Source organism: Gracilinanus agilis, chromosome 2 (genome assembly GCF_016433145.1).
Source record: "Gracilinanus agilis isolate LMUSP501 chromosome 2, AgileGrace, whole genome shotgun sequence".
In the NCBI taxonomy this organism is placed as follows: Eukaryota; Metazoa; Chordata; class Mammalia; order Didelphimorphia; family Didelphidae; genus Gracilinanus; species Gracilinanus agilis.
Window position 1 is genome coordinate 523,303,868 of NC_058131.1, and position 116,588 is coordinate 523,420,455.

General features: G+C 39.2%; 2 protein-coding genes across 2 annotated transcripts; one reads left to right on the plus strand and one right to left on the minus strand.

The window, feature by feature from the left end:
• Nucleotides 1-850: 850 nt before the first annotated feature.
• Nucleotides 851-113,383, minus strand: LOC123237877 (sodium/nucleoside cotransporter 1-like). The gene is made up of 19 exons (XM_044665072.1): nucleotides 113,295-113,383; nucleotides 107,607-107,703; nucleotides 107,163-107,251; nucleotides 105,756-105,847; nucleotides 103,540-103,726; nucleotides 90,953-91,094; nucleotides 89,244-89,357; nucleotides 88,171-88,248; nucleotides 79,110-79,190; nucleotides 77,448-77,528; nucleotides 77,055-77,180; nucleotides 74,770-74,900; nucleotides 73,507-73,675; nucleotides 72,764-72,961; nucleotides 71,250-71,331; nucleotides 66,277-66,375; nucleotides 65,812-65,926; nucleotides 65,030-65,307; nucleotides 851-1,381 (listed from the first exon to the last, which is right to left on the minus strand). Exons 2-18 carry the CDS (start codon nucleotides 107,688-107,690, stop codon nucleotides 65,172-65,174), a joined length of 2,004 nt encoding a protein of 667 aa, XP_044521007.1. The 5' UTR covers nucleotides 107,691-107,703; nucleotides 113,295-113,383; the 3' UTR covers nucleotides 851-1,381; nucleotides 65,030-65,171.
• On the plus strand, nucleotides 40,135-63,813 carry GATM (glycine amidinotransferase). The gene is made up of 9 exons (XM_044665073.1): nucleotides 40,135-40,273; nucleotides 41,530-41,745; nucleotides 50,882-51,077; nucleotides 55,397-55,587; nucleotides 57,600-57,737; nucleotides 57,858-58,022; nucleotides 59,167-59,230; nucleotides 59,646-59,762; nucleotides 62,725-63,813. Exons 1-9 carry the CDS (start codon nucleotides 40,205-40,207, stop codon nucleotides 62,835-62,837), a joined length of 1,269 nt encoding a protein of 422 aa, XP_044521008.1. The 5' UTR covers nucleotides 40,135-40,204; the 3' UTR covers nucleotides 62,838-63,813.
• Nucleotides 113,384-116,588: the final 3,205 nt, after the last annotated feature.

A 116,588-nucleotide genomic window follows, 5' to 3' on the forward strand; every position in this document is an offset into this window, starting at 1 on the left:
ATTTTTATTGCAGTATGGTATGAAATGAGACCATTTAATATTTCTCCTTTTTTGTATTTGTTTGTAAGGCTTTCAATGTTCTAATACCTGATCTATTTTTATGACTGTGTCATGAACAGTGAGCAAAAGCAAAGCTCCTTTCTCTTCACATTTAATTTTCTCCAGAGGTCTATTATATATAGCTTTTCTAAAATTATATTCATTTCCTTAATTTCTTTCTGATTTACTTTATGGTTAGTTTTATCTGGCTCTAAGAAAAGAAAGATGAGGTCCCCACTAATATAATTTTACTCTGTTTCCTCTTATAATTCACTAAACTTTTCTTTTAAGAATTTGGATGCTATGCCTTTGGTACACATATGTTTATTATTAATATTACTTCATTGTGTTTGGTGCCTTTTAGCAAAATGTAGTTTCCTTGCTTATCTCTTTTAATTATGTGTACTTTTTAAACTTTTGCTTTATCTGAATTCATAATCACTACCTCTGCCTTTTTCTCTTCAACTGAAGCATAATAAATTTTACTCCAGCTTCTTATCTTAACTCTGTGTATATCTTTCTATTTCAGATGTGTTTCTTACAAACTACATATTGTTGGATTCTGGTTTCTAATTTATTTGTTTATACTATTACTAATCACCAGTGATTAGTACCTTAGTTTCATTTAACCAATTAACATCAAAGAATTTTCATAAGAGATTACAAAAATATAACAAGTAACAATCATTTCCCTCCAATACCTAGGAAACATTCTTTCCCATAATTAATTAATTGTGGAATTAATTAATTAATTCCAGGAAAGAGTAGGTCAAACTTAAAGAAAATTTTATATAACATTCATCCCATCAGGTTTATTTCCAAATGTGGTCAAACTAAGTGGATGAGTTGTCATCTCAGTGACTCTCTGAGCAGAGTCCTTCAAGTGTTCCTCAGGACCTTATTTAGGGCTCTAACTTTCCACAAAACCCATCATGGACTCCCATTCTTGTATCTTTGGTGGTTTTCTATTCTGATCTTTTAAGGCTCCCAAAGTCATAACTATCTCCTGTATTCCTTCACCTGAAACAAAAACAAACAAAGAGGCCAAGAATGGAGGCTTGTATTCACAGGCTTCTCCATGGCCTCTCCTCCTAATCTAGATACTTTCAGCATGTGTCTCTCTTCAAATGCTTCCACGGGGAAGAAGACCAAGAACAAACTTTCCCTCTGGCTGGCTAATGCTTTTCAGTGCATCTCTGTTCCATCTTCAAAAGCCAATGAAGAAGGCTTCTCTTCCCGCCATGGTTAGAGGACCAGAACCAGTTCTAGATTGTCCGCAATGCCCAGAGTCCACATGGAGGTTGTACCAGCTCAACATACCAGGCCTCCTTACCAGCCAGCCCTGTTACGGAGAGAAGATGGAAGTCGTCAGCTTCTGTCTTGCCTCTCTCCCTCCTTTGTCAAAGTCTCAGTGTTCTAGGCAACTCTCTTAAGGCTATAAAATGGTAGAGTTTCACCAAGGCATTTTGCAGTGTTTTCTCATAAACTCCTTGAATGGGCAGCACATTCTCTGGCCTGGGCCTTCCAAGCCCCACTCTCCTAGGTGGTCAGGTCTCCACAACAAGGTGGCTACATCTCTTTCCGTATGTTCTAGGAGTCACCCAGAGGCGATAAGCGTGCTTGTCTCATGCTATAACTCATAAGCTCCCATCAGTGTGCTCCTCTCCTCATGATTATCAGCTGATGTCAGTCAGACAGATTTAATTACCTTCTAGTTAAGAGGATTTACTAAGGTGATATGATAAGAAGAATTGATGTAAAATATTCCCCCCAAAAGTCTGTAACACACTATTGTGATGATCAAAAAATCTGAGAGACTAGATTTTGAGTAAGAAAATCATTTTATTGATTAGGCTAGCAATAATCAATAAATTAGTCAGTGATCAAAGACCAAGAAATTCGGCCTTAAGGATCATTAAGTACAATTTTGGAAGTTTGTTATTCAGCCCTCTACTATACATCCCCAGACATCTCTAATTGGTGAATAGCCAAGGAGGAGGTAGTCCACCATTCTCTCAGTCTCTCCCTGATTTCTTAATCTTTGATGGAAAATCCCATGCCCTGGTCCTGTGATCAGGTCCCGTCTGGTTAAGAGTGATATTGTCCATTCGCTCCAATGAAGACTCAAAGATTCTGTCCTGATGCTCCCAGACACATCCGGCCTAAGCTGTTTTTTATTTACCAGGCAAGATAGAACCCATTCTCCAATTTCAATTGCCCTCCAGTGGGAGATACTCTAGAGTAGGAGATGTAAGAATAATTCCGTGATTTTACTAAAATCAAAAGAATGAGCAAAGAGGTTTCAAGGATAACCTTCAGCCTCAAAACCCAGAAATAGAAATAATTCACTATATTAGAAATAAATCTTCTCATTGTCTCACAAGTACATACAAAGTCCAGAGGAAAGTGGGTTTAGCCTTAGAAAATATATGTAGCAAAAAAGGAGTAACTCAGAAGTCCTGTGCAGTTGTATAATGTCACTCAATTCATCCATTAGTTTTTAAGGACATCTAAGCTGATCAAAGACTTTTTCACACTTAGTCTACAGCCTATGATTAATTGATTCAATAAAGAAATGTTTTTATCTGGTTAAAATAATTACGCCTAAGTTGGGCAGAATGATTGATTCAATTCCTAACCCCCCTTTTACAAATGAATGAATGAGAAGGTATTTATTAAGTACCAAATATTGCCAAGTACTAATGCAGAGGATACATATAAAAAAATGAGATAGTCTCTGTCTTTAAAGAGCTTATCTTCTAAGGGATATGATGAGAGAATATACATAGGAAAATGGTGGCAGGCAGGAAGAGTTTGTCTAGGTGGTCACAGGGATTGTGAATGGGGCTATACGAGTAGTCAGTTATCTCCTTTCCAGAAGCAATGTAATATTGATCTAATTACTGTGTCCAGAGCAGGAGATGGAAAGCAGAGTAGGGGAAGAGTCAGCAGCAGGGCAGATGACAAGATGTCCTTGGGCACAGGATGCAGAAATATAAGAAGGAGGATTATATAGCTGGATAAATTCAGTGTTGGTTGGATGTAAAGATATTGATTGTTGAGCTAATGTTAATTTAAGGAAAGATTTCAAATGGCAGTCTCCTAGATTCATTCCTAGTCAACATTTTTGCCCACAACTTAAATAAAGACAACAGAATTCCAGCCAGAAGAGCTGGCTAATACATTGGATAACAAACTTGAGATTCAAAAAGGATCTTAACAGGCAAAAACAATGGGACATGTCTGCCAACATGGCCTTTAATAAAGCTTGCACTGATTTTCAGAAAAGTTTCCTCTCTTAGGGCAGAGAATGGTTTGTCACAGCTTAATCAAATGAGAGAGTGATAGAACATCAGCTAGACTGAAGAAGCTGGTAGTCAGCAGCTTAGAGGGAGAACGGGAACAGATTACAGAGGTAAAGACGCAGGCATCCAAAAACAAAACGCATGAGTCCACAGACACCAACAGAGGGGCACAATGAAGGAAAACTGGCTTAACATCAAGCCATATGGAAAATCTGTAAGGTTTGATTTGACCACTCAATATGAGTCAAAAGAAGGCATGGAGTGGTAGGAAGTATAAGAGGCTACAATCCAGATCTGGGGTTTAGTTCAAGTTCAGATATTAACTTACACAAAATACCTGAGTTTGATGCTTAAATAAAATAACTCTAATACTTGTTGACCTATTTCGAAGACTGTTGTCCCCTAAATACACGAAAAGCTGTCCTCCAGATACCTCTGATTAATCTTTTGTTTTAGAAATGGCTCATGGTGGGACAGATCCAAGAACCTGCATGAACACAGTGTACAGGATGTAACAATGAAAAAGGAAGTGAGTTCTAGTCCTGTATCTGCTATTAGTTAAATACATATTATTGCACAAGTCCATTAAAGAAACAGACTGGGTAATCATATGAAATGGAGATAGCTGATTTCATAGAAGAAATAGGTTCTTCCCACCTCATAGAGCCTGAAGGATCAGAGGAAATGATGGATGCAAAGTGCTTTGAAAAATCATAAACCAATCAATCCACAAGCATCGAAAGCACTAAATTAAACATGAACCATTCTGGTATGTGACTATAAAGCACAACTCTGCCATTACTATGTCCACATAGTCATTGCCATGGAAATTTAACAACCAGGGTTTTTGTCTGCAAGCATAACAGACTACTTTGAGGTTCTAGTCTTCTTGTTCTTGACCTTAAACAGACTTTTGGAGAGAAGAAGCCACGCAAACATAGAGCATGTGAGTTAGGAGCAGGCCAATGGCAATGAACAGCCAGGAGAGACACAGTGAGTCTAGAGGTACTAGTGAAATGGATGCACCTCATCATTAACATCTTTGTTTTTCTTCTCTCTGGCATTGGCCAGGCGAACTGCCCTCCATTTCCCATTTCCACTTGGCACCACAATTAAAAGGTAGAGGCCCATTGAAAACTTTTGACCTGGTAAATGATGTGATTAGACCTACATATTGTGCTCCAATGGATCTGTAATCTTGACCTTGTGAGTACCCCCTCCCATAATGCAGATTGCAATCCAGGCTTGCTTGCCCATACTTTATTACCTATGTCCACATCCCCCCATAATTTTTACAAAAGGGGCCCATCAAGACTTAGGTGAACTGATGCAAAGTGAAGTAAGCAGAACCAGAAGAACATTGTACATAGTAACAACAATATTTTTGATGAACAGCTATGAATGACCTAGTTTTTCTCAGCAAGACAGTGATCAAAGACCATCCCAGAAACTCATGATGAAAAATGCCATCTGCCTTCAGAGAAAGAACTGATGGAATCTGAATGCAGACCAAAACATACTATATTCCACTTTCTTCTTTTTTTGTTTGATATCTTTCACAAAATTACTAATAAGGAAAACTGTTTTACATATAAATATAATTATAAAATCTTTTGTAAATTTTATATCATATAAAATCTATATCAGATTGTTTACTGTTTCAGGGAGAGGGTAAGAGTAAGAGGGAGAGAATTTGGAACTCAATTTTTAAAAAATTTAAAAATTTAAAATTAAAATTTAATTTTTAATTAAATTTAATTAAAATTAAAATTTTAAATTTTAAAAATTAAGTTTAATTAAATTTAAAATTTCTTTAAATTTTAAAATTTTAAAAATGAATGCTAAAAATTATTTTTATGGGAAAAATAAAATATCATTTAAAAACCAAAGGAATCCACCCAATGTGCAACAGGTCTTTTGTGCTTTGTGCCAAAATTTCATAGATACTGATGGTGTAGACGGTTCATCTGTCATCACTCCCTCTCACTATGTGACTTTCATCTGTTTCCCATATCAAATGCTTCTCTAATGACATATCTACATCACTTTTCCTTTGTAATTCCTTGAATATAATGTGTTGCAACCTGTTTATGCCCACAATGACCTATATATTAGAAAGATAATTTTTTGCAGTGATGTAAAGGATGAGCTAGAGCTGAAAGAGCAGATTGTATCTTATGTTGTTCATAAATAGGACGCAGGTTGGAAATAAGAAGGCTGCTAAGCCTCGCTTGGGCCGGACAGGCTCTGATGGCTGAGTGTGCCAAGCAGGCTCTGAAATCACAGACACTGGATGAATCTGGGCTAGTGAGTGAAGTGTTTGCCAGGTGGTTACCCGATGTGTCAGTAACCCCAGGACCTATGAAGATCAGCTTAGCCAAGCCTCTGCCTCTACCACAGCCCAAATCAGGAACCTAATGGGAGTTGTATAAGTGTTTGACAACTCCTCTAGCCCTGGCTCGGGGTTGGATTTGATGGTAAAGGGTTGGTTCCAGCTGGTATAGATGTGCTCACTGGATAAAGGCTATTCTGACTGCAGTTTATAAATGTCTTCCCTAATCAACTATAGATGATTCACCAATTAGGAAAGGAATGCCAATCTTCTTTGATTGAATTGTGACCGGATTTATTTGCTTATCTATAAGGGTTAGGAATGAGGTAGTAAGGATAAAGGGGTTTGGGAATGCTAAGGTAAACCTAAATGAATAAAGGTCATCTAAATCAAATGGATGATGGATTTGATAATAGGCTGGAGCTTTCTTCTCCCTCTCTCAATCCCTGGGTTGGCTCCTGCGTGGCACAAAGGATAAGGACAGTTAGTGATGTTCTTCTTGTTGGTTGTGGTGTTGTCTCTCTCAGCTCTATTAATAGTAGGTCATTGATTTCTTATGGCACTCAGATATGGATGCTGGATTGCAGATCTAGGGCGTACCCTCCCTCCAATCCACCCCCCTCCCAAGAATTCTCAAAAATGAGACCAAGTATCCTGTTGTCCCAGGGCATTTATAGGGGTGGTTTCAATTGCCTTCTGGCCCTGGCTCACGCCCCCTGGGCACATTCCAAAGTTTTTAACCAACTTTCCTGTCACTCAAGATGTCCTCCATCTTATCCCAGAAGTTCCTTATTACACTTATTATAGTAGTCCAAATGAGAAATAATATGGACCCACATTAGGATGTTGGCAGCAGGTGTGAAAGTAAGGAGGGGGAAAAAGTGATATTAAGAGGAAGAAGTGATAGGACTTGGGGCTTGATTGAATTTAAGGGGTGAGGGAAAAGGAAGAGTCAAAGATGACTGAGCCCAGGAGACAGAGATTGATAGTGTGATCAACAAAATTATGGAGATAAGAGGAAGAGAACATTCTAGAAGAAAAAAAGATCAATTCAATCAATTAAATCATTATTGCTTTCTGATATAATTTAAAAATCAGGCTGAAAGAATAGAAGGATACTTTATACTATATCCATGATAACTGAATCCTACTGGAATGTGAGCAACAATGAGTCTAGTGTGCTTAATGTATGAGCCAGTACCAGGGACACAGGTAGTTCATCTTAGCTTACATAGATATAAGAGATAAGAGTATAATAAGGGTTCTTAGGGGAACCTCCTGATCTGTTAGACTGGAGTAATTACTGGGAAGTATACAATTTACCTCCTTGAGAAGGAATGAATGCATGTCCTGTCCCCCAGCTAAAATGAAATGCACAACCATCAGAACAAGGGCTCACCCTTGTTTCTAGGAGAAATTGTCATCTATAATCATGGCATATACAACATGCATAGGTCAGGGAAAACAATGAGTCAAAAATCAGGCATATATCTGAAGAGTACCAGGATGCCACACAGAGAGGGCATCACAAAGGAGAAGGTCTAAAGTTCAGATAAAGAGGCAGGAACACACGAGTTTTGGAGGGAAGCAGAGTACCCACAAATGGTTAGGCACCAAAGAAATAGGGCATAGAGATTAGAAAGGGGATTTATGACACACATAAAGAGGAAGGACTTTGAGAACGGAACACGATTCCAATGATGGCAGAGAGGTCCCCTAGCATGGATACTTTCAAGCTTGCAGATGGACATCAATGAGAACAAATAGCTAGAAAGGGAAGTGGGAGGGTAAGTCACTTCTTTTTGCAGTTAGGAGAAGGTTTTAGTCACAGGATGCTAGAATTAGCTGGAAGGGACCCCATAGACCATTTAAGTCTAACTCTTATTTCATAGAGGAGAAAACTGAGATCTGAGATGTTAAGTGATTCCAACATGACACAGACAGGAATTGAACTCACATTCTCTGACTTCATAGGCAGTGTACTGCTTCTGTGTTAATGGGTTTTAATTTACATAAACAAGGTGGAGAGAAATACCATTTGAATCATATTTATGCTTTAAATGGACAGGTCAAAATGGGCTGAAGTAAAATTCATTTAATCTTGAACCTCGTATAGGACTCCCTTGTACAACTGCCTCTCTTGTAGCTGCCCTCATTATTTCTCAGGTTCTACCTTCTTCCTTCTGTGCTCCAGGGCAACAGGAAGAGTAGCCAGAGAATACAAGAGTGCCCTCTCCACATAAAAGACCCGTGTCTTGTGTGGCTGGGCCAGTCCTCATCTTTTCAGTTATACTCTTTGTATGGCAAAAAAGACAAGTCAAAGAATTGATCTGATGTCATTAAAATAATTCCAGCTATGTCCTACCCAGCTAAAATTGCCCAGCTTCTTCTGATCCTGTCCAGCAGCACTACAGACCCAGCCGGTGACATATAAACAGCTGATATTTCATTTATCTATAAGCTATTAGCACAGTCAATAGGGGGCTAACTTTGGAGTCAAGAAGACCATTTCTGACACATACTAACTGTGTGACCCTGGGCAGATGAGTTAACCTCAAAGTGTCCTAGGCACCATTCTATCAGTGTAACTTCTGGTTCACTGGTCTTCTACATCAGTGGGAGGGTGTTTCCATACCAGGAGTTTCCTTCATTGTTTTTTGTTTGTTTGTTTGAAGAACCCTTAACCTTCTCTCTTAGCATCAATTCTAAGGCAGAAGAGTGGTAAAGGCTGTGCAATTGGAGTTAAGTGACTTGCCAAGGGTCATACAGCTAGGAAGTATCTGAGGTCAGATTTGAACCCAGGTCCTCCCAACTTCATGCCTGATGCTCTATTCACTATCTAGATGCTTCCCTTCATTGTTGATGTAAGGATTTGGCTGGTTTCTGCACATAGGATTTTGTGTCCTTTGTTAAAGCCATACGTGTCCTATGTGTATTGTGATCATTCTGAGAATAGTGGGCTGGTTTAATGTAGGCTTAGTTTTCTTCTGTCTAAAGGGCTTATCTTTGTACTAGGTACAAAGAAATCTCACAGGTCTGGACCAATAAAATTATGCAGTTTCCTCTTCCCTTCTGTGCCTCACCAAGATCTTTGCCAAGAGAGACATAGAGAGACAGAGAGAGAGAGAGAGAAAGAGACACAGAAAGACAGAGACAGAGACAGCGAGACAGAGAGAAGTATTGATTTGAGATTCTTTGAAACCTAGCCCTATTTAAGCCCTGATGATAAATAGTTGAATTAGAGTGGGATGCTGAACTTGAGCCAAGGCGGCAGAGGTTATAAAGGGGATTAAATATAATATTAAATCACTTTTCCTGGAATAGTGTCATTCAGTCACTTGCTGTGTTCCACTTAAAACGTTGACATGATAGTACCCTTAAGTAATATGATAAATCTGCTTTACAATTCTATATCCTTACTCAGTAAGTCTGATTTATGATCTGGTTCTTTTATTACATTAAAGTAAGAAAAAAATAAAGTAGGCAATTGTGACAGACACTAAATACAGGTGCTCTTTTAGAAAAAGAAGATACAATATGCTATATCATTGTGAAGATTGTTTTATTCAGGATTTACCTTCATTTGAAATTGAAATATGTTGGGTGAGAGTTAGGTTTTAGCTTAAATGCCAGTTTGTTTTAATGATCAAGTGTGTGCCCTAATACCAAGTTAGTGGAGTGATTCACTGATATCCCATCAGTTAGACATAGCACTTACTGTTCTCATTTAACATGTGAGCTGGGAATGTGTTCTAACACCATGGTGTCAAATCCAAACAGAGAAGGGGCTGCTAAAACATGTATGAGGATCTCTGTGGGCTGCATGTTGCCTTAGAAAACCACATACAAACATTATCTGTGTTTTATTGTATTATTTATTTTGTTAGATATTTCCCAGTTGCATTTTAATCTGGTTCTTGCTGCTCTTGGGAGTGTTGTGGGCCACACAGGGCCCATAGGTCACATGTTTGACATCTCTGGTCTTACAGAGCACTTTTAAGTTTAGGAGCTTGAGTTCCTAGAATCACAAATCTAGAGCGATAGGGGACTTCATATACCCACCTTTTATAGGAAACTGAGGCACAGGGAAGTTAAGTGACTTTACCCAAGGCCAAATAGAAATTGTTAGAGTGGGATTTAAACCCAGCTCTTCTGACTCCTGACTCCGGTACTGCTCTTTCCGTTGTATCACAGTTCTCAACCTAATATTCACACTATATGTTGCAGAGGAAAGTGGATTGAATTTGGACTCATGAGAACTGGGGTTCAAATCTTGCTTTTGTCTGACTCTGCACAAATGGGCCACAGTTTCCTCACTTGTGAAATGAAAAGATTGAGCTCAATGGCCTCTAAGATCCTTTCCAGCTCAGAATGTATAGTTGTACTGATTCCTCTAATTTCCAAAGGAGAATCACTTTCCCTAATCCAGTGGTTCATATGGCCCCGGGATTTAGCTCTACTTTCTGCATATTCCCTAGATATGTACAGAGAAACAATGATGAGGTTCTTAGGGATCATTTTCCTGTAACTCAAAGAATTTCCAGACATTTGTATTGTCCCTTCTGTGATGTGTAGATAAAAGGAAAATAGAAATTCTTTTAATCCTTCAGAGGAATGAATATTCTGCATGCATCTCTTTTACACTTCTTTTTTGTCCTTCCTTATGACAGGACCAATTCCATGGAACATGTGCTTTGACTCCATGAAAATGGATATGGCCATTGACCACTTGCTGGAGGATATAGACTCTATTGAAATGCCAGCAGTTCTTGATTGGTTTTTCTGTATCCAAGTAGATTGGCCACAGGGCATCATGGTAGATGGACACACACTTGTGGAGGAAACTTCTTTCATGGTTCTAGGAAGGCTCTGTCCCTTTCTCTCTCTGGAACTCCATTGTGGGATAGATTCAGTCTCTGCTCTTTCTCGAACTTCTAGAAAGCAGTCAGAAAAACTAAACTGAAATTTGGTTAAAAATTCAGAAACATCAAGGAAGAGGACATTTCCCAGAGTAAGTGTACCCAGTGTGATTCCAGTATCCTTGAGGCACACCTGCTCAAAAAGAAATATGAATAATAAATAAAAAGGAGGTGGAGGGAGGAAAAATCCTAAAAGCAGGAAGAAGAAAAAAGTTTTAAAACTCAGACATAAGATCTCACAGGTAACCAATTCAGGGAGGGACCTGACCCACGACAGTAATCTTCTATCACCAGTCAAGGAGTTGGCTAGCCACAATCAGGCTGAAGGGAAAACGTGCACTCCCCAACTCCTCCATATTCACTTCTAGGATTGTTTTCTTGCAAAGTTCAAAAAAGAGAAGTCCAGAGTATAGTATATGAACATTACCAAAATTTAGCTTCTCCCCCAACTTGTGCCATTCTTTATCCCTCAACCTAAGCTAAGGGAAGTCCCTTTCCTTTCTTTTTCTAGTTTAACTTGTCAAAATTAGCACAAGTGGCGATCTAATTTAATAGTAGCTTTCAGTAAATCATAATGCAGATGAATAATGGAAAGGCTAAAGGTTACAAATGCTGAGGATATAATTACAGAGGAGGAGAAAGAATGTCCTTCTTCCCCTCACACTGGGCAGAAGGGAAATGAGAAGTGAGGAGATCAGAGATACTGAATAATCAGATGCATGGGATTAGCCTCCCTAGGCAAAGCTCCAGGGAAAAGGAGGAAGAAAGCAAAGCATCTCATTGGCCACACACATCTGGTTAACAACTATGCTTTCCAGTCATTTGGCCAAAATATTTTCCCAGAGCAGCACTGCATCCTATTCCTCTGCCTATCCCACACGGTTGCCTTGACTTCTAAGGAAAAGTCTTTTAAAGTCTCCAGACTTCAGAAGGATCCATAGCTTCCAGCCCAACTCATCTTTTCCTGTCCTTTTTGGTCCTCCTTTGGTATCTTAGTGCCTGTGCTCCTCTCTCATGCCTAGGTGGGATACATTTAATTTATGATACTCCCCTCTACAGCCTACAGAGAGAAGAATTGTACAGACTGTGGAATGATTCTATGATTCCATGAATCAGTCTTCTTTAGCACAATAGGAGCATTACTCTGGGAACAAGTAGCACAAATGAGGCTAATAAATCCCAGAGTGGCAAAGAGTAGATAGCAGTATCTCTGCCACTCATTAACTGTGCGACCATGGACATGCTCTCTGAGCCCCCATTTCCTCTTCTGCAAAACTTGGTGGCTGGACAAGATGCTTTCGGATGTTCCTTCTCACTCTAAATTTTGATCCTATTCTTTTTTTATGTCTCACTTCTAGCAGAAGACCCTTTGCCTTTTAGAAAGCGTTTGCTTAGGAGTACTATAGTTAACAGCATTGCTGCTAGCAACATTAGCAGCTGTTATAAACAGCATAATGTGGCTGAAACGATCAGTGGCTTTGCATCTGGGTGGGCACCAACAATTTTTCTGTCATACCATCCGATCAGTTTATAGCACCTTCTGGTAAACAGATGGTCCACAGGCACCCACGTGAGAAGAGCTTCCCTTTGCCCTAGAGAAGCAGCCAGTAGCTGCTGCCAAGTCAGATTCCTTGAGGCAGAGCAGTAGAATGGCCAACCATTCTGTTCATTTCATGCCAACGCCACAGAGACATTTTCAGCTCTCTCTCCTCTCTGGTTTTTGAGGTACCGATCCACCAGGACAACCTTGATGGCTTGGCATGCAAACCCGTTGTTCTCTTATGGCTTCATTGAAGAAATGTACTTAAGAGTTTTGATTGAGATGAGTTGAACTGGGAGAAATGATGGACCAATGGGGATAGAGAACAAGAAACTAAACTAAACCCATGGTTAAAAAACACGTATACACTTTTATTTTTTCAATTCTCCCATTGGAAAAAAACAACAAGAAAAAGAAAACCTTTGTAACAAATATGTAGGGTCAAGCAAAACAAATCCCATGTTGGTTAAGTCCAAAAATATGTCTTAATTTGCAACCTGTGTCCATCATTTCCCTATTAAGAAGTAGTTAATATGTTTCATTGTACATCCTCTGGAATCACGGTTGTTATCAAACTGATCAGAGCTCTGAAGTCTTCCAAAGTTGTTTGCTTTCTATGTTATCATATAAATTGTTCTGATTTTGCTCTCTTCTTTATGCCTTCATATTGATATTCTTAGGTTTCTCTGAAACTCTCTGTTTCATTTTCTCTAGTGTAATGGCAATTCATTGTATATTATTACATTCATATGCCATAGTTTGATTAGCCATTTCCCAATTGATGGCATTCCTTGATTTCCATTTCTTTGCCACAAAACAAAGAGCTGGTATAATTATTTATATATATGTGGATCCTTTCCCCCTTCTGTAAAAATCTTTTTTGGGGTATAGTGTTAATAAGGGTATTGCTGGGTCAAAAGTATGTACATTATAACTTTGGGGGCATAATTCTAAATTGCTTTCCAGAACAGTTAGACCAATTAAAATTCATAGACCTACCCAAAGTATATAAATGTATGCAGTTTTTCATAGCCCCTCCAACATTTGTCATTTTCTTTTTTTTTTTTTTGTTAACTTTTCCAGTCTGAGGGGTGTGACGTGCAACTTCAGTTGTTTTAATTTGACTTTTTCTAACTATTAGTTAGAGTATTTTTTATATAGCTTAGGTTTTTTCCTCTAAAAATTACATTCTTTGCAATTTACATTCTGATTACATTCTTTGACCATTTATCAATTGGGGCATAGAGCTAGCTCATATAAATCTATATACATTTGAAAATGAGACCTACATAAAGAAACTTGCTAAAAAGTGTTTTTTCCCAGTTACCTACTTCCTTTTTAATTTTGTTGTTCAAAACTTTAACATTTTATATCTAATACACTTAATTTTTTAAAAAAACAATTAAAGGACAAATTTAATGGCTTTTTTACAAATCAATCTCAGGTAAAGAAAGATAAAATAATTTGGAGACTGCTTGGCTATAAAGGGGGCTCAGAAAAACATTTCTAGTGATATTGAAATGATTGGAAGGAAAAGTTGGCTTATGTTTTACATGGCAAAAGACCCTGCAAAGTTGCAAAGGTACAGGAGTGAAGTGAAGCCAACTAGCCCAACCTAAAGCATCAAGATGGTGAAGTACCATTAATTCCGCCTTGGTTCCATCTTGTTTCAGATGGTACTTGGCCCTCCCCAGCCAGTTCTTTTCCTAAGAGTAGTAGGATCATAGATTTAGAACTGAAAGGGACCTTAAAGGTCATCTCATACAATCCCTTTATTTTATAGAGGAGGAAAGGCCCAGGGAGGCAAGACTTTCCCAAGATCACAGAGGTAGTGTGGCAAAAGTGGGCTATGAACCCAGGTCTTTCTGTTGCCTGAATCCAGAGCTAGCCAGCACTCTTTCCACTAGGCCCAAGTGCCTTAAATTCCTGCAGCTCCATCAGAATGTCAATAGTAAAAGCTTACATTTCCACAACTCTTTCAGACCCTTCTCTCACAACGGCAAGGTTGGGAATGCAAATGTTGCAAGCATTTGCTAGCCCTATTTTATTTTTTATTTTTTTTTAAACCCTTAACTTCTGTGTTCTTCTGCCTGGCTCCTAGGCAGAAGAGTGGTAAGGGTAGGCAATGGGGGTCAAGTGACTTGCCCAGGGTCACCCAGCTGGGAAGTCTCTGAGGCTGGATTTGAACCTAGGACCTCCCGTCTCTCGGCCTGACTCTCAATCCACTGAGCTACCCAGCTGCCCCCTGTTAGCCCTATTTTAAAAACAAGGTCTAATGACCTGTGCATAGTCATAGAGCTAATAAAAGGAGGATCAAGGACTCCAACCAAGGTCTTCTGAACCAGAATATGGACCCAGAGCTACTGAAGTGAGCTCTTGTTACTTATAGTCTGAGGGGCAAGGGTGACAGCCAAAGTGTAGATGGCCCCACCTTCCACCATTTTATGCTAGCAGCATCATAAAAAAAATCCACTTAATAAACACTTGAAGTATGAGTGATAATTGTACTAATTAGGCTCATTTAATAAATTCTGAGGCAAGGTCAACAACTATCTCAACACTGGTGAGAAATTATTTTTATAAATGATATTTATTTCTATTTCGGGATCATGGATTAAAAAAAATTCCTGTGTATTCCTGTGTCTGGGTTGTGGATCAGAGGAAGTATCTAGACTGCTGCTTTATGCATTTTCTTTGTCCTTGGGAATCCCAAAGAATATTTTTCTTTTTAAACAGAACGTTGTTAATAAAGGAAGGAGATGAGGGTTCTTTTCTGGCCTGCTGTGACTGGTCCGCTTGTGGAGATGGAGAGGGGTAGATAGGTTGATGGACCACCTCTTAATTAGCTATCACCAATTAAAGATGTCTTGGGATGGTCAAGGGACGACTGAAGAATGGGCTCCTAAAAACCTATTTATTAGACCGCCTGATCCTGTTCAGGTTGTACCCCAGTCCCCAAAAGAGCCACAAAGACTTATATCATTTTATTGGTTATGAGGCTGGCCTAACTAATAAATCTGGTATAATCAATAAACTTAGATTCTTACCCCAAAATCAGCCTCTCTAGATAATTTTAATTGTAACAAATTATGATGCTAACCTAATCAATAAGTTGATTTTTTTTACCCCAAAACAGTCTCTTGGATAATTTTAGCATACCTTAGTACAAATGTCCAATAAGTCATGGTATGTATGTCTAGTATATATGTCCAGACATATACCCATGGTATGGATGTTTATATGGCCAGTAAGTCATTGTTATGGAGATAGGTTAAGAAATGGTTCAAGCCGGGGCAGCTGGGTAGCTCAGTAGATTGAGAGCCAGGCCTAGAGACAGGAGGTCCTAGGTTCAAATCTGGCCTCAGACACTTCCTAGCTGTGTGACCCTGGGCAAGTCACTTATCCCCCAATTGCTTATCCCTTACTACTCTTCTGCCTTGGAGCCAATACATATTATTGACTCCAAGACGGAAGGTAAGGGTTTAAAAAAAGAAATAAAAGAAATGGTTCAAGCAAGAAGTATTTGTGGAGTATTTCCTATGGGTCCAAGCTATAAACTTAACTGGATTTCAGAGGGCTCATACAGGACATTTATGGGATAGGGAAATGCCTACAGAGCCCGGAACATCTAGCTTCAAAGATATAGAAAAATATGTAAGCCAGGATACTTGAACTCAAAGAACTGATAGTCTAGTAGGGCTAATAAGTTATTCATGAATTCCAGGGGAATCATAGGATTTTGAAGTGGAGTGGGCCTTTGAAGATCATCTATTCCAAGTCCTCTCACCCCCCCTTTTTTTTTTTTTTACAAATGAGGAAACTGAGACTCAAAGAGGTCAAGCAGCTCTGTTGGGGGAAAGGAATAATAATTTATATAATACCTACTATGTGCCAGGTACTGTGTTAAGTGTTTTACAAATATTATCTTATTTTATCCTCACAACAGGGTAGATGCTATTATTATCTCCATTTTGCAGTTGAAGAAACTGAGACAAATAGATTAAATGACTTGCCAAAGGTCACACTGCTAGTCGGTGTCTGAGACTAGATTTGAAATGAATTCCTCCTGACTCGAGGCTCAGGGTTCCATCCACTGAGCCACCTGGGTAGCCTCTATTACTTTCTGCTTGTATGATCTTGAGAGCATTTCATTGATCAGCTCTCAACCTGGATCAGTTTCTTCACATCGAAGAAATGGGGAATTGGAATATGACTTCTAGGATGCCCTCTAGGTCTAAATCTTTGATCCTAAGAGATACTATTGCTGCCTGAGAGATTAAGGAAGACTTCATGGAGGAGCTGACACTTGATTCAGGTCTTTGAAAGACATGTAGGCTATCAATTAATCAATCAATCAATAAGCATTTGCTAGGTGTTTTTTTAAACCCTTATTTTATGTCTTAGAATGGATACTATCAGTTCCAGAGTGTGGTAAGGGCTAGGCAATGGGGGTTAAGTGACTTGCCCAGGGTCACACTGCTAAGAAGTATCTGAAGTCAAATTTGAACCCAGGACCTTCCTTCTCCAGGCCTGGCTCTCTCTCCACTTATTCCCTTAGCAAGTGTTTCTTATGTGCTGTTACTAATAGCTGGACATACAGAAAAAAGACAAAAAGAGTTGGCCAGTATAGATGGGAAAGAAGGCACTCTAACCTTAGAGGATAGAACAACAACAACAACAATAGCCATTTATATGGCACTTTAAAATTTGCAAAGTGTTCTGCAAATTATTTCATGAGCAAAGTCATGGAAAAATCCAGAAAGTATTTGGGAAACAGCAAGTAACCCAATTTGGCCTGAGCATAGAGTACACGAGGGGGAGAAGCGTGAGAAGTGAGACCAACTTTAAACATGCTTTTGTTATCTAGTGATGGGAAAGGCAGGAGCTTACCAACTGGTGATAAGCCATGCTACAAACTACTTAATTTATAGTAGCAAACTGAAAAAAAAAACCAAGAAATTATCAGTGACCCTGCATCACTGAACCCTTTGCCAGTTTGCAACCCCAGAAAATTTGTTCTCAAGAAAGGAGGTAATTGTCCCAGTAGTTTTCCACTGACCTGACACCATCTTTCGTAGTTATTTGTTACAGAGTTGGGCACAAAGTTAACAAAACCAGCTTTTAAAATGATATTTCAAAAGTATCACGGGAAAAAAGCATGGGTAAAACTGATTCCATGCCATACAGCCCCCAAAAGACCTGAACTTACTTCCAAACAACTTTTCACATATAATTCACATCAGCAGGCATAAAAAAAATTTCCTTATGGCCAAGAAACGTTTAATTATGTGATCAGAGGTACAATCAATCCTAACTTCCAGCACGCATTTGCTCTATTATCTTAGGCAAGTCTGAGATCTCTCTGAGCCTCAGTTTCTTCACCTGTGAAATGGGGATTATTTTATCTAACTTCAGAGTTATGTTGAAGAAAGTGCTTTCATTGGAAGAACTTATCGTTCAATTTGTTTTGTTTTGTTTTGTAATTTGTGTCTTCCTCTGTGACCCCATTTGGGGTTTTCTTTTCTTTTCATTTTGTAAAGCATTTTACATACATAATCTCATTTGAGCCTCACAACAACCCTATGAGGTAGGTAAGGTATTTCTTGCATGGATCTGGACTTGGGACCTCAAAGACCATTCCCATTGTGGAAATTCCATCCACCCTTGCATCTCCAACAACTTGTCTCCAATATAATCTTTTTAAAAAAATGTAATAACAAATTTGCACATGGGTTTTCTGAAGTTATATAATCCAAATTGTCTCCCTCCCTTCTTCTGTCCTCCTTCCCAGAGCTGGCAAGCAATTCAACCTGGGTTTTACATGTATTATCACACAAAACATGTTTCCATATTATTCATTTTCATAAGTAAATAATCTTATGAACATTTGAGTTTTTTTTAAACTCTTACTTTCTGTTTTAGAATCAATACCATGTATTGGTCCAAGGCAGAGGAGAGGTAAGGGCTAGGCAATGGGGGTTAAGTGGCTTGCCCAGGGTCACACAATTAAGAAGTATCTGAGGTCACATTTGAACCCAGGACCTCCGTGTCTCTAAGACTGGCTCTCAATCCACTGAGCCACCCAGCTGTCTCCCATTTGAGGTTTTCTTGACAAAGACCCTGAGTGATTTGCCATTTCCTTTTCCAGCTCATTTTCCAGATGAGGAAACTGAGGCAAGTAGCATTAAGTGACTTGCCCAGAGCCACACAGCTAGTAAGTATCTGAGGCTGGATCTGAACTTCTGAAGATGAGTCTTCCTGACTCTGGGTCTGGAGCTTTATCCACTGTACCAAGTAGTTGAGCTACTATTGTTAAAAAACTGCTCCTCACTCACAATATGAGCTGTAGCAGGGATGTGGAAGGCTGGGGTGATTTGGGTTTTTTTTTGTTTTTTTTTATCCACCCATTACTTTCAAGGTGCCTCCTAAATGGTAGCCACTTAATGAATGTTTATTGAATTGAACTGAGAGTTCTGGCCCAAGACTCAGGAGGCCCAGCTTCTAACCCTGCATTTGCCCCTGACTAGCTTTGTGACCTTGCTCAAGACATTCTACTCCCCCCCATCCATGCCTCAGTTTCTTCATCTGTAAAATAAGAGCAAGGGGAGGATTAGAAAATTGTGAAGGTCCCTTCCAGCTCAAATGAACTTCTGCCTTATTACATATCATGCTTTCTATTAAAAGCTGGGGCTTTAAACTTTACTCAAAACAGCTCCGGCTTGACCACCAGCTTCCTATTGCTGACCCAAGTGGGTTGGATTGGCAAATTCCTGGGCACGAATACTTTGGATTCGAGGAGAGGGAAGCACCCAGGAGCCCGAGCCCTACAACTTCTGCAGTTACCAGGTAGCCATTAATGCTAAAAGAGCCACGTCTCAGGGCCGGGGTTCAGGCATCTGTGCTTAGGGAGAAAAAGCTAAAGCAGAGGAGGCAGCCGGCCTTTGCCATCCAGGTCTAGCCTCCCCTTGTCCTGAGCACGGAGCCGCAGCGACTGCCCGGAGGAGGCCACGGAGAGGTGGGAGAGAGGAACCTCGTCCATCTGCCACAGTGGACTTTAGCTACAGAATATCTTCTGGCCACCTTGTTCCCAGAGCCAAGCATTGCCTCCCCCTCCTCTGAGCAGCCCTTCCCAGGCCACAGACTTTGGGCTGTTCTGTAAACAATTTAGTAACCCCTTCTCAAGGCTGTGCCTTCCAGATGTATTGAAAGCTTGTTGCCCACATCCCCTGTGGCTGCCCCAGTGCTCCGGCAGACCCTAATCTTCTCGCCTTTGGTTTGACTACTGTGATCGTTTTGTGTGTGTGGCTTCCTTTGCTTCTTATAGCCCTTACTTTCTGTCTTAGAGTTGACACTGGAGACAGAAGAGATAGACGCTTTGGGATCAAGGCATTTGCCCAGGTTCTTTCAGCTAGGAAGTGTCTAAAGTCACATTTGAACCAGGACCTCCAGACTCCAGGCCCAGTAGTCCCTCCCCTTGTGCTGCTTAGCCACCCCAAGGGGTTGTGCTTTATGCAGGCTGGCAGCCCCCCTGGGAAAGTCCAAGGGAGAGCCAGTGTTGGCTGTGCCCCCAACAAAGAGGCAGGCTGGAAGGAGACTGCAGGCCTTTTCTCTTGGAGGCTCACAGAGGGGGTGGCTCTACTTGGCTCAGCTGCCGATGGTCTTTGGCTCATCAGCACCCACCTCCTCTCCCCATCACGGGGCTGATGGGACCAGGCAGGAGCATCCAATTTCACATTCCCTTGGACAAGGGGCTGGAGCAGCCAGTCCTACAGAGTCAAAGGATGCCCATCCATCTGCATGGGAAATGTTGAGACCCAACCTCTTCCCTAAGCTAGGGCTAACCTCTGAGGCTCAGAGGAAACTACTTTCCAAATGAGAGGGAGAATGGGTGAGGGAATTGTTATCCAGTGCCTTCCTGCACCCCCATAACAGCCTCCAGTTTTCATGCTAGACCATGCAACCTCAGACACTTTGCAGACCTTTTCTGCATGACTCCAGGAGTAGAACGAGCTACTCGTCTTTCTCATGGAAGCCAGACACCACCTTTCCTGAGCCAGGGTTCAAGAACTTGGAGGGTAATAGAATAATGGACTTCCTTTTTACATTGCCTGAGGAATGTTTCTGACAGGGCTTGAATCAGTGTATACATAGAGATTCTCTTCTTGGTCCCAATCTTGAGGGACTGGATTTTTACTGTCCTATTGAGAGAATGCTTTCCCAGTCCTGGCAGAAGTCTCAGAGTATCCTTAGTCAATAGTACAGGCATTAAGGGCCTTACTCTACCCTCTGAGGACCTTAAAATGCAGAGGCTGCCTGGTTTCTCTGATTTGGGTAACCCCCTGCTTTCCTGTGGCTTGGGGGCCCAGAGGCAAAGCTTCTTTGACTCTTCCCTTTCCTTCTTCCCCTTTAATGTCATTACAAGGTTGCCACCAGGGGCCATTTGGACGTTGATTTGTTAACTGTGTCCTTTAGTTATTTACTCAAAAGTTAAGGTGCCAAACTCCTAGTAGTCAAATTAGGGCTTAAAGGAGAGACAGTGTGGTACTGTGGAACAGATGCTCAATTTGGAGTCAGAGGACCTGGTCCAGTCAACAAGCACTGATTAAAGGGTAGCTAGGTAGCACAGTAGATAGATCACCAGGCTTGCAGTTGGGAGGACCTGGGTTCAAAGGTGATCTCAGACACTTCCTAGCTGTGTGACCCTGGGCAAGTCACTTAACCCCAGTTGCCTAGCCCTTACCACTCTTCTGTCTCAGAGTTGATACTAAGACAAAGGGTAAGGGTTATTACCAAAAAATAACAAGCATTGATTAAGCCAGGCCTTGGGGCATGCAAAGAAAGGCACAACAAAACAAGCCAGATTGGGTTCTCAAGGAGCTCAGTCTAAAGTAGGAGATGAAATTGCAAACAATTATGTACAAATAAAATATGTCGTGTGATTTGTGTGACCTAAGATGATCTCAGCTTCCTTATCTGTAAAATGAGGGGATTGGACCTGATACCACTAAAGTATCTTCTAGCTCTAAAACTATGATCTAATTTCCACAAAGGCAGGGATGGTCCATCTTTGGCATTTATTAAATACTCGTTGAAATGAATAATGAATAAATGAAGTCTGCTCTGCTCTCTATAAATCTTGAGCTTAGAGGTTTGCCCCGTCTTAAGTCCCCAAAATGTCTTTTCCCTCTTTTTTTCAGGCCCAGAGGGCAGTTTTGTAATGGTCACTTAAATCTACAATAACTAAGCCATGATCACATGGAAAAAGCACTAAAAGGAGAGTTGGGAAGTTGGGGTTTTAGTCTCTTGCTTTGCCACTAAAAGCTGTGTGACTTAGACAAATCATTTCAGTTCTCTGTACTTCACATCCTTTACTAGGAATGAGGAGGCCCAGACCAGATGATCCATAAAGGCCTTTCCAATTCTGTGATTTATGGTTGTCTCTGAAAAAATGATTTCTTTTTTTTTTTTAATGGCTCCAAAATGTTTTAAGTGTCAACACTAAAGAAAAAAGAGTGTTAAAGACAGATGTGGACAAGAAAAGATTAAGAATGACAATAGGAGTAGTATGACTCCATCTGCCCAGGGGTTTGGAAGAGTCAGCTCTGTAAACAGAATCCATATTTTTATTGGCCATGTGTGAGACTGTGGAGAGAGGGGATAATTATCAGATGCTCCCAGAGCCCAGAAAAAGCTTGGCATCTGGGATAGAAAATCTGGTGGTTACAGTACTGACCCGGGAATGCACAGGGTTCTCATGTTTCAGGTACAGCCTCTCTTGGGAAGGGGAATGTGAATGACATGCATCTTGTAGGGGGGCTTAATTGATGTCACATGCCCGCCACAGCTTTCTAGAAAAGGCAATGGATTGAATGTCTTGGTCTATAATTACTAAATCTGTCCTTCGTGGTGAGTTCACTTCCTAATTGTGTTTCATCCTCTGGCTTAGCATGTCTGACTTGTTGAGCCTCGCTAATTTTTATTTAGTAAAGGAATATGTTTGTGTATAAGGAACACAAAATGAAGTGGTATATCTAGAACATTTGGACTCTTTAAGGAGAGAGAGAGAGAGAGAAAGAGAGAGAGAGAGAAAGAGAGAGAGAGAGAAAGAGAGAGAGAGAGACAGAGAGAGACAGAGAAAGAGACAGAGAGAGAGAGAGAGAAAGAGAGAGAAAAAGAGAGAGAGAGAGAAAGAGAGAGAGAGACAGAGAGAGAGACAGAGAGAGAGAGAAAGAGAGAGAAAGAGAGAGAAAGAGAGAGAGAGAATGAGAGAACAAGAGAGAGAAAGAGAGAGAGAAAGAGGACCCCCCTCTTATAACCCCAAGCTTGTTGAGGATGCCAAATAAATGATTTTCTCAGTCCCTGGCAGAAATTTTTGAGTGTATTTAACACGAGTGTGTGATTAAGGTCCTTAATCGATCCTTTGGGGATTCTGATAATTCAGGCATGGAATCATAATTTAATTTAGAGAGACTCTTTTCGAGAATCGTGCCACACTATAGTATGGAGCCATAGTAGATAGTACCAAACTTGGAGACAGAAAGACCTGGGTTTGAATGCCATTTCTAACGCTTAACTAGCTGAATGACCATGAACAAGCCATGTAGTCTCTGAGCTTTCATTTTTCCCTCTGTAAAATGGAGATAATAATAGCAGCCACCAAGGCAGACAGGTACCAAGTGGATAGAGTACCAGGCCTGGAGTCAGGAGGTCCTGGGTTCAAATATGACCTCAGACACTTTCCAGCTGCATGACCCTGGACAACTCACTTAACCCTGATTGCCTAGTCCTTGCTCTCCTTCTGTTTTGGAATGAATACTAAGACAGAAGGGAAGAGTTTAAAAAATAATAATAATGGCAGCCACCTCACAGGGTTGTTTTAGGGATCAAATAAGATAGTTTAGGTAAAGCAAGTTAAAGTGCTACACGTATGTGAACCACCGTTATTAACTTTGCTGCTAAAAAAAAAGGTTGTATGAGTCAGGCCATGTGTATACCTTCTCCTAGAATTTCAAAGATTGAGGGGCAAGGCTGTGTTCAGGGAAGAGGAAACACTGGTGGGATATGGGAAAGAACTACTCCTCCAGGCTCCACCACCCAGGAGAAAAATACTTCTTCCTGGAGTCAAGAGCCTCTTGGATAATTCCCAGGAGACCACTAGCAAAGCCTGCCAAATCAGATATCGTGTGGGTGTTGCAAGTCCAGACAGAGTGGTGTGGGAAGGGTAGAAGAAGAAGCAGCAACAAACCCAGGGCTGAGAAAAGAAAAAGAGACCCACAGAATTAGCTAGCCAGTGTGACAGAGACACCAGTAGTCAGGGAAGAGAGACAATGACAAGCACAGACAGAGAGATGAAAACAGAGAGATAGAAACAGACACAGGTAGGGAGAAAGGGAGATAAAAACAGAGAGATAGAAAGAGAGACACAGAAAGAAACAGACACTGGGAGAGAAAGAAAGAAAGAAAAACAGAGACAGAGAAGCAGGAAGATAAACTGAGAAATAAAACAGAGGCAGAGAAAGACAGAAAAAGACACAAATAGGGAGAAAGAGATAAAAATAAAGACAGAAAAAGAGAAACAGACCAGAGAAAGAAAGATAAAAACAGGACAGAAAAAGACATAGATAGGGGAAAAGAGAGATAAAAACAGAGACAGAAAGAGAGAAACAGATGCAGGAAAGAAAGATAAAAACAAACTGAGAAAGACAGGAAAAGACACAGATAGGGAGAAAGAGAGATAAAAACAGAGACAGAGAATGAAACAGACACAGAGAGAAAGAAAGAGATTGAAAACAGAGAAAGAGAAAGAGAAGCAGGAAGACAAACTGAGAAATAAAACAGAAAGATAAAGACAGAAAAAGACAGAGGGAGAAAGAGATAAAAAGAGAGAGACAGAAAGAGAATGAAATAGACACAGAGAAAAAAAGAGATTAAAAACAGAGACAAGCAGAAAGAAAAACTGAGAAAGACAGATGAAGAGAGAAAAAGTAGTGAGAGGAGGAGGAAGGTAAATAGAGGGGAAGAGAGAAATCCAACTCATGCCTTAGATAGACAGCCAATGAGCATCAAACAGACAGCCTGGAGTGATTTTCTCCACTAATCTCCTGCCATTCTTGTCAGAATCCTGGATGTGGGGATTGGAGATGGTTCCTGGAAGGGTGCTGGAGACTTCTCTTCCAGAACCTGGCTTTCTTGCCTTTGGCACAGAGTAGGATGGGGAAATAGCAACAGCTATGAAAGATGCCTCCAAAACTCCCTTTGCTTTCTTCAGGGTTTACACTTACGCTTTCATTCATTCAACCAAAGAGTGAAGGTGGCCCAGTGGATGGAGGGCCAGGCCTATAGTTAGGGAGATCTGAGTTCAAATTTAGCCTCAGACACTAACTTTCTGACTCTGGGCAAGTCATTTAACTTCTGTTTGCCTCAATGTCCTCATCCATAAAATGGGGATAATAAAAGCACTCACTTCCCAGGGTTGTAGCAAGGATTAAATAGGACAATTGTAAAGCTCTTAGCACATTGCCTGGTACATAGTAAGCACTATATAGAAAACCCCAAATGATTATTTGTTCAGTGCCTATGAACTGTGTGTCAGAGACTATGTTAGGTGTGAGGGATACAAAGACAAAAAGTCCCTGCCTTCAAGGAGTTTGCATCCTAATGCTCATGAATAACCTGAACCCAGAAAAGTAAATATGACATGTGGGCAAAGTCATTATTAGGTGGGAAGGATACTAACAAAGGGGGTAGAAGGAAGGACGGAAATCAAGATAACCTTCCTGTGGGAGGAAGTTACTAAACTGGCATTTGAACTGAGCTTCAAAGAAAATTAGGGCTTGATTTTGGAAGCAGTGGTGAGGAGGGAGTGTTTTCTATACGTGAGGAGACATCTGTAAAATGGGAAGTTTGGACTCCTGGACTCCCAAGGCTGTTTCTGGCATTTAGTAAGTGAGAACAGAGTTTATGCGTGGAGGATTGTCACCCTCTCCCTCCACACGTGCCTAAGTAACTCTCCCTTAGAGCTCTAGGAAGAGTCCACAGAGGATAGTTAACACAAGGACTCTGATATTATGTAGAAGGGTGGGTCCTCTTTAAAAAACAAAACACCCTATTTTCTGTCTTAGTATTGATTCCAAGGCAGAAGAGCAGTGAGGGCTAGGAAATTGGGGTCAAGTGACTTGTTCAGGGTCACACATCTAGGAAGTATCTGAGGTCAGATTTAAACCTAGGACTTCTGAACCCAGGCCTGGCGCTCTATCCACCATGCCACCTAGCTGCCCCTTACAGGCTGGATCTTCTACAAAAAAATCTATAGAAAAACACAGACAGGAATCACACAGAATGAGAAGCTTCTGAGAGGCTGCGATCTACATCAGCAGAGGAAGGGCCTGAGCCGATGAAATTGCAAGGAACTATGGTTCCATAGGAGCTCTGGCCCTAATCTCACTGAATCCAGAAAATGAGGGGATACATTGGCTGATGAGTCAGGACTGTCTGCCCTCCCCACTCCCAGCATGGCGCTTCTGGGTGTTTTTGTGTTTAGCCCTCTCTGAGAGTCCCAGAGGTATTGGTTGGGTCAGGGCAGGGGATCACTCATCTTTGTCTTGGTAGCCCTAAGACCTAGCACAGTGCTTGGTGCCTGGGGAAAGGAAATGAGCCTGTACATTGAGTGGCACTGGAAGCTCCAGGTGAGGAAAGGCCTCCACAAAGGCAGGCTTTGCCCTTGCAAGGTTAACTTTGGGGGTGGGGGGGGTCACACAGCCTTCTTCCTTTAAGGTCCACTGCCTAGCAACTCTGCTATGCTGCTTCCCTGCTTTCTGGATATCAGGGGCACTTAAATGCTTGTTGAATTAAATGAATGGTCCTTCTATATCTGTGTGCATGGGTGTGTGTGTGTGTGTGTGTGTGTGTGTGTGTGTGTATATGTTTATATAAATATATCCATATATATATATATCCATATATANGTAATGCATACATTATAATGCCTAATGAGCTATGGCCTTAAATTTGGCCCTGCCTTATGAAAGAGGGAAAGTTATGTGTAGTAATAGAACTTAGAAATAAAGGAAAGTTGTTTTTTTTTGGTGGTGGTGTTTTGTTGTGGTTTTTTGACTATTGATTTCCTGGCTTTGCTTTCAAATTCCATTGATTTTTTAGGCCACACATTAAATTTAGATATAAATTATTTTTAATGGCTTAATCAGTATTTTGTTTCAATTAGAGTCACAGCTCCCTTACTTGGCAATCTCAAATTATTTAAAAAATAGTAAGAATGGAATTGCATGCTGAGTACTAAGATGGCACAATAAGGATGTTCCATGCCCTCATTCAGAGGGAGAGAGAGAGAGAGAGAGAGAGAGAGAGAGAGAGAGAGAGAGAGAGAGAGAGAGAGAGAGAGACAAAGACAGAGAGAGAGGCAGAGAGACAGAGGGAGGGAGAGACAGAGAGAGAGACAGAGATAGAGAGAGGTTTTCTTATGTGAATTCTAGATTCGTTTGTACCAAATTATAGTATTAACCAAAAAGATCTGAAACTGTTACATTGTCCATAGAGCTCTGAATGGTAACTCCTAAAAAACAGAGCAAGGTTAATGATAAAGTTCCTGAAAAGCCTATTGTTTCCTAAGTATGAATAGCCTTTGCCGCCTGCTTATCTAGGCTAAAAGAACATTTTTATTCTTGATTATTTATTCCTTAGGTCACTTTCCAGTGTGGTAGTGTTTTTTTTTTTTTTGTTTTGTTTTGTTTTATTTTCTGGTTGGGAAGGTTAAAAAAAAACCCAACAACTTTTAATTTCAATATTCTATGAACTGCACATGGTGATTTCTTTTATCTCTTTGAGTTTTAAAATAACATTATTTTTCTTTATTTGAGATAATTTTTACAATTTTTCAACGAAAAGAGTGGAGCTGGGTATCTGGGGGTAAGCCTGAGCTTTTTTTTTTTTTTTAATCTTTACCTTCTATCTTAGAATCTATTCTAAGTATCAGTTCCAAGGCAGAATAGTAGTAAGGGCTAGGCAACTGGGGTTAAATGACTTGCCCAGAGTCACACAGCTAGGAAGTATCTGCGGTCAAATTTGAACCCAGGTCCTTGAGATTCCAGGCATAGCACTATATTCATTGAGCTACTTAGCTGCCCTAGCATCTACTGCTTTTAAACAAACCCCTAAATTGAGCTAGATTTGTCTTTAAAAAAACATAAGAAATAAGAAAATAACATAAATTCTTTGTATTTTCTCAGTTTCATAGTATCTCATTCCACTGAGCATTCTTGTCCATCGCATGAATATTTTCTCTAATTTCCCCGACATATAAGCATCTAGACACCACTTGGGTATTTTCAGTGAGAAGGGTTAGCCTGTTGCATTTTAGGGCATCATCAATCATTAGGCAGTTCTTCCATAGTACAGGAGAAGGAGCCCCTCGTCTGGAGGTATGGGGGATCCACCTGGTGTACTAAAGGCTTTTCTCGCTTTCTGATAGTGCAGTAATTAGGGGTTCTCTCCTCATCAGCCCTCCCCCTAGCCAGAGTCCAAGATTCCAGTACCACTTTTTTTTTTTTTAACCCTTAACTTCTGTGTATTGGCTCCTAGGTAGAAGAGTGGTAAGGGTAGGCGATGGGGGTCAAGTGACTTGCCCAGGGTCACACAGCTGGGTAGCGTCTGAGGTCGGATTTGAGCCTAGGACCTCCTGTCTCTAGACCTGGCTCTCAATCCACTAAGCTACCCAGCTGCCCCTCCAGTACCACTTCTTATACTTATCAATTGAGTGACCTCTTATAAGCCACTTAACAACCCTGGCCCTTGATTTCCTCATTTGTAAAAAGAGTGGTTTGGACCAGATGGCCCCTGAGGTCTCTTCTGGTTCTGGATATCGTCCTATGGGATCCTTATGTTGAAAAGAAATCACTCTACGTCTAGCATCCATCTGCCCCTTGGACCTAGTTCCTTTCTGGAGTTACACAGCCTAAATGGAATCCTTCTTCCAGTTCTTTCTTCTGGATGACAACAATTCAGAATATTTGAAGGGAGTGATTATATTTCCCTTGTGTCTTCTCCAGCCTGAACTTATTGCATCAGGACTTTAAAGTCCTCTAACTAGCCTGGCTACAGTTCTCTGGACACATTCCAGGTTGTCAGTCTCCTTCCTTAAGTATGGCGCCCAGAACGGACTGGTTCTGTAGCCCTGTCTGGCGAAGGAAGAAAGCAAGAAGAAAGCAACTCCATTCTTCTAGACCTTCTGCCTCTATTTTATAATTATGATAATGCCCTTAACACAGTGGCCGTAACACACCACTGAATCATTGAGCTTGAGAAAGCAGTCATTCCCAGGACGTTTTCATGAGAACTGCTGCCAATTCAGGTCTTATACTTTACGTGTTTTCTTTTGGTTCTGAACATGAGTTGGGGACTTTACATTGAATCCTGTTTTGTTTCTTCTGCTCAGAGCAGTGGTTAGATTGCTCTATTTGGACTCCCAGGACCTGAGCCGGGATCTTGACTCTCCCATGTACTCCCTGGGTCACCTTGGACCCCACTTTTCTGGATGTTAAGATGAGAGAGTTGGACTAAATACTCTCTTCAGGCTTTTGTCTTCCAGTTCTAATAAATATGATCTTCTCAGATTTAGCCCACAGTTCCAGTACTGCCCTTTGTATCCCCTGATGGGTCCACTGTGCAAAGATCCAAAGGCTAGGGTCAGCTCTGTGACTCAGTGGATAGAGAGTTAGACCTGGAGTTGGGAGGTCCTGGGTTCAAATCTGGCCTCAGACATTTCCTGCCCCCAAACCCTGGGCAAGTCACTTAACCCCAATTTCCTAGCCCTTACTGGAACTGATATTTAGTGTTGATTCTAAAACAAAAGGTTAAGGTTAGGGGAAAAAAAAAGATCTAAAGGTTTTAAACAATGTGATTTATAGTCTTGGGTTTTCATTGACATAAGGAACTTCTAAATGAGGGGATTCCTTCTACCAATGAAGGTAAGCCTCTTCTCTGTAACTTAAAGTCTTAGAGAATTCTCTAGGACTTTGAGAGGTTAAATGATTTGTCCAGGGTCACACAGTTAGTGTATGTGTCGCAGGTGAGATGAATTCAGGTTGTCCAGGTTCCAATAGTAAAAGAAATATTAATGACCAATAATAATATAGCTATTAGTAATAGAAATATTAATAATCAATGCCAATAAATGATACTGTAATGTATCTGGAAAGATTGTTTGGATCCAGGATGTGAAGGGCTTTAAAAGCTAAACAGATAAGATTACATTTTATTCTAGAGGCATAGGGAGCCAATGAAGCTGATTGAGTGAGTAGTTGGGCTTAACAAAAACTACTTTAGCAGCGATATGAAGGATAGACTAGGCAGGGAGGGATAAGGGGCCAGGGGCCCTAGAGGGGTCCATTGCAATAAATTGCCTTAAACTACCTAAATAGAAATGTCGTGTTGGAAATACAACAGGTAATAATAGTCCTCTTGTATGTTGCTCTGGTCACACTACTTAAAGCATCATATTTAATACAAAGTGCCCCATTAAAAATAAACAAAAGGAAACGAGCAAGCAAGAACAATTTTTAAAAATGAGATTAGTGGGGGCAGTTGGGTAGGTCAGTGGTCTGAGAACCAGGCCTGGAGATAGGAGGTCCTGGGTTCAAATTTGACCTCAGATATTTTCTAGCTGTTCGACCCTGGACAATTCACTCAGTCCCCATTGCCTAGCCCTTACTGCTCTTCTGCCTTAGAACCAAAGCATAGTATATATGTGGTGGAAAGAATACTAAATTTGAATTATGATTCTGTATTAGAATCCTGGTTCTGCCACTTAATTTTTTTAAAAAGTCTGGAATTATATAAATAATCTAGTCAGTCAGATTGTTTTGTTTATTTATGTGTGTCCTACTATTTATAACTCCATTTGGGGTTTTCTTGGCAAAGATACCAGAAATGGTCTGCCATTTCCTTCTCCAGCTCATTTTACAAGGAAGACAAGGAAATTGAGGCAATCAGAGTTGACACTTGCCTAGTGTCAGACAGCTAATAAATGTCTGAATTCAGATTTGAACTCAGTTCTTCCTAACCAAGGTCAGCATTTTATCCACTATACCACCTAGCTGCCCTTCTGCTACTTATTCTTTTACCTTGGCTAGTCACCTACACACTCTGGACCTTAGTTTCTTCATTTGTAATATGAGGGGATTGTACTAGATGACCTCCAAGGTCTTTTCCAACTTCAAAACAATGATCTCACAAAAATTACTGTTTTAAATTTCCTTTCACGAGTCTGAGGTCTGCCTTCTTTTTGTCATCAATCAACATTGCATTTTTGGCCCCATCCTTGTTTTTCTGAACAGAAAACAAATGAACAAAAAGCTATTTCATTGTTTTTATCATTTTTGCAAATAGCTGATGTTGACTTTGATCCTTCTTGGCACTATTTTCATATGGCTGCCCCTTAAAAACTCTGCCCAAAGAGCTGGAACTTTGCCCAAAGAGCTATAAAATTGTGTATATCCTTTGATCTTGTAATACCGGTACTAGGTCTGTATACCAAAGAGATCATAAAAAAGAGGAAAGAACTGACTTGTACAAAAATATTTATAGCTGCTCTTTTTGTGGTGGCAAAGAATTGGAAGTTGAGGGGATGTCCATCAACTGGGGAATGGCTGACTAAATCATGGTAGATGATGGTGATGAAATACTATTGTGCTCTAAGAAAGCATGAACAGGATGATTTTGGAAAAAGCTAGAAAGGTCTACATGAACAGATGCAGAGCAAAATAAACAGAACCAAGAGAACACTGTACATAGTATACGATATTGTGAAATGATTAACTGCAAAAGACTTAGCTATTCTCAGCAAAACAAGGATCTGGACAGTTCTGAAGGACTTATGACAAAGAAAGCTCTCCACCTCCAGAGAAAAAACTGTTGGAGTCAAATACAGATCAAAGCATACTATCTTACACATTCATTTATTTATGCTTTTATTTGGGGGTTTGGGTTTTATATGAGTATTCTCTTACCACAATGACTAATATGGAAGTATGTTTTGCATGATAATACATATATAATCCAGATCAAATTGCTTACCATCTCTGAGAGGGGGGAGGAAAGGGAGGGAAGGAGATAACTTGGATCTTATAATTTTGGAAAACCTATGTTGAAAATTGTTATTATGATAATTGGAAAAATAAAATATCTTCGAATTTAAAAATACTCTAAATTATAGAAGGAGAAAAAAAACTTTGCCCATGGTTATTTGCCCCTCATTCCTTCTTTTGTATGTGGCATTTTAAAATATATTCTCATCAGAAAGCAGGACCATAACCACACGAAAACATCTGAGATCAGTTTCCTTTTTCCTCCTTCATTGACAACCCCATTCCTTAAGCAGAAGATGGAAACCAAGTAGCAATCTAAGGATTCAGTCACATCAAGAAGTATTTTTTAAGTACTTACCATACGCTAGGCACTGTGCTAAATCCTGGAGATATAAGAAAAGTAAAATTAATTCCTGCCCTCAAAGAGCTCACAATCTAATGAGGAAGGCCACATGCAAAAAACTACGTACAAATGCCATATACAAAGGAGAACTTAGGGGAAGTCTCAGAAAGAAGGCACTAGCCTAGCCAGAAAAGGGGACTGAGAAAGACTTCTTGCAAAAGGAAGAATTTATTTGAAGACAGCCAAGAGGTAGAAATAAGGAGGGTAGGGCTAGAGATGAAGAGAATCCAATAGCACCTGCTGTTGCTACATGAATGTATGGAAAATTAATGATAGCAATAGACATTCCATATCTGGCCAGGACCTATTTCCTTCTTTACCACTTTCCCTCTCCATGTAGTTGCTAATATTCTCTCCCTCCTCAAATTACCTTATGATATACTTCTCTGCCTCCATATTCTATCTCCCCCGTAGAATGGAATTTCCCTGAAGACAGGGATCCTTTCACTTTTTTTTGTCTCATCTGTGCCTTACACATAACCTATGCTTCATATTTACTAAATTGAATTGAATTCCTGTTCCTTGTACTCAAGGTTTAGCATATTTCAGGGTTCCACCTTATCCTATTACTGGTCCCTGAATACCAAGTTACTGGCTGAGTTATAAAATTGGAATGTGGCCCATCAATGAGAGCTGGACAACTAGTTATAATTATAAGATCCTTAAGGGAAGGGACTGTTTAATTCTTGTTTCTGGATTCCCATTTCCTAGTGCCTGGCACATAGAAGGAACTTACTAAATAAATGCTTGTTGATTGATTGATAGTTTGGCCAGCTGATGAAGATGATGGAAAAGAGGGAAGATTTCCTTAGGCATTTTTATCTGCCAGTAACTATTTCTGGAGCTCTCTGCATTCAATATTTTAAGAAAAACTCTCCCAGTAAGAGCCACATCAGTCTCTTTAAATGCCCATTGCTCCCTCACCCCAGTATTTCCTTCCTCATTGAGATCATTTTCACTTTTACTGTCAAAATTTTATTTTGATATCCATCAATTCCCTTTGAGCCACCTTTCCTTTTCCAATCTCTGCTCATGAGTTAATTTCTACCATTTCTCTAAATTTTTTTGAGATGTGATTTTTCTAAGGTTTAAGATTCATTAATTGGTCATATTTGATTATGCCCACATTTCTTTACTTAGTTATTAGGAACTCTAAAACTGCCAACAGCTTTCATTTTAGCCTAACCAGTTCTTCCCTGTTGATTAGAATTAAATCACACCAGTTTACCAAACCACTTTTTCTGCCTTCTCTGAGAGATAAAAACTGTCATTGAGTTATTAAGAGAAAAAAGTATACAATTTTCTCAGAGTCAGATTAATTTTGAAGCAAACCTGATCATAATACCAATCATAATACCTTTGTCTTTTTCAGTTCTTGGAGACAAAGCCAAAACTAGGGCAGGGTGACTAGGGCTTTGCCTGAGGGCACTGAAATTTGGAAGGTGTGGATGATACTTATCTTTCGTTGGTATAACAGGAACCTACTAACCCGGGGTGAGTTTCTTTTCTGCATAGGCTGTATTCTACCTGAGATGCTTTCCTAGCCCAAAGCTGGCCTGACCTGGTTTACTTCTTAGTGACAGCCTCAAAGCTTCTTTGAACCTCTGTTACCCTCCAACCCCAACTGAATTTTCTTTATTTAAAAAAAAAAACCCAACTTTTTTTTCTTCTGAATTTCCTTTAAATGTTGGTTTGAGGACACATTTCATATTGCATGTCCTCAGTATGCTTTGTAAAGTTTGCTCCAGCACACTAATTGCTAGTTATGCCTCTGCTTGGAAAGATCAGAAATCTGAGGCTTGTAAGAATTCCTTTCACTGAGCAGCAATTCGGCCTCAAAGGAAGATCCTAAGGATCAAAGATACACTCGTTCTAGACTTATTTAAAATCTCACAAAGAGGAGTATTTGTAATTTTTGTTAATGTACATTAGACTCTTTTAAGCAAAAGGTTCTATGTGAATGTGACTTGCTGATAATCATTTTTAACCCAAGAGATTTTAAGCATTTTAGGAAAGCCTACATTGCTGATTCCATTAAATTAAACAATCATTTATTCATGGGCTATTATTTTAACACTAGTATTTGACTATGAATCATGGAAAATGGAGGTCTCCAAAAAAATAAAAATTTCAGGAAAGTAGGTATAAGTAGGTTGCAGGGTTCATCCTTTTTTGTTTTTTGTTTTTTTATTAATTGCAATGAAATGAGCTTCCTTCATTCATTCGTTTTAAATCATCACTTTTTGTCTTAGTATCAGTTCTAAGACAGAAGAGAAGACAGGGTTAGGCAATCAGAATTAAGTGACTTGCCCAGGGTCACATAGCTAGGATTGCAATGAACTTATTATTACTGTTAAATTTAAGTACAGGTATCCCTTCCATATCATGGTACCTCCACGATCCGGAAAACCCAAGTACATTTTTTGGCTTTTAAATTTTTTTTTTTGCAAACTTTAAGTTTTTACTTATTTAATTTTTAAAAAGAAATTGTATATATTTATTCTATTAAAAGGTAAAATATGTTGCTACAATACAATACTATACCTATATTTTAATGCATTTCTGAGTGTCTACACTTTTCTGGTACCGTCTATAGCTTCTGCAAAACTCCCCCAAATTCCCATCTAATTTCTTATGCTGACCCATGATGTATTGAAACCTTGATGGAGAAAGTTGAGATGTGGAAGGGACACCTATACTTTATTTTGGGCAGATTGTAATGTCTTCATGTCTTCTCATCCTGTGTGGCACTTGTTCATATTTTATTATGAACTATCCATCGAAGAGCAAGAGGGCCTCCCTCTCATTCTTTTTGTATTTTGAGAATCCCAGTGAACCATTTGAGTTTGTTTTTTTTCCTATTGTCTCTCATTTTCACTGTGACCTGCCTCCTTCTTTCTCATTATAAATATTCTCTCTGATGTTCACTGCTGTGCATCTCATCTTTGGTAAATAGTGGCATCAATGGAAACTGGTGAAGGGAATAAAATACAGAGTCAAGGTCAGGCATGACCAGAAAAGGGGGTGGGTCCATTATTTACTGAAATTGAAGGGATAATAAATCAGAAAGCCTTTTATGGGCCAGGCACTGACTTAGTTACAGGGCATACAAATACAAAAGTGAGATGTTCCCTGCCTTTAATGAGTTTATATTCCACTCAGAGCGGATACACCATGTTCACAAATATATAAGTATGGAATACACTGGAAATAAATACAAAGTGATTTTGGTAGAGTAAGGGGGCTGAGGGTGGGGGGGGGGTTGGGCAGGACAGCTCTTGAACTGAGTCTTGAAGGAAGCTAGGGATTCCAAGACACTGAGGAAGAACATTCTAGCTGTGGGAGAGAAAGGACTGTTATATATGGGAGAACAGACAAGACTGCCCAAATATACGTAGATATCCAGGCACACAGAAGGAAAGCCTTCTAGTATTGGGTTATTGGGTTGATCATTATATTATATTTTAATAATTAGTATTATTCATGTCTTTTATTTTTTTCATCACCAACTTTCCCTCCAGTATTTCTCCTTTTCCTCTCCCTCCCAGAAAGCCTGCCCATATAATAAATCCTATTCTTAAAAGGAAAAGAAAAAGAAGAAAAAAGATAAGCAAAACTGACTGATAAATTGAAGAAGTCTGAAGATATATGCAATGTGCCACATTTGTGGATCTCTCACCTCTGCAAAGGACCAGTTTCTCATATTTCTTCTTTGGAGCCCATTTTAGTCTTTCTTGTTTTGCAACATTCACTTCTGATATTTGTGTGGGACATGCGTTTGTTTACATTGTTGGGTAGTCCTTTCTTGGCCCTGCTTACTTTACCCTGCATTAGTTCATGTAGCTATTCCCATTCTTCTCTGTGTTCATCATATTCATCATTTTTTAGAGCACAGTAATATTCCATTATCTTCATGTACAATTTGTTTCACTATTCCCCAATTGATGGATATCCACTTTGTTTCCAGTTCTTGCTATCACAAAAAGTGCTGCTATAAATATTTTGGTGTGTGTTGGCACTTCTTCTTGTTAATGGCTTCCTTGGGGTAGAAACCTAGTTGGTTAGGAAATCTTTGGGTCAAGGAGTATGGACTAAATTAAGTTTTTACTAAATACTTTCTGTTTGGTATGATGGAATGAACACTGGCTCTAGAATCAGAAGCTGAGTTTGAGTCCTATATCTCACACTTACTTAGGGACCTTGGGCAAATCATTTACTCTAGAAGGTCTTGGTTTCCTCTTCTATGAAATGAGGTAGCTAGACCGAAGTCCTCTCCAGGTCCATCCTCCATCCAGAACAAGATCCTCTGTGACACCTTTAGGGAGCTGAATGCTTTTCACAGCTTTCTCCTCTCAAGTTCCCCCTAATAGAATAAAAACAGTTGGAATTTTTTTCTCAGTCCCTCTTTATGGATATAGTTGTTTGCATGTTGTCTCCCTCTTTAGAATGTGAAGCTGGGTAGTCCAGTAGATAGAGAGCCAGGCCTGGAGTTGTGAGGACATGGGTTCAAAAGTGGCCTCAAATATTTCCTGGCTATGTGACCCCAGGCAAGTCACTTAACCCCAAATGCCTAGCCTGTGATGCATTTCTATCTTAGAAATGACCTTAAGACAGAAGGTAAAGGTTTAAAAAAAAGTGTGAAGCTGGGACTGGTTTTTTGGTTTTGTTTTTTGCCTTTCTTTGCATCTCCAGTATTTAGCACAGAGCTTGGCACATGATAAGCACTTCTATGCTTGCTGATTGACTGGACTTGACAATCTCTGAGGTCCCTTCCCTTTCGAACACTCAGATTCTGTTTCCTCATTTAGTACCTAGAGGGCCCAGTGATAGCAGGAAAGTTATCATCAGCTCCAATTAACCTAGGAGGAAACTGAGTCTCAGAGAAATGAAGTGACTCCATTAATACCATGCAGCTTGTTACTTTCAGAGCTAGAATGGTTCTCTCTTCCTCTCACTCCTCCTTCATTAATCTTAAGCTTATGTTCATCTTTCTGGAAGTCTACACATTTCAGGGGACATGATGTGCCCTGGGGTATACCCAAATGTGTAAAGGAGTAAATAGTGTTATAATAAGGTTCCATTGTTTGTTCATTTTTGTGGAGGCAGGGCACAAACCCAGTCCTCTTTCTAGCCACCCACCAGAGGCTGAGGACAAAACCATCAGGCCAGCCCTACTTCTTTGGGAACAAATTTCACAGAGGCACAAACTGTTAAATGAACATTCCATCTGCAACCTTGGAGCTAGCTAGGTCTATACACTCCTATATCAGAATTGTCCTTACTTCGCCCTCCCTCTTCCCTCTTGCCAACATGTGTCTCCAGCCTACCTCCCTGCCTCCCACTTTCCCCATTACAAGGGATCCACTGTTATCCCTCTTTGCTGCTATCTTTTCCCAGAGTGCCATCCCCAACCATTCTAACACTCCCCCAACCCTCAACCAGTTCCTCTAGATCACTTTTTACGATGACCTTGGGAACCCTGCTTTATTGTGAGCAAATTCCTCCACTGCTCCTTTAACCATTTCACCTAAAATGACCCTGTCTTTTTGCTAACCACACGGTTTTCTGGGGGAGAAGGAAGATGGTGGGTTTGCTCCCCACTGCTGTGTCCTAACCATTGTTCTGTCACTTTCTTTCTAAAACGTCTTCTCTGTTGGAAGTCTGCACCATCAACTTAGACTATTGTCTCCAATCTTTGTCAGCAATGGGTATCTGGGTTTCAGCACCTTCTTCTTCTCAGTACCCATTTTTCTCTTCCATCTGTGAACCACCATCCTGCTTAGCTAATGCATGGTCAACATTGATGAACCTCTTAACACTTTGAATAGATAGTCTATTCTTTTTTTTTTTTTTTAAGCCCTTACCTTATGTCTTAGAATCAATCCTCGGTATCATTCTAAGGCAGAAGGGGAGTAAGGGCTAGGCAATTGGGGTTAAGTGACTTGCCGGACTAGTCACATATCTAGCAAGTGGTTGAGGACTAATTTGAACCCAGGATTTCCGGTCTCCAGACCTGACTCTTTCCACTGAGTCACCTAGCTGCCCCAATACACAATTTCTTGAACTCTACTGATCTTTATCTCTGCTTCTTCTCTGCTACCCCTTCAGAACGGTCCAACCATAAAGCTCCTAATTATTTGGAATTGCTCCATCTCCATTTGACACCTAAAAGCTTAAATTTTCTTTTCTTATAGTGGCCTAGTAGCTATCCACCTCTCCCCTAGACTCATATTGAATTAGCTCCTGTTCAGCATTATGATGTCCCATTTCTCGTTAGCTCTGTGTTATCCAGTCTATTCATTTTCACTTGGTTTCTCCATTGAGGCTTGACTCCATGGAAAACCTATCAGAGATCTACTTGCCACCATTGTAGAATCCCTTAGCCCTTTGATCCCTTTTGGCCATTTAGTAGTTCTGGAATAAAGAGAAGGAAAGAGAATTTATTAAGTGCTTTCCATGTACCAAGCACTGTGCTAGGTACTGAGGGATGAAAAGAGGAAATTAAGAGAGACCTTCACTCCAAGGAGCTCACATTCTAATTAGGGGTTGACAAATATGAAGGAGGATTCATGTCTATGTTCAGGCCATAGAAGATGGGAAGGGCAGATAGCTCATTTTAGGTTTGCCAAGGAAAGTAAGAGAAGCTTACCATCTAATAATGTAGGTAAGACAAATGACTGCAAAGTACTATGGGGAAAATCAGAGAAAGGAAATTCAGCAAACATGTATTTAACACCTGTTCTGTGAAAGTACTAGGCTAGACACCATACAAAATTGAAAAACAAAACAGGCTCTGCCCTTCAGGAGTTTACAATTGAAAAATAAGAAAAACACATAAATAACCTTGAGGCAAAGTTGAAAGAGATAAAGACTGAGGGAAAATACTCTTAAACAAATTTGAGTTCTGCCTAATGATTTCTCCAACTCCCATGCTAGAAAAAAAAATAGGGGGCAGCTGGGTAGCTCAGTGGATGGAAAGCCAGGTCTAGAGATGGGAGGTCCTGGGTTCAGATGTGACCTCAGACACTTCCTAGCTGTGTGACCCTGGGCAAGTCACTTAACCCCCATTGCTGAGCCCTTACTGCACTTCTGCCTTAGAACTAATACTGGTTCTAAGATAGAAGGTAAGGGTTTTAAAATAATAATAATAATAATAATAATAATAATAACAACAACAACAACAACAATAATATCGCTAGCACAACAACAACAACAATAATATCGCTAGCAGGACAACTCAGTTTGAATTATTTTTCATGTAATAGTTACAAACAGCACTGTTCATTTTTTCTTACCTAAGTTAGCTACCTTTGTATTACTGGGGCTACAGTTTGTGATAGAAAAGATATTGGACTTAGATATAGAAGTCCTGTATCCTGGCTCAGGCACTTGACCTTGGGTAGGTTAACTAACTTCTTTGCCTCAGTTTCCTGATCTGAAAAAAATACTTAACAGGGTTTTCTGAAAGCCCTATAAAATGTGAGCTATTCTTTTTTTCCTGCAAGAATCTATAAGGTCTAGACAACCCCTCTGGTTCTCACTCTGGCCTCATTATCAGCATATGCCCTCCAACAGTTTCTCCATATCTCAGCTCCTCCATCTGCCAAACTGAAGTATCTTTTAGGAATGGCATGAGGATTTGCATCATAAAATCATATACTGGGTCCAGAAGGGACTCATAGAGGTTATGAAGGCCAGCAGCCTCGTTTTACAGATAAGGGAAATGATGCCAATTGAAGTTACGTAATTTGCCCTAATCACACGCGTATAAGTGGATAAGAACCTTCAGCAAGTCCTCTGGATCACTACCTGACCCAAAAGAAGAAAAAAAAAGGCAGCAAAAGGCCAAATAATCCATAGCTTATTTTCGAATTCTATTTTTAGTTCCTCACATGGCCCTAAATGAACGTGGCTTTGAGAAAGGTCTGCGCACTCCTTTGGGGCGAGAGCCTCTTTAGCTACCCAGCAGGGAGAACCAAAGGATTTTCGAAAACCTGAAAATAAGTGTTTGACTGTTTTGGAGAGCGGGGACTGTGCACATCTTTGCAATTCAATGTTACATTATAAATGGAGTCCGTAATATGTTTTCATTAAATATGTATGACCAAATGACACGTAACATAATGTAATGGAGTGCAATGGGATGTGGTGGGCTACATCTCGAAGCCCCTTCCTCCTGTCCTTCCCTTTGCTCCTCCTCCCCCCAAACGGACAAGCTTTACTTCCCTTGGTCAGCAGAAAGCCGCGGGAGGATGGACTTTCATGGACGGCCTCGGGAAAAGCTAAAAAAGGGAAAGCGTCGCTAGTTTGGCCCGCGGACCCCCGCACCACTGCCTAATTCGGGGCCGGGGCCCGCCCCCTGACCTTTCGGCGGCGCGTGGGGCCCCACCACCTGTTCCCGGCAGCCAATGGACAGCGCCTGGGGGAGGGAGCGAGGGGGGTGACTTTTATATAAGGCTCGGCTAGAGCGGGGCGCGGGTTCGAGGCGTGTCGCCGGCGTGTAGTGCGGGTGCGAATCAGGCGTCCCAGCGGAAACCATTGCGATCGCGGACCAGCTGCGGGCGGGGAGATGCTGCGGGTTCGGTGCCTGCGCGGCGGGAGCCGGGGGGCTGAGGCGGTGCATTACATCGGGTCTCGGGTGCGTACCTCCCTCGGCTCCCCTCCGAGGCGCGGGGGCGTTGCCTCGGCTCCCCACACGGGACAGGTTCACACCCGCATTCCCCACAGGGCCAGGGTGGGGGGGTGAGGGGTGGTGGAAGGGGGATGCGCTCCGCGTCTTTCTGTGTTCCCGCCTCCTACAACGGGCACTGGCCAGGCTGGCTCCTGGGGTGGGGGCGGGACGGCGCGGCTGCGGGCTCTGGGAGCGGAGCGTCGGGAGACTCATTACTCGAGTGCAAAATGGATTTGGAAGAGAAGAGGGGAGCCCGGGCGTTCTAGCACCCGGTCCCCAGCCATGCCCCGTGGCTCTCTCGTGGAACAGGAATAGCTCAGACCCCGCCCAGCAGCTGGCGGGGGAACAGCTGCCCTTCTCCCCCTCCTGCTGTCGGGAGTCCCCGACCCTCCTGCCGCCAGAGCCCGGCGGTGGGGCTGTCCAGCTCCCTGGGCAGACTCAGGGGTGTAACTTTCTTGTGGTCCCTTGGAGGCTCGGTAATTTAGAATTTTATTTGATCTCCCCACTTTCCCATATCAGTATGTGCCCCGACTTCATCTTAATTCTGTTTTCCAAAGTATGGGCAGTCCTGAAAGACGCAGACAATGTGGCAAAGACGGGGAAGTATTTCAGGGATGAGAAATGGGGGATTGGAGCCGTTTATCACGGGAGAGAAGAATGCCTTTTTGAAATGCCATCACTACGGTTTCTTTTGCGGAAGAAACTTATTATTGATAACCTTTTAGTGGCAGAGAGCAGAGGATAGATAGCGTTGTGGTTTTCCCACTCGCATTCCAGGCAGTGCCAAACAGTAAGCATTCACTCGGTGGGTGGTGCTGGGAATGAAATGTTGGGAAGTGACTAAGGCCCTGCCTTCAAGAAGCCTTCGTTAGTTTGGAGAGAAAGCTGTAGGTGAAAAGCTGGAACAGAAGTCAGGATATGGTCAAATGGCCAGGTTAAGGAGAGGTTAAACAGAGTGACTTGAGAGAATTGGGAGAAGGGGAATCCGGAGAGCAGGTGGCAGAGCACCAAGCTGGACCTTGAAAAGATTGATTTTAAGGGAAACTGTGGAGGGACACTGTTCTGAGTGGAGGGAAGAGCTAAGGGAAGACATCTGAAGTGTGAGGGTTACCCGAGTAAAAATAGGGCCTTCTGAGGAATAATAAACAGGCAGACACTTTGTGCAATCCCCAGAATAGAACAGATGTGCATATGGAATAATGTTCATTTTTTCCTCCTGGAAGCTGGGAAGAGTCTTTACAGGATGGGTGCAGCGAACTTTCCAGAGCACCCAGGCCGCAGCAGCCTCCAGAAACTCCTTTGCTGCTGATGACAAAGTCACAGATCCTGTTCCTAAGGACTGCCCTGTCTCCTCCTATAATGAATGGGACCCACTTGAGGAGGTGATTGTAGGCAGAGCTGAAAATGCCTGTGTTCCACCATTCACTGTGGAAGTTAAGGTAAGATCTGTGTGTGCTTTTATGGTGTGTGCATGCTCCATATGTTTGCATGTCTGTTTGGGACACATTTTTAGGTGTCTCGCTCTAGCATTTCCTGTATGCAATTGAAGGTGTAAATTTTATATTGTAGATGCTGCCTGAGGTATGAAATCACAAAATCAGATAAGCAGATTTTCCTACGCAAGAAATCCAGTGCTCTCAGCATCAGTCTAGCAAAAGTTATGCTGCTTTTCAGTTTATGTAACTTCAAGCTGCTAAGACCCATTAAATCAACTTAGTTGCCAGTTTGGAAGTGAATCTAGAAAGCAGTAACCATCTTTTTTTAAATTCAGAGATATTTTGTTTTCCCAATTACATATAATAACAATTTTCAACATACATTTTCCAAAATTATAAGATCCAAATTATCTCCCTCCCTCCTTTCCCTTGCCTCTCTCTTTTTTAAATCCCTTACTTTCCACCTTAGAATCAATACTGTTTATTGGTTCCAAGGCAGAAGAGCAGTAAGGGCTAGGCAATAGGGTTTAAATGACTTGCCCAGGCTCACATAGCTTGGAAGTGTCTGAGACCAGATTTGAACCCAGGACCTCCTAACTCCAGGCCTGGCTCTCTATCCATTGTGCCACCTAGCTGCCCCCCCCCCCCTACTAACCATCTTTAAGCTATCTTTTGTTTGCCTTATAGGTCTCAGGATGGTGGACTGCCTACTGGTCACTGTCCTGGGTTATAGGCTTGAATCTGCCACTCTTTGCTTAAGTGGCCCTATATGAGCAAGTTGCTTGACCTTTTTGGCTCTTGGTTTCCTCATCTATAGCATGAAGGTGTTGAGCTAGAGATCTAAGGTCCCTTCAAACAATGAACATCTCATGATTTTGAGACTTATTTGATTCTTATTTTGGTGGGTAATTGGAAGATGGAGAAATACATAGCAGCCACATCACTGACTTAGAGCTCAGTCACCATGCGAATCAAACTCAGAGATGGAAGGGATCTTAGAAGCCATAGAAACCAACTCTAATTTATATATAAGGAAACATACAGAGAAGTTAAATGACTCACAGGTCACACAGCTAGCAAGTGTCTCAGGCAGGATTTGAATCCATGTCTTCCTGAATCTAAGTTCATTATCCTATCCATGCAATTATTCCAGCCACTATCTTTCTTCCTTCTTCCCCTTCTCTTTTCCCTCCTCCTCTCTTCCTTTCTTTTCCTTCTTTCTTTCATTTTCTTCCTTTTCTCTTTTCTTGTCTTGACCCTTTCTAGCCCCTGGTCCCCTCTTCTCAACACTTGGACTTGTCAACACACTTTAGACAATATTGTAAAGTCTTATGGACAAACCCCTAGATTTCTAGGAGAAAATATGCTTAATTTTTCAGATTATTATTTTCGTCCATCAAAGTCTTACTCTTGATGCTTTCTCTTGGTGTGGGAGGTAACCTTGGGTTCCTAGGAGCTGCCATTGGAGCACAGGTTCTGCTGGGTCCTACCAAGCTAGAAAAGCTTTGAGTTTGGGTCTAGCCATAGACCCTGTAGGTCTGACATCTAAGGAGCAGTCCAGTAAGGTGTGGAGTCATATCACCACATTGACTTTACGGTGATTTTTTTTTTTTTTACCATGATAACACTCAAAGCAAGATTGCAACCTGCAGTTGCATTGGTGGTGAGAGTGCCTATAAAGAAATTCTAGATTTTGGTAGTAAGTTTATACTCATTCCTTTGAAGAATTTTACTTTGTTTTAAAAATTAGAATTTATGTTCACATGTGACTATTAGAAAGATCTAGATTTGTGAGAGGAGAGGTAACAGGTGGGGGATTGAAATGGAAGCTCCTTGTCTTCTGGGAGAAGTGAACATATGGGCTCTTATTTATTCTCATGGTATAGCATGAAGGAGAGAGGAAACTTTTTACCCCTAGCCATACTATACTTCTGTCTCTCTGAAGACAAATCCACAGAATCTCAGAAGGGGACAGGACCTCAGAAGTTATCTTATCTAACCCCCTACATAAGCAGGAAACTCCACAGCACATACCTTGCACTTTGGAAGCCAGCTTTTTTTTGAATATGCCCAGTGAAGAATAACCCCATTACCTTTTGTTTTTACCCTTACTTTCTGTCCTTGTAACAACTCCAAGACAGAAGGGCAAGGGCTAAGCAATTGGGATTAAGGACTTGCCCAGGGTCACACAGCTAGAAAGTGACTGAGGCCAGATTTAAACCCAAGTCTGGCACTGTCTTCACTGTACCACCTAGCTGCCCCAGCCCTGTTACCTTCTTAAGCAAACCATTCTATTTTTCAACAAGTTGTAATTGTTGGGAAGTTTTTCTGTAATTGGATGAATTTTTATTTCCTTAACTGTAATTTCCAAACTGAATGAGCATTTCTTGTTTCTTTGTAAATAGAAAGAATAACCATTACTGGGGCTTTTAGTTTAGCTTAGACCTTTTAACCAAGTAATAAGCATTTGTTAAACCCTGGCTCTGTGCTAGATACTGTGCTTGGGACTGGGGATACAACTGAAAAAATGTAACGTTCCCTGCCCTCTGGGAGCTTACATTTTATCAAGGGAAACAACATGTACATAGATCTCAGACAGACAGAGAGTATGTGTTAGCCTTTATCAGAAAAAGGGGAACATTGTTTATTTCCAAGTAGGTCATAGTTTCATAACATCCTGAAGAGGTCTTTTAATCCAGCCCCCTTATTTTTACATTTATAGAAACTGAAATTTAAGAGAGGAAGTGACTTGTCCATGATTACAGAGCTAGTGTGTCAGATTCGGGATTTGACCCCATGTCTCCTGCCTGCCAAACCCAGAACCTAATATCTCTTGGTTTACAAAAAAAAATCTTTTTATCTTTTGTTTTTATATCACAATAATTTATGGACCTATTCACATTCCCCTTCAAATTCATTTCTTCTTTGTAATGAGTCAGAACAGTAAAGTAAAAACCAACCCGTACAGAGGCCATACATGACAGGATACTCAGTATTCTGCCATCATAGTTTCCTCCCTCTCTGCCAAGAAGAGTGCCTCATTTATCTGTTCTCTGGGATCATCACTCATGTTTCTATTACATTAGCAGGGTTGTGGGCCAGGATGTGGAGGAGGTGGACAAATCTCTCTACTCTTTCCTACCTCATACTCACATCTGGCAACAGTTGTGCCCTGCATGCCCCCTGGGACATAGGCTGCCCACAGATGCAGAGCTGAGCATCGGGGTGGGAGGTGAGGAAAGCCCCAGGTGCAGAGGCTGAAGCTCTGGTGGGTTTGTATCCCTGATTTGGATAGCCTTGAGTCAGTCACGTGGCTTCTCTGGGCCTTACTTTCCTCACATCTGTTAAATGATGGGGTGGACTAGATGACTACTGAGGGCTCTATGATCCTAGAACTTTGATATTTTCATTCATGTGTTGCATTATCCATATCTCTGAATCAATCAGATTATTGCTTTCTACAAAATGTTCCATTACATTCATAAAACGTGGCTTATGTGGTTATCCCACCAGCACTGAATACCCACTTTATTTCTAGTTCCTTGCTACCACAAAAAGTGTTGCAGAGCCTATTATGGAATACTTCAGCCCCTTCAGTATTTTTGCCTCCTTGGGATTATGCCCAGGAGCTAAATTGGATTGTAAACTCCTTGAGGACAGGGACTGTTTTTTTTTTTTCTTCTCTATCCTTTGTGTTTGAGCAGATGTCTCATGGCACATAGTGGGTGCTTAATAAATGTTGATTGAATGAGTGGGATCCCTGGGTCAAGAGGCATTTAGTCTTCTCATGTAAAATTTTGCTATAAGAGAAGCTAGCGATGTTATGAAAAGGAACATGGTGATCAACAAACAGCACCTACTGTGTACTTATATCCTTTATTCTCTAAGTGGGGAAACAAAATAGATGTGTAAAGAGCCTGGCCTACTTTGTATTTATTACTCAGCTAAATAGAAAGTTTATTTGTTTAAGTTTTAAGAGCCTTTGGAATTCAAGGTATTGTGATCCCTGGAAGTTAGGGTGGTCAGAGAAATCTTCATGAAGGAGGCAGGACTTGAACTGAGGAAGGGTAGGAATTGTTACAACTTGATGTCTGGCCAAAGTAATATTCCCTTTTCATTCTAATACTCTCAGGCTTCCACAAATGGCCTATGATTCTGACATACCAAAAGAATAAATTTTGGAAAGGGCATTCTACTGCACTCATTTGATTTTAGGATCCTTGTTTCCTCCATCAACTTGTGTGTGTGTGTGTGTGTGTGTGTGTGTGTGTGTGTGTGTGTGTGTGTGTATTCCTTTGCATTCTCCTACATAGGGAAGCTATTCCATCTCCTAGCACATTTCTGTTAGGTAAAACTCAGAAAAAAATAAACTCAGACATGTTTTGTTTTTTATCATCTTTGAAAATGCTGACTGTAGTCATGTGCCATATGATCTCATTTGGAATCAGAATAGTCAAATTTTGTTACAGTCTCTGTTCTCATTTGCTTTTTAACCTTAGACAGTTCACAATGAAGTTTCATGGTCTGATGGAAAGAGTACTGGGTTGGAGGTCAGGAGACTTGAGTTGGCCAGTTTTCAAGTATTTATTGGATGTCTAGTCTTAGTTCTTTGACTAATTAGCTTTGTGTCCTTGGGTAAGTTACTTCCTAGTTCCTGGTCTTGCTTTCTGCACCCATAAAATGAAGGTAAATACTTCTCTGTCCCTACCTTAAAAGATGATGAAAGTAAAAGGAGGGGGCAGCTGAGTAGCTCAGTGGATTGAGAGCCAGGCCTAGAGACGGGAGGTCCTAGATTCAAATCTGGCCTCAGACACCAGCTGTATGACCCTGGGCAAGACTTGACCCCCATTGCCTACCCTTACCACTCTTCTGCCTTGGAGCCAATATACAGTATTGACTCCAAGATGGAAGGTATGGGTTTAAAAAAAAATGTAAAAGGAATTAACAAGTGAAAGTCATTTTTAAAGATCTTAAGCACAAAATGCATTTTTAGAACAGAAATCTTGTTTTAACTCAACAGTTCAGATGTTATTGTCTAATTCATTACAGTGTTACATTGCTTGGATTGTTATTAATAAAAGTAATTATTTTGTTAATTACTATATTAGCTAGAGCAGTGATGGCAAACCTATGGAATGGGTGCCAAAGATGGCACACAAAGTGCTCTCTGTGGGCACACGGCTGCCCGCCCCAGAGTTTATTACTAGAAAGATAGAGGAACTCAGGTGGGGCGGTTCCCTCCCCCTCTTCACCATGCCTGATGGCATTTTTTCACATCCCCCGCCCCTCTGCCCATCAGCCCAATGGGAGCTCACAGAGGGTAAGGTGGCAGAGCTGGAGGGGAGTATTAGCCACTTCCTCCCTCCCCTGTGTGGGGTAAGGAGGTGGGGCAGGGAGTACCCAGCATGTGGTGGGGAGGGGCCAGGCACAGTCTCTGAAAGGTTCACCATCACTGAGCTGGAACATGGTGCTCAGGAGACCAAGGCTATGGATTTAAAAACAAAAAGTGCTTGATTTCTCACCTCAGCTAGCCCTAAGGTGGTAGCGGTTAGATAAAGAGAAAAGAAGGATCAAGAGAATACCAGCCATGTCCTTACTATTAGAAAAACAAAGGGGCAACTAGCTGGTTCAATAGACAGAGAGTCAGGCCCAGAGACAGGAGGTCCTGGCTTCAAATGTGGCCTCAGACATGTCCTAGCTGGGTGACCCTGGGCAAGTCAATATACAGGATTGATTCTAAGATGGAAGGTAAGGGTTTTAGAAAAAGAAAAACAAATAGCATGACTTAGAGGTGATGGGTGAGTTGTGTCATCCTTTTGTACAAAGGACAAGAAATTAATCCATAAGTAGTTACTTTTTTAAAGCTCTTGTTTTGAATCTAACACTGTTTAGATTCACAAGACATCTAATTCCTTCTCCTCAAAGACTACCTAATTGGAGTGTGCACATGAAATATTTAGTTAACAATATAAGATGCAACAAAGTGTTAAATTGTGTAGGAGAGTATATAAAACAATATAGTAAAAGGTCTCGCATGGAGTAAGTGCCAAGAAAATTAGAGACAAGAAGATGGCCAGAGATATACATACACATAGAACCACACACATACATAATATTCCTATTGTTATTACCAATATGATTTATTCTGAAAAATATGAATACTTGTTAATAAGACCATACATCAGGCTTGGAGGCACCTCAGAGACCATCTCCAATCTATTCCTTTGCTTTACAAATGAGGAAACTGAGGCCTAATGAGGTTAAGTGCCTAGGATTTGAATCCAAGTCTCCTGATTTTAGAGCCATTTACCACATTGCTTGGATAAAGGAAGCTTTGGGTGAGGGGGGTGGGAGGGTGAAAGATTCAGTATAAATACAAAGGTATTTTAAAAGTCACAAGGTTAAAATTAGCTCAGTTTCCAGCTGGGTAAATAAGAAACAGAACATCTGCTTAAGTTCCTTAAATTTCCAGGGACAGTAAATAGCTCTTTAACTTTGACTTGGCTAGCGATGCAGAAAATCTTAGTACTCTAAAAGCCCTAAATTGAGAGCTCAGTAACAAGGACAGCTTTTCTGTTCTCACTGTCCTCTATTAAAAGTACTGTGTGCTGAGCACGTAAAATGGTGTTCCTTATCCCGCAGACGCTGAGTAAATGATTGTAAAGTAATTGAGCTGGTTCGTGGTGGAGTGGAGTGCAAATAGTTTCTAACTCTTGGAAAAAATATTATATCATAAGCATCTGGACCTTGTCCAACTGATTTTCAAATACAGCTTTACCCAGTAACCCTCACACTTGTTCAAACAATTCTCTCTCTGTGAGCAGTTTGCTTCATGTCTACCTAGGAAAATTCCACCCCGTGCAGAATAACACATGAAAAACATTTCCCAGGATGGTGTCTTGTGGTTGAGCATGGCAGGCAGCAGCCCATTCTACCGTAGGCTTGGCTGACGTTTAAAAGTCTGCTTGTCCTTTGGCTGTGGCCTGTGAGAGATGTGCTTGGCATGAAAAGAAGGAAAATGTGAATGGGTGCTGTAGCACCAGCATGTCTGAAAGGACTAGAAAGAGTAATTTATTATTCCTTTTTGTTAGCTGCCACGGCATGAGTTTCCTCCTTGGTGGAAGAGGCTGCAATTAACTCACTACTTAACACCCCAGTGGACATGGCTAGGTTTTGGATGGAGTCACCATGAGCCTGAGTCACTTTTGTTCCCATTGTTTTGCCTTCATAGAGATTGTTTGTGGCAGTAATGGTCTCTATGGTTTGGTCAGTCCCCAAGATGGTGGCAAGTAGCCATGGTTTAAGACATTAGTGGTCAAGAGGATGATGCCAGGCCCTCTTGTGGGCCCCACTGTGGAGATCTTTTTTCCAACCACGTTTTCCCATCTGAGATCCCATCTGATGGGAACCCAGCATTTGTGCCATCCAGGCTCTAGTCCAGCCTGCCCATAAAGTAAGGGTATCGGCAAAGGTCTCATGCTTGGCCCCTGCTTTGAAGAGAGATAGAGGTTCCAATAGGCAAGGAAAGCAGTCCAGGCCAGCCACAGGGCACAACCTATACAGAAACAAGGAAGTGGAAAATAGAATACAGTTTGGGGAACAGGTGAGGAATTTGCTTGGAATGGGTCATATGTGAGGGGAGTAAAATGAAATCAATCTAAAAAGGGAGTTTGAGTCAGTCAAATGGTAGAAGGCTTTGAATACCAGGGCTAAAGGGTTTCAAATTTTATGCCACTGGCATTAAGGAGCCACAAGATAGTGCCTCATACAAAACCGCAATTTGCCTACATCTGGAATGTTGTGCATTTTTTGGTCAGTGAAGCTGAAGCAACAGAGCTAGAAGATGTTTCAGAAAGGTAACTTAGATGGATCGTGCATTGCACATCAAGAGACCAGGAGCAACATCCACAGTCATTGATTTGGAAGGGTATGACTAAAGTCTATAAAATCATGATTGAGTTAATTAAGCACTTGGTTCTTTGTGCAGAGCCCTGTGCTAAGTGCTGGGAGATGGAGAAGAAGAAAAGTGTGCATAAGGCATAGTTCTTCTCCACAGCCTTTGTGGGGCTGGAACAGTGTGTACATAGGTAGACACAGTGTGAAGGAATATTCCAGATGTATATAAAGGGTGTAAATGGTCATCAAAAGAATGAAATGTTAGAACTAGAAGATAATTTGTTGAAGCTTGGGAAGGATAAGTTAAGTACAAATACAAAAAGCCCTACTTTTTTATAATCAGTAGTAAGGACCTTAGTAGCTCCATGAGATGATAAAAACCAAAAACAATTAGCTTTAAGAAGGACTTACATACACAGCCATGTAGTATGATTTTATAGAATTGTATTTTTAAAGCCAGAGTGGATTTTAAAGGCTATCTAGTCCAGCTCCCTTAATTTTACAGATGAGCAAACAGATTCAGAAAGATGGTGAAGTCACTTGTCCAAAGTCTTTCTTGACACCAGGTCCTCTTGCTTCAAATCCAACCTTCCTTACCTGGCAACACATGGAGGGGAATAGTAGGCATATTCATGCCCTCCCACCTACCTTGACCCCTCAGTAACTTGTCCACTGCCCTGTCATTGAAGAAAACAATTTTATCTTGAGAGATTCATACAATCCTATTAAATCCTTTGATGGCAGAACACTTGAGCTGGATGGCCCCCGAGTTGGGCTTAGCATGGTGATGTTTATGTTCTTATTTGGTCTCCATTCTCTTCTTAGATTTCTCCAAGACTTATAAACACTTTTTTTCCCTCTTAGGCAAACGGGTTAAATGGCTTGCCCAGGGCCACACAGCTGCAAAGTGTTTGATACCAGATTTGAACCCAGGTCCTCCTAATTCCAAGCCTGATCCACCATCTACTGAGCCACCTAGCTGCCCCAAGCCTAATAACCACTTTAGTTTGTGCCTATAAAACATTGTATAAATTGGCCAAGAGTATTTTGGAGTCTATCTTAATACCATGCTGTGGATGATAAGATATAATAATATCTCAAACATAAAGAAGATAACACCAAACATAAGATCAGGAAAGCTGTCACAATTAAATTTTGTTATATAAAGTGGCACGTTGCTCCCTGTTCATCATGAGTTACATTTTTCTTCCCTAGGAATTGATCTGCTTTCTTTTATTTCTAGGCTAACACATATGAAAAGTATTGGCCATTTTACCAGCAGCATGGAGGCCATTATTTTCCCAAGGATCATTTGAAAAAGGCTGTTGCTGAAATTGAAGAAATGTGCAATATTTTGAAAATGGAAGGAGTGACGGTTAAGAGACCTGATCCCATTGATTGGTCTTTCAAGTACAAAACACCAGATTTTGAGTCTACAGGTGAGTGGGATCCTGTAGTTGACATAGTTCATGAAGTTTCTGACCATTGCTTATAGCAGTGGTTCTCAAACTTTTTTGGCCTACCGCCCCCTTTCCAGAAAAAATATTACTTAGCGCCCCTGGAAATTAATTTTTAAAAATTTTAATAGCAATTAATAGGAAAGATAAATGCACCTGTGGCCATCACTGCCCCACTGGATCACTGCAGCACCCACCAGGGAGCAGTGGCACCCACTTTGGGAATCACTGGCTTAGAGGGAAGGCAAAGATGACCTTCTGGAAATTCCTTCCTATTCTAGTGATTTTTGCATATTCCAGACTAATTTAGAAACAGTTTGGAGCAATGAAAAATGCTGAGAACTTTTAGGGGATCAATATTTTTATGGCCATTCCAATTCAAAGATGTTTTATGGAGGCATAATGGAAAGGGGGGCTGGATTTAGAAGATGGATGATCGAGTTTGAGTCCTGGCTCCTCTGCTTCCTCACTATGGTAACTTCCTGGTCAAGGCCCTTTGACCTTTCTGAGCTTTAGTTTTTTCATCTATAAAATAGGAATAATAATAATATCTGTACCACCTACTTCAAGGGGTTGATAATAATATCTGTACCACCTACTTCAAGGGGTTGTTGTAAGAAAAGGCCCTTTCAAACTATAAAGTTCTGTAGAAATGTTCACTCCAAGAACTACAGCTCTCATTTAATTTGTCCTCCCATAGAAAGCAAAGCATGAGGAACATCTCCACTTTGTCCGTGGCCACAGATGTAGCCATAGTGGAACTTTAGGTATTCTCAACATGAGAGTCTATTTTCATTGAACCTGAAGATCAGAGTTAATATTTTTAATCATTGAAAAGCCATTCCTTCAAATATTTAATTTCATACATTTCTTTAGCCTGTGTGTGAACCAGTGAATCCCATTAATCATTATTCTTTCATTACATGAAGTGGAATTTATTGTTTTTTTTTGTTTTCCTTAGATCAGTGGCCCTTAAATTATATATTAGGAGTGACTAATCTAACAATTAACAAGTCAGTCATAGAAACAAATATTTGCTGAGCCAGTCTTCTGTTTTATCTTGTTAATGATTTTTTAAGGAAAAAATGTAGACATAGCCATGTTCTTAGACATCTAGGGCACCCTTAAGATAAAGAGCTTATCCGGGAAGGCTTCCTTAGGAAATTAGTCTCCTTCTTGGCTAACGTCACTGCTACATTATTCTTGTGCTTATGTTTAGTATTCTCATTTATAGTTCTGGAAATGAGGTTAAGCTAATTTGTCATTTTTGATGCAATTACCTTTCTATATTGCCAGAGATATGACATAAGCTCTAAGATATAAATGCTTATGTCTATTGAGACCAAGAGGTAGCTCTAGTCTTTAGACATTTCTCCTTGTAGGAGCAGAAAGAGTTAAGGCTAGAACAAACTTAGGGATCATTCAGTCTAATCCCCTCATATCAGAGATGAAGAAACAGTGGCCCAAATCACCCAAGGTGATACAGGTACAAAGTTGTTTTTTATTAATGTTAAACGTTTGTTAGTGGCTAAACTGTTGGTCAAGTACATTTCCTTTTTTCATTTGATAGTAACACATTTTTATTTTAGATAAGGCTTTATATATGTATGTATTATTTATATATCATATGTTATATATTATTTATGTATTATATAATATATTTTATATGTATTTATATAGGGCTTTAAGTTTTACCAGAGTATTTTCTTTTCAGAAGTCCTTTGAAATAGGTAAGATAGCTATTATCTACAGTATCTTGCCTAACATGGTTGTAACACAGGTAGAAAACAACAGAGTCCACACTTGACATGGAGCTCCTGATGACAGCTTCAGTGTACTTTCTGTTGCACAATAAGAAGCAGTGGGGGAAGTGGGTAGCTTGGTTTAAGTAGAGTGCTAGACTTGGAGTCAGAAAGATCTGCAGGCTCAAATCCTGCCTCAGACACATATTAACCTCTATATCCTTCAAAAAATGAAGATGATAATGTTACCCACCCACCTCCTGATGGAGAAGTGATAAATTAAATATGCAGAATCATATATACACTTTTAGATGTGGCCAAGGTGAAAATTAGTTTTGCTTGGGTCTGTGTATACTCGTTACAAAGGTTTAGTCATTCTTTCCTTTTTTCCATTGTGGGGATGAGGAGGAAGAAAGAGGGAAGAAAGAGAAAATAAATACTTATGCATTGAAAAGAAAATAACCTACCTTAAGTTATTGTTAGAATGCATGTAAAACACTTTGCAAATCATAAAGCACTATTTAATGTGAAATGTTATTATTATGGTCATCATTACACCAATTAGCTTACCCTGGCTGAAACTTTGAAACCAGTTTATAGTAAGCAAATCCTCCTTACTGTAGAAAAACTAGTAGTCCACATTTTCAAAACAGAATAATGAGTAGTGCCAAAGCTAGGTATGGTCCTCTCCTTTGCACTCACTGTATTATGCCTCTTCTGCTTTCTCCGCTACTTATTTTAACATTCTCATTTTATGATTGTCAGGGTATTTGTTTGGATTAATGGGTATGCTTTTGTGTGGCTGCTAGGACAATTTTGAGGATCAGATAATCAAGCATTTCTCAAGGAACTATTGTGTCAGGCACTGTGCTAGATATTGGGAAATACAAGACAGAAATCAAACAATCTCTGCCTTCAAGGACCTTATTTTCTTTTTTTAATTAACTAAATTAATTAATTTAGAAAATTTTTCCATGGTTTCATGATTCATATTCTTTCCCTCCACTCTTCCCCTCCCTCCCCCCATAGCCTACAAGCAGTTCTACTGGGTTTTACATGTATCGTTGTTCAAGACCTATTTCCATGTTACTGATATTTGTAATAGAGTAATCATTTTAGTCTACATCCCCAATCATGTCTCCATCAAACCATGTGATTAAGGAAGTGTGTTTCTTCTGTGTTTCTACTCCCACAGTTCTTTCTCTGGATGTGGATAGTGCTCTTTCTCATAAGTCCCTCAGAATTGTCCTGGATCATTGCATTGCTGCTAGTAGATAAGCTCATTAAGTTCGATTATGCCACAGTGTATCTGTCTCTGTGTACAATGTTCTGGATCTGTTCCTTTCTTTTTTTTTTTTTTTTTTTTTTTTTTTTTTAAATTATCCTGGGACTCCATTCTAGGAGCATAGGGCCACAACCAGTAGGCAATGGGACACACAGTCGCTCAGGGTCACCTAGCTGGGAAGTGTCTGAGCCCGGACTTGAACCTAGGACCTTTTGTCTCTAGGCCTGGCTCTCAATCCACTGAGCTAGCCCAGCTGCCCCTACTTTAGGTTGCAGTTTCTTTAGCAGATGTAGTTTTTACAGGGTGGGGTTGCTAGCCCCACGCCCAACCCTCCTCCTTTTTTCATCCGGGCTAGGGACCCTCCTTGGCCCAGGAGTGGTAAGGGTGGGCAGTAGGGGTCAAGTGACTTGCCCAAGGTCACACAGCTGGAAGTGTCCGAGTCTTCTCCTTTCACTCTGCATCAAATCCTGGAGTTCTTTCCAGTTCACATGGAATTCCTCCAGTTCATTATTCCTTTGAGCACAATAGTATTCCATCACCATCAGATATCACAATTTGTTCAGCCATTCCCCAATTGAAGGGCATCCCCATATTTTCCAATTTTTTGCCACCACAAAGAGCATGGCTATAAATATTTTTGTACAAGTCTTTTTCCTTATTATTTTTTTGGGGTATAAACTCAGCAGTGGTATGACTGGATCCAAGGCCAAGCAGTCATTTAAAGCCCTTTGGGCATAATTCCAAATTGCTTTCCAGAATGGTTGGAACAATTACAACTCTACAAGCAATGCATTAGTGAAGGACCTTATTTTCTATAGAAGGAGATAACCTGTAGTTACTTAAGTATCTAAAGAATAAATGTGGGTGTGGTGAAGGCATTGACTGCTGGTGGTGCAGGAAGTACTTTAACTAGTCCCAAATATCTAGAGAACTACAGGGCTGATTGTTGGTTTGGAGGTTCCCATTTAGAATATAAGTAATTTTATGAGTAAAGATTATTTCATATTTTGTATTTCAACCCCCAAAAGCTTCTAGCACAGTACTGGGCACATAATAGGTACTTAATAGATGATGTTTGATGTATTGCTGAACCCTAAGGATTGGGATTTTGATAATATAGCAGCAGCAAATTTTATCCAGTGCAGAAACAGTGTAGTAAGAGAATTTGGTACCATAAATTTGAGCTTTAAAAATTTCTTACTTGGAAATTGTTGTTTAGAATAATCTATTTCTGAAAATTTGCTCTTATGATTAAGACTTTTTGACCTTTGCAGGTTTGTATGGTGCAATGCCCAGAGATATTCTGATAGTGGTTGGAAATGAAATCATTGAAGCTCCCATGGCATGGCGTGCACGCTTCTTTGAGTATCGCGCATACAGATCAATTATCAAAGATTATTTCCATCGTGGGGCTAAGTGGACAACTGCTCCTAAGCCCACAATGGGTGATGAGCTTTATGACCAGGTATTTTCCTAACTCTGTTTATTCATGTATCTTTTTCTGCATAGACCATCAGAAATAAAACACAAATATATTCTAAAGCTATGAGTAGGTTCTGAATTGCAGTCCGTAAGATTACTGCTATTGTTGAAGTGATTTTTCTAGCACGAATTAGAAAACTCAGAACAATAGATTTATCTACAACTGAACCTGGGTCAAAAGATTGAGGATTCTATTTTCATTTTGGGCCTATAGATCTAAATTGATATTTACAATCACTAAAAGTCATCTCTTCAAAAGAATGCTATCCACAACTAGAGAAAGGACTATTGGAGTAGAAATGCAGAAGAAAACATGATTTATCACTTGTTTCTTTGGATATATGATTTGGGGTTTTGGTTTTAAAAGATTACTCTATTACAAAAATGAGTAATATGGAAATAGGTATCAAGTGATAACACATATATAACCCAGTGGAATTGCTTGTCATTTCTGGGAGTGGGAGGGAAGAGGGGAGAGAGACAACATGAATCATGTAACCATGGGGGGAAAATTTAAAAAGATGAAAAAAATAAAAATTCTCTCTTCAAATAATTAGTTACAAGTGTCTATAGTTTGTGGGAGATAGGGATTACAGGAAATACTATCAACCATCTTTATTTGATTGGATTTAATGGAATTCATTAAAGTATCTTTCTAGTCAGTCTCCTTAGAATAATGGCCCTCAATTTAATAATGTTTTTCTTTTAGCAGCTAAAAAAATAAGTTTTAAATGTAAAGTCATACACTTGGTTTCAAAAAATCAACGTTACCAATATAAGGTAGACATTATTAGAAGTAATTTGTAGAAGTTCAGGGTCAGAGTGGTAGTAGACTATGATCTTAATATGAATCAGTAATGTGACATGGCAGCCCAGAAAGCTAATTTGAACTTGGGCAGCATTTAGAGAGGCAGAGCTTCTGAGAGCAAGGAGACTGATAGTCTCACTGTACAGCTGTAATCAGACCCATCTGGAGTTTTGTATTTTATTCTGGGTGCCACAGTTTAATGAAGGTGTTAATAAACTGGAAAGTGGCCAGAGAGGAGGACCTTAGATGAAGGGTATTGAATCCATATCATAAGAAGAGCAAATGAATGAATATTTAACCTAGAGAAGCAAAGACTCAAGACATGTAATAGCTATCTTCATGTATTTTTAAAATTGTCAAAGATGTCATGTCGTGTCATGGGTGTCAGTAAAGGATTATTCTTATTCTGTCTCCAGAGTGTAAAACAAGATGCACTGGCTGGAGATTGCAAAAAGATTTAGGCTGTCAGAAAAAATTTCCTAACAATTACAATTATGGAAAAGTAGAATGGACCATTTTGTAAGATGGCAGCTTCCTTCCCCCTCTCATTGGAGGTCATCAAACAGAGACCAGATGGCCACGTGTTGTGTATGTTATAGTGAAAATTCATTTTCAGGTATGGGTTAGACTAGATAACTGGCTATCTCATAACTTTCAAAGACTTCCTAAGGAGAAGGAAGTTTTGCTTTGCATTTTTGGAGAGAATACCCTGAACTGGCAAAATTTCAGACTTCTGAAATATAGGGGACCCAGAAAACCCATCCTCTATACTGTTAGTTTTAGTCTTTGGACCATAGCAAGCTCTGTTTGTAATGATACAGAACGACTTCATTCTGGTAATTTCCAAGGTTGTGGCTAACCAAATATATAAATCGATGAATGGTTATGGAATTTTCTCAAGAGGAATCAGCTGCTGTCCTTGGCATCATACCACCTGTCTCTGAATATCAGAGAATTGCTGACTATCTTAATTCTTTTTCCCTTGTCACGTGGACGTATCTTCCATTCACATGCCTTTCTTTAGTTTTAGAATCCAGTAGCACAGTATATTTCTTAAATACCATCATACTAATGGATTCTCAATGAGTCTGAGTTCAAACCGAGTATTCACAGTTGGCATAGTTGTCTTGTTTTTTCTTTTTTAAAACTAGTGTATTGATTAGTCTTTGTTTTGTTTTTCCTGTTAGGATTACCCAATCTATTCTGTAGAAGACAGACACAAATTGGCTGCTCAGGGAAAATTTGTGACCACTGAATATGAGCCGTGTTTTGATGCTGCTGACTTCATTCGAGCCGGAAGAGATATTTTTGCACAGAGAAGCCAGGTAGAGAAAACTAAAACTGCATCTGGAATGCTGTACTTTCTTGTGTATCTTGTATATCAGCATAAATCATTAATCCACTTATAGTGGCAAATTGTGATAATTTTCCTATCATCTTTTCAGGTAACTAATTACCTGGGCATTGAATGGATGCGTAGGCATCTTGCTCCAGACTACAGGGTGCATATCATCTCCTTTAAAGACCCCAATCCAATGCATATTGATGCCACCTTCAATATCATTGGACCTGGTCTTGTGCTTTCCAACCCTGACCGGCCATGTCATCAGGTAAGAGAGATGAACTTGGAAATAGCAAATCTGACTAGCAGCTGACAGAATAGTCATTCAGATAACATTTCTGTGAGAACTGGAAGTTTCTAATTTAGTGCTGTTGTTGAATAGTTAGGTTTCTCTTGATTGTGTTCAAATGTTGGATTGCTGATGGTATGCATGTTACTGTGGCATGAGATTTCATTGGATAACTCTGGCCTTTTGCTTTTGTCAAAGCTTTAAGTTCCTCCATATGTATGCCCACACATATACATGTGTCGTCTTTAAAAAAGATTTTTTTTTTGCATCATAGTCATTACTACATAAAGCATCTATCCATCCCTACTTTATAACAAAGAATAACAGGTAAGTCAAAGCAACCAATACATACATTAACCAGATCTGGCAACATAGTCAATATTCTTCCCTTCTAGTCCCCAGCCTCAACCTGGATTCGGGGAGAAATGTTTCACTGTTTGTTCTCTGGGACCAATATTGGTTATTTCAGTTAATAAGAGTTTAGCATCCTTTTAGTGTTCATTTATTTCATTGTACATGTTGCTCTTCTAATTCTATTTCACTCTGTATTAGTTTATTTGAAAAAAAATTTTAAATCCTTATCTTCCATCTTAGAATCAATACTGTATATTGGTTCCAAGGCAGATGAGTGGTAAGGACTAGGCAATGGGGGTTACATGACTTGCCCAAGGTCACAGAGCTAGGAAATGTATGAGCCAGATTTGAACCCAGGATTTTCTATCTGTAGGCCTGACTCTATCCATTGAGCCACCTTGCTGCCCTTTCTTGTGATTTTATGGGTAGGCACTGGTTAATAAAAATAAATCTTTGGAACCACTTTTTTAAATGTAGATCTCTTGAGTCCTTTAAAGCACTGGAAATATTTAACAAGCACAGATTCATTTAAAATGTTAATTAGCCATTATAAATCATCTCAGTACTTTCAAAACTTATTAGGTCAAATTTTCCTTGCTTTGTAACATAAAATTTGTATGATGCCTGTATAATCAGAAGTCATAATCTGAATGTTTGAAAAATAACTGTTAAAGATGGGAAATGTTGAGATGACATTTCACATGGAATTGTTGATAAGGGCCAGCAGAGGAGCAAGAAATTATAAAATATTTTTGGATTTTTCTTTTAGATTGAACTTTTCAAGAAAGCAGGATGGACTATAGTTACTCCTCCAACTCCAATCATCCCAGATGGTAAGAATTCCTTTCTATAAAGAGATTAACCCTAGATTTTAATTTATATATATGAAGTTCAATATTTAGCAATTAGGGGAAATTATCTCCTCCTGCTTCCCAAAAAAGTAGTTCTCAGAACTCACTTTCTTCTTTTACAATAAGAAGCAGGGAAAACTGGCCAACAAGTAGAGGGGATCTGTTTAAAACGTCATTTAAAATATAGCATTGTGAAATCCAAATGTGTAATTACTAAAGACTGATACATATTTGTATCCATGAAAAGATTATGAGGAAAGTACAAAGGTCTCCTAGGGAAAGGGAATTGCATGGAAGCACTATAACTTTATTTTTGTGCTCTTTTCTTGAAATACTCTCATTTAAGTTGAAAATAAAAACAGTACTAAGACATAATTATTGACTTTCTTCTTTTTAGATCACCCACTCTGGATGTCATCCAAATGGCTCTCCATGAATGTCTTAATGCTGGATGAGAAACGTGTTATGGTAGATGCCAATGAAATCCCAATTCAAAAAATGTTTGAAAAGCTGGGTATGTTCAATACGTTAAACTCTTTTTAAAATTATGCATGAAATAGTTAAGTTAAATCTGAAAAAGCAGCATTCTGGGTCAGAGTAGTATTTTATTTCTAACAGTGGTACCAAGGAACATTTTGTGGGAGAACATTGTATTTTGCCCTTCATGATCTCAACCTAAAAAATTACATGTCTTCAAATCTATATGACTTGCTGTTAGTAACCAGTTATTTAAGTTCATAGATTATAGTTCTCTAAACCCTTCAGGCACCAGTGAACATTTGATAGCTCATGTGTGGGAATAGCCACTTTGTAGGTAGTAATGTGGATTGATGAACTATATGTTTCAGTGGTGAAAACGTTAAGAGCTTATTTAAAACCAAATGAAATGTCAATGTACTTTTAATAAGCCTTATTATTAGGATGCAGTTTTCTTAATGTGTGACGGGTGAGCAAGAATATTGAGCGTCATCTGAGGATATCTGTGAGATCTTTAAGCTGGAAAGGGAAACAAAAACCAGCCAATCATTGGGATTTGGGCGAATGTTTCTCCTTATATTTTCTGAAGCTAATGCCAGCCATTTATGTTTCTGAAAGGAATTTTTAAAGTGCGCATGGGCGCACGTCTTCATATGGCTCTTTTGTATTTTCCTTTGGGAGTGTTTATCCCTAAGCTTCGAAGTCTTAAAAGGGCATTTAATAGAATAATGGCCTGGCTGACGAGGGAGTTGGGGAATCCAGGCTGTATCAAATGTTGAATTTCCAAGCCAGCTAACTCAATTTATGACTTGAATCTTGTAAAACTATATATCCGCACACATTTCTTAGGTACCACATATTCATCGGCTAATTTTAGATTGAGCCCAAGACTGCTCCAATTCTTTGTGTCCTGCCCTGCCCTGCTTCTCAGGGATGCTGCCATTCCCCATCTTGTCCTCGGGGATCCTCCTTCCTCTTGGGGTCTTGGACACTGCCGCCTGGGCTCCTGTCCCTTCTGATCAGATGGGGGCATTGCTGCGGCACTTTCTGGGTCCTATTCCCTTGCTGTAGGTGGCCTCTCCAGCAAATTCGGTAGGCTTCCCAGAGGAGTTCCCTTGAGGAAGGTCATGCCCGCGTTTACACCTATTGCCTTGCTTTCTAGCCCGGGCTGAGCCCCAGGCCATGTCCATTTAGATGTCCATGGCGTCTGTCGTCTTCCTCCCCAGAAGCTCTGCAGTCAGCACGTCGGGTTCATTTCACTTCTACGGCACCTCCCCAGCCACACAGGCACTGCCTGGCCCTCACTGCCTCCTTTGCTCCCTTGGTTGGCTCCACAGCCTACCTCAAGTGGCCTTAATATTTCTTACATGGGGGCAGCTGGGTGGCCCAGGGGGTAGAGCCAGGCCTGGAGACAGGAGATCCTGGGTTCTGATATGGTCCCAGAAGCTTCCTTGCTGGGTGACCCTGGGCAAGTCACTTACCCTCCCTTGCCTGGCCCTTCCCACTTTTCTGCTTTGGGAGATAAGCTGATACTTAGTGCTGGTTCTAAGACAGAAGGTAAGGATTATATGTCTATATCTATCTTAGCCTTAGTTCAAGTGCCTCTTCTCTGAAATGTTTGATACCTTGCTAGTACCTCTTCTCCAAAATTACCTTGTATTTACTCTGTTGTGTTTGCTTTTTTTTTTAACTCTTACCTTCCATCTTAGAATCAATTCTATATATTGGTTCCAAGGCAGAAGAACAGTAAGGACAAAGCAATGGAAGTGACTTGTCCAAGGACTAACAGGAAGTGTCTGAGGCCACATTTGAACTCAGGACCTCTTTAGGCCTGGCTCTCAATCCACTGAGCTGCCTAGCTGCCCCCTGTATATGTGTATTATACCCATTTTGTATGTGGTATTTCCCTTGATATAATCTAAGCTCCTGGAGAGCAAGGATTAAAAGTTTTAGGAGATTGTATTTGCATAAGTAAGTGCTTAACAAATGCTTGTTGATTATTCCTAATTTTATTCCAAATTTTTTAAATTTAAATTTGTTATGTAAAAATTCCCAATAATTTTAATCTTTTACATGGGAAGTTTAACAAGTAACTTCTAAACCAGTCTGAAGTCTACCAACCAAAGGTTATTTTATCTTTCTTTCAAAGGAGATATCACTATCTTCCTATCCTTGGAATCTTATAGACTGATTCAGGAAGAATATAAACTTAATTTCCCCTCTGCATATTCAGAGCCTTCTCTCATCCTTCAAGACCCAATCCAATGAAGCCCTCCCTAATTATTTCAATCCGCATTTATCTTCTACTTGTTGCCAATTTTATCACCTCGTTGCATATTATTGTTTTTGTATGTGTATCTTCTTTAAGTTCATCTTTTAATGCTCCAAAGACATATTGGATATTTAGTCATTGATTGTCTAATAAGATGTTTGATTAGCACAGAAGTCATATTTATACCATGGCTTTCCTCACACACTAATTTGAATTGTGAATATAAAATTGAACAAAACTTTAGAGCTTTTAAAGTTTTATGTATATTTTAAATATCAGGTAAGGGAAAGGTTTAGATTTTAGAATAAAATGAAATGCCAAGATTAATCTCTTTCCATATTGGTTGTGTACATTCTCTCCTGAATCTTCTGAGAAAGGCAAGTGTCAGGTGGTGTTTTTCTTATTCTAGACACTGTCCTGATAAATGTTTTTAAAAATATTGTCTCATTACTATAGCCCTGAGAGATAAGTGCTATCTCTCTTTTATAGTTGAGGAAACTGAGGCAAACAGAATGAATTGCCCAGAATCACATAGTGTCTGAGATAGGATTTGAATTCAGTTCTTCCTCATTCCTGGCCCAGGACTCTACCCACTGTGCCACCATGTATTTCACTGGAGACTTACAAAGTCAGGATTTCTATAACATATAATCTTCATTCTTATCTTTCTTACTTGAAATCTAGTAAGATGCAGCACTTGTTTCAATTTGTCTCTCTTTTCATGCAGGTATTTCAACAATTAAAGTCAACATTCGTAATGCCAATTCATTGGGAGGAGGTTTCCATTGCTGGACCTGTGATGTCCGTCGCCGTGGCACCCTGCAATCCTATTTTGACTAGACCTGGCCAGAGTGGTGGTGGGAGCTTAGCTTGAAATAAGCCGGGGAAGCTTAAGTGTAAGCTTCATTCTCCTGCTAAAACAAATGCATGAGCTAGCTGTATAGTGCTTTAAGCAATTGTGTCCTTAACAGGAGTCTTGAACCTAGTTTATTCTTACTCTCTTCCATATAAGGGAAAAAACTTAATTGCTAAGTCTTTGAGCTGGCTTTTCAAAACACCTTTTTGCTCTCCTGAAAGTCCTGAAGTCACCTTGGCTTCAAGTGTGGAAACTTGACAAAATGTGTTTCAAGGCAAAGGTTAGCCACTAGAATAACTTGGCCACTAATGTTTAACCATCTACCTCTGTTTAATTTTCTATCCAAAAGGCAGCTTGAAATCATAGCCCTGAATTTTAACATTCTTTTTTTCTCTCAGTTGAGTATTATATATGTCGCTTGTTTTCTAAATAAGAAAAGTACTTAAGTACTCAGATTTGAAGTGGTACTGGATAACTGCCTCTTTTTCTAACAGTTTTTTTGTTAATTTTTTATTTCTATTTTTTTAAAGATAAGCTAAACTATGCAAACATCTAAGGGGATTCGCTAGGAATTTTAATATTCTCACTTCAACATTCAACATTAGTGTTACTTCTAAAAACATCTTCATGACTTACCTCGTCTCAAATGAAATATTTTGTCCACATCTCCCGTTATTTCTAAGGTTCTTACAGAAATACTTAGTGCAGCGAGATAGAATTGTAATTTCCCATCTCTCACTTTTTGGTGTGTTCAGTAGCTACTTGCTATACCTGCAAGTTTCCTTTCTTTGGTAAGTTAAGATTTGTTTACATAAGTGCAAATTCTTTAAAGCATAGCTGAGAAATAAGAGCATTTAGTAATTAATGGAAAAAACCTACGTACATATATATACCATGGTTTTAATGTTGGATACTGGACATGTATTTTTTATGCTAATAAAAATTTTTGTGTTCAAAACAAACTCTGTGCTAATTTGGCATTCATGGAAACCTTTCAAATTCTGGAGGCTACATGAAGACTGCCCAGTGGCCAGCATCAATGTTAGGTTCTAATATCCTAATATTGAGTGTACTTTGAAGACAGGTATTTCAGTACTGTATTAAACTGTCAAGTTGTTTGGAGCAGTCATTTTTCTTTCCTTAGCTTGAGAATCTTTGTGAATTTTTCATAGGTGACAGACTTTGAAACTGGAAGGGGGCAGCTGTCTTTAGAGCTCATCTATCTTAGAGAATGACTAATTGAGAATTCACAAACACTTGTACTGTGAGTAGAACTTAATTAAAAAGAGCAGGGACAGTGACTGCACCAAGTTCAAACTATACCTGACCAAGTAATGTGATGAATTAGTAGTCTTCAAATCTTTCCTTAAAACCCTCCAGTGGGAAAGAACATACACTGAGAGAATCCATTCCACTTTGGTATAATTCAAATTATGAACATTTTTTTCCCTATCCAAGCCTAAATTTGCCTCTGTCATTCTGATCTATTGTTCCTAATTCTGCCCTATGGGGGTAAGAAGAACCAATCAAATAAATGATTTAAGTGAATGAAGTTATAATAATAACTCATTGCTCCTTCACCACTAATCCTCCAACTTTTACCAGAGTGCCTGGGTCATGTTTATCCTCATGCACAGGGGAATTTTCACTCAGTTTGACCAGTCCTCCCCCATCTGACTTTCCCTTTCCCTGCCAAGGCTCTGACACTGAGGCAGAACTGTCCTGGATAGTTTAAGCAAAGCAGTGCAGTGGAGATGGCCAGCGAGGGGCAGCAAATCCAAGCCATATTCTGAAAGAAGATGCCTGCTGAAAGGCTGTTAAGAGGTCAAAAGGCAGTAATGATAATGATGTTCCTATGAAGTTAGAAACGTCAATCTTGCCTTCTTGCCCATAGGGTAAAAATTTCCTGAAATAGTCCCCTGAAAATAGTCACCTTTATGGGATAAATGTGATTTTATTTTGAAGTCCCAAGATTTAGCAATTCTAGAATATGCCAGTTCCCAGTAATAGCTTCATAGCAAGGCCTTTATCGCATTTATGTGTTTATTCAGAAGGCTCATTGACAGAATAATTAGAATAGAATAAGCCTAATCATTAGAATATTTATCTGCCAGGAAACACTAAACCCACATTATTACATGAATATTTCTCTGACAAGCCACAAAAGCTTACTGACCTCCACTTCTCTTTTCCATTCTGGATTGGCTCCAGTCACCAGCTAGGCTCTTCAGCTGTACCCACAGCATAACGGTGTCAGAATGGTGCCATGGAGCTTCCTGCACTTCCTATAACTGCAGCTCCAGGGGTGGGGGTCACCTTCAAGGAGGGCAGGAAGTATGGTTGAAGAGCTGGCAGCAATTGGCCAAAGTCTCTGCCCCGGACTCCACGCCTTCCCAGAGACCAGAGAAGGAAGGAGACTTGCTGACATTGAGGACGGCTAGGCTCAGGCTGGCACTTAGAACCAAGAAAAACAGAGTCCATGTGTCCACAGAAGCAACTGGCATTAAATCCTGTTCCCTATCATCCCATCATATCAGTACCTTACTGTCTCCCTTCCAGCCCATTCAATCTGACACTGCCTCTTAATTCATTCAGGCCCTTTTTACCAATGGGCAGGTGGGATCTTGCCCGTTCTCTTCCCACTGAAAGCTTAAATACTGCCCCCTACTTCCCTGTGGTAACTCAGTTCTCCCCTGTGGTTATCTTCCACAGGGCACTTGTATTCAATGAAGGATCCCTATAGTCCTGGAGGTTCTCACCTTTTTAAATTTTTATTTTCACTTTTTTTTAAACCTTTACTTTCTGTCTTAGAATAGATACTGATTATTAAGATTCCAAGGCAGACAAGTGGTAAGGGCTGGGCAATGGGAGTTAAAGTGACTTGCCCAGGGTCACACAGTTAGGAAGTGTCTGAGGCCACATTTGGATCCAGAACCTCCTAGCTGGCCTGGTTCTCACCTTTTGAAAAGATCTCTGCAGCAAACATAATTTTCATAGTTGTTGGTGGTAAAATTTGTTTTGTTGAGAAAAGAAACGCAGTTGGCCTCGGCTCCTCTGGGGACATAGAGGATTCCTAAGAAAAGGCAATGAGAAAAATAATGCCAAGGAGAGCTGCTCTGTTACTATTTTTCTGGCCTCTTCTGTGAACTCCTCAAAGGCAGAGGCTATGTCTTGTTTTCTTTAGTATTCGTCTTCAAAGCCTGGTACAATTAACTCACTGCTGGTTCTCCAAAAATGTTACTGACTGATCTGGGCTTCATCTTCCCTTTGGGTACTGGATTGATCCCTTTCCTCTCAATAACTGACCTCCCTGTATGACCTATGCTTTTATATGGATCGAAATAGTATCTCTTGCCCTGGGACAAAAAGTAGTTTTAATATGTGATCTCATTTCCTGCTGAAAGCTGGGGGAGAGACGCCTACCTGCTACACAGGCATTGACGAGGGACACACAGGATCCTGTGAGGAGAGCACTAATCACAGTGTTGGAAAAGTCACTTTTCCGCTGGGGCACCATTGAAGCTGCAGGGAACAGAGGAGACCAGGAGAAAGGATTTTCGTGTGACTAAACAAATACAGTAGATGCTCACTTCTCAGTGGAAGCAACATCCTTAAATGCAAAATGGTCTTTAATTCTGTCTGCACTCATGCCCATAATTGTTGTATTTGTTAAGTAAACTTCTTATTTCCTTACCCATTGTTTCAATACTTAATTGTTCTAAAAAAAAAAAAACCACCAACATCTAGATTGTGCTCTCTCGGACTCAAAATTCTTTAAAGAGAAGAAATATTTTTATTTGCTTGTTTGTAAACTTCCTTGGACCTCTGATTTAACCAGAAGAGGGAATTATAATATAAGATCTGCTGACGGTGAGGAAATTGTTTCTACCAGTGTGAGTGGGCATTGTGAGGTTACCGGACTTGCCCAGGGTTGGTTCCATAGCCAGGGTAGTTTAGAGGTAGTACTTAATCCTGGTCTTCCATAGGCTTCAAGACCACTTCTCTATCTACTAGGTACCGTGCTGCCTCTTCTGATAAAATGCTTTTTAAAACGTTAAGGAAAGGGATCTAGCTATTTTTAAAAATCAATGTGTTTATGAACTACCACCAAGAGAACTGGTGAATGTGGGTTTAATGAGTTCATTTTTCAGTGTAAATAAAAAACAAACTAGCTTCAAAAGAGTGAAAAAATGATCCTCTGATGAACGAAAAAATTTTGCCTGAAGAAATGATAGCCATGGAAGAAATGAAATTAGCAAATTCAGGCTGTCCTTTTATTCTTCTAACCATAAAAAAGAAAAGATTGATGAACTCTTAGTCCTCAGAGACCTGTATGGATTGATTATACAGAAAGGACCAAAGTCCATTCTTAGGAAAAGAAAAGGGTGTGATTTTTTCCACTGGAGTAATTAAGGCCATAGTAGAAGAAATCTTAAAAGATTTTTGTTAATGGGCTTTTGGAGAGTCTAAAATGAAGAAATTTTTAGGCTATAAAGTCTGATTCTATCCAAACCTGACAAAATTCAGTACCTATTGTAAGTTGCTCTTTTAAACTTTATGTTGTCTTCTTAAGTATGCTAGTTTGATTATACTTAATTTTTTGTTTTGCTTTTGATAGCTATCTTTATAGAGAATAGCATAACTGAATAGAAAAGTATGCTCATCTCTGTCACGGTTGAGTCTGGCTATTTGGACCATAAAATAAGACCCTATATACCACTCCCCATCTCTTGATAGTTTATCCAGATTGTATAAATAATAATATATCTGTATATAGTGTGGCATAGCTTACAGTGTCTTATCTAGTTAAATCGCTTGAACTTTACAACATCCCTATCAGGAAGACAAGTCAAGTATTCCAATCCCTATTTCACAGATGAGAAAGTGAATGTTCAGAAAGGTTAGGGGACTCGCCTGGTTATTAGTGGCAGACTCAGATTGGCACCTTGGTCTAATGGCTCCATTCAGTCGATGTCTACTGTACTGCAGCTGCCTCCACAGACAGAAGTACTTAAGGCATCAAAAAGATTCTAGAATGCCAAGGGTGCTGACCAAAATCTCCAGTGTAATGGCAGGGATGGGGAATGGCCTGTGATTCCACTGGGGCAGGCAGTGCCAGGGGAGGACTTTCCCCTAGGCTGATGCCTTCTCCACAGCTTAGAATCTTGGAGCGTGGCCTGGGGGGCCCCCAGAGGCCTGAGTCAGCTTGTGGTAGAGGCAGGACTTGAGTCCCAGCTTCCAAGGCCAGTTCTTCGTTCCCTATATCAAACTGCCTCTCAGAACTAGTTCTTTTCTTCTCATTTGTCTCCTTTCTGGAAATAAGTCCTATATACATTTTTTTCTTCATTCAAGAACATTTCTAGGATTTTTTTTAAAAGCTATTTTTTTTGATCAATGATCCCCTTCGAAGCACCCAAGGAGTTTTATATCCATCAAAGATATTGGGCCTCAGGGAGCCAGAAGCATCAGTAGGCTTAAACCAAAGAAGAGCCACATCTTACCACCTCCCACCCCCCAACCCCTGCCCAAGCAAATCTATTAGATCATGAACCTCAGAGAGTCCAATCCATTTAAGGATCTGTAATTCTAGGGATTCAGAGATTAGCATGCAAATGTTTTTTCTCTCTGTAGTGTGGGAGTCATGCTTCATTTCCTGCCACCTTGAGATGCAATTCAGTCCAGCCCAGGGGACCCAGTCACTATTTGTAACCATCATCTGATGCTGGCTGCAGTTGCCAAATCTCAAGGAAGCGAAGGTAGCAGAGGGCATGTGCCAAAGGGACAAAGGCATTCATGGGAAAATCTGAGCCTGGGGAGCTAGAAGCACCAGAGGACTTGCCCCAAAAGGAGTATGCATCTGTCTAAGATTCCTGTTAGATCCATCAAAGAGTTAAAGATTCTGAGGGTCAAAGGTACTGTGCATCTTGAGGCAGCTAGGGAGTACAGTGTATAGATTACTGAGCCTGGCAATAGTTAGACCTGAGTTCAAATCCAGTTTGAGACACTTAATACCTGTGTAATCCTAAGTGAGTCATTTAACTTGTTTCCCTCAGTTTCCTAAATTGTAAAATGGGGAAAATCCCTTGCAGGCTTGTTAGGATTAAATGAGATGTCTGTAAAGCACTTAGCACATAGATTGGTGCATAGTAGGTACTATATAAATGCTTACTAATACGCATATTTCCTCTCTCCTCTTCCCCTTTCTGGACCTCAAAGATTGGGAGCTGAGGGTTTGTTCTACACTCAGGTCTTTTGGGTATGCTTTGTACCTGTGTCATCTTGGGATGGCATGGATATTAAGGATTCAGTGATATTGGTGCTAAGTATGGATCTGTCTGACTTGCTCAGAAAGAATTTCCTACCACCTTCAGCTACTGAGTAGGCTCTCAAATCCCCTGTGAATGGAGCAACCAGCTTTGGACACTGGCACATCTGTCTCCAAAAGGACACTGTGCTTGGTTGTCATGAATCCCAGTGGCCATGATCACCTGGGTTTCCCCCTTCTTTAGGGGTGGGAGACAGATTATAACCTCTGGCTTGCCTTATCCCTGGAATTCAAAATCACTAAAATCCCTTCCCTCGGTACCTTCTTGTACTTTCATTCCTATCCCCCTGAACCCCACCTCTCCTCTCCATAGTTCATATTTGCCTCTGGAGTCCTCTTGGACTTGGGCCCTCTGGAATCTCCATTCTGTAAACAAGCTTTTATTTATCTTACATCTCTTCACTCTTTCAATCTTCTGATTATCATGGAAAACTGCCCCCCTTTAGATGACATAATTCTGCTTGAATACTATATATTTCTTCTAAATCTATATAAACTCTAAATTCTCTTGAATTCTAGTTCTGTATTAACAACTGCTTTTTTGATGTCCTACAGGCATCTCAAATTCAACCTGCCCAGAACAAAGCTTGTTCTATTTTCTCTCGAATTATCCCTTATCCAAACTTCCCCACTTCTTTTAAGGGCAGTGCCATGCCTTCTAGTCCCTTAGGTTCAGAGCCTCAGAATCTGTCTCTTCCTAAACCCATACTCAATCAGTCCCTCACCAGGACTTAGCAATTCCACCTCTACAATACCTTGTAAATCCTTTCCCTTTTACTTGCTCAGGTAGCTATTGCTCTACTTCGGGCCCTTACCACTTCTTGCCTAAACTACTGCAGCAGCTTGCCAACTGTTCTCCCTTTCTCCTATCTCTCCCATTTCCAATTTTTCTTCTATACTACTGCCAAATTAATATTTTTGTACGACATACATATCTTCTCTACTTAAGAATCTACAGTGGTTGGTTCCCTGTGGTCTCTGGGATAAAATACAAATGTCAGTTTGGCATTTAAAACCTCTGCAATTGAATGTAATGGACTTCTCTACTAGCAATGCAATGATCCAGGACAATTCTGAGGGACATATGAGAAAGAACACTATTCACATCCAGAGGAAGAACTGTGGGAATAGAAACACAGAAGAAAAACAACTGCTTGATCATTGATGGGGATATGATTGGGGATGTAGACTCTAAGCTATCACCCTAGTGCAATTATCAATAATATGGAATTAGGTCTTGATCAATGACACATGTAAAACGCAGTGAACTGCTCATTGACTATGGGAGGGGGGTGGGAGGATGGGAGGGAAAGAATTGAATCATGTAACCATGGGAAAATATTCTAAATCAATTAATTAAATAAATTAAAAAAAATAAAGATCCACTTCAAGGCTCAGATTGTGGAAAAAAAACCCAAAAACCTCTGCAATCTGGCTCCATTGTTCCTTTCTTGCCTTGTTTTATTTTGTGCTCTGCATAGTCTATCAGACAAAATGATCCAGTAGCTGCTTACTTAATAATAATTTCTGTCTTCCATCTCTGTGCCTTTGCACAGGTTGCCCCATGTATCTGGGATACATAGGCCTCTCAGACCCCTTAGGTTCTTTCAAGCCTTAGTTCAGGTACCACTTCCCAAAGAACGCCTTTTTCTGTTTCTTACCAGTTGCCCCTTTCTTCCTCAAACTGATTATTTTTTACTTATCTATTTTGGTACATATTGTTATCTCTTCAGTAACATACAGGACTCTTGAGAAAAGGCATCTTTTCATCTTGTCTTTGAATTCCCCAGCACTTAGCACAGCACATTGCATAGAGCAAGCACTTAATAATGATTACTGACCTAAATTTGTCACATCTATGGGATGTTATCAATATTTCCAACTTTATTGTTCCACCTCTCCCCATCACATTTTATATGGTATCCACACTCTTAATTCTAGACAGATGCCACAAAAAAATCCTCATTTAGCCCTTTCGATCATCTCCATCATTGTCTCTAAGATCCTATTAATGTTTAGGAGGAGTTCTAGTAAAGGACGGGGAAATAGAGAATATGCTTCTTTCACTCACTCAGGCCTCCTAATATGATCCCAATGGAACCCAGGTTGGCAAATCCACAAAGAGCAAAAGTTGTGATGATTTCTGCTCTCACCTTGAAAAAAAATACAGGAGAAGCTGTGGGCATCATTGGTGTTAGCTTTATAAAATCTAGTGTTCCTAGCTTTTCCATTCTAAATATGTTTAAGAAATCTTGAGCAGACACAAACTATGGAATTTCCCATAGGAAAACACTAGAGTAAGTACTCTTCTCTTCAGTGGTAGATGAGGGCAAGAGCTCCTTGGGTTTTTTGTTTGTTTGTCTGCTTAGGTACCTGTGAATATCTCAAATTGATTTTGTATGAGTGTGCTCTTACAACAATGAAGTGTGTTTTTCATAATACACATATGGCCCAGATCAAATCACTTACTGTCTCTGAGTGGGGGGAGGGAGACAGTTTGGATCTTATAATTTTAGAAAATGTATGTTGAAAATTATTATTACCTGGAATTGAGAAAATAAAAACATCTTTGAATGGAAAAAAAGTTTTATAAGAAAAAATAAAGTATTAGCTAAAAACTAAACTTCAGAATAGATATAGATCTAAATTTATACTATCTCTGTCTAGCAATGCTTATTATTGGTACAGTGTGGAAGAAGGAGTGAGTCCCAAGATCTAGATTCACATGTTGATTCTGTTGCTATGGAACCTTGGGAAGCCACATCACTTCTTAGTCTCAGTTTCTTCATCTGTAAAATAAGGGAATTAGACTGGATCACTCTAAAATCCCTTCTAGCTCAAACCCTACAAATCTAGTTTATTATTTTAGTGACACTTCAGAATCCAAGTACTGAATTTTACATAAATTCATTCAGAGTTGTGTTCCAACAATTCTTTAAGGGTCATATTTGATAGAATTATGATTGTCCCAAATTTTAAATGGCAGGGAGGATCATTTTGTTAGTCCCCTCACATAAAGCCTTTCCAAAGAGCAGTCAACTAGAATTCTGATAGGGTAGGGTGAAAAACATTATTATTAGGTGATCAGGATGCTATCCACCCTGTGATATAAACCAAATACTGCCTTGTAGTCATCATTTAAGAGTTGTGATGTTCATCAGAGAAAACCTTTACAGGATTTAATGATGTGTGACATGCATTTTCTTTTTTAATTCAGTGTGAACAAAGTAGATGGAGTCAATGGGGCTATCAGGATTGATCACAAGAAGAACAAAACTAACCTAACAGTAATTATATAGGTTTACTGGAATGTTTGGGTGTGCTTGAATTTTAAGGTTATCAAGTACAACTATTTCCTTTTTACCAGCCTCAGGGCAATACTTTGACTCTAGAGGGATAGACAAGAGCCTGAGGAAATCATAACTAAGAAGCTTGGATCACACAAACCTTAAGAAATATTAGCAGTAAAAGACCCTGATATTGATAAACAAGACCTTGTTATTTTTTCTATGTTAATTATAAAACTCTAAAAATAGGTAAACATCATGACTGAAACTTCAGATGCTTCTCTGCTATAACACTTACAGAAATCCACTGTTTCTCCCCCTTGACCCATTCCTCTATTCCAGAGAGACGTCTGTTCTTGTACTGAGACAACTGCTTATAGGCCACAAACTCATTCAGGAAGAATTTTATTCCCAACATCTCTGCTACTATTGGACAGTCTTCCCAATCCACACCCATTATAAAGGCTATGGGTCGTAAAGCAAATGAGCAGATGACCTGAGAAAGGGAAAGTTTAGTACAAAGGAAAATTAATGTCTAAAGAAAATAGTAATTCCTCTATAGACTTCCTTTCTTCAAGGCTAGCCATCTGACACTTTGGGTAGGGCATATGAAACTAGTGGTCACAGCATCAAGGTCCTGTAGAACCCAGCTGTATCACAGCCTCTGGCAGCTAGCAGGAAGCTACTTGAAGCCACTCATACTGGCATAGGACTGTTTCCCTGAGTTCAAAAATCAAGGACTTAGGGCACAAGCAAAGCTCTTGTACCTAACAGACTACTGCTAGAAAAATTTATCATTCTTTTTTTCCCCAAACACTTACCTTCCATCTTAGAATCAATACTAAGTATCTGTTCCAAGGTAGAAGAGTGGTAAGGACTAGGTAATGGGGGTTACATGACTTGCCCATGGCCACATAGCTAGGAAGTGTCTGAGGCCAGATCTTAACCCAGTACCTCCCATCTCTAGACCTGGCTCTCTATCCACTGACCCAACTACTTGCCCCCAAATTAATCATTCTTGATGATGACGTAACATATTACCTGGAAGCTGAGGCCCTGTATGTTCACCATCTCCCCTAGCCAAGAGAGGGTTGTGTTAATAAAGGCTAATATAGCCAGGAAGGCGATCAGATTAGCAGCAATGTTAGCAACTACTCCCACTGAAATTGCTGCTCCATTGGTAACAGCTTCCAAAAGGTTCTGCGCCTCCCTGTTGGTATCAGGAATTATTTTTACTGAATTATTTTTCAACATTAGCGATTATAAAGATCTGTCCCTACCCTATCGATTCATGGTCTGATTTGGGCAAATGGAAAATCCCAACATAGTGAAAGTCTGGGAAATGGAAATGAGATTAGGAACCAAGAGATCACAAAATCAGATTCTTAGAAGTGGAAAGCACCTCAATAACCATCTATTTCAGCCTATACCTACACAATTTTTGACAAATGATAATTCAACCACTTTTGATCACATCCGATGATGAACTACTATTTCTTGAAGTATACCATTCCATTTTTAGGACAGCTGTCCTTTTATTAGATTTAACTCCCCCTCTCTGCTTCTTCTACCAACAGCTCTTAGTTCTGTTCTCAAAGGCCAACCAGGACAAACCTAAATCCTATTCTCCAAAAATAGCCTTTCAAATACCAAAGGACATGAATATCACATCCTCCCTTAACTTCTCTTTTCCTGACTAAGTGCATTTACCCAGAGCATCTGATAAATGACAATAGGTTTCTTGAGGAGAAAAAAGGATGGGAAATGGAGGGCTGATGGGTCAGAAAGGATGGAATGGATCAGAGAACATTTAGAGGCAAAAGTGAAAGATGAGAGAAATGAGCAGGTACAGAATGGAGAACACAACAGAAAGGGAGAGAATAAGTATAGGCAGGAAGGGGCAATGGGAGAATATGGAACAATGATATATAATATAGTATTTTTATAATTCGGAGAAAACCAGAGAATCAGGGAAAAGTCTGGAGAATGAATGGTGAGGTGGCATTCCTAGAAAATGGGAAAGGAAAGTGATTTTTACAAGTGACGTTAAACAAGAGATGTAAAGTTGGATCAGGTAGGCAAAAGAAGAGAAAGGTTGTCTTTAGAGTTGCTTCTTGAGCAATTCATGTGAAAGCCACTCTTTCTTCCCTAATTATCACTATTATACTGGGACAACTGCTTATCCTGGAACTATTTTACTGAGACTGTTACTTCATTGTCACTCATCCTTCGACGGTCACTCTTTCCTTATACCTGACTGAGTACTTCTAATCTCTTTAACTCTCCATACCCCATTGGACTCACCCATATAACAGTATCACTCCCTCCTCATTCTTGAACTTGGAGACTTCCACTTCTGGGTAAACCAACTTGGACAATGCAAGAGCACATGGTGCAGCCATTACAGAGGCAGCAATCAGAGATGTGGAATCAATCTGAAAGACCAGTTAACAAGAATTGGTTTATCAAAAAATTCTAAAGGGGGGGAGAGAAGGTATACTTGGCCAGGTTGGAAAACTCTTGCATAAATTAACTCTATGTTTAATAAATATTGTAGGCAAATAAGAAACATGGGATATAATATTGCCCCTGAACATTAGATTTCCTTTCCTTTTTCTCTCATGTAGTATGAGAATGTTTCCTCTACTAGGTACAATTCTCAACTCAGCACTGTCATGTGCTGAGTCAGCACTGGGTAATGACCTAAGCAAGAATTAAATTTCATTATAGGTACTAGAATGATGTTTTCAATATTAATTTAACAGGCAATTGTTGTGGTGGTTTCAATAGGATTATATCTGATGCAATTAAATAAATGTAATGAAAGAATTAAGAAATTCCATTGTACTAGGTTAGCTTATCTTAATCCAGATGAATGTTTCATATTTTATGTCTTGGGGAATTCTCTTAATAACACTAGAAAAGTACAAGTACCAATCCCTGGTATAAAGGCAACTGGAAACACTCTCTGAATGGCTAAATTTCTGGGTGACTTCAAGGGTCTCTAGGCCTATTTCAAAAGTAAGATATCGGAGAAGAACTGGCTTAGGGAACAATTCTGGCCTATAGCTGCCATGGGGGAAAGAAGCACTTCCTGGCCAGGCCAGTTCCAGATATTCAGGGGACTCTTTTTCCCATTAGCAGGTCAAACCTAGGTCGGTTGGAGGAATTTAGATTTAAGAGGGATCTCTGAAACTTTCTGTAGAGCTGAATGAAATACATGACAGAGCCTAGAACAAATGTAATCACCTAGAAGATCTCATACTGGAGCAGGTTATTAGGTGGAACCTCCTCACTTCTTTGGATTCTTCCTGAACATACCTTTGTCTTGACTGGGAGCCCAAGAAGCATCACAGGGTTTTTGGTGCAGACAGCTGTTCTGTCTCTCTCCCCACCCCCACACACAGTGGAAGAAATTTGGTGAAATGAGATGTGGGTAGGAAGGAAGGGGAGTGTTTAATATCTCTATGATGTTGATCTATGTCATATAATAAACTATGGTAAAATTAGGCACCCTTTAGGCGATGTTTTCTTGTCATTACCTCTAGATAACATACCACAGGAAGCTTACAAATGCTCCTAGAACTATATCAGAAACAGGTATTAAGAGAGATACTGAGAACTTATGTTCCAGGAGTAATTCAATAATTAATTGAAGGGATATCCATCAATTGGAGTATGGCTGAACAAATTGTTGTATATGATGGCGATGGAATACTATTGTGCTGTAAGGAATGATGAATAGGATGATTTCAGAAAGAGCTGGAAAGACCTACATGAACTGATGCAGAGCAAAATAAGCAGAACCAGGAAAACATCGTACACAGTAATGGCAATATGGTGAGATGATCAAATGTGGAATGATTAAATGTGATAGACTTATTAAATGTGATATTATTATATATAATTATTATTATATCATATATTATTATATCATATTATATATTTTGTATATTATTATATATTTTATTATATATAACTATTAAATGTGATAGCTACTCTCAGCAATACAATGATCCAGGACAATTCTGAGGGACTTGGGAAGAAGAATGCTATTCACCTTTAGAAAAAGAACTTCTAAAGTCAGAATGCAGATGAAAGCATACAATTTTTCATATTTGGGTTTTTGTTTTGGGGTTTCAGTTTTATATGATTATCCTCTTTAAAATGAACAATATGGTAATATGTTTTGCATGATAATACATGTATAAGCCAGATCAATTTGCTTACCAGTTAAGAGAGAGGGAAAGGAAGGGAGGAGGGGAGGGAATTTGGATCATAATTTCAGAAAATTCATGTGGAAATTTATTACATGTAATTGGTTTTTAAAAAAAGAGAAAAAAGAAAGAATTCAATAGGAAATTCTCCCGAGGCTCTCATTTTCTCTCCATGGCCTTTCCAAAAAAAGGATCAAAGCTCTTAATATCCTAACATCCATAAAGCATTTGCCCACATTTATATTCCATCAAAGGACATCACTGAAGAAAAATAGTAATATCTTAAGTCTAGGAAATTTGCCTAAGGGTCTTGTGTTTCCTCACTGGATTAGAGCTTGATGCTTTTGCTCACACAAGGCTGAGAGTTCTTACCCCAAAAGACATGTAGGCTCCCATCACACTGCCTGCAATAGTGGCAAAACCTCCAGTCATCATGGCATGGATTTCAGACAGTGTCATATCTGCAAGGTAAGGCTGGATCAGTAAAGGTGCCTCTGTCTGCAAACAAGAGGAAATCAAACTCTTAGATATGGCTAGACATATTTTTGACTACTTCATAGAAATAAACATGGTATTTCTGCTATCTACATTTGCAAAAGAAGATAGTCATGGATCAAGAAGGCTTTAGATAAGCAGAGAATAGTTCCTGCTGATGTGGACATTCTAAAAACTAAAAGTTTGAAAGGTTCATTTTCATCTAAAGTAGAGCTCTGTGTGGTTCTTAAAAATTATTCCTGAAGCTGCTAAAGATTGTAAGCTGCTTACCATACCCACAAAGATATTTCCTGCCACACTCAGAGTTTCTGTGGCTATGGTAGCCATGGTGACCTGCATCAACCAGGCAATCTATAATAAAAAGGGAAACATTGTACATGAAGTAGACAAAATAAGTACTGGATGCAGATTTTTTTCTTACCAGATCTCTTAAATGAGTCTAAAGGTCTATACACTGACATGATATGACTAAAACTACTTTGAGGCTTCTAAGCACAGGTTTTATATTGACTTCAATTTATATACCACTATGGTTTAATTATTTTCAGTGGTGTCCTTTCCCAGGGCCTTCTTCATGTTTCCCAATATGACAATGGTTACCCATATTAATTCAGAAGAAAGGGCTTAGCCATGGTTAATGAACATATATAGTCAATTCTTGACACTCATCCAAGTATTATATATAACCTTTGTACTCTAAAGGCAAACTATAGACCAAACTGCTTATCTGGTTTCATGGCTGCTTTCTTTCACTTATGTTCACTAAACTGACTTCTTATTTTCATTCTGCAATTTCATGAAGCCTAATTTTTAACATCTTCCTCCTCTTCTTCATTGTCTCAACCACATATGGCAATCTGCATTCTATGATCATAAAGGAGTGGGTAAAGATGAAAAGAGGAAGTGTGATGGTAACAAAAAATGGCTTTAAGAGGTTCTATCTACTCATTTTCTCATATTCAAAATTGCTTTTTGTTCATCAAACAGTTGTACTTCCCTCCCCCCCCCACTTATATTATCCTCTGGATAAAGATAAAGAAAAGGACATTTAGAGGTCAGAAATGTAAAATGATGGAAATCTCTGAATTCATCTCAACCTCTTCTTTAATTCTTCCTTCTGGCTACCTCTCAGCTCCTTAGCTCTTTTATTTGTACTTTCTAAGATTAGATTCAGGTGATTCCAAGGCTCCAGCTAGCTAGTCCATCATTTTGTATTGTTCTTAGTATTATCTTTTTGCATTTGAGAATTAACATTGTTATGCATAAAATAACTTGTTAACAGCATTAAGACCTATTTTTTTTAACCCTTACCTTCCTCTTAGAACCAATACTATGTATTGGTTCCAAAGCAGAAGAATAGTAAGGGCTAGGCAATAGAGGTTAAGTGACTTGCCCAGGGTCACACAGCTAGGAAGTGTCTGAGGCCAGATTTGAACCCCAGACCTCCCGTCTCTGGGCCTGGCTCTCAATTCACTGAGCCAACTAGCTACCCCCAAGACCTATTTAAAAAAAAAAAATAAGTGTGTTCAATAAAGCCTCTGAGAATTGAGTGAAACTTCAAGCTCATCTAAACAACTACTTTCTCAATTTTTGAACTTAATGGTGGCCTTTCAGGTCCCAGCAATATATCAATGATAATTTAGATAATTTAGAATCTAAGCTCTAGTGGCTATCAGTTGAAAATTGATGTGTTTTCTCCAAAGAAACTTCTCAGTAGCATCCCTAAGAAGTTTAACTGTACGCAGAAATGGGGTTAGAATTTCCACTTACATCTGCTCTGTAAAATCACATCATGGTGACATTACTGGTAGTATTAACTAGAGAGGGATCTAGAAAAAGCACACACACACATATACACATACACTCCAGGATAAAGCATCGTCTGGAGTTGTTTTATGTACAACTTTAAATAAGCTAGAGAGAAAAATTTACCTTCTGGATTAACCACTGCATGAGGCCCATGTGATAAAGGACAGACATTACACAGCTGAAGAAAACAATAATTGGTAAAACCTGTGGACAAAACAAGGCATCATGGGTCTGGAGTTTGGTCAGAGACAAATAGATCTTACACAAAGACTGAGTGGGTTTATCTCAAGAACTATCTGCAGTTTTGTTTTTTAAAATCTTTACTTTTTGTCTTTTTTTTTTTAAACCCATACCTTCTGCCTTAAAAAAACTGGTATTGGTTCTAAGAGTGGTAAGGTCTAGGCAAGGAATTAAGTGACTTGCCCAGGGTCACATAATGAAGTTGTGCCTGAGGCCAAATTCGAACCTAGGTCCTCCTGACTCCAGACCTGGTGCTCTATACACTGTGCTACCTAGCGGCCCCTATATACAGTTTAAAGACTAAATTCAGGTTTTTGCTAAATCAATCAGTTCAAGTGACTGTAAGCTCTAGTGCTCTATCAGCTGAAAATTGATGTTTTCCCAAAAGAAAATTCTCAGAAGCATCATTCAGAAATTTAATGGTACACAGAAATATGGTAAGAATTTTCACTTACATCTGCCCTGTAAAATCTCAGGACCATAGTTTTAGAACTATAGGAGGGATTTTAGAAATCGCCTTGTTTAGACTGTTGTGTGCTTCAATGAAAGGACTACTGGATTTGGAATCAGAGGCTTTGGATTTGAATCCTGGCTCCTCCTCCTTAGGTCTATGAGATCTAGGTAAGTCATTCAATTTTTCTAGACTTCAGTTCTCTTTTGTGTAAAAAAAGAGGGACAAGATGACCTCTAAGGTTCTAGCTCTAAAATCCATGGTCTTGGGGAACCTAGCTGGTAGGTCACTTGTTAAGATTATAGATCTAATAAGTGATAAAAGTGGGCAACTAGGTGGCACAAGGAATTGAGTATGAGGCCCAGAGTCAAGAAGACAAGTCTTCCTGAGTGCAAATCTAATCTCAGACACTTAATAGCTGCATGATCCTGGGCAAGTCACTTAATTCTTTTTGCATCGGTTTCCTCACCTGTAAAATGATCTGGAGAAAGAAATGGCAAGCCACTCCAATATCTTTGCCAAGTTTCCTTTGTAATCTTCTATTTTGTGCATTTAAAAACATTATTCTAGGAAGGGGTCTAAGCTTCACCAGACTATCAAAGGGGTCCAGGACACAACAAAGGCTAAGAATCCCTGTTCCAGAGAAAGAAGATAATTTCTTCAGGTAGTATAGCCCTTGGAGAAAGAGGATTGACTATGTAGAGAGCAGAGTCAATGAGTTATTTGGACAGAGCAGGTCCAAAAGGAAGGGGATTACATGTTTAGAAACCCCCCAGAGTTTGTTTATATTCCAAGAGGAGCCTGACTCAAAGGTTGGTGAAAAGTTTTGGGTGGAACTCTGTGAGAGAAACTCACTAGAATGCAGATTACTAAGATGGCAACCCCAAATTTAATACCCTTTCAGGGAGAGCTGATAGGTTATTTGAATGCTTTTTTTGTGTTTATCTAGTTTGGGGCTTCTATTAGTCTTTGAATCTTATGCACTTTCTGTGGAGCAAAATGTTTAGTATCTTGTATGGGAGTTGAGGCCCCAACTATCTGAATTTTGGGAAACCCAGTCATGCTCAAAAGGACCTGTGTTTCCCCCCATTGATGCAGATCACATACATCCATGCCTGCACAATCTGTATGACTCTTAATCATGCCCTACCAGAAGTTTGTCATGGGCTACCCAACTTGGAGTCCTTCCTTGCAGCATTCTGACATCAAGAGGGTGCCAGTGGCACACTCAGGCTATCCACCTATAATTCCTAACCAGGCAACTACCCTTTTTTTTTTTTTCTCATATGATTGCTCTTCCGAGATCTCATTTCCTACCTGGCTGCACTCATTTTGGACTTTTTTTAACGATACTTTCCACACCTCTGGCACCTTCTTTCTCCCCCTACCTTTTTCAGCTTTCTGCTCTCAAGGCAGAGGCTGACTTTCTTTTTCATATTGGTATCCATAGTGCCTGGCACTTAATAAATGTTTTTGTTTGTTTGTTTGTTTGTTTGTTTTTTAAACTCTTGTACTTCGGTGTATTGTCTCATAGGTGGAAGAGTGGTAAGGGTGGGCAATGGGGGTCAAGTGACTTGCCCAGGGTCACACAGCTGGGAAGTGGCTGAGGCCAGCTTTGAACCTAGGACCTCCTGTCTCTAGGCCTGGCTCTCACTCCACTGAGTTATCCAGCTGCCCCACTTAATAAATGTTTATTGATTTTTGATAATTGAATACCTTGGTGACATCTTTTACTCCTATTCATCTTCAAAGCTCTCTATTCATTACATGTTATAGCCTGCTCACACTTGTCACCTGCCTTTTCATTGCCTTCTGTGTGATATTAATTTTTAGTTCCTTGGACTCTGCTATATCCCTTGTTTAACTGCCATACTGCAACACCAGAAGAATGGTAGCATTAAAAAGATGGAACTTTCCTCTCTTAGGAAGCTTGAAGTATCCCAAAGACAATCCAACCTTTTCTCCTGAGTCTATTAGGGGATTAATAAATCCCCAAGTATGCCCTGAACATATGAGATTTTCTCAGGAGCAACTTTAGTTGGTATCAACAACCTAAAAAAGAGAAAATAACTTCTTAGCAACCTCCCTGAATCTGGCCCTTTCTCCTTGATACTCTCCTCTTTCTAGGTTTTCATGACATTCCCCTTTCCTGGTTCTTCTCAACTGCCTGACTACTCCTTTCTCTCTTTTGCTAGATCTTCATTCAGGTCATGGCCACTGACTATGAGTGTCTCCCAAGGTTTGATGCTGGGTCACCTCTTCTCCCTCTGTGCTATTTCACTTGATGATTTTGTCAGCAACCAGGAACTCAAGTACCATTATTATCAATTTAAACCTAAACCAGACCTCCAATCTTGCAAACTGTCTATTAGACATCTCATTCTGGACGTCCCACAGACATCTTAAACTCTGTATGTCCAAACTGAACTCATTACTTCCCCCAAACTCTCCCCCTTTCCAAACTTGTTTATTTCTACCAAAAGTATCACCATTGCGCTGGTCATCCAGCCTTATAGCCTAGGTGTTATCCTCAGTTCCTCAATCTTACCCTTCATATTCAATCAGTTGTCAAACCTTGGCATGTCCATCCCCATAATGTCTCTTGCACCTGATTCCTTCTCTTTACTCACAGAGCCACCACTTTATTTCAGCTGTCATCATCTCTCAGCTAGCCTACCACAATGGCCTCACTCTTTATTGCTCCTAGAATAGAATTCCTCTGGTAGGCTTTCAAAGCCCTTTACAACCTGGCCCCCACCTATCTTATAATAGTCCTCTTCCTATACTTCACAGTCCAGTCAAATTAGCCTCTTTTCTCTTCTTCAAACAGGGCACGACTTCTTATCCTGCCATGCCTTTATAGTGGACATCCCTCAGGTCTGCTTTCTTAGCTCTACTTCACAGAATCACTCTTTTCTTTTGAGACGCAGCTTAAGCACCGCATTCTACATGAAGACTTTCCTAATCTCTACCTGCCCCTGACTGCTAATGTCTTCCTTCACCAACTCCCTTGTATTTAATTACCTTGCAGTTCTATGTATGCACTAATATGTGTACATGTCTCCTGGGATAGAATGTAAGCTCTTTCAGAGTAAGGCTTATCTCATTGTTTGTATATATATGCTCAGTGCCTAGCACTGCATCTGGCAAATAGTTGTTTAATAAATTCTTGTTCATTGGCTTAAAACATAATTCAGAAACCTACAAATCCTATTATATTCTTCTGGAAGGTTGAGACTTAAAACATGAAAACAAGAAACACTTAGTGAGTCTGTTCTTTTCACTTAGGATCTGTATTGTAGAAACAGTGCATGTGATAATAAATCGAGAGTTGGAAAGGACCTGGGTAAGCTATTTTCTAAGGAGTTGACATCTTTTGGAAAGCCAGGACTGGGCTTGGACTTGACTTCCTATATTAATGGTCATCTTTTCCTCTAGGAAATATTATAATAGAGGGAACCTCCTGTAGTTAAGGACCTGAATAGGATTTTAGAAAAGTTAGATACAACAGACCTCTGATGATTACTGACCAAGAAAAGAAAGGAGCATACATTTTCTCAGCTGTGTATGAAACTTCTACAAAAAAATGGCTGTGTACTACTAAGGCAGAGAAAAATCTAAGAAACAAATGCCAAAAGAGCAGAAATGTTAAACACATCCTTTGCTGATCACAAAATGAATTATATTCAATAGATTTTGAAGAAAGGATAGAAATTTAATTGAAAGGAGCAGCTAGGTGGAGTAGTAGATTGAGGTCTGGATATAGGAGGTCCCAGGTTCAAATATGACCTCAGACCCTACCTAGCTGTGTGACCCTGGGCAAGTCACGTAACCCCCATTGCCTAGCCCTTATTGCTCTTCTGCCTTAGAACCAATTGGTCTAAGACAGACAGTAAAGGTTTTAAAAAAAGAAATTTAATTGAAAACTAAATAGCAATTAAAAAGAATTTATGTCAAAGAATAAATTACAGAAAATATAGAAAACTTCATCAAAGAAAACTGCAACAATGAGATAACATATCCAAACTTTTGAAATGCAGCCAAAGTAGTTCTAAGAGGAAATTTTATATTTATGAACAATTTCATCAGTAAAAAAGAGAAAGGACAGATTGATGAGCTGGGCATACAATTAATAATTTTTGAAAACCAACACATTTGTAAAAAAAGAACTAAGTGCTAAAACTGAAATTCTGAAAAGTAAAGAGACTAAGAAAACTGAAGGTAAAAAAATTAACAGTGAATTGATAAATAAAACCAGAAGTTATTTTAAAAATAAAATAGATATAGGGGGCAGCTGGGTAGCTCAGTGGATTGAGAGCTAGGCCTAGAGATGGGAGGTCCTAGGTTCAAATCTGGCCTCAGACACTTCCCAGCTGTGTGACCCTGGGCAAGTCACTTGACCCCCATTGCCTACCCTTACCACTCTTCTGCCTTGGAGCCAATACATAAATAAATCAATAAAAATGAAAAAAACCCACCATAAATCACAAAATATGAACAACTTTATCTTATGCCAATAGACAACCTACAAAACTAGAAAATATCCTGATTAACAAAAAAGAAATAGAGTATTTAAATTAAACAATCTCAGAAAAAAGACTTTGAACTGGCTTATAAACAAACTCCCACTGGAAAAAAAACCAGGAAGAGATGGATTTAAAAGTGAATTCTGTTAAGTATTCAAAGAATAATTAATATTACATAACCTGTTTACAAAAAAGAGAAAAAAGAGAATCCTACCAAATTCCTTCTCTGATACAACTATGGCTCTGATCCCTAAACTAAGAAGAAACAAATTTGAAGGATAAAGAATATCAATATAAAAAAATTAATATTACTAAAGATGCCAACATATTCAAAAGATTATGCATTTTAAGTAGGTAGGACTTATACCAAGAATACCAGGGGAGTTAAATATTAAGAAAACTATAAACATAACATATCATATTAACAAAAAATGACATCATTATATCAATAGATGCAGAAAAGCTTTTAATAAAGTACTCATTTCTTTTTTTTTTAAACTAGAGAACAAAATTAACAAACCTTTTAAAAATATGGTAAACCCAGAGCCAGTATTACATATAATAGGGATAAATTAAAGGCCTTTCCAATAATGTTAGGGGTAAAGCAAGAATGTCCAATATTAAATGGCATCATGCTAGAAATGCTAGCTATATCAATAGGAAAAGAGAGAGAACAGAAATAGGCAAAATGAAAGCAAAATTATTGCTTTTCTGCAGATGATAAAAATTAATTGAAACATCTGCAGTAAAGTAGCAGCATATAAAATAAATCTACATAAATCTTTAGGCTTCTTACATACTAATAACAAAACTCAACAGGGAGACATACAAAAACAGAATTCTATTCAAAGTAACAAGAGAATGTATAGAAGATTTAGGAGTCCGCCTACCAAGACACACAGGAAAATGTGGTTATATAAATATAACCACAAAACATTTTTTACAGAAAGATAGTTTTAAACAAGTGGAAAGATAATAATTGTTCATGATTGGTCCATGCTAATGTAGTAATAATGAATAACCTACTTGCTTCCCCAACCAAACTACCCAAGAATTACTTTAGAAAGCCAGAAAAAACTAGTAAAATCCACCTGATTGAATACAAGGTTAAAACTCTCAAAGAAAATAATGAAAAAACTGTGAAGAAAGGGAGCCTGGCAGAATTAGATCTCAAACTATACTACAAAGCAGTAAATCACCAAAATTATTTGGTACTGGCAAAAAATAGAAAAGTTTAATTATTAGAATACAATATTAAGCATACAAACAATATATAGAAGGAAACAAATATCAGAAAGAGCTCTGAGGGGAGAAGTAGTCATCTTATTTTCACCTGCCAATGAAATTGGGATTTGGGAGATAGTTTTAGAAGAGATACTACAAATACTTTTTTAAAAGTCACACTGTACACAATTTTCAAGGCTTCACATATAATACACTTTTTCTTTTCTTTCTGGTATATTTTTTTCTTATTTAAGAAATTCAGAATTTAAGAACAAAATTTTAAAATGTAATCTTGAGGGCAAAGATTGTTATGTTTTCTTGAATTTGTATCCCCAGCTCTTAGAACAGGGCCTATCGCATCATGCATAGTAAGTGCGTAATAAATGCTTTTCATTTAAAACAGTAAAAGGAAAGAAGGTCAAAGTTCTGTAAAGTACTCTAAAGCCTCACCCTAAACTGTGATATATATGTGAAACCTCTGGAAATTATGATTTTTATAAATAAAAATAAAGGCATTAGTGCACCTAGTGATGTCACAAAATATAATAGTCTATAAATTAATAAGCAGGAAGTAATTAATCACAAAGATAGTAGTCATTTCATCATCCACTGTGTGTGCAACCAGGTCACTGACTGATTAGAGCAAAATTCAAAGTAAATACCAAACTAGAAAGGATAAAGATTAGAAGAGGTTGCTATGGATTCAGCAACTCATTCCCAAACTGTTTAAAAAAAACTATTAATTACAAAAAGTGGGAAGTCAATAAAAATAATGACTTTAACAACATTTCTTAGAAAAGTTTAACCAATGCAAAACAGTCATCACAACAGAGAGGCCAAAAGTCTCAGAAACTGCATCAGCCTACAGAAATGTCATCCTACCAAAGGGAGATAGATAGAAAGCAGCCAAAGACAAAGCCAGTACAAACTAATTTGCAAAACACTTAAGAAGGAAGACTCAATACTATAAGCAGTATCTCCTCACAAACAATAAAAAACAGCAGAGGAGAAAATTAGACTATGGAGAGTTTTGGGTCAGGTAAGACAGAAAGCCTTGAGAGCATTTGTAAATAAAGTTTAAAGTCCTTCATCCACTGGGAACCAGAACCACCCAAAATCCCAAGTCAAATCAGAACCTCCTGGTGAAACCAGGACCCAAGTGAATATGCTATGTGCAGTGTGTCTCCTGAATATGCCTTAATCCTTTCCCACTTAGGATGACTAAGGAATCAGTTCCAATTGTGAGTTCAGGTATAGCCCTGAAGAGCCAATTAATCATTGGGTATAACTCATTCAAGATGTCCATCCTAATCTCTACACTGACTCCTATCTTATGACTGTAAAGGATAATTTAAGCAACTTCAGTTTATATTATTTTATGCCTCTGTATAGCATCACTTTCTTAGCATATAACCCTATTAGGTACCTAGTATTTTAAGGATAAGTTATAATCATTATAGATTTAATAATAAGAAATAATTCCAATTATTAACTATGTATAAGAATCAGTAATTAAAAATTCTAGTGTTCTTAAAATGAATAATAAAATTCCCATAAATATCTTTGCAAGGGGAATTTGTACATGCCTTCAGGGTCTTGGAATATTTGCAGGAGTTTCTGAGGTTATCTCATTTGGTTTTGAAGCTACAGGATGACCTTGGCTATCTTCATTACCACTATATAAGGGCTATGTAATCTGCCCTATAGAAAAGAGATATGGCAAGACCTGACCTTTTTTGCCTTCTTGATGAGAAGGTCTCTGCCTCCCAGGGAAGACCCAAATTTCCTGCCAAGAAAAAGCCCACTTAGAAGACCTTCTTGCTAAGAGGGTGCCCTGCCTTCAAAGGAATGACAACTTTCAGAAGAAAAACTTCACTTGGCAGACCCCCTCTAAACTAAATTTGTGTAATCTAGCTCATGTATAAATATCATTTCAGTTCAAAGATTTGGAGTCTCAGGCTACTGGGAAGAATGAATGTACATTCTTCCCCAAAAAATTCAATTTCACTCAGAAGTTTGCTTCTAGTATTTTTCTTCTATATGGTTAGAAATACTAATCACAGTGATTCAGAACTACTACCTCAATCTGCCCTATCACACTCAACTATACCCCAACTCTAGCTCTCTCTTGCTTTGCCCTCTCATTCTACTGTACCTGTTGGACTGTTCCTCTATTGTTAAATTGTCTTCTTTATCCTACATCTCTTCATCTCACTCTTTCCACATTCTAACACTCAGAGAAACTTGGGTTTTTCTGGAAGACATCTCATCTCTGCCTACCTACAAACTGGGTAGAGGAGGAAAAGGGAGTTGGCCTACTCTTTATTTCCCATTATCACTTCCAGGGCCTTTCCCTATTGTCATCATTCTGCAACCTTTCTTCCTTTGAGATTCACCTCATTTTTATTTTAGCCAGTTCAATTCTCGTTGCTGTAATTTAGTTGCCTCTTTGTCTCTCTTCTTTCCTCAAGGAATTCAGTATTCAGCTCATATTTTGACTCTTCACCCCAACCCTTTCCCTCATATTTGAAGACTTCAACATTCATAATGATGTCCTCTCAAATCCTTTGTCTCTCAGTTCATCAACCTCTTGTGTAAGAGGACATAATTTATGTTAGTGGAACCAATGCAAATTTGGTGGACTAAATTGTGACCATTGTAATAACTTTTGAAAACTATTTGCAAAGTTGACAAAAAGATTTTACAGATACTTAGAGCTTTCTACTCTAACAAATGACCAGACCTGAAAAGCAAAGACCTCTTGAATCAGCCTGTCTCCAAAGACAAATCTGGAACCAACTGTGGTATAATCCAGGAAAACCTGGAAGTAAGGACACACATGTTAAACACAATCTTTTCAGTTTTCCAGACAATACCCCTATAATCTAGAGTTGTTTTATCTCATAATATAATAGGAACTAGTTTAGTGGGGCCTCTCATTCTACAAATATCAGAAAAATATTGAACTCTAATCTGAAAGATTATAGGTAAAGCGAGGCACAATCCTGCCTATTGGGATTATTCCCTAGACCAGGCAATTGAAATGCATAAAGAAAGCTTTTTTAAAAAAAGCAATATTAACCACCCAATGTGTTACCACCCAAATGTGAGGTGCCAATCTCTGGGGAAACATTTTCTTTTCCCTTCTCTCCCAAGGAAATATTTTTTAGAAATTTCCTTTTCCTTTGTTTGTAATATAGCAAGAACTTTGGGAGTCTAACAGATAGAAGAGTGCTCCTGGGACCAAATCATAATTAGTATTTTATAATATTGCTGTTTAAATTAAAGTACATACTACCTGAGACCTGGAAATATCATGACTGGCCAATTGCTAGTATCTACAGTGACACCATACAATGCTACTGTGGCCCACTCTTGAATCTTGCACAGATCTCTGCTTCTAAACCCTGTCTCTAGAATATGTAATTCTTTTCTTTTGACAGTTGAAAACAGAAGACCAAGTGATCCCAGGTCAATAGCCCCTTTTCACATTCTCTTTTCTTAGATGATGCCCCTCTATACAGGTCCATTAAGATAGTAGATCAGTTTAGCTTATATAGATCATAACAAGGAATTAGTTCTTTGTACGGAAGCAGCAAAAATCATCCCTTTTTTTGTTGGGTCTCATCTATCTCTGGTACTCTCACCTCCATATGTTCTACCTTCAGTTCTACCGAGTCTACCCAGACTCTACCAGTAAGAGAATGAATGAACTCAGCACCATCTAATCAATTCCCTTGTATCTTGACAAGATAAAATCTGAGCTTCCTCCCAAACCCCAATCTTTAGAGACCCAAAAGTACCAGTTCCTACTACCTGAATTTGGTTACCAAGCCACTGAAATGCAGCAAATCCAGGATTAGTTCTGATGACAACGATCCCAAGAGAAAACTGTAGTCCAAGGCCCCACAGCACTGTCCTAAAGGATACCTAGGATGTCACATATATGCCATTTTAGTACATCCTATTATGCTTTTTTACTAACCAACTCTAAGGATTCCTCCACAATTCTTGTGTATAACATTAAAAAAATCCTTACTTTCTATCTTAGAATCAATACTAAATATTGGTTCCAAGACAGAAAAGTGGTATGGGCTAGACAATAGGGATTAAGTGACAGGGCCAGGGTCACATAACTGGGAAATGTCTGAGATCAAATTTGAACCCAAGATCCTCTGTCTCTAAGCCTGGCTCTCTATTCACTGAGCAACCCAGCTGCTCCATAATACTTTTAAAATCACTGAAAAGCAGTAGTTTTTCCAGTAGTAATATATATATATATATATATATTTTTTTTTTATCCTGGGACTCCATTCTAGGAGCATAGGGCCACAACCAGTAGGCAATGGGACACACAGTCGCTCAGGGTCACCCAGCTAGAAAGTGTTTGAGCCAGGACTTGAACCTAGGACCTTTCATCTCTAGGCCTGGCTCTCAATCCACTGAGCTAGCCCAGCTGCCCCTACTTTAGGTTGCAGTTTCTTTAGCAGATGTAGTTTTTACAGGGTGGGGTTGCTAGCCCCACGCCCAACCCTCCTCCTTTTTTCATCCGGGCTAGGGACCCTCCTTGGCCCAGGAGTGGTAAAGGGTGGGCAATAGGGGTCAAGTGACTTGCCCAAGGTCACACAGCTGGAAGTGTCCGAGGCCGGACTTGAACCTAGGACCTCCAGTCTCTAGGCCTGGCTCTCAATCCACTGAGCCACTCAGCTGCCCCAGTAGTAATATATTGCTATTATATTCAACTTGCATTACAACTTGGATTCTACTACAACAAGCAAATTTTGTTATAGTGGCATTGAATAGCCATTGACCAGACCTTTTGTGTGTGTGTGTCAAGTATTTTCCCCGTAGTTAACTTCCCTGAACGTTTCTTAAATGAATCAAAACCTATTTGCTATTGACGATTTCAGCAATTTAGTTTAGAATCCTAACACGAGGTTCTAAGAAATCATTTTCTATAATTGTTAGGAAACAAGAAAAACCTTTTAAGTCAGTGAAACTGGTAAAGATGTTACTAAAATAAAATGATTCAAATGGTTTAGTTTCACAGTATTCTAAAAGCCTTCTAAAAGCTTTTTGTATTCATGAGCACAGGGGATTCATTTTCTCTTTCCTCTCTACCTGCAAGAGTTTGTATCACTGTATTAATTCAAGAATTAAGATTTGGTTGAAAGTAGCCCAAGACAGTTAATGTTATAGTCATACTTTGCAGCCCTTGCCCTGCAACATGACCTGCCTAAGTGGGAAAGAAATCTACCTTCTACTTGAAAGGATTCCTGCCCTGCTTGGGAAATGCCTTTATCCAACTAGCCCTCTGGAATACTTTCACACTCAGCTTGATCCAGAATGACTGGAGCTTTGCTAATCTCTGAGAACCTCTCAATCACCTTCTACCAACCCCAGGGATTGTATATTCACGGAGCTGTACTCTCTGTGTTAGTAGGCAGCTGCTGGGCTGGGGTGGTTAGTTACATCTTTCCCAGCCCCCTGATGTCAGTCAAGGCTACAGCTAGGCTGTAACTTACTGCATGGTGATGTTTGGAGCAAATAAAAAGGATGGTGATGAACAGACAGAAACCAGTGAAGGAAATCAGTTGCTTTGGATTTCGTGAAGTGTCCAGAATTAGCCACAAAACCAAGCTGATCAGAATGGCTGCCCCAATACCCCTGCAGAGGGAACATATTATTCACATATAGATGGACCTGTAGGAGCCCAACTAGATTAGTAAAAGAAAGAATAATAGGCTTTAAAAGAATTCAATAACCATCCAATCAATCCCTCCCATCTCTACACAAGACTGAAAACTATACCCAAAAGATAACTAACTGTCTGGGCTCACAGAATCATCATGATGTTAGAAATAACTAATCCCTCTCCATGTACTTAACTGAAATGAATTCTTTGCTCACTCAAAAACTGGGCTGTAAGAATTTTTTAAAGTTTAAAAATATATTCAAGGCTAATAAAAGCAACTATTATTACCTAACAGAATGTTCCCAGAAAAGTGTTTAAACTTTAAAATGCAAATTCTAAAAACTGCCCTGTAGCACAGAAAATTATACACAATTTGTATGACATTTTATCATTCTAACTTTGGGTTTAGGAAAATATCTAGATAGAATTATGTAGAATCGATTGCTTTTCGTCAGTTGAACCTCAAAATAATCTTGATGTCCATAATAAGAATTTTTAACCCATTTTTATTTTATAAACTTGTCAGATAAAAACCTCTAATATCTCCCCTAACCTTAAATATGTAGGAGACAGCTAAATTGTTACCATGTATTTTAATATTCTGATGGTTTCATAGAATTTTAAGAGAGTTTCTACAATTCTACGATCTTTTAATTACCAATCAACAAGAAAACATTCTTTAAATGTCAAACCTATATCGCTTCTGCTGTAGTTTAATTTCATACTCCCTTTTTAAAGGTTCTAAAAATAAGGAAATCTATCTGTGGGCTGCCAATAAATACTAAAAAGAAGTAATTTAATAAGAATGTTAACTATAAATTATTTGGATAATTATCAAGTATCCTCCCAAAGTAAAAATTCCTAACTTCTGTTTCTAACTCTGCCACTGAAATAGAATGGACTTGGGCAAGACATATTCATTCATATCTTAAGTTTCTCCAGATACCCAACCATTATTTGACAATAGGTATCTCTGTCCTTTAATTCTCCATCTTCACCAAAAAGACTGGAACATATAAAAATGTTTACATAGTAGATCTTCAATAAAGCTAGCATTCCTTCTTTATCTTCATATAATAGAAAAGTTCTTATAGGGGTCCATTTATCTAAAAGCAGAAACGTCAATCAAATGAAAGGTATTTGAAATATTCTTGTCAACCTAGTTTTGACACTGAAACCTTTAGATAAATTAGAAAAGATCTGGTTTTTAAGTAAGTTGTAACTATTAAATGGATAACTATATGAATTAGATTCTTGATGGTGTGTGTTGTCAAGGTAGCCATTTAAAGTATCATAAGATATAGAGATAAAAGAGATCTTAGAGATCATCTAGTTTAGTCCTCTAATTTTACAAAAGTAACATAAATTGAGGCCCAGAGAAATTACATGATAATCCAATATCACAAAGGTAATAAGAAACAGAGTCAGTATTCCAACTTGAGTCTTCACAAGTTCAAATGTATGGTTCTGTCCATCTCTCATATAATACAAAGCACATTCATTTTTCTCTAACTGTACAAACTAAGGGTTATATATTTACCACTAAAGCAATCACATTGGTTGAAGAGGAAAACATACTCTTTAATAATTAATAATTTTATAATTTTATATTAACCAGATTTCCTCTTCTTAGGAATTCAAGGGATGACTCTCTAGAGATAGGAGAGAGAAGAAATATTTGGAAATGAAGGAGATGTAAATGATAAAGATTTTAAAAGCAAAAACTACAAGATATTATAACTGATTGGTATGTAGGGTGAAGCTGAAGACAATGCTGAGGTTATGAACTTGGGAGAGTGGAAGGATGCTGGTGTCTTTGAAATCAGTAGGGAAATTTAGAAGAAAGGAGGGAGAGATGATGAGTTCAATTTTGGAACATGAGATGTCACCAAAGACACCTAGTTTGAAAATGTTTGATTTGGAATTAAGTGATACATGGCTGAAGCTCAAGGGAGAATGGGGATGGGTATATACCTCTGAAAGACATCTGCATATAAATAAGAGTCAAACTCCGGGGAAGCTGAAGAAGAGAGAGAATGTAAAGGGAGAAGAGAAGAGAACAGAGGACTAAACTACGAAAAATTGGAAGGGGAGATATTGATAATAATTAGTATTGATTGCCTCATAAAGCAGAGAAAAAATAGTGAAGCTTAAAACCAATTTAAAGGAAGCTTGGTAAGAGATACAAACTGAGCAAAATTAGAATGAGAATGTTTCAGGTTAAAATGGTAGTAAGATAACAAAAAGAAGAAAAATGGAAAAGATCTACAAATATCTTTATAACAAATTATTTTCACCATCAGAACTGTAAAGCCACCAAATTGAATTCAGATGCTACAGTCCTGGATATGCTTATATGGGAGGCAGTAATGGAACTAAAGGGAATAAAGATGGGGGGAAACTGCCACTTTGGACCAACTGTTAGTACAGGAAATTAGTACAGGAAGTGACACAACTGAGGGAGCACTGAGGGATTAATTCACAAGGTATCTGAAAGAATGGGAGGGTAACAAAGGTATAAAAAATCTCAGACTGTATTAATACTGAGAAAGGTGACAAAGTGAATAACAAGCTATATTCTACTTTTCTATTTAAACAAAATCTTTATGAGACTTCTTTACATATAAATCAAAGGCATCCTTGGTTAGGATATCAATAGGAAAAAGACAGGCGTTAGCAAATAATTATACAATAAACCACATCTTTTTTTTTCAGCCTTATTTTCTGTCTTAGAATTGATACAAATATTGGTTCCAAGGCAGAAAAGTAGTAAGGGCTAGGCAATAGGGGTTAAGTGATTTGCCCAGAGTCAAACAGCTAGGTGGTAGCTGAAGCAATATTTGATTCCAGGACTGACTTTCTATCCACTGAGCCAACTAGTTGCCTCTAATGAACCACATTTTTACCTCTTTGTATTTGACTAGAAGATATAGAGAATACATAATCCAACTTTGCTAATTGTTTGATTATGATAAAAAAAAAGTCTTTGATTGGATAGAGCCTTGACTCTCTTCTAAAAAGGCATCTCATCCACATATCAAAATAATTCAAGAGTTTTGGAGGACATCATATCAAAAATAACCCTGTTTAATGAAAAAAGAAGATGCATACTCAACAAATGTGTTCATAAGAGATCCAGCAAAGTTTTAGTTTAGTTTCCGACCAGAGAGTCTTTAGTTTATGGATGACATTAGGTAGGATATGTCAATGACAAATGGTTCTGGGATTACAGGAGGGCTGAGACTGACAGAGAGACATGCAGAAAGATCTCTTTGAACAGTGACAAAGTTTAATGATTTGAGGTCCACAATTTATAGGGTAAATGACATAGGTAAAGAGATTAGGGAAGCTTCATACAGAGACAATGATAAAATGACTTACAAGATAAGGATAATGGATATACATTACTTCCATGATTCTTGACAAGAGTTTTCTATAGGTGATAGATCAATATGTCAATGTGACTCCTTAGCTGGGTTCATATGTCAATGTGTGACTCCTTAGCTGGGTTTCTCATGGAATTCTTGCACCAGTAATTTCCTGGCAGGACATTTGGTATTTTGGGGAGGAAATTGGATCAGGTCGTCATGCTGGGAGGGGAGAAGCTACATGTCTTACTGCTTTTAAGCTAATGGCTACCCAGAGGTCTTGCATTCTGGTGTATACTGGACATATTTCCACAGCCTTGCTGAATGGAAAGCCCCCGACTTCCTAACTACCCATAAGTTTTACGTACATTGGGCATGGAAGCCCCTCATTTTCTTATGTTGTTCCCACATGTCAACTCCTAGATGTAGAACCTGCTAGGAGAGATCCAGAGCAACTTTAAAGAGTTTAGGCTGATCATCTATACTGAAAATTTCAAGTGAATGAATGTCTATTGCATAGATTATCACATGTAGTTAGACTGACAAATCTATAGAACTTGTCCATCAGTGTGCATATCTTGAATAGACAACAATTGGGGCCCAAAATTAAACAGGAGAAAAAGAATGGATTAGGTTGTCTTCAGGAAATTTCAAAACACTTTTTAATGACTCTTATTATATGGGAGCTTAATAAGCTTCTCCCATAAGCAAAGGTCCATCATTATTTTTTAAAGCTCTTTACCTTTTGTTGCAGAATCAATACAAGTCTTGGTTTCAAGGCAGAAGAGTTGTAAGGACTAGGCAAAAGCAGTTAAATGACTTGTGCAGGGTCACATAGCTAGGAAATGTCTGAGACCAAATTTGAACCCAGTTCCTCCCAACTCTAAACTTGGTACTCTATCCATTGAGCCATCTAGCTGACCTTGTCCATCATTAAAATTTTTTTTCAGTTAATATAGGATCAATTTTTGAAAATTATTTTTTTGACATTTTAGATTCAAGTTTTCTCCCTCCCTGAATAGTCTGATATAGGTTATATTAGTACTTTCATAAAATACATATTTCCATCTTGCTTAGGCCATGATACAAGTCATGTATCATACATATGATAGAAATTTCAAGAAGGAAATCTACTGGAAGATGTCATACCTTGATCTATAATCAGACTCCAAAAGTTCTTTCATTGGCTGTAGATAGCATTTTCATCACCAATCCCTTGTGATTATCTTGGAGACTTGCTTTGCTGATAATGGTTTAGTCTTTCACAGTTGATTATCATATTTCTGTTAGTATATACATTGTTCTCCTAATTCTGCTCACTTCACTTTGCATCAACTTCATATAAGTCTTTCCAGGTTTTTCTAAACTCATCTTGTTCATTCCTTATGGTGCAATAGTATTCCATTACAATCATACACATCTTCTTCATCCATCCCCCAAGTGATGGACAGCCCTTTAGTTTCCAATGCTTTGCTACTACAAAAAAACACTGCTAAAAACATTTTGTTAACAAGTGCATCTTTTTCCCTTATCTCTAATCTGTTTGGGATACAGATTCAGTAATGGTATTGCTGGGACAAAAGATATACATAGTTTTGTAACCCTTTGAGTCTAGTCCCATCATGCTCTCCAGAATGGCTGTATCAGCTTACAGTTCCATTAACATTGTGTTAGTGTCCCAATTTTCCCAAATCTCCTTCAACATTTATTATTTGCCTTTTTGGTCAAGTTAGTCAATCTGGTAGGCATGAAGTGGAACCTCAGAGTTGCTTTCATTTGCATTTCTGTAATCAAGTGATGTGGAGCATTTTTCCTTCTGACTATGGATAGTTTTAATTTCTTCCTCTGGGAACTTCCTGTTTATATCCTTTGACCATTTTTTCAATTGGGGAATGTTTTGTATTCTGACAAATTTGACTCAGTTCTCTATATTAAAATTTCAGAGAGTCTTGTCAGAGATACTTGCTAACAGGTTTTCCCCCCAAATTTATTGTTTCTCTTTTAATCTTGGTGCATTGGTTTTGTTTGAACAAACCCTTTTTAATTTAATGTAGTCAAAATTATTTATTCCACTTTTTCTAATGTTCTCTATGTCTAATTTGATTATAAATTCCTCCTTTATCCATAAGTCTGACAAATAAACTTTTCCATGTTCCCCTGATTTGTTTATGGTGTCATTCTTTTGATTTTATCCTGGTGTATGGTGTGAGATGTTGGTCCAAGCCTAGTCTCCGCCATACTACTTTTCAGTTTTCCTGGTAGTTTTTGTCAGAGAGTGAGTCCTTTCCCCAAAAGTTTGGATCTTTGGGTTTGTTGAACACTAAGCTGCTATAGACATTAACTGCCATGTGTGATTGCCTAATCCATTCCATTGATCCAAAACTCTATTTTTCAGACAGTTCTAGATTGTTTTGATGATTGCATAGTATAGCTTGATATCTAGTATAGCCAGACCTCTTTCTTCTATATTTTTTCATTAATTCTCATAATATTCTTGGCTTTTTGTTCTTCCAAATTAACTTCATTGTTATTTTTCTAGTTCAATGTACAATTTTTGGGTAGTTTGGTTGATATGGCACTGAAGAGGTAAATTAATTTAGTTTTTCATTTTCAGTACATTGGCTTAGCCCATCAATGAGTAACAGTTTTCCCCATTGCTTGAGACTAATTTTATTTGTGAGAAGAGCATTTTGTAATTGTGTTCATATACTTGCTGGGTTTATTTTAGTAGGTACATCCCCAGGTATTTTATATTGTCTAGAGTGATTTTTTTTTAACCCTTACCTTCTGACTTACAGTCAATACTGTGTATTGGCTCCAAGGCAGAAGAGTGGTAAGGACTAGGCAATGGGGGTTAAGTGACTTGCCCAGGGTCACGCAGCTAGGAAGTATCTGAGGCCAGATTTGAACCTAGGCCCTCCCATCTCTAGGCCTGGCTCTCAGTACACTGAGCTACCCAGTTGCCCCCTGACTAGAGTATTTTGAATGGAATTTCCTTTTCTTTCTCTTGCTGTTGGATTTTGTTTGTGGCAAATAGAAATGTTAATTATTTATGTGGATTTAATTTCTTCCTGCAACTTTGCTGCAGTTGTTAATTATTTCTATTAGTTTTTTAGTTCTATTAGTTCTCTAGGTTTCTCAAGGTATAGAGTCATATCTGCAAAGAGTGATAACTTTATTTCTTCAATGCCTATTCTAATTCCTTCAATTTCTTTCTTTTTTTTTTTTTTTGCTCTCATTGCTATAGAGAGCATTTCTAGTACAATATTGAATAACAGTGGTGATAATGGACATTGAAAGTTTTAGGTTTTAGATAGATATCATCACTTTAAAGAAAGTTCCCTTCATTCCAATGTTTTCTAATATTTTTATAGGGATTAGGCATATTTTGTCAAATGCTTTTTCTGCATCTGTTGGAATAATTATGTGGTTTTCTGATTTTTTTATTGATATAGTCAATTATGCTGATGATTTTACTAATGTTCCTGCATTTATTTACTAATAATTCCTCCATTCCTACTATAAAACTCACTGTTTTGTGGTGATTGATTGTGGTGAATGTTTTTTTAGTATAATGTCATAATCTCCTTGCCAGTAGGGAGATTGGTCTATGGTTTTCTTTCTAGTTAGAGTATCAACACTATATTTGTGTCATAAAAACAATTTGGAAGGATTCCCCATTTTTCTAAATAGTTTGTCTTGGAGTTAGTTGTTTTTTTAATTTTTCTAGAATTCACTTTTGAAACCCTCTGGCCCTGGGGCCTTGTTCTTAGCGAATTCTTTGATGGTTTATTAAATTTCTTTTTCTGTGATAGGGCTGTTTATTCTATGTCCTCTTGTTAATCTATGCAAATAGTTTAGATTTTTGTTAAGTATTCATCTATTTCACTTAGGTTGTCAGATTTTCTGGCATATAATTGGGCACAATAACTTCCAATAATTGCATTGACTTCCTCTTCATTGGTTGTGATTTCTCCTTTTTCATTTTTGATGCTGGAAATTTGGTTTTCTTCTTTTTCTTAAGTTAACCAATGTTTTGTCTATTTTTTAAATTTATTTTTCATAGGAAACCAACTCCTTGATCAATGGTTTTCTTACTTTCAATTTTATTAATCTCTCCCTTAATTTTCAGGATTTCTAGTTTAGTGTTTAATTGGGGATTTTAAATTTGTTCTTTTTCTAGTTTTTTTAGTTGCATACCCAATTCAATGATCTCCTCTTTCTCTAATTTATTGATGTAAGCATTAAGAGAGAGGAATTTTCCCCCAAATACTGCTTTGGCTCCATCCTATAAATTCTGATATGTCGTCTCCTCATTGTTATTTTCTTTAGTGAAACTTTTTCTATGATTTGTTCTTTGACCCATTTGGTCTTTAGAGTAAGACTTAGTTTCAAATTTTAGTCTTTCTTTTTCCTGCCCTTTGTTGAATATGATTTTTATTGCATTATGGTCTGGAAATTATGCATTTAACATTTCTGCTTTTCTACATTTGAATGTGAGGTAAATTTTATGCTCTATTATTGGTTAATTTTTGTGAAAGTGCCATGTACAGCTGAGAAAAGGTGTATTCTTTTCTATTCCCATTCAGTTTTCTCTAGAGGTCTATCCTATCCAGATTTTCTAAAGTTCATTTATCTCCTTAATTTCTTTTTTTATTTTGGTTGGATTTATCTACTTCTGTAAGGAAAAGGTTGAGGTCTCCCACTAGTAACTTTTTAATATCTATTTCCTACTATAACCCAGGTAGCCTTCCCTTTAGGAATCTGGATATTGTGCCTTTGGGTGCATATATGTTTAATATTGATACTGTTTCATTGTCTATGGTGCCTTTTTTCATAGTGTAATTTCCTTCCTTATCTCTTTTGATTAGATCAATTTTACCTTGCTTTGTCTGAGATCATGATTGTTATCCCTCTTTTTTTTACTTTAGCTAAGGCATAGTAGATTCTGCTTCAGTCTCTTAATTTCCTTTATTTTAAATGTGTTTCCTATAGATACCATATTGTGGGATTCTGGTTTTTAATCCATTCTGCTATCCTTTTTTCATTTTATGGGTGAGTTTATCCCAATCCCAATCCCATTCATAGTTACGATTACTAATTTTGTTTCTCTTCATCTTATTTTCCCCGTTCATTCTACTCTCTCTCTCTCTCTCTCTCTCTCTCTCTCTCTCTCTCTCCCCCCTTTCACCATTTATGGCTTTTTTTTTTGCTTTAGGCAACTACCTCCCCCAGTTCACCCTCCTTTTTAGTTCGTCGCCCACCTTCCTTTATTCTTCTTACCTTCCTACTTCCTTTTAATGCAAGGTAGTTTTCTCTAACTGCCTGAGTATAGGATTATTTCCACTTTGAGCTAGCTTTGATAAGGGTATGGTTCAAGTATAGTCACCCCAAACCCCCATCTTCTCCTCTACTGTATTTGTCTCTTACATGCCTCTTAGAGGTAATTTATCCCCTTTTATCTCTCCTTTGCTCTTTTCCCCATGTGTTCCTCTTTCCCAACATTTTTTTTTGGTGATGGTGGGGCTATCAGCCCATCCTATTAGCTTCCTTCCTTCTTTCTATGTATATTCCTTTTCATTGTTTTAATAGTGATATCCTTCTTAATTATCTTAGGTACTTTAGGTATATTACATATTTTGAGTACCTTACCTTTCTTAAGTATCATAATTATCTAATTATTTCATTTCTCACCTTCCCAGGTATGTTGATGAATGAATTCAACCTTACTGAAATCCTTGAGTTTTCACTTTACCTTTTTATCCTTCTCAAGTGTCAAATCTGCTCATCAAATTTTCTTTTTAGTTCTTTTTTTTTGGTCAGGAAAATATGAAATCCCTCTGGTTCACTGAATGAGAATTTTCCCCCTGGAGGATTATGCTCATTTTTGTTGGTATATAATTCTAGGTTGTAGTCCTAGATCCTTTGCCTTTTGGAATATCATATTCCATGCCTTAGAGTCCTTTAATGTAGAAGCTTCTAGGTCCTATATAATCCTAGAGTTTTGAAATTTGGCTATAATAGTTCTGGAGTATTTTGTTTTAGGCTCTCTTCCAGGAAGTGATTGGTAGAGTCTCTCAATTTCTATTTCCCCTACTTGACTGAGGATATCAGGAAAGTTTTCCCTGATGGTTTCTTATAATATGATGTCCAAGCTCTTTTTTTTTTTTTATTGTGGCTTTCAGGAATTCTGATGAATCTTGATTATCACTACTATATCTGTTTTCCAGGTTAGTTATTTTTCCAGTGAGGTATTTAAGATTTTCTTCTATTTTTCATTTTTTTCATTTTGCCTCATTGTTTCCTGATATTTTAAGGTTTTCATTAGCTTCTATTTGTTCAATTCTAACTCTTAGGAAGTTACTCTCTTCCTTGAGTTTTTGTGTTTCCACTTCCATCTGGCCAATCATACTCTTTAAAGAGTTGTTTTTGTCAATTTTTTTTTCTGGCTTCTATCAATTCCTTAGGGAGTCATTTTCTTCAATGCCTTTTTTTCCTTTTGGCCTAGTCTAATTTTAAGGGAAGTGGTTTCTTCAGTGAATTTCCCCCCAGCTGTTAAGTTTTTCTGTCAGTTCTCTTATTATTTGGTTTCTTAAGCTCTTTTCTTTCAGGGATTCTTTTGGGGCCTGACATCCTTTCATATTTTCCTTTGTAGCTTCACATATTCTTTTCAGCACTGTCCTCTTCTGAGTTCATATTTTGATCTTCCTTGTCACTAAAGTAACTTTCTAAGGTCAGTGTTTTTTGTTTGTCTTTTGCTCATTTTTCTAAGTTTTTTTCCACCCATGTTGCCTTATCTATCTACTGAGGTACCTCTCTGTTCCTGGGATAGAGGGTGCACTACCTTCAAGCCTGCAAAGTATTCTACTTGGGGTAGGCCTGGTTACCTTTCTTTCCCATGGTCTGTCTGTCAAAATGGTAGCCCTGCTGGCTTATTCTGGGGAGGTTTGTAGCTGTTTTATCCAAATGTATTCAGCACCTTGTGTTAGCCTTACCCCAGTTGCTTTTTGGGCGGGGTTGGTCTCCACTCTGCTCCTTCCCTGCTCCTGTCAAGTGGCTTGGGCTGATCAGGTTGCTCTGGACTCTGCTGCCTCAGGTTCTCTGCTGCAACAAGTGAGTATGGAGCTTCCTGTGGTTCAGCTAGTCCCCTTATCTGTTCCCTTGTGGCCTTGGGGCTCAGCTACTAGTGGTAGGTGATGTACTATAATCCATTTAAAAAGCCAAAGGTCTTTTTTGGGATAAACTATATTTGCCCATCTTGTGTTTTTTGTGCAGTTGGTTTTTTGAACCCAAGCTACATTTAACTGTATTACACTTCATGCCTTATTAGCTTTAGTCCCTCATTCTAGTCTGCTGAGGTTTTTTTCAAATTCTGACTCTGTCATTCAAGGTATAAAATCTCCCTCCCAGCTTTGTATTACCTAAAAATCTGAGAGTTGTTTCAGCCAAGTCTTTACACAAGAGCAACTCCCCACTAATTCTGATCTGTCATTCCCACAATGCACAAAAGCTACTGGGTCTCAGGAGAGGAAGTATGCAATGCAAACAGAAATGATAAAATGTGATAGGATAGGAGTGCCTCAGAGAAGGTCTCAAAGTCAGTGAGATGTCACAGTAGAAATTGTAGCATGCTTTTCCCTGCTGGCGCTATAGCTGAGGCCACTCGTTTTTCTCTAGCTGCAGCAAGAAGCAGTCTGAGAGTCCTGCCAGTGACAATCATCAATCTATAAAAGCTTTAGTTCCCAAATCTTTGTCCCTAGTTCTGGAGGAAGACAAGTCCTGGTTCCAGAGTTTCTGGGTCTCACTTACTAGCCCTTTTGGAAGCTGCATCAAAAATGGGCTGCATTATATTATCTATACTCCTTTGTTTACTTTCAGGATCACTAGCAGCAGATAAGCAAACTGAACCATGCATTTCCTCGAAGTTCTGAGTCCAAAGTGTCCAATATACTATCTGGGGGTCTTCATTTCACACTGTGTGTATGTATACACATATACATATATACAAACACACATACATAAATGCATATATACATACGTATATATTTATTTATGGCAATTATATCCTGTTTTATTGATGATACTAATTCTATACAAAAGTAAAACATAGTATCCAAATATTTAACCAGTTTTATAACGATACTCTTATCTAGTCCACATCCATATTATTCATAAGAATAGCACAAGAAATTTTGTCAAATGCTTTGCTACATTCTGGGGTAAACTCATTTATAGTGGCTCCCTAACCTACCAGCCTGGTGATCTGTCATAAAAGAAGTTAGGTGTGTCTGCTTTGACCTATTCCATTTTTCTTTTAAAATAATCCTTATCTTCTGTCTTAGAATCAATATTGGTCCCAAGGTAAAGGAGTGGCAATTGATGTTAAGTGACTTGCCCAGAGTCACATAGCTAAGAAGTGGCTGAGGCTAGATTTGAACCCAGAATCTCCTATCTCTAGGCCTGACTCTCTATCCACAGAGCCAACAAGCTACCCCTAGTATTTAGTTTTGGAATGAATGGAGTAATTTTCATAGCAGAATTACTTTCCTAAATCATTATGCTTAGGCTTAAATGAAAAAATTAGGTCAGAGCCACCTATCATTGCAACAGATTTGTTGTGTAGATACCAAATGTTTCAATGGCCCAAAGGCATACCAAGTTGCAGGAAGAAAATCAATCTAGAATTAGGATTTGCAACTAAAAGGTAGATAGCAAAGAAGATGATCATTTGATTTATTATCATTTATGTTTGTCTATATACATTGAAATGACAATGTTATATTAATAGTTGGTTTCCCTGACATGAAAATAACTTTATACTCCCTAACTGATCCAATAGTTAAGAATAAGTAAACCAATTGTTTTAAGCATTTTTGTTAATTGGAGGTTGTAACAAGACCCAATAATAATTCCAAACTCTTCTCCAAAAAAGACTAGCCAGAGAATTTCCATAAATACACAAATGCAATTTTTTCAAATGTTCCAGATCTAAGCTACTACTAGGATTCTTGTGTTGAAGGAAGCAGCCCAACTCTTTTTTGTTACTTACCATTTCAGGCAATAGTTCAGGCGGGATTTTCCAAAGACCTTGAAATATCTCATCAGCCTCTTCCCAAAGAGCCTATTAAATAATAGGCTATGGGACAGGAAGAAGAACATCACACAGGTGAAGATGAATAAGGCCAAAGCCCTCTGGAAATCCAAGACACAAGCAGCCAACAAGAAGGCAGCATAAGCTAATGAGAGGGGAAAATGGGATAATCAGGGACTCAAAGAAAGTAATCATAACCTTTGCCCTCACTGTTTCTTTTACCCTACAGAGGCTGCCTACTGGTTGGAAGACAATGGACATGTATGGGGAGAAAGACTAATTCACCCCCTAATATATCTAGGCTCTGAAAGATGCAACTGCTCAGGCAGATGCTGGAATAGCCATGACCTCCTAGAAGAATCCTCCAGTTCACTAAGGGGACACGCACAAAGAAACCTTCAGCAGCTTTGCTCAAGAATTAAACAGAATAACAACAGGGAAAATATCAAGAAGTTAATTCTTAAATTAGAAAAAACACAAAATGTTTGTAAAGAGCCAATTCATTTACTTTTCTTCAGTTTTTTGTTTGACAGAACCAATATTTTAGAAGATGAAGAGTGAAAGAAACATAGTAAGGATGGATTAGTTAGGTGGCTCAGTGGACAGAGAACCAGGTCTAGAGCTAGGAAGTTCTAGATTCAAATCTGACCTCAGACACTTCCTATTTGTGTGACCCCAGGCAAGTCACTTAACCCCCACTGTCTACCTCTTATACTTCTTCTACCTTGGAACCGATATTTAGTATTGATTCTAAGATAGAAGGTAAGGATTTAAAAAAAAAAACGTTAGGGTCCCTCAGCATATTTCTTTTTTTTGTTTTGTTTTGCTTAAACCCTTACCTAAGTATTGGTTCCAAAGCAGAAAAGCAGTTAGGGCTAGGCAACTAAGGTTAAGTGACTTGCCCAGGGTCGCACAGCTAGGAAGTGTCTGAGGCCATATTTGAATCCAGGACCTCCTGTCTCTAGACCTGGTTCTCTATCCACCAAGCTACCTAGATGCCCCTAGGACCCTAATTTTTAGGAAATATGAGCTACTGCCTCTTGAGGAAGATTCCACGAGAACCCATCAGAAGGGTTGGTGTAGTTCATATTGCCAAGTGTACAAGCATCAACAAGACAGTATGAGAAACAGCCATGTACTTATTTGAGGGAATGTGAACAAAGGGTCTCCTTTGAACTACAAATTCCAGAATACCAATCAGTTCTTGATCTCCTGTTACACTAGGGTTGTATGCAAGATGCTAACTGATTTCTTTTTAAGGACAATGGAGGAAAGGACCTAATACATAGATTTTTTTTTTTTTAGGTTAGACTATAACGGTAGAAGGAAGGGAAAATCATAGAAGAATCCCAAAGGTAAAGCGGGTGACAGTCATGAGTAAGACAAAACCTGTAGTCTCTGATCATCATCATAATCCCTTATTTGAACAGAGAGTTTAACAACAGCTAGTTCTGGCTTTGGATTGCAAAATCCTGGACAATCCACTCAGAATCAAAAGTCAGAGGAGGGGGGGCAGCTGGGTAGCTCAGTGGATTGAGAGCCAGGCCTAGAGAGACGGGAGGTCCTGGGTTCAAATCCGGCCTCAGAAACTTCCCAGGCAAGTCACTTGACCCCCCCATTGCCTACCCTTACCACTCTTCCACCTATAAGTCAATACACAGAAGTTAAGGGTTTAAAATTAAAAAAAAATTAAAAAAAAGTCAGAGGAGGTGGTAACAGGTGCTTTGGAGAAATAATCTGCCAGTACATGACACACTTCACTGATACTGCTTTGCATGTAGCAGGTATTTAATAAATGTTGGTTGTTCATTCCTTTTGTTTTTTTAAGCTTTCTCTGTGAGTGGTTGAGGCCAGAAATGATAGAGATCTCTGGAAAAGGCCAGAAGAATGCCTCGAGTAAGTCTAAGAACAGAGAATATAAAATGTGGGTGGTTCTTCAGAAAGAGAGGTCAGAAACAGGAAACCTCAATAGGGCTTTTTCCCCCCATTAATCCATCAAGGTAGAGTTTTATGGGAAGTCAGGGAAACTTCAACAAAAGGATCTCAGGGCAGAACAGAGCTAGAAGGGGTAACCTGTGAGAATGATCCTGGCTTCTGAGGACAGTTAGGACTCTGCTCATGTTTTCAATCTATAACTTTTCTGCATTTTGAAAGTACTACATTCAATGTCTCACCTACACACATCAATCCCAGCAGGATCCACCAAAACAATTGAACATGAACTTTGCAGAAGTTTCTTGCCTTGGAGAGAGACTTCAGACTCCTCCTGAGAAGAATGTAAAATGCATAATGTAGAAACCACTCTGATATATTCTCATCAAGTTTCATACTCAGAAGGGGACTGTTGGCTTCAGGCAGATTCTGGCCTTGTTTAAGAGGAGGGGATGATGAGAAATCTTTCTGATAGAAAGCTTAATATTGACCTTGGTTATATAAAAGGGCCATATCCATTGAACACTACATCAGAGCAATCTGAACCCAACAGCATCCCAATTAATCCAGATTATTAGAAGGTACAGGGTAGTGCTTAGGAAAACAACTCTGTATTCATTTGTTTTTCTGCCACTCGAATATACCAAATAATCAACTCTCACATTGTGAAGTGAATCTGTGATTTTTTATTTTATTTTTATTTTTTAAAAAGCCTTACCTTCTGTCTTAGAATTGACAATAAGTAACAGTTCCAAGATAGAGAGGTAAGTGCTTGGCAACTGGGCTTAAGGGACTTGCCAAGAGTCACCCAGGTAGGAAGTATCTTAGGCCACATTTGAACCCAAGATGTCCTGTGTCCAGGCCTGGTTCTGTCCACTGAGCCACCTTGCTGGCCTTTTTTTTTTTTTTTTTTTTTAAGAGTACCCTAGCTGGAATTGCAGGAGTTTCTCACAAGCCAATCTCACTACTGAGTCAAACAGGAACTTGACCATTTCTAATTCTAATCTGGGTTAGTTTATATCTATTTAGTCAAGATGGTGACTTCTGTCCGCAGGGGTTCACCATTTTATTGCTGAAATGAATGTGAACCCTGGATTGGCACAGCCTGTTGCCACTCTGAACTGTCTAGCTCATGAGATTCACTGGTCTCAGCCTCAGCTGGAGCTGCTGGAATTACACATGTGGGCTACCATGCAGTGTTAGGCTAGTCTAGTCTCTTTTTTTCTCCATGAGCCATTTCTTTGCATTCAATAGGTGTGTAGTTCACATTTTTAACTTTCTTTTCTAGGTTGTTGATTGTGAGAAAAGTATAGATTGAGCTTTATTTGAGGAAGATAGAGGCAGAGCTCAAAGCAAAGATATTCTGAATACAGAGAATATAGTCCAAACTGATGTTACATCTTAATTAAGGCTTTTTTAGGAAAAATTTATTAATATGCATTTTTAAATGAAAAAAAAAAAACCTTTCAGGGCTAGATTTCTGAGGCAATAAATCTCTTGAAAACAGCACCTCTGAAGCTTTGTTGCCATCTGCTGGCCATAATCTCTCTAGCTCAACCCACCAGAAAGCAGAATCTTTCTTTAATGTCTTTTCTTATGTTTCCCTTCTTATCACATGGAAAAGGTAAAAAATTAAGGAAACCTCATACCTCCAAAAGAGGAGAGGCCAAATTTCTTCTTTCAGATGATTCTCTTCTTCTTTAGTCAGTGTAGTTCCCTCTGTATTCTGTTTATCCTCCTAAAATACCAGGCAAAATTACTGTGTTAGGCTTTTAAACAAAAAACAAAAAAAAAAGTACAGTAATTTGAAAGAGATTGCTGGGAGATTTAAGGGAAGAAGGCCATTATCCTATTTGGGGATGCCTTGTTCCCACATGGAAGTTCCTTCCTCCTCCCCCTTTATTTCTGGCCCACTGTTACTCATATTTTATGTTCCCCATATGGTTATTTATGAGGCTCCTTCAATTTCTTTATAGCTTTAAGTGGAAAATAATGCCATGGTGACATGGCTTAGAAAACTAGGGGGAAAATGATGTTTCTGACAGAATTAAGATGAATACACAAAGCTACATGATTAATAAAGGCAAAGTTACCATAAGCTCCAACCCTAGATTCTCCACACCATTCTCCAGGGAAATTAAAGAAATGGGCTCTTTTTCTCTCTTTTCCGCTTCCATCTCCTATCTTCTGCTAAAAACAAGTAAATAATCCAAAGCTGAATGATAATCAAAAAAGTTAATAAGCAACAAATCATGCATATTGTACAAGTCACTCTAAAACAGAAAGATACTTCTGTCCAAAAAGAAAACATCACCTAAGCCAGTCAGCAAGTATTTATCAAGAACCTTCCATGCACAAGGCATATTGCTAGATGCTAGGTATATCAAGACAAAAACCAAACAGACTCCCTAAATGAGCTTACATTCTATTAAGGGAAACAAAATATGCCCATACAAGTAAATTTTAAAGTACACAAAAAGTTAATACAGGTGGAGCTAGGCAGTTCAGTGGATAGAGTGCCAAGCCTAGGTTCAAATCTGGCCCCAGACACTTCCTAGCTATGTGACCCTGGGCAAGTCACTTAACCCCCATTGTCTAGCCTTTACTGCTCTTCTGCCCTAGAACCTGTCAATTATAAGACAGAAGGTAAGGGTTTAAAGAAAAAAGTACATTCAAGGTGCTTCGGGGGAAGGGGAGGTTAATGCTTGAATTGACCTTTGAGGGCAGCTAAGGATTCTAAAGTATCCCATGTATATCTCAAACTCAAGCCATTTTGGAGGGGTAGGGAAGGAAGGTGGTCACCCTCCAATCCCCCACCCTGTCAAAAATAACGGTTACTGCTTCCTCTGGGAGCTAGAGTAGCTTTGTGTGACTGGGTTTTTGCTTGCCTCTTCTGTTTGTCTTTTCCTAAATATAAATGACTGGAAAGCAATCCTGAAGCGGCTGTGTCGGGTTTGGAAGCCACCTTGTGAGTGATACTGAATCCTCCATCAGAGAAGTCCCCAGCTACTTCTTCAGAACTCTGGAAGATGACTCCTGGCCAGAGAGTAAGTTTAACCTTTCACTTGCCATAAGAAGTAGACATTGAGGCCGACAATGCAGAAACTCAATGAAAGTTAAAAGATGACCCTTCAGTATCATATAATCCTAAATACTGCTTCTTATTCATTTAAGACTCAACTTCCTGGGTGAGTATAACAATAGCTGTATATCCTGCTTTTAAGTGTGTGAGTCTGTTTTATTAAGCATTTCTTTAGTATAGGAAATACTTATCTCATACCCAATTTACACTTGTGTATTGTGTATCTTTCTATCCTCCACTTGGGGAAGCCTAGAGATAATCCAAACCTGAGACACAAGTAATTTTTCCTTGAGGTACTGGGGTGGGGGCATAATAAGCCAGAGTGCAAGAAAAGAAGTCTGGAGGACTAAACCTTGCTGATCTGTCAAGTTCATTTGTTCAGATTAAGGGAACCTCAGTGGAAAGGGAGAAGGTACAGAGGTCTGGTCCCTTGGGAATGGCAGTGATTTTTATTGTATTACACTATTACCTGTTTTCTGATTTAAAAAAGAGATGCCTAATTAATCTCCTTTGGATCAGGACTCTTCCCCTCTCCAATTCAGTTCTCACATAGCTACCAAAGTAGTTTTTCTAAGGAACTGCAGCTATTCTCTTCCCTGTGACTCCAACTACTGAAGCCTTAGGAGAAAAAAAGTTATTAATATCAAAGTACTTGGCACTACAAAATAGCTTGGTATCAGAAATATGTTTTGGGCTATCTAAATGACACTAAAAATGTTTGTTCATTAGCCTTTCCTCTCTTCTATGATCCTGTCAGACTAGACTATTTGTCCTGTGGACCACCAGGCATTTACTCTCTGTCCTGACACTGGAGGCTAAGGATCACCAAAGCTCCATCTACCCTGTGAACCCTCCTACACATTTCTCTCATTATTAGAATATGAGCTTCTTGAGAACAAGGCTAATTTCATTTTTCTATTTGTATCCCCATAAAATAGTACTTTTGTAAAAAGTATTAAAAAATTTTTTTTCAATCACTCATTCACTCAAGAGGAGTAAGTTTTGGAGATGAAAAGATAATGAGGTCCATTTTGGACATGTTAAAATAGAGATGCCTATGTGGTATTCACTTCAAAATGTCCAATAAGCAAATGTTGATGCAAAATTTGAGGTTCAGGAGAGACTCATTTACTCATTACTACCCAGACTATTGCAATCATCTCCCAACGGGGCTTTGAATCTCTGTCCCTATCCTCCATACTATCTTATATAGCAGTGATGGTGAACCTTTTAGAGACAGAATGCTGTTCTCTTCCCCCTCCCTACCCCCCCAAAGGGTGAAGTAAGGAATGTCCTCTGTGAGTGTAGAGAGGGGAAGGGGAGCATTCCAAGTGTTCCACTCCCCTCCAGCTCTGCCATCTGTGAGCTGCCCACCTTACCCACTGTGCACTCCTACTGGGCTGCTGGGCAGAGGGGTGGGGCATGTGAAAAAATGCCATCAGGGATGAAGGGGGAGGGGAGCAGCTCTGCCTGGGTCCCTCTGCCTTTCTAGTAATAAACTTGAGGTGGGAGGAGGGGAAGGGCAGCACAGGTACCCACAGAGAGAGCTCTATGTGCTATCTTTGGCACCTATGCCATAGGTTCGCCATCACTGCTATATAGTGATGCCAGATTAATCTTCCATATCCATATAATCACATCATTGCTTTGTTCAGCATCTTTTAATGTTTCTCCATTGCCAACCATGCCAAGTTTTAACTCCTTAGCTTGGTAGATAAAACACTCCAGAGTCTGGTGTCACCTTCCCTTTCTAGTCTTATTTCATATTCTTCCTGTCTATATACTCAGCTAAAGTCACTATCCACCATCCCCTTTACTCATGCTGTCCCCATGTCTAGAATGCCTTCCATTCTCTCTCTGCCTGTTGAAAGTCTAATTATTCTTTAAAGTCCAATGTTACCTCCCCTATGAAGCCTTTCTGGATAACCCCCACTGGTAGCTATGTTTCCTTCCTTGGAAATCACATAGCAATCATTTCATGCCTCTGACATTTTTCTCAAGTGTAATTTTGTATTGTAGTTATATATTTCTACTAGACTAAGCTTCTTGAGGACTGTGACCAAGTCTTATCTCAATTTAGTATCTTTCCAATTTAGTAAGTGCTAAAAATATTTGCTGAATGCAATTGACTCTTTACCATCCCACTTCCTTCTTTGGTCCCTTCCTCTGAACCTCATGTTCTTCATTTGTCAAAAGGAGAGAATACTTGTAGTATTTATCTCTCAAGGTTGCTATGAGGAAATCACTGTAAAATTTAAAACACTATAACAAGATAAGCTATTATTTTCATATGTGAAATGAGTTGTTCAAAAGCATTGAATGTTGAAGGTTAAATTACCTGAGAGGAATTTGAGTTAAAGTTTTTTAGCTTGGAATCTTAGGGCCATTATGGTATTATGCATAGTTAGGAGCAAGAAAGTGATGGAAGAATAAGCAGCTGTTATTGGCCTTAAGTTGATGGCAGTATATTCATTGTAAGATGTCTTATACTCAAAACATCATGACAGTTCTTTAAGGGTCTATGGTAGAAGACCAACAAATCAGCCCCAGGAGTGCTAGGTACTAATATTACTCCCAACAATCCTCAGACTATGAATGTTCAGAAATGTGAACATTTCTTCTCCCCTTGTTAACTACTTCTAATTGAGGAAAAGTCAGAGATGACTTATATACTACTAGTACTGTCAACAAATGGCTTTGTGATAGGATGTGTGAAAGTCAGAACTTTTAGGTCAATACCCTCCCTCTACCCCAACTTATTTTCCCCCAAGATATGAGATTCTTGATTTTGTAAATATAAAAGCAAACAGGTCCAAAGTAAGCAAGTAATCTCAGGGCTAGTCAAGTATATATAATTGACCCTTATAGGGGTAAACACTGGAATTCAGAACTTCTGATTATTTCCAAAGATTCCTCTCCCATCTCTTCAATGCTAACCCTAAGCATTCACATCTCCCTCTTCCCCATGGTTTCTTCTTTATATTAATTCAATTATTTTCTTTTTTAATGCAATTATTTTCCCACTAAATTCCTACTTATGTGCTATATTATGGTATGGAGGGAAAGGGTTTTTGGAGGCCATGCCAAAGGAGTAAAAACTCTGATGGTTCTTACCAAATTGAAAGACTTCAAGTATGGTCAGGTTGTAAATTACTAGTTTTTCCTCTGAGCTAACTTGAAGAGGCTCATCACTAAGAAGTCTGACCATGTGGTGATTTTTTATTTTTGTCTTGTTTTTCCTTTTAAGCCATGGCTTACATCTAGCAGTTGGAGTTGTTTGAACTCTGATTCTGTTACCTTAGACAAGCCACTTAATTTCACTGAGGCCTCATTTTCAAAAAATCATAAATTTAGAGCTAGAAGAGCCTGTAGAAGCTTATTTAGTAGTAAAACTGTAAGGCAATGATATTAAGTGACTTGCCCAGAGTCACACACTAGTATTTGAGCCAGGTTTCACACTTGGCTCTTCCTAATTCTATCCATTAACCTATCAAGTTCCTGTCACACCAGGCACTGTGCTAAGTGCTAGGGATACAAAAAAGGAGCAAAAGACAAGCCTTTGAGAAGCTTATAATCTTTTTCCCTTTTTAAAAAAAGTCCATGTGAGGCGGCTGGGTTGCTCAGTGGATTAAGAATCAGGCCTAGAGATGGAAGGTCTTAGGTTCAAATCTGACCTCAGACACTTTCTAGCTGTGTGACCCTGGGCAAGTCACTTAACTCCCCAAAGCCTAGCCCTTATCACTCTTCTGCCTTGGAGACAATACATGGTATTGATTCCAAATCAGAAGGTAAGCGTTAAAAAAAAAATTCCAGATTTTACAAAACCAAATATAACAAGCATTTCCATATACAAAGGAAAATATTGTACATAAATGAAATCACAAATCTCTTATATATTTAGCTTATTTTTCTTCATATCTACATAATCCCTTCTCATATCCCAGAACGTATCATCTGGGAGACCAAAATGTACATATAAATTAAGTCTTTCATATTATACCTTTCAGTTCACTTTCTAGAGATAACTGTCAGTTTATTCTTCCAGAAACTTATAATTTAATAGAGGTGCTTACAATCTGTGCTTACTTATCCTGTATAAATATATAGCTTGCTTTGTTTATATTTGTTTGCATGTTGTCTCCTCCATTTGGAGTAAGCTCCTTGAAGGCCGGGACTGTCTTTTGCCCTTTTTTTATATCCCCCAACGTTTAGCACAGTGCCTGGCACATAGTAGGCGTTAAATAAATGTTGATGAAATCTAATTTAATAAATTAAAAGATCTGATCCAGTCCCTTCTAGCTCCAAGTCCTGTAAACCTAAGAGGAACCCAGGGAACCTTTATTAAGGCACAGAGAAGCGATCTAAGTGGGTGAAGGGAGTCTCCATAGAGAGAACATCACCTGACCTTGAAGTACGGGTTGTCAGGTTTTTTGTTTATGTTTTTCCACACACACCTCTTCGCAAATCACGGCTCCCATTTCTCCTCGGGCCTTTTTACCTTCAGCCTCCTTCATCTAACCTAATTCCTTTCCCTTCCGCCCCGTTTTCTCGTTTTTTCCCATTTCTTTCCAATCCCTCCTTCATTATTATCTCCCTGCTCCCATTCCCTTCTTCTTACCCACACTCTACCCTCCTCTTCCCCGCTACCTCCCCGCTACCTCCCCGCTACCTCCCCGCTACCCTCGGTCCCTCCTCTCACCAGCCCCGAGTGCAGCTCACGTAGGGGTGGAGAGAGGCTGGGCACAGAGGCTGTTGGTGACCTGGGCGCGAGACTGAGCGCTAGGAGAGTCACGAGAAGGTCACGACTCCGCCCCACCGTTCTCATCCCGCTTTTTCCCTTTTTACGCCCCGCCCCTACCAGCTTTCCCTCCCCCTTATACGCCCCGCCCCCTTACATGGCTCCTCCTCTTCCCTTCACTCCACCCTCTTATGATGTGCATCTCCCTTCCGCTCCACCCCTCCTCCTCATTCCATTCCGCCTTCCCCATCTGGCTCCTCCTTTACTCTTTATTTTACCCTCTTCTAGCCTACCCCTCCCTTCTGCTCCGCCCCTTCTCTTTATCCCATCCCACCCTTCTCCATCTGACTCCTCCTCTTCCCTTCACTCCACCTTCTACCAATTTGCTCCTCCCCTTCATCCTGTCCTCGTCCCGCCTCTGCTGCCCTGCCCATCCTCTTGGCCCTGCTCCTCCTTTGATTGGGAGAAAAGGATGAATAAAAGAAAGAGAAGTTGAAATGTGAATAAAGTAGAGGTTTAAAAAGAGTGAGGGAGAGGGAGAGATGGATGGGTAAGAGACTATGATCAGGAGCAGCTAAATGTCTCAATAGATAGAGAGCCAAGCCTAGAAATGGGAAGTCTTGGGTTCAAATTTGGCCTCACATGCCCCTTGACTGTGTGACCTGGGCAATTCACATAACCCTGTTCCCTAGCCCTTACTGCTCTTCTGCCTTGGAACCAATACTTTGGATTGATTCTAAGACAGATCAGAAAGAGAGGGATTTCAAAGTACAAAATCAACAGGGATGTTGCTATTATGGGCAATGGAGAGATCTAAGGCGTGGCCATCTCTGTGAGTAACTGAGTGAGGCTGCAAGCCATGAGAGCTGAAGTGATGGATGTGTGAGGGGAAAGGATGGAGTGGAGAAAGATTCTGAGCCAAGTACCAAAGTCATTGAGAAAGGTTGGAGAGAGTGGCCTGGACGACAACACATCATAGTGGACAAGACAATACTGACAAATGGAGGGAGTTTCAAAGAAAGAGAGCTTGATGAACAATCACAACACAAGGAGGCTGAGTAAACATGTAGCAGAGAGGAGCAAAAAGCAGGCTGACTCCTCCTGACACAGTGTGTTGGGAGAGATAAGAGAAGTAGCTGTCCACTCCCTTTTTCTGGCCACAAGCTCTGTGAAATCCTGTTGCTTGGTTCTTCCTTAATGATCTCTTGCAGCAAATTGGGACACTAATGCGTTGTTGGTGGAGCTATGAAATGATCCAATCATTCTGGAGGGCAATTTGGAATGATGCCCAAAGGGCTATAAAACTGTGCATACCCTTTGATCCTGCAACACCACTGCTAAGTCTGTATCCCAAAGAGATAATAAAAAAGGGGGAAAGGACCAACTTGTACAAAAATATTTATAGCAGCTCTTTTTGTGGTGTCAAAGAATTGGAAATTGAGGGAAAGCCCATCAGTTGGGGAGTGGCTGAACAAATTGTGGTATGTGTTGGTGACAGAATATTATTGTGCTATAAGAAATAATGAGCAGGATGATTTCAAAAAAAAGCTGAATAAGATCTACACGAACTGATGCATAGTAGTAAATAGAACCGGGAGAACATTGTACACAGTAACAGCAATATTGAAAAATGATCTGGGACAGCTCTTGAAGGACTTATGACAAAGAATGCTCTCCATTTCTAGAGAAAGATACTGTTGGAGTCAGATGCAGAGAAATGTATATTCTTTTTCACATTAGCTTTATGAGTTTATTTTGGGGTTTTGGTTTTGTATAAGTATTCTATTACATAATGACTAATATGGAAGTATGTTTTGCATAATAATACATGTATAACCCAAATCAAATTACTTACCATTTCCAGGAGTGGAGCGAGAATAGAGGGAGACAATTTGGAACTTTAAAATTTGGAAAACGTATTTTGAAAATTGTTATTACATGTAATTGGGAAAATAAAATATCTTTGAATAAAAACAAAAAAAATATATCTTACAGCCTTCTTTCTCACCCATCACATGCCTCTTCAGTACTTTTGTTCTTCATATATTGATACATTCCATGACTCACAGCTATTGGTATATTCCATGACTCACAGAAGAATATTGATGTTAAAACAGGTCCTTGCTTCAAGGAGAAGCTTGAGATCACTAAAAACTCTTGCAATCTCCCAATGACTGGCATCCCCAACATATTAAAAGACCTAGAAGTCTAGGACATTTTTAAGTACATTTTAAGGGAAAAAAGCCATATGCTGGAGGAATGAGGAATTACAGTAGAGTTAATAATGTTCTGGAGGAATTTTAAGCCCTCTCACTAAACATGCATAAATAGCTTTCAAACATTCATAGTGACATTCAAAACTCCAACTTGCTCATACAACTCAGAGAAGCATTCTTTTCCTCCATTTGCCCCAAATTTTTCATCAAGCATATATGAAATCATATTACACTTTGTTCCCAACCAATTTCTGTGATAGATTCCAATATTACATTTAAAATGTTTTGTCTAAAATACTTTTACTTCTTTAAAATTAAGGACATTCTGGGGGCAGCTGGGTGCCTCAGTGGATTGAGAGCCTGGCCTAGAGATGGGAAGTCCTGGGTTCAAATTTGACCTCAGACACTTCCTAGCTGTGTGACCCTGGGCAAGTCACTTCACCCCTGTGGGCTAGCCCTTACTGCTCTTCTGCCTTGGGCTAGGCAATGGGAGTTAAGTGTCTTGCCCATGGTCACACATTAAAACCCACATTAAAACCCTTACCTTCCATCTTGGAAGGTAAGAGGTTGTTTTTGTTTGTTTGTTTGTTTGTTTAACATTTATTAATATTCATTTTTAACATGGTTACATGATTCACGCTCCTACTTTCCCCTTCACCCCCCGCACTCTCCCCACCCATGGCCGATGCACATTTCCACTGGTTTTAACGTGTCATTGATCAAGACCTATTTCCAAATTGTTGGAGGTTGCATTGATGTGGTAGTTTCAAGTCCACATCCCCAATCATGTCCACCTCAACCCATGCGTTCAAGCAGTTGTTTTTCTTCTGTTTCCTCTCCTGCAGTTCTTCCTCTGAATGTGGGTAGTATCTTTTCCATAAATCCTTCAGAGCTGTCTTGTGTCATTGCATTGCTGCTGGTATAGACGTCTATTACATTCGATTTTACCATAGGGAAGGTAAGGGTTTTAATTAAACAAACAAACAAAAAACTAAGAACATTCTTAAGACAGGTATTAACTAGGCGCAGAGAGGAAAAT

Excerpts from the sequence above, each read along its gene's own strand:
- LOC123237877 (XM_044665072.1), bottom strand. The coding sequence starts at position 107,690 with ATGGAAGCGGAAAAGAGAGAAAAAGAGCCCATTTCTTTAATTTCCCTG. Across the intron at positions 72,962-73,506 it reads TACAGGGCCTCAGCTTCCAG|GTCATCTGCTCATTTGCTTT; the intron begins GTAATATGTTAC and ends TCCCTTTCTCAG. Across the intron at positions 65,308-65,811 it reads TGCAGAGATCTTTTCAAAAG|TGCCAGCCTGAGCCTAGCCG; the intron begins GTGAGAACCAGG and ends CTTGGTTCTAAG.
- GATM (XM_044665073.1), top strand. The coding sequence starts at position 40,205 with ATGCTGCGGGTTCGGTGCCTGCGCGGCGGGAGCCGGGGGGCTGAGGCG. Across the intron at positions 51,078-55,396 it reads ACCAGATTTTGAGTCTACAG|GTTTGTATGGTGCAATGCCC; the intron begins GTGAGTGGGATC and ends TGACCTTTGCAG. Across the intron at positions 59,231-59,645 it reads AACTCCAATCATCCCAGATG|ATCACCCACTCTGGATGTCA; the intron begins GTAAGAATTCCT and ends TCTTCTTTTTAG.